Source organism: Nycticebus coucang, chromosome 22 (assembly GCF_027406575.1).
Source record: "Nycticebus coucang isolate mNycCou1 chromosome 22, mNycCou1.pri, whole genome shotgun sequence".
In the NCBI taxonomy this organism is placed as follows: Eukaryota; Metazoa; Chordata; class Mammalia; order Primates; family Lorisidae; genus Nycticebus; species Nycticebus coucang.
Genome location: NC_069801.1, coordinates 20,065,679 through 20,188,983, shown reverse-complemented (window position 1 = coordinate 20,188,983; position 123,305 = coordinate 20,065,679). Strand labels below are relative to the sequence as shown.

Sequence of the window (123,305 nt, the reverse complement as noted above, 5' to 3'; positions counted from 1 at the left end):
CTAAACTCTAGCCATCTGTAGGTGTGTTTGCAACGAAAGTCTAGGCTGAAATGAACAGAGGTGTTGCTATAGAAGTCTCAAGTTTTTATTTGCAGGGGGTGATGTTTGCATTGGATCTGACTTTGTTTTTTCCATATGATTAACCAGTTGCCCCTGCCCGCCTGTGGAAAGTCTACCCTTTCCCCACTGATTTGTCATGTCACCTGTTGTGTTGAGACTAATTTCTAGGCCCAGTGAAGCGGCTCACACCTATAATCCTAACACTCCGGGAGGCCAAAGCAAGTGGATCACCTGAGTGCAGGAGTTTGAGACCAGCCCGAGCAAGAGTGAGACCCTGTCTCTGCAAAAAATAGAAAAACCATCCAGGTATTGTGGCTCATGCCTGCAGTCCCAGCTACTTGGGAGGCTGAGGCAGGAGGATTGCTTGAGCCCAAGAAGTTGAGGTTGCTGGAAGCTATGATGATGCCACGGCACTCTACTCAAGGCAACAGAGTGAGACTGTCTCAAAGAAACAAAAAGACTGATTTCCATGTGCTCTCTCTCTTTCCCTCTCTTTCTCTCTTTTTTGAGACAAGGTCTTCCTCTATCACCCTGGCTAGAGTGCAGTGGTATGATCACAGTTCACTATAATCTCTCTCTCTCTCTCTCTCTTTTTTTTTTTTTTGCAGTTTCTGGCCGGGACTGGGTTTGAACCCAACACCTCCGGCATATGGGGCGGTGCCCTACTCCTTTGAGTCACAGGCCAGGCGTGGTGGCTCACGCCTATAGTCCCAGCGCTGTGGGAGGCCGAGGTGGGTGGATTGCCTGAGTTCAGAGGTTCGAGACCAGTATAAGCAGCAGTGAGCCAGAGTAAGACCCCGTCTCTACTAACATCAAAAACAGCCAGATGTTGTGGTGGGCGTCTGTAATCCCAGCTACTGGGGAGGCAACGGGAAAGAGAATCGCCAGAGGCAGAATATTAAAAAAAAGAAGAAAATGAACAACCAAAAAAAAAAGTACTCTTTTGAGTCACAGGTGCCACCCATATAATCTCTTTTTTTTTAAACTCCTTTTTTTTTTTTTTTGGTAGAGACAGAGTCTCACTTTACTGCCTGTGCCGTGGCGTCACACGGCTCACAGCAACCTCCAACTCCTGGGCTTACGCGATTCTCTTGCCTCAGCCTCCGGAGCAGCTGGGACTACAGGCACCCGCCACAACGCCCGGCTATTTTTTTGTTGCAGTTCTGCCGGGGCTGGGTTTGAACCCACCACCCTCCGTATATGGGGCCGGCGCCCTACTCACTGAGCCACAGGTGCCGCCCTTTTTTTTTTTAAAATAGAGATGGGAGGCCGGACATGGTAGCTCACACCTGTACTCCTAGCACTCTGGAAGGCTGAGGCAGGTGAATTGCCCTGAGCTCACAGGTTGGAGACCAGCCTGAGCAAGAGCAAGACCCCCGTCTCAAAAATAGCCGGGCATGGTGGCGGGCGCCTATAGTGCCAGCTCCTCAGGAGGCTGAGACAAGAGGATTGCTTGAGCCCAGGAGTTTAAGGTTTCTGTGAGCTATGGTGCCACGGCATTCTACTGAGGGTGACAAAGTGAAACTCTGTCTCAAAAATAAATAAATAAATAAGTAAATAAATAAATAAAGCTGTGGTCTCACTCTTGCTCAGGCTGGTCTCAATTTCCTGAGCTCGAGGGATCCTCCTGCCTCAGTCTCCCAGAGTGCTAGGATTACAGGCATGAACCACCATGCCTGGCCTGTAGCTCACTGTAATCTCAAACTCCTGGGCCCAAGTGATCCTCCCACCTCAGTCTGTTGAGCAGGGGTCCTCAAACTGCAGCCTGCGGGCCACATGAGGCAGTGTGATTGTATTTGTTCCCGTTTTGTTTTTTTACTTCAAAATAAGATATGTGGGTGGCGCCTGTGGCTCAAAGGAGTAGGGTACCAGCCCCATACGCCGGAGGTGGTGGGTTCAAACCCAACCCTGGCCAAAAACTGTAAAAAAAGAAAAAAGAAAAGAAAAAAAGATATGTGCAGTGTGCATAGGAATTTGTTCATAGGTTTTTTTTTTAAACTATTAGTCCGGCCCTCCAACGGTCTGAGGGATAGTGAACTGGCCCCCCGTTTAAAAAGTTTGAGGACCCCTGGACTAGAGGCATGCAACGCCATGCCCAGCTAATTTTAAAGTTTTTTGTAGGGATGGGATCTTGCTGTGTTGCTCAGGATGGTCTCAAACATCTGACCTCAAATGATCTGCCTGCCTCGGCCTCCCAAAATAGCTGGGATTACAGGCACAAGCCACCACGCTTTCTTTTTCATTCTGTTCTCTTACACTGTACTGATACCACATTATCCTACCGTTACTTTGTAGTAAATCTCAGTATTTGGTTGGATAAGTCTCCCATCTTGCTCTTCAAAATTATCTTGGCTGTTATTGGCCTTTCATTCTCTCTTACATATATAAGAATCAGCTTATCAGATTCTACAAGCAACCTGTTGGGATCATGATTGGAAGTTCACTGTTATTATAGATTCAGTGAGAACTGACATTTCATGAAATCGAGGTTTCTTCCCTAGGGAAGTACTCTTGAAAAGCAATGGAGTGACCTGAGCTCTGAAGTCAGACCTGGACTAGCATCCTAGTAATGTAAGAAAAGATATGCCGGGCAGCGCCTGTGGCTCAGTCGGTGGGGCACCGGCCCCATATACCGAGGGTGGAGGGTTCAAACCCGGCCCCGGCCAAACTGCAACCAAAAAATAGCTGGGCGTTGTGGCGGGCACCTGTAGTCCCAGCTACTCAGGAGGCTGAGGCAAGAGAATCACTTAAGCCCAGGAGTTGGAGGTTGCTATGAGCTGGGTGAGGCCACGGCATTGTACCGAGGGCCATAAAGTGAGACTCTGTCTCTACAAAAAAAAGAAAAGATATGCCCTCCATGGGGACATGGAAATCACTTCACATCTCTGGGCCTCAGTTTCCTCAACTGCAAAACAGAAATGACAATACTACCCACTTCCCTGGTGGTTTTGAGGATAAAACAATGCTTGTGGAGTACCCAGCATAGTGCTAGCACCTAGCAAGTGCTCAGCAAATAAAACTCGGGAATGATTGGGAATGATTATCCCCTTCTACTCCTCTCAGATACCAAAATTGCTATCTGCTTCCTAGATGCTTTATTGAGGATGCTTCTGTCCCTGGTAAGAGTCGTGGACTCATGGAGGTTCTCTGTTACCTCCTGATATCTTTGTCTGTACCATCCTAGGAGCTCATATTACTCAGGCTTGACAAGGCATTGGGACTGGTGGTTGTTACCTTCCATAGCAGGGCAGGAGAGGGCAGTGGGGTCCAACCTCCCGGGCCCTCAGTTGTGGGCCAGCTTGGGAGGGAACTAGCGTACAGAAACCCCAAGTTATTACCCTGGCCCAGTTGCAAAGGAGAGATAGAAAAGGGGAGACAGATGAGATGACAGACTAGCTGAAGGGAGCAGACGACAGATAAAGATATAGCACCAGAAGAGATGGACGGGCAAGGGCAGAAGCCCCATAGAGATCACTACGTTGTGCTCCTGTCTCCAAACTCATTGATACTCAAGCCCTGCAGATAGACAATTTGAGGGGTGGGGTGGAGGATGGTCATGCTCCCATTATTAGCTCTTGCTGGAGACACTACCTGATTTCCTGTCATCTTACTTCCCTCTCTGGCCAGCCAAAAGAGGGACTGTGAGAGTCCTCAGAGAAGGATGAATGGAAAGGGTGTATGTGGATACTTACCAGGCAAGATGAGGGTTCCACCTCCAAGAAGAAGCAGCAGCAGCAGCAGCAGCAAAAGCCACTGGCTGCCCATGTCTGTCTCGTGATGGTCCTGGAGGGTGATGGAAAGGACTTTTGGCTGAAACAAGGGAACAGAAAGCAGTCCAAGACAGTGAGGCTCTGCTTGAAATGGCAGCACCTCTCATCTGCCTGCTGAGCACACCACCCATCCCCAGGTGTCCAGACTTCTTCCCAGCAGGCCCCAGGGTGCTCTTCAGCGCTGGGAATAACACTGATGGGAGAAGGATGGAGGGTGGAGTTTCCCATCAGTTGCAATCAGTGGGCCTCTGGGAATTCCCATTTCAACTGGTGAATATCCCCCAGGCCCCTAATCATAAGCCTTTGTTGAATAGTGGGCAGAACTCTGGGCCTTCCAGCCTTCCCCCCACCCAACGCCAAGGAACCTGTGTCTCAGGAACATGGCTGATCTCATTGTTCTCCCATCTCCTGGACTAAGAGTGAACTATTTGATTTGAGAGCTGGAAGTCAATCTCACCCTCTTCTCATTGCACAGATGAAGAAAATGAGGCCAAGTGACTCACCTAAGGACTGGAACCCAGGGCAGCTCATTCTATTGCCTGTGAGTGCCACAGCTTTCTTAGACTCTCTGCACTTCCTAGCTCAGGAACCTGATGAGGTTTTTCAATGACCTTTGGTGTGAAGATCCCAGATAGGCTTCATAGGTCCAAGTTTCCCACCAGTCTTCATTCACCTGGCCCACAAAATCCTCCTGCTTTCTTCTTCTTCTTCTTTTTTTTTTTTTTTTTTGCAGTTTTTGGCCAGGGCTAGATATGAACCTGCCACCTCCAGCATATGGGGCCAGCGCCCTACTCCTTGAGCCATAGGGGCCGCCCTCTCCTGCTTTCTTCTAACCTCTTCTCCAGGAAGCCTGCCAGGACCTACACTTTAACCAATTTCTACTGGGCTATGACAGAGTACTTATATGACTTGGTCAATGGTGACCCCATCAGACTAGGCTTCCCAGAACGACGGCTGGTCTCCACCTTCAGACAGGGAGACAGCAGGTAGAGCTGTCTCCTTCATCAGATAGGGTCTCCCAACCATAAGAACCAAACTTTATCACCCCAAATTTAGGACCTTAAGGGCAGGGATTATTAGATCTCTATAAGGGTCTCTACCATTAAGTTAGAAATTTTCCGGGGTGCAATTCTTTCTCCCATTAGACCGGAAGCTCTTGAGGGCAGTCTGTGACTCTCTCCTCAGACAAACAGGCTATTGGAAGATCTGTCTTCCTCATCAGACCTGAGGCAATTGCCCCACAAGGTTGGAGATATCCACCAATCAGACATATTGATTCCAACATAAAACTTTATTGTTAATACACAGATGCCTGGACCCCACTGACCTTGCCTTCCTCGTCTTGATGCTTGGGTCCATTCAGGCCCCACCCAGCTCTGAGCTAGAGCAGGGGCCAGGATACCCAACCTTAGGCCAAACCCTGGCTGTCTTGGCCGGCAGCCCCTTCTGTGCTCATCCTTGCTGCTAGGGCTCCCCCTCCTGTCCAGCCTTCTTCACCATCCTGGCTCCTCTGGACCTGGGGCTCACCCAGCAGACGCTGCCACCCTCACAGCCCTTGGCCTCTGCCCAGGTGTAAGGGAGAGGATGGACTTGGGCCAGGCTGTGCCAAGCCATTCTAGGGATGCAGGAAGATGCAGTGGCTGGATGTATGCAGGCCTCTTGGCTCCCATCTCGGCGTCTCAGCGGCTGTTCTTGTGTTTGTTAAGGAGTACATTTGTGTTAGACTCATGAACCTGCAAATCAAGAAGTCTCCCTGTCAATCCTCCTACCCGGACATGGAAGCCTCTCCCTTACTCCCCTACCCAAATCGTCTGTTTTTTTTTGAGACAGTGTCTCAAGCTGTTGCCCTGGGTAGAGTGCTGTGGCGTCACAGATCACAGCAACCTCCAATTCCTGGGCTTAAGCGATTCTCTTGCCTCAGCCTCTCAAGTAGATGGGCCTACAGGCACCCACCACAACGCCTGGCTATTTTTTGGTTGTAGTTGTCATTGTTTTTTGGCAGGCCTGGGCTGGATTTGAACCTACCAGCTCTGGTGTATGTGGCTGGTGCCTTAGCCGCTTGAGCTACAGGTGCTGAGCCAGCTCCTCCCCAAATCTTAATAGCTACTGCAGCCAGGCTCCCAGGTAAGCCCTTTGTAGGTCTAACTTGATCCTACCTAGTATCCCCTCTAAGCTGGGAGCTCAGGCTGTATCCCAAACAGATGGTGAGGGAGGCAGAAAAGAAAATAATGTGGGTATGTGCCTTTTTCTCTCCAGAAGCTTCCCCCATTGGGAGGAGGCTGTTTTATGCACCCTAGAGTGAATCCAGGGGTCCTTTGTCCACAGTAGGCCTAAGTATCTGCCACCACGCAGGAACTCAGCTGGCTTTAAGCCACACACGACAAAAGAGGGCAGGTTTTGAGACTGTAAAGAAGAAACTGACTCCAGGGACCCCCTGAGTCTGACAGGAGGGGGTGTGGCCTCACAGAGAAGGAAAGCTGGGGAAGTTAACAGAATGGGGCATGCAACCGGGATGGTGGGAGTTTAAAAGGTGGGACCAGATCTTGGAATAAGCAGAAACCTTGACAAATGGGCCAGAGGCTGGGCTGGGTGCAGCGTCAGGGTGAGTACTGGCCGGGTAGGAGAGAGAAGACACACCTTATCCATGTTAGCAAGCGCAGTGAGCAAGTCTTGCTGTTGAGACATCTTGCGGATGTCCAAGGAGGACCCACTCTCGACCGACAGGCTCATGGACACGCGTTTGTGCAGCCTCTCCTCCTCCTGCTCCTGGTTGAAGCGGATGGAGCGCACCTCCTCCACGATCCTGGGGGCCGAGAGGTGAATGCGTCAGAGTGAGGGGGGCCTTGGGGAGAGGGAGGCAGCCCTCCCACCTCTTCCCAGGCGTCCATCCCCCTCCACCCTCTCCCTCATCCCTAATAGACGCCCAGGATGAGATATGCTCTTTGAGAAATGGGAGGAATTTGGAAGTCTGGATTCCTCTCCTCCACCAATAGGCTGGGGACCCATGGCAAGTCACTTAACCTCTCTTGGTCCCAGGTGAGGGCGTGAGACTAGATGAAGGATCTGAGGCTCCGCCCATCCCTGACTCACAGGACTCGGGGGTACCCCCAATAGCTCCCCTACGTGTTGAGCTCCTCTCGGATCTCCTTGTATTGCACCAAGTTCTCCTGTATTGCCTCAAGCACCAAGCAAAAGTTGTCGCAGGTGTTTTCAGAGAGGTTTGATAGGAAACCCCCCATGAGCGGTTCCTGGGGAACTTCAGCTTTCTCCAAGCGGGCGACTAGACAGTGCACCAGTGGCAGCTCGGTTCCTATCTCTTTCTCTTCCTCCGAACCCATCTGAGGAGGCAGAATAGAGATGGGATGGACAGCTCAGGCTGAAATGAGCCCCCATCTTTCCTGCCTGGCTTCAAAGAGGATGTATCTCTTAGGACTGGAGAGTTCTATTGCCCCTGATTTTAGCTCCAACCAATCTTAGCTTCCCCACGTTGCTATGGGAGATCAACTTCAAATGCACAATCCCTTCCTCCGCCTTTTTGGAAATTCTTGACCTTTTTCAAAATTTAACCCTCCCCCAAGATTTCCCCCTGATAAATCCTACCCAGCAAGCTTCTAAAGCCCTACCTACTTTCAAGCCTGGGTCCCAGCCTTCCACCCTTTTGGAAGTTTTCCACTCCCTTCCCTAACCTTATGAAAGCACTATGAAGGAATAATATCGTAGCTAACATTCACTGAGCCCTGGCTATGTGCCAAGCACTGTACATTTACCCCTATAAACCTCATAATAGCCTTATGAAGTAGGTATGATTGTTATTCTCATTCTACAGAAGAGACAAATTGAAGCTTAGATTGGTTAAGTGCTCTAAGGTCACCCAGCTGCTCAGTTTTGAGTTGCCATAGAAACACATCTAGGGGGTGGTGCCTGTGGCTCAAGGAGTAGGGCACTGGCCTCATATGCTGGAGGTGGTGAGTTCAAACCCAGCCCCAGCCAAAAACTGCAAAAAAAGAAAGAAAGAAAGAAAGAAAGAAACATATCTAGGAAACTGACACCCCCCCAAAAGCTCCAGCTGATGAGTGAGCACTCAAGATGAGGGACTACTGTCTCCAGGCCCTTGAGTATGCAAGACCACACACCGCACATCCCCCCTCTCCTCCCTTCTGCCCTTCCCATCCCACACATACCTCATTAAACTTTAGTTGATTCTGTCGCTCCTCCTTTCCTGCCTTCATCATTTGCTCCAGATTGGTGGTCACCACGACGACGAATAGGTTGATGCCAATGAAGGCACCGATGGTGATGAAGATGGTAAAGTAGATGGCGCCCCCAATCTGCATTGCGTACTCCCTTTGGTCCGTCCTGGAGATGGTAGGCAGGGGTCCTATAACCTCCCTGGCTCTTTGAGCCTGAGTTTCCTCATCTATGAAATAGGGACTCATCCCAAGGCCTACTGGGACTTCTGCCTGTGTCCCTGCTGTTGTGCGATCTACTTCCCTACTCCTGTCTCAGCAGCTGCTCTCTGCTGATCACCTGCTGGGCTACCCAACATGGGCTGATTTTCAAGCCAACCCTGCTGGAAGGTGGGGATTTAGACTCAGCATTATTATTTTTATTTATTTATTTTTATTTGTAGAGGCAGAGTCTCACTTTATCACCCTCGGTAGAGTGCCCTGGTGTCACAGCTCACAGCAACCTCCAGCTCTTGGGCTTAGGTGATTCTCTTGCCTCAGCCTCTCAGGGACTACAGGCACCTGCCACAACGTCTGGCTATTTTTTCGTTGCAGTTCGGCTGGGGCCAGGTTTGAACCTGCCAGCCTCGCTGTATGGGGCCAGCGCCCTACTCACTGAGCCACAGGCGCTGCCCCTAGACTCAGCATTATTAAATGTAATCTATTAGCTGTACTCTTCTTTTTTTTTGTAGAGACAGTCTCACTTTGCCACCTGTAGAGTGCCATGACGTCACACGGCTCACAGCAACCTCCAGCTTTTGGGCTTTCGCAATTCTCTTGCCTCAGCCTCCAGAGCAGCTGGGACTACAGGCGCCTGCCACAACACCCGGCTATTTTTTGGTTGCAGTTTGGCCGAGGCTGGGTTTGAACCCGCTACCCTCGGTATATGGGGCCAGTGCCCTACTCACTGAGCCACAGGCACCACCCTATTAGCTGTACTCTTTATTCACATTTTTCTTGTTATAAAAAATAATTCAAGCTCATTATAGAAAAATATCTGGGGGCGGCACCTGTAGTTCAGTGGGTAGGGCGCTGGCCGCATATTCCAAGGGTGGCGGGTTCGAACTCAGCCCCGGCCAAACTGCAACAACAAAAAAATAACCGGGCATTGTGGTGGGCACCTGTAGTCCCAACTACTCAGGAGGCTGAGGCAAGAGAATTGCCTAAGCCCAAGAGCTGGAGGTTGCTGTCAGCTGTGACGCCATAGCACTGTACCGAGGGCAATAAAGTGAGACTCTGTCGCTAAAAAAAAAAAAAAAAAAATCTGGATAATAATACTCTATCTGCTATTAGTTATCCATTGTTAATATCTTGTTGTAAATCTCTCACAAAATATTTTTCCTTAAAATAGTGCTGTATCTATGTAATAAAAGTAGAAACCATCTGAGCCACACACTCTATGCTAAAGATTTATCTAGGTTTTATCTCCTTATCCTCAAAGCAATATGTGACATAGTTAATATTGTTTTGTAATCTCAGTTACAGATGAGTAAACTGAGGCTCAGAAGAGATGAAATATCTTGTCCAGGGGCGGCGCCTGTGGCTCAGTCGGTAGGGCGCCAGCCCCATATGCCAAGGGTGGCGGGTTCAAACCCGGCCCCGGCCAAACTGCAACCAAAAAATAGCCGGGCGTTGTGGCGGGCGCCTGTAGTCCCAGCTACTCGGGAGGCTGAGGCGAGAGAATCGCTTGAAGCCCAGGAGTTGGAGGTTGCTGTGAGCTCTGTGAGGCCACGGCACTCTACCGAGGGCCATAAAGTGAGACTCTGTCTCTACAAAAAAATAAAAAATAAAAAAAATAAAAAAATAAAAATAAAAAAATGAAATATCTTGTCCAAAGTCATTTGACTAGTGTAGTGGAGCAGAGACTCAAAAGCACACAGTTCAACTTTATTGTATAGTCTGTGATTTTTTTCCCCCTAACTACATCGTAATGAATAATGACTACAGGAGCCCTTTACCTATTGGTCTTCTATGTTCACATGAAGAAAAAAAGAAATCAGTCAAGGGGACTCATTCCCTGGAGTAGACTAGAAAGAAATAGGGCTTAGACTTAATGGAAAAGAGGTGAGGGCTTGGCATCTATACCTCAAGTGGCTAGCACACCAGCCACATACGCCAGAGCTGGCAGGTTCAAATCCAGCCTCGGCCTGCCAAAGAACAATGACAACTACAGCCAAAAAATAGCTGGGCATTGTGGCAAGTGCCTGTAGTCCCAGCTACTTGAGAGGCTGAGGCAAGAGAATCACTTAAGCCTCAAGAATTGGAGGTTGCTGTGAGCTGTGACACCAGGACACTCTACCCAGGGTGACAGCTTGAGACTCTGTCTCAAAAAAAAAAAAAAAAGAAAAGAGGTGAGAAGAGAGAACAAAAATGAACTAGGTCTCAGAACAAAATGAATGAGACCTGAAGTTCCCAGGAGTCTGGGCAATTAGGTGGGCTCCAGTGTGGGCTGGGTGGCTGACCTGTAACCTTAGACACAACAGACCTGCCCCCCTATCTAAGGCCGACTACCCAAAAGTTTGGCATGATGGGGAAAGTCTCCATTATAGAATCAGGGTGGGACTTTGAATGTGTGGAGTTTCAAGGTGGGCAAGGCTTTAAGTCCCAGAGGCACCACCCCCAGGGATTTTCTTTTTCCCAGTTTAAAACCCTGGGAACCCCGCCTTCTGCTGGGTCATCCTCATCCCAACCCTTGGAGCCCCCACTCCCATTGAGAGACCTTCTGCCCCTCAGTTTCCCTGCCCCATAGGAGCCCCACCCCCTTCCTTGTCAGGCTGGGAGGAAGGCCTGGAAGCTCCATCAGTACTCACTGGAAATCGCTGTAGATGTCCACCCAGCCATCCTGGGTGATGCAGATAAAGAGAGTATACAGGGCAACCTGCATGTTCTGGAAATGCTTGGGCACGAACGCACCAAAAAGTGTAACCCCAAACACGGAGAACACCTGCGAAAGAGATTAAAGCCCCACCCTGGCTTCACCCAAGGGCCTTAGAGACGGGACATGAAAATGGATGCAAACAAGTGCTGCTCAGGGAATCACAGGGATTCAGGCCCACGGGCCTCTCCTCTCCTCTAGACACCCTCTATTCCCAACAACCCAGGGGCCCTTTTCAGGGAAGGGGAGCAGCTGAGGGTGGGGGAGGGCACTGACCAGCATGAAGAAGAGGATGAGAGCCATAATGTTGGCCATGTCAGGCACAGACTGCAGGATGACACGAATGATCCGGGCCAAGGGCTCCACTGCCATGCACACGTGTATCAGACGTAACGCCCTGTGGCAGAGCCTCTTAGGGGCCCCTCTCAACCCTTCCCAGACCCCTCCCTCCTCACTACCATCCACAAACTGCCTGGAGAGGCAGAGCTGATTTGCAGCTGGTGACTACCCCCCAGCTTCATTCCTGGGTTCCGGACAGGTCCTCTCTTTTCTCCAGGGTTCCCAGCTCACCTGAGGGTATAGTTGATAGAGATGACACTGAGTTCATTAACGAAGAACCCCATGAGCAAGAAAAAGACGATAACGAAGTTGAGGATGTTCCAGCCGTCCTGGGGGTGGGCCAGCCCCAGTGGGGTCTGTCAGGCCCAGCCCATGGGGGCATCCTGAGTCTGCCCTCCCTCCACCCCATGGATGTGGGAGGATTCAGTGTTCCTCTTAGAGCAGGACCAGTGAGTTACCATCCACTGCTATTATTTTGCTCTCCCCCAAACATGCCACGAAACATATGTGTATGCACTGTTCCATGCATGCATCAATAGTTAAGTACAATCTCAGAGACACACAGGAAGATCCTCGTGTATACATGGCTAGTGCCTAAGCTGAATACCCACCTTGGCCAGCAGGACTGCTGAAGATGGCCTTGCCCTACAGTTAGATGACCTGAAAACATTTGCCTGCCCTTACCTTTTTGTGATGTACACTAAAATTAATAATAAAGTGAAAATAAATACTAATAAAAACATCAAGTAATAGAGCTTCTGAGGTGAAATAGCTGTCATAGTACAAGAAAAGGAGACAGGCGAATTTTGCAAGATTTTTGTCCAATAAGGCATTTATTCCTACAGGAATGGGAATAAGGGCAGAAAGCTTGCACGTATGAAAATCTTGACCAATGATACTCTGGTAGAGAGACAAAATGACTTTTGGGTAAGGTTGGAAATGACCAAAGTGTCCAGCAATGGGAGACTGGATGGATAAACTACGGCACATTCATTCATTGGAGTCCTGTGTAGCCATAAAATGAAAAATGAGAAAGAGATCCATGTACTGATACAGAAAGATTGTCAGGGGAGGCGCCTGTGGCTCAGTGAGTAGGGCGCCGGCCCCATATGCCAAAGGTGGCGGGTTCAAGCCCAGCCCCGGCCAAACTGCAACAAAAAAATAGCCGGGCGTTGTGGCGGGCGCCTGCAGTCCCAGCTGCTCGGGAGGTTGAGGCAAGAGAATCGCGTAAGCCCAAGAGTTAGAGGTTGCTGTGAGCCCTGTGACGCCATGGCACTCTACCCGAGGGCGGTACAGTGAGACTCTGTCTCTACAAAAAAAAAAAAATAGAAAAAAAAAAAAGAAAGATTGTCAGGATCTAGTAAGTGACAGAAAGCAAAGTGCAGAATAGTGTTTACAGTGTTAGGCCTAGACCAAGACGGAAAAATACCAGTTAACTCCTGACAAATTTCTGGGCTGCAAGCCCTCAACAAAATGCCGTAAGTCTTGTTTACTATCAAGATAGATGGGAAAGTACTCACTGACTTCTTGCTTGACTAACTCCCTGAGAAACAGACTGGGAGGTACCAACTGTTCCCAGACTGACCTTTAAGAAATACCAGGCGAGGGCGGCGCCTGTGGCTCAAAGGAGTAGGGCGCCGGCCCCATATACCGAAGGTGGTGGGTACAAACCCGGCCCTGGCCAAAAATAAAGAAAGAAAGAAAGAAATACCAGGTGAAGTACTGAAACAAAGTTGTATGACTGACTAACCACAAAATTCTGCTTCTGTACAATGCTTACTAACCTACCCGGATGCATCTGAGCAGCCTGTGTGCCAACCAGGATGCAGACCAAGCCTTAAAAACCCGACCCCTTAAGCACTTGGGGCTGCTCTCTGAACCCCTGTGTTGGGTGTGAGGCAGTTGCCTGCCTGCCCTTTAATAAAGAGACTCTGCTGTGAATTCGGCTTATTTGGCAGTATGGTCTTTGTGGAACTCCTGGGCATAACAATGGTATGCTAAGGTTAGGAAAGGGAGGACTCAAATATATACATACTTGCTGGTGACTGTAACGTTAAATCCTGGGAGGATAAACAAGAGACTAAAAATATAAAAAGATCACCTAGAGAGGAGAAAGGATGACAAGGAGGGAAGGCAAGAACTGTGTGCACCTTTTATAAAAAAAAAAAAATTATTTTTACCACAATGACTATATATATGTGTGCACTTTTGATATAGTTTTGGCTGATACGTATCTGTATTAAATATTCAAAATGACCGGGCACGGTGGCTCAAGCTTATCATCCTAGCACTCTGGGAGGCTGAGGCGGGTGGATTGCTTGAGCTCACAAGTTCGAGACCAGCCTGAGCAAAAGCGAGACCTGTTTCTACTAAAAATAGAAAAACTGAGGCAGGAGCATTGCTTGAGCCTGAGTTGGAGGTTACTGTGAGCTATGATGCCACGGTACTCTACCAGGGCGATAGTTTGAGACTCTGCCTCAAAAAAATAAAATAAATAAAATAAAATAAAAATATTCAAAAAGAAAACTTTTTTTTTTCAACAGCTTAGGTTGGTTACTGAAGGAAAACTATTTTTTTGTTGTCTCACTGTCATTCTTTATAGAGTGCAGTGGCATCATAGCTCACAGCAACCTCAAACTCTTGGGTTCAAGAGATCCTCTTGTCTTACCCTCCTGAGTAGCTGGAACTACAGGCACCAGCCACAAAGCCCAGCTATTTTTAGAGAAGGGGTCTTGCTCTTACTCAGGCTGGTCTTGAACTCCTGAGCTCAAGCAATCCGCCTGCCTTGGGATTACCGGCATGAGCTACCGTGGCCAGCCTGAGGAAAACTATTTTATACAGGAAAACAGGAAAAAATGTTTACATAGGAAAACATGTCCTTAAATTTGTTGGGCAGGTTTTTTTTTTTTTTTTTTTCTTTGAGACAGAGCCTGAAGCTGTTGCCCTCGGTAGAGTGCCGTAGCATTACAGCTCACGGCAACCTCCAACTCCCGGGCTCAAACGATTCTCCTGCCTCAGCCTCCCTAGTACCTGGGACTATAGGCGCCCGCCACAATGCCCAGCTATTTTTTGGTTGCAGCCATCATTGTTGTTTGGCGGGCCCGGGTGGGATTTGAACCCGCCAGCTCAGGTGTATGTGGCTGGCGCCTTAGCTGCTTGAGCCACAGGCACCGAGTCTTATTGAGCAGTTTTGAGGGAGATGGACAGACAGTAAGAGAAATAAGTACATAGTCTCATGGAGACACAGAGCAGCGACTTAACGTAGCCTAGAAAAGACAGGAAGACTTCCTGGGAGAGGAGACAGCTGAACGAGTCTGTGAGGAAGAGGAAAGCGAGTCAATAGGGAAGATCTGCAGAGGCTAGTTGCTGTGACAGAGACCATATGGCCTGTAAGTAAAGCTTAAAAGTTCATGTGCAATTTAAAGTTACACATGAACTTCATGAACACCCTGTATTTGTTATCTGGCCCATTACAAAAAAAAGGAAAAACTTTGCTAATGCCTGTAAATTATGGTAGATACTCTCAATCCTATTTCTCAGATAAGGAAATAAAGGTTTGACCAACACTCCATGGCTGGGGAAGGCTGAGCTGGAACAGGGTTTGGAAGAGGAAGTACTTCTAGTACAAATTATTTTCTGCCACATCACATACATCTCAGAACTCTCCCCCGTCCCGCACATGCATATGCACATGCACACACGCACACGCACATGCACACACACACACACATGCACGCACGCATGCACTTCCCTCACCTCAGTTCATAAGCCAGGAGTACAGGGGCGGGGCCTGGGTGCGGTGCATTCCCAGAGACGGGGAGGAGCAATGGCAGGAATGGCCTAGGATCTCACCTTCCAGAAAATCCAGAAGCCATTGAGCCAGCCAAGGAGAACCTCACAGATAAGGATGGACAGCACAATGTCATCTATGGTAGAGAACAACTCATAGTGTTGCTACATGGAAGAGAGAAAAAGAGAGACGCAGAGAGGTCAGTGGAGCAGCGCCTGGGGGAGCAGGGGGCAGAAGCCATCTGCTGGGGAGGGAAGGCCCATATCCCTCCTGCTCTTAGTCCTGGGCTTCCTCGCTCCCTTTGCAACACACTTTGCATGTGCATACCAGGGAGGCTGTGCTAAGACCATGTGCACAACAGTTCATGTTACCATCCAGTGTAAGCTTTCTAAACCTGCAACACTCTATCTTTAAAAACAAAAATAGGCGGGTGGCGCCTGTGGCTCAGTGAGCAGGGCGCCAGCCCCATATACCGAGGGTGGCGGGTTCAAACCTGGCCCCGGCCAAACTGCAACAAAAAAATAGCTGGGCGTTGTGGCGGGCACCTGTAGTCCCAGCTACTGGGGAGGCTTAGGCAGGAGAATCGCCTAAGCCCAGGAGTTGGAGGTTGCTGTGAGCTGTGTGATGCCACGGCACTCTACTGAGGGCAATAAAGTGAAACTCTGTCTCTACAAAAAAAAAATAGGTCTTGGTGCTCACATCTGTAATCCTAGCATTCTCGGAGGCCAAGGTGGGTAGAGTTTGAGAACAGCCTGAGCAAGAGACCCATCTCCACTAAAAATAGAAAAATTAGGCAGGCGAGGTGCTGCACGCCTGTAGTCCTAGCTACTGGGGAGGCTGAGGCAAGAGGATTGCTCAAGCCCAAGGGGTTGAAGTTGCTGTGAGCTATGATGCCACAGCACTCTACTGAAGGAGACAGAGTAAGACTCTGTCTCAAAATAAATAAATTAATTAATTAATAACAAAATTGATTTTAAATAGCACAATACATATGTGTATACTCCTTGTAAGAAATTAAAACATCAATGGCCAGGTGTGGTGGCTCATGCCTATAATCCCAGCATTCTGGGAGGCCAAAGCCAGTAGATTGCCTGAGCTGACAGGTTCGAAACTAGCCTGAGCCAGAGCAATATCCCATCTCTAAAAATAGCCAGGCGTTGTGGTGGGCGCCTATAGTCCCAGCTACTAGGGAGGCTGAGGCAAGACAATCGCTTGAGCCCAAGAGTTGGAGGTTGCTGTGAACTATGATGCCATGGCACTTTACTGAAAGCAACAAAGTGAGGCTCTGTCTCAAAAAAAAAGAAAGAAATTAAAACATCAAAGATAAGACCAAAGACATACTGGACTCCAAATTGGAGATATAGAACTCTTTCACATGCTGTTTCTTCTGCCCAAATCACTATTCCCCATGTCTCTTTTCCTGGTCAACTCCTATGCATTCTTTACTCTTAGCTTAAGTGTCACTTTGTCCACGAAGCCTTCTCTGACCTCCCAGATAGGTTCAATTGCCTTCTTTGAACGCTCATGAACTCTGCATGCTCCTCAGGTAAGTGTGTGTCTGAGACGGGAACTAGGTCTGTTGTGCTTATACCTGGAACCCTGACAATGAGCACAGTCAGTGCCTAGCCCAGAATGATTCTCTCTTAGTGACAGTTGGTTAGAAGTGGATACTTTTCCCCATAAGGTGCCCATGGGTCTGCATCTGCTCACACCATTCTTCCCGTACTTCACAAATCCAATGTATTCCTGAAAGCAGGGCTCCAGAGCCCCCTCCACGTGAAGTTGTCTTTGATTTTGAGAGCCCTAGAAGGTCAGAACTGACAGACCTTTTAAGAGCATCCAATCCAGGCTAGGAGCCTGAGCCCCGGAGAGGAAAGCAAACTGCCTTGCCCCAGGCTCCCAATTAGAGTCAGGCTGGTGTCCCACCTGGTGAAGGGTGGCGTTGGTGCGGAGAGCAATAGTGATGGCGTTGATCACCAGCAGCACGGCCAGCAGCAGCTGGAAGGCAGGGTGCTGGAGCAACTGCTTGACATACATGCCAGTGATGAACTCCTGCATGTCCCAGGCATCCTGGAAGAGGGCAGGACCTACCTTCAGGCAGGTGTCACCATAGAAGGCCTCTGCCTGGATGTTTGCTTTCAGGAAATAGGGGATTCCTGGGGGCCCATTATAGGGGGTGATATTGCCTGAGAGGGGATTACAGAAAGGCAGCATCGGTGAAGAGGTCACTCCCTTCGTTGAACATGGGACACTTTTGGGGTATCTTTGTGGAGGTGCATCATTGCAACACTAACTCTTATGAGGACTCTGATGGTGATGACTGCCATTATATAGGGGTTCCTGTGGGAGGCACTGCTAGGCAGTTACTAACACATCACAGTGGGGAGGGGTCCCTGCAGGCATCACTGCTGGGGAGGGTCCTTGGGGAATAGAGGGTTAGAGTTGCCACGAGGGCCTGCTGCCCATGGGTACAGCTGCAGAAAGGCCACCACAGGGCAAGGGGCATCCTTACCTTTCTACTTGTGATGTCATGGCGGTTGATGAGCACATGTTCCTCTGCCCGAGTGTAGGGATCATGAGTGGTTCTCTGAGAGGGAGAGGAGGGCCCTTCAGTGTAGCCACTGCCCCTCCAGACCCCATACAGTACTCTTTTGCCCTGCCCCACCTCAACCCAGAATGCCAACTTGGGCAGTGTAGCCAGGCAGGGGCCCCCTACCATTGGGGTCAAATGTTTGACACTGGTGGGATCTCTCCATTGCTGCCACCAGGTCTTTTGTATATCACTCATGGTTGCTCAGCCTCTTCCTACTCTTCAAAGAAACTTCTTTCCAAGCAGCCTCACTTCCCCTCATGGTGATCTCACAGAGGCCTCTGTGACTTCCAGCCTTCCGCATTCTACCAAGGAATTCTAGCCCTGAGAGAAGCTCCTCCCATTGGCCCCCTGCAGACCCCAGGGAGGAAGTCAGGGATGCCGTGGGGCTGTTGGAGTCAGGGGTCAGAGGCTAAAGGGAGCAGGTCAGGTCTCCTGTGCAACCTGAATGGAGTCACACCTGGCTGAGGATCCAGGATCTGGGGGTGAGGCTGGACTGAGGAGAGAGAGGTACTCTGCTCCAGGACCTTCCCCAGAACGGTCCTCCGCCTGCTCTCCCCACTGGCTGCCACATCCCACCTGTCTCTGCCTGGTCACCAGGGCTGCCCACTCTGCCTTCTGGGCAAGCTATGTTTCTCCCTCTGCAAAGTGAAAAGTTTCTCATTTTGTCCTCCTGGGTATAGGGTAGGGGACTACCTCTTAGCCTATGAAGGGCTGGGGAGAGGTGGACATGAGTGGGAGCCCTCACCAGCCACAGGTTAGCAGTCCAGCATCTGGCAGCTGTGAAGCTTGCTGCAGAGCTCAAGTCAGTATGGGGTTGTATGGGGGGGCCAGCCACCCGCCCTCTGGCTGAGAACTTCCCCTTTACCCCTGTCTCCTCTGGGGGCAGGTTTCTGATTCTAATATGAAGTAAAGACACTGGTAGATTCATTTTTAAAGAAACTGATTTTATTTGGTTGGAAAGTGCCCCTTATGTAAAATAAAGAACATTTGTACAGACATACTTTGCGGGAGAACTAGGGGAGCCCCATAGATCTGAGGATGGGGTGGGATAGTTTCTTTGGTAAGGGGAAATGGCGGCACAAAGCTCACTTTATCCCACTCTGAGGGGAGAGGGGCGGGAGTGATGGGAGCCCAGGCAGAGGCAAGACCATGGACTAGTGCTGCTTCTGCCGTCAGGATAATCCAGGGACACTCAACCCTAGACATATCAGAGGCAGGAGTTTAGGTGTTTCTTGGGCCAAAGGTCAGGCACTAGGATGCTGGCCAGGGTCAGAGGTCACAGAGAAAAGATGGGCGTGCTCCTCGGGGTCAGAGGGCAGGGGATGGGGGGATTGAGCTCTGGAGTCAGAGGTCAAGACACAGGAGCTTCCCTCAGCCTGGACCACTCCCCAGGCCCCCAGACCCTCTGAATATAGCTCTTGGTTCTGCTCCTTCCACCGTCGGAACTTCTCTCCAGTCAGCTCAGGGTCATCTAGCACTTCCTCCAGGGCCTGAAGCTCCTGCAGTTTTGCCTGTGAGGGGAGTAGGGGGCTGAGGGGCCATGATCACCCAAGGAGGGGGGCAGACCACAAGCCCAAAGCTAAGTTTGGAGTCCAGTACCTAGAAGCCAGCACCTGGCCAGCCTAGCACAAGGAGCCTAGATGAGACTTAAACTCAGAACCTAGAACTTGGCCCAGTCCACAGCTGAGCCCAGAGCTAAGCCTGCAGTTGGGAGCCCAGCTGGGCCTGAGAGTCACAAACCATCATAGCCAAAGCTTACACCCAGAGCCCATTCCCTTGCCGTGCCAGTGCTCCTGGCTGACCTTCAGTGTGCTCTGTAGCACCCGCACACGGTGCACTCGCTCATTGAGCCGGGGGTCTCGGTTGCGCCGCATGAAAGAACTCCTCCACTGTTCCTGAGTCAGGGGCTGTGGCTGGCCCAGGAGGGAAACGCCACCCTGCCTCAGGCCCCTTACCATTCCTTCCAGCTCCCCTTCACTGTTGTCTATGGGAAGAAGTAGCAGGATAAGGATATGCCCACCAGTCCCCAGTCCAGTTCCCAAGTCCAGCCCAGCACCTGTTGGAGAGCCAAAGGAGGTCCAGGGGCTGCGCTGTGTGGGGGTGGTTGCAGGGGATGTGTCGCCATGGAGTGGACTCCAAGCTCGAGCTGGGCTGGGCTGCAGGCAGGGCCAAAGGAAAGCAGGGTATCAGCCTGAGCTCCATGTTCTTTACCCCCCACCTCCTACCCCCAGCAGTCCCCTACTCACCGAGGCTGAGCGGGACCCAGCCTCATCATCAGGGTCTTCTGCCTCCGTCTCACTGTAGCAGTCTGGGGTGGGGCAAACAGGTTGGGAACACACAGGGCATGCGAGGCCAGGGAGTAGACTGGGGCATTTGAGGTCCCTGTCCCCATCCCAGGAAAGACAAGGTTCCTCCCACCAACCCCTGAGAAACACTCACCTTCCTCTCGGGGAGTGGGGGCCCGGCCTGGAGACTGGTACTTGGAAATGCAGGTAATGAGATGGCGCACCCACCTATGGAGAAACAAATGGGTCTCAGGGGGTTTCCATTTCCTGAGGCCCTACAGCAGGTGTCCTTAAACTGCAGCCCGTGGGCCACATGAAGCGGTGTGAATTGTATTTGTTCTTATTTTGTTTTTTACTTCAAAATAAGATATGTGCAGTGTGCATAGGAATTTGTTCATAGTTTTGTTTTTTTTTAAACTATAGTCTGGCCCTCCAACAGTCTGAGGGACAGTGAATTGGCCCCCTGTTCAAAAAGTTTGAGGACGCCTGCCCTACAGTATCCCAGGGGCTTTTAAATATCATCTTCTCATTTAAACCTCAGAGCAATGCTGAGAGGTAAGCACTCTTATTTGTCCATTTTATAGATGATGAAACTTAGGCTTAGAGAAGTGAATACCTTCACCAACCACTCTCAGAGAGTTGGCATCCAGGCTCCCAATCACTCAGATTGGGAGGTATATGGTAGTAGGCCAGGGGAGGATGGCACTCACATGCTCAGATCTGTCAGGGTATCAGCAGCAAAGATGAAGGGTTTGTACACATCATGGGTGAGCTGGAACACACTGCCAGAGAGTGGAGGGGCCTCACTCAGCCTGGGTGTATCCATCCAGAACCCAGAGAGGCTGAACCAGGAATGCCAGCCACCTGCCACACCTCCCACCCCTACGCTGTCACCCTTCCTGTCCCTTTCTCTCCCCACCCCATCATACCCCAGGACTTAACTATTTTTTCTTCTGATCATGTCCACTTTCCAGACTATAGTTGAAGACATTGACGAGGCCCTCAGCCTTCTCATCCTGGGAGGATCACAGCGTAAGGATCAGCTTAGAACCCCAATACCCTCAAGGCAGTTCCTAGTTACTCTCAGGCTCCTCTCTATCCAGGGCAGGGAAGAGGAGAAGGCATCTCCTGTGTTCTCTATCCAAAGGTCTCTCAATTTCTGGGGCTCAGGGGAGGAATATGGGGTAGAGGAAGGTGGTGTGGCCAAGGGATATATCTAAGCCAGGAAAGGGGAGCCAGAGATGTCCAGAGAAACAGCCATAGAAGTCTGCTTGTGCCTCTGTTCCTTCCACAAACATACATGAAGCTGCTTATACCATTAAGCTTTGCAAATGCTGTTTTCCCATTCTGGTTTTCTTACTTTCTTTTGAGACAGAGTCTCACTGTGTTGTCCAGGCTAGAGTGCTGTGGCATCAACCTAGCTCACAGCAACCTCAAACTCTTGGGTTCAAACGATCCTCCCACCTCAGCCTCCTGAGTAGCTGGGGCTACAGGCACACACCAAGATCCCTGGCTAGTTTTTCTAGAGTCTTACTCTTGCTCAGGCTGGTCTTGAACTGACCTCAAGTGATCCTCCCACCTCAGCCTTCCAGAGCGCTAGGATTATAGGTGTAAGACACTAAGACCAGCCAGCCTTCCTGGTTTTCTTTCTCTTTTTCATTTAACCCCCAGGTATTGCTTTCTCAGGAAGCTTCTGGACTTCTCAGCTTAGACCAGACACCTCTGCTAGGCTCCCACATGTTCCTTGGGTGTCTCCTTCATCTTAGCACACATTCCCACATTGTCCTTGAGTGTGTATTCATCCACGATAGCCTCTAAGTTCAGGAGGAGCAGAAACCATCCAGTTCTTCCCTGTGTCCCCATTGCCCAGCCTAGAGCTGGGTTCACAGTAGGCACCTGAATGTTTGTTGAATCAATAAAAAATTGAATGAGTGGCCCATCACTGGGATGGACACTATTAGAAGAGGAAGGAGAGATGGGCAGAATAAAAGTGATTTTTCCCTACACCTCATGTGATACCTTTTCCAAACTGCTTTTGTATACATATTAACTGATTTCTCTCAGAAAAGAGTCCCCATTTTACAGATAGGAACAGTGGGGCCTGAGAAGGTCTGGGGCCTGCCTGTGACTACAGATGACAGCAGATGGTGGAATAGAGATAAGAATCATGGCCTTGGCTGGGCGCAGTGGCTCACGCCTGTAATCCTAGCACTCTGGGAGGCTGAGGCAGGTGGATTGCTTGAGATCACGAGTTTGAGACCAGCCTAGCAAAAGCAAGACCCCGTCTCTACCAAAATTAGAAAAAACTGAGGCAAGAGGATTACTTGAGCTCAAGAGTTGGAGGTTGCTGTGAGCTATGACGCCATGGCACTCTACCCAGGGCAAGAGCTTGAGACCCTGTCTCCAAAAAAAAAAAAAGAGAGAGAATTATGGCCTTGAGGTGACTCACTTGCTTACACGCGTGTTTGTATGTGTATATGGGGGTCTTACCTGGGGCTGGCGGTACCAGTAGAGTGTATGTCCTTTGAGCACAAACCAGCAACGGCGCCAGCGTGGGCCCATGAAGCCACCAGGTACCTTGCGCAGCAGGAGCCAGCCATCGCAGTCCGGTCGGCCCAGTTGCCGGCATGACACCCGCCGGCGGCTGAGCCGTGTTGCCACGCCTGCAGCACCATGACATAGCCTGGTGAGTGAGGGGCTGGCAAGGTGACCCGAGTCCTCTTCCCCCTGATGGGCACCCCACTCTGAGATGCCTGAACCCACACTCTATGTTCAGAATTTACATATGTCATCTCTGGGGTAGGGGATGACCCTTTCTATTTTAGAGATGAGAAAACTGAAGATTAGAGGATAAGCTGTTTGCTCAGAGTCACAGAGCTGGTAAGAGGCCTGGGCTGGGAACACAGGTCTGTCTGACCCCAGAAACAAGTGTTTCCAGGAGAAGCTGTGTGGGAGTGGGGTGGGGAGTCTTGCCCAGTAAAGATGTCTAAAAGTCCCTCATGTTGTGGGGAGCGCAGGTGTACCTCATACCTTTTGATTTCCTCCGACCAAGGACAGGACTCTGAAGGAGCAATAAAGGGCTTAGAGAAAGGTTTAGGTCCAGAGCCCACACCCTTCCTGCTGAGTCCCTGAGCTCACCTTGTCAGGGAGTCCTGGGGGTTCTGTAATCTCAGGAGTCTCTGCCACCCCTCCTAGGGGTGCAGCTGGGGGCACAGAAGGGATAGGCAGGAGATCAGGGTCAAGGGTGGTGGAGCCTGTCCGGGAGGGAGGAGAGGGCAGGCAATTCCATAAGCTCAGGCCCAGGCCCAGGCAGTGGTACCAGCACTGAGGGGCCAGAATTGGACACCCAGATGCCTTGTCTAGGCCCCCACCCCCTGGCAGGCTTTGAAACTACCTGTCCAGGCAGGGCTGGGCCCAGGACTTGGGTTTGAAGTCAGGTCGAAGGCAAAGATGTCTTTGGATGGGGCACTGGGGAGGTTAAGGAGAGGTGAGATGAGCTCATGGTGCCCCCCATCAAGACACACCCAGAGCAGAACCTGTTACCTGGGAGACAGGGGAGCCAAAGATGGTGACTGGCTCTTCAGATGTGGACAGTCCAGGGCCTGTGGGGGCGTCTGGGGAATAATCAGAAACAGGGTGATGTAACTGAGACAGGGGTCTAAAAGCAGGTGGGGGTGGAGCAGGGGCAGTGGCAGGTACCTTTGGAGGGCTCTCCGGCACGGGGATCTTCTTCAGCACTAAGCACACCCCGGCCGGCTCCCGAAGCAGCTCCCTCACCACGTTTTTCCTGGGCCAGCCCACCTGGGGTACAGGGCAAGAGGCCAGGCAGAGACACTAGCACTGGTCTGGAATCAGGGGGCTCTGAAGTCCCCGCTGACCCTCACCTGGCTTGAAGGTCCCTCAAGAAGTGTGAAGCCTCACACTTCTGCCTCCCCTCGCCACCTCCCTTTATCTCAGCTCTGCAGAGCCACTCCTACAGCCCCAGTCTCCCCACAGGGCAGAGCCCTTGGTTGCCTTCCCTGCCCCCTACCCCTGGGTTCTACCCTGGGCTCCTAAGCTCCCAACACGTCCCTCTCCTCACTCACCACCACCTGCGCATTGATCTGGACAATCTCGTCTCCAGGCAGAATCCGCAGTCGGGACTCAGTGGGGACCTGGCATGGGGAATGGGGCCTGAAACTAGCCTGGCTGGTAGATAAGAGAACCAGGACTTGGGTGGTTGAGAAGGGTGTGGGGCTCTCACCTGGCTGCCCACTTGGGACACAAAGTGCTGACAGTTGTTGGTGGTCTGGATGTCTAGGCCCTGCAGAGACAGAAGCTATAGGTCACCCACAGTGTGGGGGCAGCATGGCCAGTGGGCAGGATGCTGCCTGGGCACGAGAATTCTAATGTAGATGGAACTGGCCCAAGCTGGGACTGCCCCCACTCACTGTGTGACCCTGTACTTGCTGCACCTCTCTGGGCTTCTGCCTCCCCGCCTTTGTTAAGGACCAAAGGGAAGCTAGAGACACTGATGTCTGAGGTACCAGCTTCTCAGCAACCTTCTTACAATGATAAGCAGGGCCAGGGCTGTGGTTTCCCAATTGGTCACAGACTAAAGTGGGAAGGTCCATGTCTTTTTCCTTTCACCTAACCTGCCCAGAGGCCCTGTCAGGTCTGTGTCCTGAGCTGGAATGTGCCACCTGAAACCATGCCACTGCAGTCCCCTAGGATGGGGAAGATGCAGAGGGATGGTGAGACCCCAAAAACGTCCCCTGAGCCCACATTTTAGCACCTGTGCAGAAAGAAGTATAGGATTCTTTGGAATCCTGGACCATATTTCAGGACTCAGACAAGGCTGCCAAAGGGTCAGAAGGTGAGAGGTCAGGACTCACCAAAGGATCATCCAATTGCACCTGCTCGAGCACAGCTCTCTGCTGCAGCAGCTCCTCTGGGCAGCAGCTCAGGATGGTGTGGCAGATCCTGGCCACCTGGCCACACTGGGGGGGGTGGGGAGAGAGCAGGTTATCCAATCTGAGCCCAATCACCCCGCCCCCCATCCTCATTCCCCTCTCAACCTCACAAAACCCCACAGACTCACGATTCTCAGGACTGTGCTCTCCTTCTCAGCTGCTGGCCAGTCCTGGAAGCAGAGTGAGAGGATGGGGGCCTCCCCTGAGTAGGGGTGATAAGGGGGATAAGGGGGAGCTGCCTTCACCTGGGGGCAGGTAGGATTCCCCAAGGTCCCTCCCTACTTCCCCTACTCCAGCCCCCTGCCGGGAACTATAGGGTCTCAGGGTTTCAACCTTAGGGGCTCATCCCCCGCCACCACAACAGGCCTCTAGAAGTTATCGCCCATGACTTCCCCAGCTAGGAGACCCCAGGCCCCGTTGCCCTGTACCCAGTGGCTAGGCCTCCATCCTTCCTGCCTCGCTTGTCCTAGCTCTCACACCCGATCCTGGGCTGATTCACAGGTTATAAAAAGCTCATGCCTGGCTTAGTCTCTAGGGCAGGGGCCAAGCCTGGCCCTTAGTCCTCCTACCTCCTGCAAGGCCTGGCCCAGCTCACCGCACAGTTCCCCAATCTCCTGGCAGGCCGAGAAGTCGTTTATGTGGGAGAAGAGATACCTGGCAGGGGGAAGATGGCACAGTGATGAAGGAACTGTGCTTAACCATGTGGAGCTGATCCCTCACCTGAGATGAGGCTAATACCCACTCCGATGGGTTCTGGTTTAGAGTTAATGAGGTGACTGATACATCTAAAGAGCTCAGCACAGGACTTACTTGTCCTGTGCCTACTATGTGCCAGGCCCTATTCTAGACAGATGTTAAACATACAATTACATCGGCCGAGCACAGTGGCTTATGCCTGTAATCCTAGGACTCTGGGAGGCCAAGGGAGGTAGATCACTTGAGCTCAGAAGTTAGAGACCAGCCTGAGCAAGAGCAAGACTCCATCTCTGGCGGGCCTGTGGCTCAGTTGGTAGGGCGCCGGCCCCATATTCCGAGGGTGACGGGTTCAAACCTGGCCCCGGCCAAACTGCAACCAAAAAATAGCCGGGCGTTGTGGCGGGCGCCTGTAGTCCCAGCTACTCGGGAGGCTGAGGCAAGAGAATCACTTAAGCCCAGGAGTTGGAGGTTGCTGTGAGCTGTGTGAGGCCACGGCACTCTACCGAGGGCCATAAAGTGAGACTCTGTCTCTACAAAAAAAAATAAATAAATAAAAAATAAAAGACTCCATCTCTATTAAAAATAGAAAAATTAACCAGGTGTAGTGGCTCACTCCTATAATCCTAGCACTCAGGGAGGCCAAGGCAGGTGGATTGCTTGAGCTCATGGGTTCCTGACCAGCCTGAGCAAGAGTGAGACACTGTCTCTACTAAAAATATAAAAAAATGAGGCAAGAGGATCATTTGAATCCAAGAGTTAGAGGTCGCTGTGAGCTATGATGATGTCATGGCACTCTAACCAGGGTGATAGCTTGAGACTGTCTTAAAAAAAAAACAGGCGGCACCTGTGGCTCAAGGAGTAGGGTACCGGCTCCATATACCTTGGGGTGGCAGTTTCAAGCCCCGCCCTGGACAAAAAAAAAGAGGGGGAATACCTGTGGCTCAAAGGAGTAGGGTGCCATCCCCATATACCGGAGGTGGTGGGTTCAAACCCAGCCCCGGCCAAAAACTGCAAAAAAAAAAAAAAAAAAAAGAAAAGAAAAGAAAAATTAGCTGGGAGTGGTGGTAGATGCCTGTAGTCCAGCTACTCAGAGGCTGAGGCAAGAAGTTGCTCAAGCCCAAGAGATTGAGGCTGCAATCAGCTATGATGCCACAGCACTCAACCCAGGGGGACAGAGTGAGACTTTGTTTAAAAAAAAAAAAAAAAAAAATTTTTTAACTTCAACTGTAATGAGACTTGTAAAACAGAGCTCTAAGAGTGTGAAACAGGTAAATCATCCCTAAGGAGGTGACATTTGAGGTGGGACCTGTAGAAGTAGTACCCAGCGATAGGGATGGGGAAGCTCTATTCAGTAGTAGTAGATAAGACTGTTAATTACAAGTGGGGGGGGGGGTGAGGGGGAAATCCCAGGGTCCCAGGGCCCCTATACCTCTTTGCCCTGCTGTGCAAGGCAATAAGCAAGAGCTAAGTTCTGTTTTTCTCTCTCAGGCCCTAGAGAAAGCCAAGCATGGAAAGGATCCCCTCACCAGTCACCCAACCCAGGTACCTGTTAAGCCAGAAGAGGAGGGCACGGGCATCACGCACTAGCTCCACAGCAGCACTGAGGACATCAGCAGGGGCCTCAGCACAATCCCCCAGGCGACCTTGGACTAAGCTCTGGAAGGCATGGGTCCCCTCCAGCAGCCCCTCTGTCAGACTCTGCAGGTTCTCTGTCTGTAACCCAGAGCTCTGTGCCAGAAGGAGGCAGGTTACCTCTCTGTCAGCAGCCAGCCTCCCACCAGCAACCCTAGGGTGGCAGAAGCTGCAGCTGGTATGGCTAACACTCACCAGGGCCCGGAGCTGTTCCACTCCATCCAGGATGAGCTCCTGGTGGCCCAGAGGCCACACAGTCAGAGCCTCAAGACTGCGGGGACAGAGCTGGAGCAGGTACTTGCCAGGTAGCTCCCAGTTCTCAAAGGGATAGTCCTGCAGGGATTCATCGAGGCCTAAAAGAGAGGAGGGATCACCATGGGGGGAAAACAGAGGTGAACTTTGGGGCCAGTTCCTCACTCCCTCAGTGCCCCTTCCCCTCTAATCTGTCTCTGATGATAACCCCGATACCTGGGCTGTGTTCTGCCCATTTCACAAATGAGGCCCTTGCATTGAGAAGTGGGAGAGTATAGTGTCTCCCAAAGGGTGGTTCCCCAGCCTACTGACAGCAGCCTGACCAGGGAACTTACAGAAATGCAAATCCTGGGCTTGGCACCTGTAGCTCAAGCAGCAAGGGCAACAGGAACATACACTGGAGCTGGCGGATTTGAATCCAGCCTGGGCCTACCAAACAACAGTGATGACAACTACAACCAAAAAAAAAAAAAAAAAAAAATAGCCAGGCATTGTGGCAGGTGCCTGTAGTCCCAGCTACTTGGGAGGCTGAAGCAAGAGAATCACTTAAGCCCAAGTGTTGGAGGTTGCTATGAGCTGTAAAGCCATGGCACTCTACCCAGGGCAACAGCTTGGGACTCTGTCTCAAAAAAAAAAGAAATGCAAATCCTGGCTCAGTGCCCGTAGCTCAGTGGTTAGGGTGCCGAACACATACACAGGGCTTGGGGGGGTTGAACCCAGCCTGGGCCTGCTAAAGAACAATGACAACCACAAAAGAATAGCAGGGTGTTGTGGTGGGTACCTATAGTCCCAGCTACTCGGGAGGCTGAGGCAAGAGAATTGCTTAAGCCCAAGAGTTTGAGGTTGCTGTAAGCTGTGATGCCACTGCACTCTACTGAGGGTGACATAGTGAGACTCTGTCTCAAAAAGAAAAAGAAAAGAAAAATGGGCTTGGCGCCCGTAGCACAGTAGTTACAGCACCAGCCACATACACCGAGGGAGCCAGGTTCCAACCCGGCCCAGACCCGCTAAACAAAATGACAATTGCAACAAAAAATAGCCGGGCGTTGTGGCAGGTGCTTGTAGTCCCAGCTACCTGGGAGGCTGAGGCAAGAGAAATGCTAAGCCCTGTTGTTATCCCTGTTTCACAGATGGGAGGTTGCTGTGAGCTGTGACACCATAGCACTCTACCAAGGGTGACATAGTGAGACTCTGTCTCAAAAAAGAAAAAGAAAAAAGAAAGAAATGCAAATCCTGAGGCCCCACCCCCTACCAGCTGAATCAGAAAGTCAAGTGTAGTTTGTAGTTTAACAAATGCTCTTGCCTCAGCCTCTCAAGTATCTGGGACTGCAGGCGCCTGCCACAACGCCCGGCTATTTTTTTTGTTGCAGTTTGGCCAGGGCTGGGTTCTAACCCGCCACCCTCAGTATATGGGGCCGGCACCCTACCCACTGAGCCACAGGCGCCAGCCATTAACAAATCCTATAGGTGATTTTGATGCTCCTTTACGGCTTCTTTACATCTACGAACTAGTGATGTAAGGGATAAAAACAAGGGGCTTGGGAGTCTTGGAGACCTGACTGCTAACATTTGAGCAAGTAATAGAATTGCTCTGTGCCTCAGTTTCCTCACCTGTAAAGTGGGAATAATAAAAGTACCCCTCTCCCCCCAGGGCAGCGCCTGTGGCTTAGTGAGTAGGGCAGTGGCCCCATATACCAAGGGTGGCAGGTTTGAACCCAGCCCCAGCCAAACTGCAACAAAAATAGCCTGGTGTTGGGGCGGCTCCTGTGGCTCAGTGAGTAAGGCACCGGCCCCATATATCGAGGGTGGTGGGTTCAAACCCAGCCCCAGCCAAACTGCAACAAAAAAACAGCCAGGCGTTGTGGCGGGCGCCTGTAGTCCCAGCTGCTCGGGAGGCTGAGGCAAGAGAATCACGTAAGCCCAAGAGCTGGAGGTTGCTGTGAGCCGTGTGACGCCACGGCACTCTACCAAGGGCAGTAAAGTGAGACTCTGTCTCTACAAAAAAAAAAAATAGCCTGGTGTTGTGGTGGGCGCCTGTTGTCTCAGTTACTCAGGAGTCTGAGGCAAGAGAATCGCCAAAGCCCAAGAGGTGGAGGTTGCTGTGAGCTGTGATGCCACCACACTCTACCAAGGGCGACAAAGTGAGACTGTCTCTAAAAAAAAAAGTACCCCCCCTTATCATGTGTATATTAAATGACACAACTTATATCAAATACTTGACCATTGTCTGGTTCATGGTAGACAGTTAACAGCCATCATATTATTATAGCCAGAGTCTTTGCCATGATGTTCTAGCACAGCCCCTCTATTCAACACTCGGACTCAGGACACTAACTTCCTGCAGCTGTTTGAGCTCAGGGTCCTTGCATGTGCTCTCCCTTCTGTTGGGATTGTTCTTCCAGCTATTTCTTGCTCATTTTCATCTAACTCCCTCCAGGAAGCCTTCCATAACTCCCAGGCAGGATTGGGGGGGTGGGGTTCTCCTCTTGCTCTCATGTTCCCTAAGCCTCCACAACTCCCTGCACTTGAGCATCAGTCTCTCCCACTTTATCACAGACTCTTCAAAGAGCAGGCTTTAAATAATCATTGGTCTCTAACCCCTAGCTTGTGCCTGGCCCCAGGTAAATACTCAAAAATAAGAAAAATATCTGAGTGCTCACTGTGTGCTAGGCAAAGTGTTAAGGGCTTTACATATATTAACACATTTGATCCTCACCACATATCTAGGAGATAGGAACTATTGTTATCCCTGTTTCACAGATGGGAAAGCTGACACAAACAAAGATCAAGTGGCTTGCTCACTTTAAAAGAATTCCTCCCCTCCCAAGCTAGCTCCTTCTCTTACCTACACCCTATGTGACATTAAGAGCACTGGGCAGGGAGTTCATGAACCTGTTACTCTCTGGCTATGGACCCTTGAGCCAACTTCTTTCCAAACACACCGAATGTGTTGGGCTGTCTCCCCTCAGCAGACCCAGACATAGAGCCACAAATGCTAGCCTTACTGCAATTGTTTCATTTTGTCCACTTCATGAAGTCAGAGTTGCCTTTCCCATTTCACAGAGAAACTGAGATGTATGGCCACAGAGCTGGTCAGTGGTGGAGTTGGGAGTCTGATTCCAGCCCGGAATCCCTGCCCTTACCCTGGTTGGTCACCCTGAACCTGCCCCAGTGTGTTCCCGCTTCCCACTCTGGGAGAGACGTCCTGAAGGGTCTCATTTCTCTGAGTCTGTCTGCAGTTTGCTTCTTTCCCCAAATGTCTGGGCTCGCTGAGCCTGCAGAGGATCTCCCCGCCGAACGGGAGCCCCAGGATGGGGCTGAGTCAACCCTTTCAATCTGGTTGGGGCTTCCACTTTGTTCCCTGGGAGAAGGGAAAACGACACCAAGGCGGGCCCTATTTCAAGACTTTACAAATCACTCCTGGCTCTGTGTCAGTTTCTGCTACTGAAAAATGGGTTTAATAACAGCCCACTGGGCCCTGGGGCCAGGGAAGATAAGAGATAAAGTGGGCGTGGTCTGTTTTCACAACACAGTCTCCGGGTGGCCTCCTGGGATGCTGCGGCCATGGGGCACCCGCTTCGGGATGCTCCTGCCCTCCAGGGTCATCTCGTCTATCCCTCTGCCCAGCACAGGACCTGGTACATGGCAGACGCTCAATAAATACCTGTTGACTGACTAACCGACTGACAGACTCCCAGGTTCTCCCCTTTTCCTCTCCCCGGCCCCCTGCAGGCGGGGCACCACACCTAGCCCCACTTCGAACCCAGCTCCTCCTGGGTCCCACCCACCTCTCAGCCAAGCTGCCACCTTCCCGGGGGTCCAAGTCTCTACAGGCTCCATGGCCGAGCTCCGCCCGCGCGGATCACCGCCCGCTGCGTCCAGCCCGCGCAGGAATTTCCGCTCTGAGTCCCGGCCCGGGGAGGGGCCTAGTTGAGTCCCTGGCGGAGCTGGTGCTACCTGGGCCCACGTGGCCGGCCAGGTGAGGAGCTGCGACAGCCATTGGCCGGCACCAGCGCACCTCCCGCCCCGCCCTTCAGGTAACCTAGGGCTTTGGCAGCTGGGCGCCGGGAAAGGGCGTGATCATTGTTGTGTGACTCCAGCGACCTCAGAGCTAGCCAGAAATGCTGCCCCAAAGTGACCTCAGATCGCAGGATGGGGCCCTGAACCTCCGGCTCCCCAAATGCGCCAAAAGGGGAGCTGTAAAGCGCAGTAGTAAAGCACAAAGGTTGGGTTCAGGTCCCTGGGTGTCTATGGCCGCTCTTGTTAGCTATGGGACCTGGGGCTGACCCTAACCTCAATGACTGTTTTCCAGTCTATAAAACGGATATAATAGTTACTACTTCGTGCCGGGTACGGTGACGCACGCCTGTAATCCCATCACTCTCGGAGGCCAAGGCCGATGGATTGCCTGAGCAAAAACGAGACCCGTCTATTAAAAAATAAAAAATAGCCGAGTGTTGTGGCGGGCGCCTGTAGTCCCAGCTACTGGGGAGGCTGAAACAAGAGAATCACTTGAGCCCAAGAGTTATAAAAATAAAAACAATTAGGGCAGCGCCTGTGGCTCAAAGGAGTAGGGCACTGGCCCCATATGCTGGAGGTGGCGGGTTCAAACCCAGCCCCAGCCAAAAACTGCAAAAATAAATAATAAAAACAATTAAATAAATAATATTCCTTACTTCAGAGGGCAGCTGTGCAGAGTATCTGAGTGACTAGCTTTACAACTGGGGTTTTAGCCCTCGTCTTTTATTTTGCACTATGAACCCCTTACATTACACCTTGGGATCTGGTGTGTCCTATGAGCCCTACTCAGAATAATGCTTTTAAAAGCATAAAAGCAGGAAAACAATTATTATCAAAATATGTTAAAATACAAATTTATGCCAGGTGCAGTGGCTCACGCCTGTAATCCCAACAATTTGGGAGGCTGAGGCAGGAGAATCACTTGAGGCCAGGAGTTTGAGTCCAGCCTAGGCAACATAGCAAGACCTTGTCCCTAAAAATAAAAGAGCGCCGCTTGTAGCTCAGTGGGTAGGGCGCCAGCCACATACACCTAAGCTGGCAGTTTGAGCCAGGCCCTGGCCAGCTAAAACAATGAGAACTGCAACAAAAAAACAGCCGGGCCTTGTGGCGGGTGCCTGTAGTCCCAGCTTCTTGGGAGGCTGAGGCAAGAGAATTGCTTGAGCCCAGGAGTTTGAGGTTGCTGTGAGCTGTGACGGCAGGATACTCTACCCAGGGCAACAGCTTGAAACTGTCTCAAAATAAATAAATAAATAATAGGGTGGCACCTGTGACTCAAGGTAGGGTGCCGGCCCCATATACTGGAGGTGGTGGGTTCAAACCTGGCCCCAGCCAAAGTAAATAAATAAAAATAAATAAAATAAATAAAAAATTAGCTGGGTGTGGTGGCACATGCCTATTGTCTCAGCTACTAGGGAGGCTTTGCAAGAGGACTCCATGGGCCTAGGAGTTTGAGGTTTCAGTGAGCTATGATCATGCCATTGCACTCAAACCTGGGCAGCAGCAGGATCCCATCTCTAAAAAACTAAATAAATAAATGAAATGAAAGAAAATAAAAACGCGGGGCGGCACCTGTGGCTCAGTGAGTAGGGCGCCAGCCCCATATGCCGAGGGTGGTGGGTTCAAACCCAGCTCCAGCCAAACTGCAACAAAAAAATAGCCAGGCATTGTGGCGGGCGCCTGTGGTCCCAGCTGCTTGGGAGGCTGAGGCAGGAGAATCCTGTAAGCCCAAGAGTTAGAGGTTGCTGTGAGCCGTGTGACGCCACGGCCCTCTACCCGAGGGCGGTACAGTGAGACTCTGTCTCTACAAGAAAAAAAAAGAAAAGAAAAGAAAAACGCAAATTTGTGGTATAGTAATGTGTTTATTTACATTAAATAACAAGACCGCCAGATTAAACTGTACTGTTTTAATGACACCAGTGTATTTTTGCTCAGCTTGAATAAGAACAATAAACTGCAGGGTGGTCTTTAACTCACCTCCTCTCACACTGATTAGCAAACATCTAAAGATAGGAGATGCTGGCTCGGTGCCCGTAACACAGTGGTCATGGTGCCAGACACATACACTGAGGCTAGCAGGTTCCAACCTGGCTGGGGCCAGCTAAACAACAGTGACAACTGCAATGAAAAAATGGCCGGGCATTGTGGCAGGCGCCTATGGTCCCAGCTAGAAGGGAGGCTGAGGTAGGAGAGTCGCTTAGGCCCAAAAGTTTGAGGTTGCTGTGAGCTGTGACACCACAGCACTCTACCAAGGGTGACATAGTGAGACTCTGTCTCAAAAACAAAAACAATAAAGATAGGAGATGCAGAAGAGTGAGCAAGAAGTCGAACACATTCACCATTTGGTCACTGAACTACTACTGGGCACAGAGGTGCCCAAATAATGACAGCTATGTCACAGGAGTGTTTGAAACACAGAGGGTGATCAGGTGCATTTAACAGTAGGTTAATAACTACCATGGTTTTGAAATAGTTATAAGCAAAAGTATTTTGCACACTTACAATAACAGTAATTTGATATAAAATTATCTGTGATTTCTATTGGTGATAAAGCCAACAATACTATTACTTCAAAATATATAGACAAAGGAAATGGAAAAGGGTTAGTGAAAATAAGAATATAATTCTTTCCCATCTGAATTTATGGATCTTCTGAATTCTGAACTCCAAGGTAAGACCTTTCATCTTAGAAAAATGTCTGGGGCTGGGTGTGGTGGCTCATGCCTGTAATCCTAGCACTCTGGGAGCTAGAGGTGAGTGGAGTTCCGGAGCTCAAGAGTTCAAGACCAGCAAGAGCAAGACCCCATCTCTACTAAAATAGAAAAATTGGCCAGGCATTGGAGTGGACGCCTATAGTTACCCCTACTCAGGAGATTGAGGCAAGAGGGTGGCTTGAGCCTGAGTTTGAGGTTGCTATGAGCTATGACAACACAGCACCATGTCAAGGGTGACAAAGTGGACTCTGTCTCACAAAAAAGAAGAAGAAAAAAAAAGAAAATGTCTGACACACCCTAAATCATCTTCTCCTTCTACTTCATCATCATCATCATCACTATCATATCAGGCCAGGGGACTCCCAGGACCTTGGAATCAGATGGAATCAGTACCACACTCAGTACCACACTGTATGACTGACTCCAACCTCTCTACCTCTCTGAACCCGTTTCTTCCTCTCTAAAAGAGGGATACCCAGACATAAGAGCTGTGCTAACATCTTCTTAAGTTCTTTCAAATCTGAAACAAGGAGTATACCTGAACTATTATTGCTTTAATTCTGTGGGGAAGGGGTTTGAGAGGCCATCCCAGAATTTGCCCCCTAAACTGTGTCACCTACTTTAGAATCTCTACCAGTGGGTGCCTCAACACCTGATCTTAAAGCCTGTCATGATGTTACCTGTAACCAGAGATCCAAGTCTGAATCTGACCCAGGGGTGGCCCACCTAGTTGTCACCATTTAACAATTTCATGTACAAATTGAAATCTCCAGCTTCTCTGCAACTTGGCCAGCTCTGGCGATCCCATCCCACCATCACACTTGGCATCAAACAGCAAGAATGGATCAGCAGCTTCTTCCTTCAAAGGGAACAGACTCCAGGGCTCCAGGTCCTGCAGGCCTGGCCACCTTTGCTTGTGAACCAGTGGACTCCAAATCTGTAATACCCTCACCTCTCTGGCTTTGTCCTTTGCTTTATTATTATGTCCTTTGCTCATATATTTTCATAAATCACATTGTATACACATCTGGCTTTGTCCTTTGCCTCACATCCTCACACCCTCACACCCAGTACTATGTCCCTGAAATACTCTGTGCTGCATCCTCTATTTACATTTTTGTCTCTCCATATAGTGGTCCCTCTAAGGCATTCTGGGAAACTCCAATAAATTCTAATAGAGTCTTTGTCATGGTGTTCAGTAGACACAGATCCTAATTTCATCAAATACATATCCTAAGCTGGCATCAGATACAGTGGTGAGAACCCAGCCAGCCCTATCCTCCCTGAACTCATACTCTTGTAGAAGAGAAACTGACAAGACAACCTACCAACCATAACAGTGACTTTACTCTGTGTCCCCAGCACCTGAGAGGGCTAGGCAGTTAGGGGCACAGTAAATGGCAGCTTCTATTTTAAAGGATTTTTTTTTTTTTTTTTGCAGTTTTTGGCCAGGGCTGGGTTTGAACCCGCCACCTCTGGCATATGGGGCTGGCGCCCTACTCCTTTGAGCCACAGGTGCCACCCCGTATTTTAAAGGATTTTATGAACATAAAAGTTCTACATATTTGCTGTAAAAATTTCAAAGATTATTGGCCAGGTGCAGTGGCTCATGCCTATAACCCTAGCATTCTGGGAGGCTAAGGCAGGAGGATCCCTTGAGCTCAGAAGTTCGAGAACAGCCAGAGCAAGACCAAGACCAAGACCAAGACCCCATCTCTATGAAAAATAGAAAAATTAGCAGGGTATGGTGGCACATGCTTAGAGTCCCAGTTACTTGTGAGGCTGAGGCAGGAGGATCACTTGAGCCCAGGAGTTTGAGGTTGCTGTGAGCTAGGCTGATTGATGCCATGGCATTCTAGCCTAGGCAACAGAGTGAGACTCTGTCTCAAAAACAAAGAAAGAAACAAACACACACACACTAGGTAATAATGAAGGAAATAAATTGCAGTAAAAAACCCCAAAACAAATAGACAAAAAATCTCAAATCCTGGGCTCAAGCAATCCTCCTGCCTCAGCCTCCCATGTAGCTGGACTACAGACTCCTGCCACCATACCTGGCTAATTTTTCTATTTTTAGTAGAGATGGGGTTTTGGTCTTGCTCTTGCTTAGGCTGTTCTTGAACTCCTGAGCTCAAGGGATCCTCCCAGAGTGCTAGAATTATAGGCGTGAGCCACTATGGCTGGACGAGTCCAGGAGTTTGAGGTTGCTGTGAGCTAGGCTGAGGCCATGGCACTCTAGGCTGGGTGACAGAAAAAGACTGTGTTTCAAAAAAACAAAAAATTTTTTTCAATGATAATTAAGTGAAAGGAGGATATGCCCTTTTCTCAGCAAGACTCTAACCCAGGTGTCCTCAAACTTTTTAAAGAGGGGGCCAATTCACTGTCCCTCAGACTGTTGGAGGGCCGGACTATAGTCAAAAAAAAAAAAAATTATGAACAAATTCCTATGCACACTGCACATATCTTATTTTGAAGTAAAAAAACAAAACGGGAACAAATACAATCACACTGCCTCATGTGGCCCACGGGACGCAGTTTGAGGACCTCTGCACCTGTTCTCCAGTGGAGGTTTTGGGTATTCTTCCATTCCTCTCTATATGTAAATGTTCTACATACTATCCTGTAAACTGCATTTTTTCACTTTGTAAAATAATCAGTATCAAACAAGGTAATACATGTCAAGTGCTGGGTGGCGCCTGTGGCTCACTGAGTAGGGTGCGGGCCCCATATGCCAGAGGTGGTGGGTTCAAACCCGGCCCCAGCCAAAAACTGCAAAAAAAACACATGTCAAGTGCTTAGGACAATGACCATCCTGCTCAGTCAGCTACTATATTTTAACATATCACGGACAGCTTTCTTAATTTTTACATGCAGATCCCCAACCTGGTGATAGAGAAGTCCCTACAGGAACTCTGTTTTGGGGAAAGAGGTCAAATGTGCCCTCCATCAAGTTAGGGGAGATTGTTCTCATGGAAACCAAATAAAAATGGTGTATAGCTATCGGGAATAAGGCTAACAAGGGACCCTCAGCCTCCTTTGCTGAATGCTGACTGGTGGTATTCAATCATGAGTTAGAGACAGGGTCCAGACCAGTGTTGTGTGTGACACGCCCAGTACCTACCTGGTCCAGGTCTGGGATTCCTGAGCACTTCCAGCCAAGGCCTCTCCTGCCTACCCAGCCTGGCCACCCTGGAGGGTGGGGGAGGTGCTGCTCAGGCCTGATGCTGATCTCTCCTGACAGCTGCTCCTAAGGCTGGCAGGATGGCAGGCAGTTGGGGGGAGGGGCCAGATTTAAAGGTCCAGCTGCCCCACCCCCTGCCAGACCTGGGCGGGCAGGCTGGCACGGGTCGGTGAGCATCCTTTGAGGGAATGGGTCTTGTGCATAGGGTCAGGGACCCCTATACCCTGCTTTCTACTTCTTGGTAGCATGAACAACTCTGATCTTCATATCCGCTCCCACCCTACAGGCCGCCAGGGAGACCAGTGCCCCCCACCATGAGATTTCGACGTTTGACCCCTGGCTATTTCCGGGTGCTACAGGTAAGTACTGCTGACTAATGACTTCGGGCACCACTGACCCCTTCCTCCCCCTACCACGGCTGGCTACCCCCAAAGGCCAGGCTGTCACGTTCCCTGCCGCCTGAGCAGCCAGGGCCCAGATGGGCAGTGAGGCGAGAAGATTGGGGTGGAATCTCCCTGGGGCACCAATAGTGTCCATGTCTCCTTCACCTAGCTGCACCTTCCCACTCCCCACCTTCTCAGAAGTCTCAAGGACCCCCTCAGGCACACCCTTTGTACCCCCAGATGCAGATAGCTGGGGAGCTGAAGGCAGAGCCCCAGAGTCGGCTGGCTGGGGTTGTGGCTACACTGCTGGCTGTCCTCGGGCTGGGCGGCTCCTGCTATGCTGTCTGGAAGATGGTGGGGCAGCGGCGGCCACCACAGGCCCCATGACGCAGTGGGGAGTCTTTCACCCAGACCCTGGAGGTAGGTGACTCAGGGGAGGACGGCTGCAATCTCAGGAGCCCATTTCTTTTCTGGGGATCAGTCTGTGCCCTCACTGGAAGTAGGACAGAATAAATCTGGCCCACTCCCCTACCCCACACTGCACCTAGGTTTTGGCTCTGGACTCCAGCTCAGATACTAGGACTCCAGAGGGAAGGCAGGGATGCAGGTTCCAAAGCTGGACCAAGTGGGAACTAGACACTGAGGGGCTTATACATATCTCTACATAGTAGAGAAACCAGTCCAGGGCAGGAGTTTGGAAAAGTGGCCTGGAAGTTAGAGAGTCAGAGGCAAGCCCTCTTTGTCCAGTTCCTTTATTGGGGGAAGGGCACCCAAAAGAGGCCATTCACTCCCCAAACCCAAAGGATAAAATAAATTGGCACATTTTCCTAGCCTAGTCCTTGCATCACTGTCCATGGGCAGCTCATCTGCCTTGCATCCCTGGGCCATGTCAGGTAGATGTGTCCATCTCAGGGACATCAGTGGACACTTCTGTCGGCACTGCAAGTCTCTTGGGGGACACATAGGAACCCATACCCGCTGCTCTCTCTGCCTCTTCCTGACTGTAGGGCTCGATACTCAGCTGCTTCAACCTGGGGGAAAGAAGAACAGGAGTTGGGAGCTGACCAGGTGCGAGGCCTGCCTGCGGAGCACCCATCCATCAATCTTCTCCTTATTCCTTCATACCTTTTCTTGTGGTCTTTGGATCGGAAGTGGGTCTTCAGGTTGGCAGAATCGATGAAGTACCTCCTGTGAGGGATTGGGGGGAGGAAGAAAGTGAGGAGGTGATGTCTCTCAGGTATGCCTATCTCCCTGATTCTAGCTCGTTCCCTGACGCCAGGATCCTGGACTCAAGGAATGGGATGCAGGCAGACCCTGCGCGGCGTGGGGCTCAGACCTCATATCTCCCAAGCCGTAGACCCTCCTCCGAGCCAGGCTCGGTCGAGACTTACGCGCAGGCCAGACAGCGATGTAGGCCGCCCCCTGGCAGGTCAGGGTCGGGTTCAGCGTCCGGGTTGGACAGGGGCCGTGTGGGAACCTGAGGACGCAGGTCGCGGTGAATCTCATCCAGGTCCGGCTTCCGCCGCTTCGCCTTCATCTGGCGGGCTAGGGAGTGCGTTCGGTGCGCTCCAGTCCGGCGAGAGCGACCCATGGCACCTAACAGCCAGACCAAGGGGCCGGGAGTAAAGCTGGAAGTACACGTGAGGAAACTTCGGACAAGTCAACGACGTCACGGCACGCCGGGGCCTCTGTAGCCCGGGCTCGACCGCCTCTGATGACGTCACTCGCACGGCCGCGTCTTGAGCGCCCCCAGGCGCCTGTCTGCGTCAATGTTGGAGGTGGGGGCGGGGCCTGACGAACTTTGCTAACTGGAACGCGAGACCGCCAGATTTGCTCTGGGGAGTGGTGGGGTCTGGGGCCCGGGAGCTTTGAGACTGTGCTTATGCCCTGCCCACTCTGCCCAAACATATCTCAGCGCCATCCTCTTGGCCTTATCCCTTTCTAGTTCTCAAACCCTAGAATCCGCGAGGAGGGTTGGATCTCTGGAAGGCACTAATAAATGTCTGTGACATGAATAAATTAATAAATGAGTGAGAATGAATGAGTGTGGAATCCCAGCCCCAAGGGCCGCGCTCGCGGTGAATCTCATCCAGGTCCGGCTGCCGCCGCTTTGCCTTCATCTGGCAAGCTAGGGCTCAGGGCTTCCTGAGGTATCTCCAGTTCCTGACAAAGTTCTCACCCGGCTCCCCAGTTATTCCCTTGGGTGCTGTCCATCTTCCATCCACCACCCCCAGCCAATCTGAGAGGGAAGGGTGTTCCTCGCAGAGATCACAGTACATAGGCGTCCCGTCAGAATTAAAAGGAGTCAGCTCCTCTCACAAGAGGATGAGGTGCTCACAGAAGGACCTTTTGTCTTCACCTCCTTTTTCAGAGCCCTGGAATCGCAGGTATGGGCTGGCAGCAAGGGCAGAGAGACAGCCTAGGTGTTGTGTCCTCAGAGGTGGGAGAGGGCCAGCAGGCTTTTCCCTATTCACTGGAGCCTGGTGCCTCCCAAGCTGGCCAAACCCAACTCCACTGGAAGGGACCAGGGGAGCTCAGCAATAATTCAGGGGTTCCAGCTCTTTGGAATTTGTTGCCAGGAAACAGGGAGACAGGCACGTGCATCCCTGGGGAGGGAATCAGTTTCCAGCCCAGACAAAGCAGTGAAATGTAAGCCCAGGGTGCCGATTGGGGACCTGGGGACCTTCCCACTCCAGTTCATGGAGGCTGAGTGGGGACACAGTGCAGGGCACAGCTGTTACATCTAACAGTCACAGGAACCCCAGTGTGTGTACTAGACCTAAGAATTTTGTGAACAGAAGAGGAATTTTCTGAAGCCATTCTAAGAGATCAGCAACCTCAAGTACTCCTAGGCCCAGGAAAAAGGCCTCTCTTGGAGAGATGCCTTCATTATTCTTGACCAATATGGGTCAAGACACAGGGCTGAGGTGACAAAATCCCCCAACCCAGACTCCTTTGGATCAGGTTCACCTGCTAAGCACTGTGCCAGCTAGAGAGGCTGGTGCATCTTTAATGAAGTCACCTGATCCCTGGGACAGGCTCTTGGCCTCACCAAGTTCCTAGAGCCAGACCCACTGGTGCCCACTGAGCCACCACCTTCCTGTGCCTTGGTGCCAGGCCTCTTTCCCCAGCAGCCATGAACCAGGCCTTCTGGAAAACCTATAAGTCCAAAGTGCTACAGACCCTGAGTGGGGAATCTGAGGAAGAACTGGCAGAGGAGGTAGGTACCATCTGTGAACTCTTGGTGGGGCATGGGCACAGGGATGGCAGGAATGAGAGGTACAAAGTGGGGCATGAAATGGGCTCTGGGGGAGAGGGGGTTCATTTATGCAAAAGCCATTGGCACACTCAGGGATGACAATGAGCCTGGTGCAGTGTCAGAAGGCCAGGACATTCAAGAAATCTGAGGAAGAAGAGAAGACCTGGGGGCTATGAGAAAAGTGGCCACTATCTGCAGAGAGCTCAAGGCTGCTACATGGAAGAGATTCTTCTAGGACCAGTGGGCAGTAGTCACATGGGGTATACTTAGGTTGACAAACTTTCTTTTTTTTTTTTTTGTAGAGACAGAGTTTCACTTTATTGCCCTCGGTAGAGTGCCGTAGTGTCACACAGCTCACAGCAACCTCCAACTCCTGGGCTTAGGCGATTCTCCTGCCTCAGCCTCCCAAGTAGCTGGGACTACAGGCGCCTGCCACAACACCCGGCTATTTTTTTGTTGTTGTTGCAGTTTGGCCGGGGCTGGGTTTGAACCTGCCACCCTCAGTATATGGGGCCGGCACCCTGCTCACTGAGCCATAGGCACCGCCCGTTGACAAACTTTCTAATGGGCAGAGCTAAGCAGAAGTGGGAATGAGGTAGTGAGTCCTCTATTCCTGGAGGTAGTGGAAGTAGCACTTGTCCTTGGAAGGTTATTGTAGCACATGAGATCAAAGCCATACTCAGACAATACTTTATTCTGACATTAAGAAAACAAACAAACAAAAATGGCTTGGCGCCTGTAGCTCAAACGGCTAAGGCGCCAGCCACATACACCAGAGCTGGCAGGTTTGAATCTAGTCCGGGCCTGCTAAACAACAATGACAACTATAACCAAAAAATAGCCAGGCGTTGTGGCGGGTATCTGTAGTCCCAGCTATTTGGGAAGCTGAGGCAAGAGAATTGCTTAAGCCCAGGAGTTGGAGGTTGCTGTGAGCTGTGACGCCACAGCACTCTATGCAGGGTGACAGCTTGAGACTCTGTCTCAGAAAAAAAGAAAAAAAAATGCCAGCAGCCAGCTCACACCTATAATCTCAGGGACTCTGGAGGCTGAGGTGGGAGGATTGCTTGAGGCCAGGAGTTTGAGACTAGCCTTGGCAACAAGGGAGACACTATCTCTACAAAATAATTTAAATTAGCCAGATATAGTGATGCACTGTTGTCCCAAAGACTCAAAAGGCTGAAGCAGAAGGATCACAGCGGAGGAGTTCAAGGCTGCAGTGATCTATGATCACACCACTATTCCCCAGCCTGAGCAACAAGAGACCCTGTCCCTAAAAACTGGGAATTGTCTTACGTCTACATACTGGGATAAGTGGCAGTTTTACAAACAGTGTGGGATGTGTGTATGAATAAATATATGTAGTATATCTAGACAGATTGGTGACCAAAGCTGGACTTGTGTAGAACAGTCTGTGGGTGAGTACTGTGATGGAAGTCTGCGTGGAACCCCCAGTGAAGGTGTATATGCAGGTGTGAACATTCTGGACAGAAGTTATGCTTGCATGACTCTATGTAGAGATTTGCAGGCATTATGTTAGGATGGTGTGTGTGTGTTTGGGTATGGGTACCTGTGGATGGGTGGAAAGATTTTGCATGCTGTAGGTAGGCCTTTGTACAGCTGTCTGCAATTCTGTAAGTGCACAGGTGTGAATGGTATAACTGTGTGTCCTCATACAAGTGCCTCACAGCACATAGGTTTATGTACAGGTGAAAAGCTGTAGCCATGTGGAGGCTTGCTCATGGGCAGGTGTGTGTCTACATGAGCATGCAATCCTTTGTCCATGTTTTTGGGGGTGTGTATGGATGTGTCTGTGGGTGGACAGGCAAGTGTGCTCAAGGGTATCTGCCGGGATTTACTATGCAAGTATATGTTGTGACTGGTAGCTTTGTGTATACCTGTATGCATCCAATGTGCCCTCGTGGAGGTGTGAGGTGTACAGATGTGTGTTTAGTTCTGCGGGGTTTGGGGTTACTAGTCTGTGTGTACTGGGTTAGCAGGCCTCTTCTGGGGCCTTACTCATACTGGGTGGGGTCTTGTGTCCCAGAGAGAGAACCCAGCATTAGTGGATTCCGAGAAGGCAGAACCAACTGAGGAGGCCTTCAATCCCATGTCACAGCTGGCCCGCCTGGTGAGTTCTGTTCTTCCACCTCAACCCGGGGGATCCTGGCAGAGGCTGCTGTGGAGTCCTGGGAGGTTCTGCTGGGGACTTTCTCTGACTCCAAGCCCCCCTTCCAGGTTCAAGGGGTTGGGGTGAAAAGTTGGCTGACAATGTCATCTCTGTTCAACAAAGAAGACGAGGACAAGCTGCTACCAACAGAGCCCTGTGCTGACCAGTATGTGTGCGTGTGTTTGGGGTGGTTCTGGAAGGCACCTGGGGTCTCTTTTCTGCCTTTTCCTTTCCTTCCGGTCTGTTTGTTTTTCCAACCACAGGGGCTGGGGAGGGACAGCCCAGAGCTGTTTCGGTTTCCTCTCAGCAGGAAAGAGGCCAAATCAGCACATCTGAGAGATTAGGTTAGATCTCAGGAGGAATTTACCCGCTGTTGGGTTAAGTGCTGGAAGTTATTTATGGGCTCTTTCTCCTCATCTCCCTAGAATCAGGGAACAGAGAATAACTTTAAGGTGTTTGCAACATAAGAGGATCCAGATCAGTGGATCCCAAATATTGTCAAATTATCCTCCAAGGGAGCTTGTCGCTACCACAGATTCCTCGAGCTTCCTTCGGAGATTCCGATACAGCTGGCCTGGGCAGAGGCCTGACTTTCTATCTATATGTTCAACCAGTTCTCTAAGGACCCTGAGGCACACTAGTTTGAGAATCACTATTTTAGAAGTTCTTTAATGCTATAGATTAGGAACTAGGACCCAGGACCTCAAGTCTCCCTCCTAGCTCACACTCCTTCTCCGCCCTTTTCTTCAGCCAGTCGCATCTCCCCCAATCCCATTCCTTTCTCCTAGATCCCCCTCCACCCTTCCTTGTCTCCTGCCCCCCACACTTATTCCTTCCCTCTCCCTTCCAGTTCCCTAAGGGCTATTCCCATACTTGAGGCTGCCACTGCAAGCCTCACACCCCTTCTTCACTGCCCTTCCCCCCACATTTCCCACCTACCGCTGTCCACTGCCCCAGTTTTCCCCTCCCCTCAGTCTCTAATCTAGACTTTCCCCCTTACACAGATTCCTAGGACCTGACAGGTCCTTGCCCGGTTATTTTCCCGAGGGCTTCCTTCGAATGGGATCTAAGTACCCCCTACAAGCTCCCCAGGAATTCTTGGGCCAAGCCCCTCTCAGGGCTCCTTCCCTAGCTTTCCAGACCCACCACCTCCAGCTTCTCTCCTCCAGCCTGGTCCCACTTCCCTGAACACCTGGCTGTGCTCTCTTCCCAGGGATCCTAATCTTGATCCCCTCTCTCCACACCCCTTGCCTAATTCCTTGACCCTGTACTTCCCCAGCTCCAATTCCCACTGCCTCTAGGCTCAGATCCCACTCCCGAACACACACACTCCCCAGCACTGGCGCCAGACCCCAGCCCCGAGCCTAGCCTGGGCTCCTCCAGCCCCTTACTCGGCCCTAGGACTCGCCGGCTCCTCTGGGTTCCTTTTCCGGCCACCCAGCCCTGTCCCTGACCTGCCCTCTCCCGCAGCCCGCTGGCGGCCAGTCCCCCATCTCAAGCAGCAGCTGCCGAGCCGCGCGGACCGGGATTCTGGGACGCATTCGCCAGCAGGTGGCAGCAGCAGCAGGCGGCGGCGGCGTCCATGCTGCGCGGCGCGGAGCCCACGCGGGAGCCGGACCCGGAACTCGGGAATGAGGCCGCGGAGGAAGCCACCGAGCGCCCGGAGCCGCGTGAGGCCGAGCCGGTGGCCGGCTTCAAGTGGGGCTTCCTCAAACTGGCAGAGATGAGGGTGAAGTCTGCGCCCAAGGGTGACTAGCCAGTAGGCCGAACTGGATGTCCACTCCTCTCCTCATAAAACCCCCTGGCCTGACACCCTGTGTGACAGCGTGCTTTTGTCCTGATACCGGGAAAAGCTGCTTTTGGGTGGGAGACCTCAGGCAGGATCCATCTGGAGGGGTCCTTACTTCCTTAGCCTACAAACATTTAGGGGGCGGGAATGAACAGAGGGAGCCCAGGTTATCAGGAAGGACTGTGTTGGATTTAAGATACAACTTTCCAGGGAGCTGGGGAGCCCTAGAGGACAGGTTCCATCGCCCAGCTTGTCCAGCCTCATTAAATTCAACAAACATTGCCTATGGTCCTACCATGTGTCCGATCCAATCCCTGTAGTAGGAAAAGAGACTAATGAGAAAACTTATTTAACTATCAGCAAGTCCCTCACAAGGTGACAAAAGTAGAGCTGCACATAGACGATCAAAGGAGATGAGGCAGACTGGGAATTCAGGAAAGCTTCCCCAAGAATAAAAGTAATTTCAGGAGGATGAGTGGAGAGAAAGGGAAAGGTAACCCAGGAAAGGAAGAGATGCCTGAGCAAAGGCTTCTAAGCCTTTCTACAGGCGAACATGTGAGGAAAACAGGTGACCTGTGGGTCCTTGAGGGAAAGGGAGGGCAGTGCCAGGATATGAAGCTGGAAGCTGGAAAAATTCTGGTAGAAGGAGGTCCCTTGTGATGTCCTCAGTGTCGGATCCTCCAAATCCCAGCCCTTCATACCTAGTGACCACAAGGGGGCAGCAAAGCTCCGGAAACGGGGGCTTTTCAGGGGTGGTTGGACCTGCTATCTGGAGTACATGCCTCCTAGGACTAGCCAAACGCGCTATTCCTAGCTCCCAGCTGGTTTGGGTCGATCTGGGAGCCGGGGGAGAACGTGACCATAAAGACATTAGTACTGATTCAGTAGTAGTCGAAGCAGCTACCGTTTATTGAACACTTCTATATGCAGGGTACTCTGCTACGCGCGTTACAACTACTTCAAAATTTTATTATCTCTCTTCTTTTTTTTTTTTTTTTATTGAGACAGAGTCTAACTTTGTCTCCACCTGCAGAGTGCTGTGGCGTCATGGCTCACAGCAACCTCAGACTCCTGGGTTCAAGCGATATTCTTGCCTCAGCTTCCCGAGTAGCTGGGATTACAGGCGCCTGCCACGAGCCCCCGCTATTTTTAGAAGGCAGCTATGCTCACCACTATACCTCCAACGCAGGCTCGGCTATTTTTAGAGGCGGGGTCTCTTTGTAGCTGAGGCTGGTCTCGGACCCCCAGAGTGCTGGGATTACAGGAGTGAGCCACTGGGCTGGCCCTCTTCTCTCTTTAATAACCGACGGGCGTAGCTGCGTACATTGAGATTAAGTGCTTGCTCAGAGCCACACCGTCTAGAACCCGCACTCCAAAACCCATGCACTTAACCAGGCAAACCCGTCCATCCTCTTCCCCAACAGCCGCCCTCTAATCTGAACTCACGTCCCCTGAAATAACGTTTCAGCTTTATTCAGCAGGTTTGTTCATCTCCCACCCTAGGGCATCACTCCCCAGACCTGGCCTCCACAGGGACCACTAGGCCCTCTCTCCCCCTCTGCGGCAGGCACTGGGAAGGGCCTTCGGGATCGTGTCCCATCTCCCCGAGGTTCAGATGGGAAACCGAGTTCCAGAGGGTGCCCAGGCCGAGCCTCGCGCTCCAGACTCCCCAGGAGCCGGCTGCCGAGCAACCACGATCACACTTCGGACTCGCGCGGCGGGCCGCGGGCGCGCTGGCAGCCGTACAGCCACTGGATAACGCGCGCGTTGCGCTCCACCACCGACACGGCCGGGCGCCCGTCCCGCGCCGAGCCCGCCGCCTCCGAGCCGCCGCGGCAGCCGTCGCCTGGGCATTCCGGGCGGTCCGCGCCCCCGTCGCTGGATGTCCAGTCGCTGGTGTCTCCCGAGCCCGGAAGCGGGGAAGTTCCAGTCTGAGGGCTGGCGTCGGTGCCCCAGCTCTGCGGAGAGAAGCGCTCGACGCCCAGCACTTCCACCAGCGCGCGCTCCAGGCCGCAGTAGTTAAAGAAGCGCTCCTTCTCTGACAGCGGCAGGGAGCACGTGGGGCACAGCGCCCGCTTTCTCACCGCTTCCGGGTTGTCTTGAGCTGCAGACCAACCCCCAGGAACCGCAGGTCTCTCGTTTGGGCCCGGGCTGCTCGGGGGGGCGTCCCGTGGGGCGCCCAGGAAGAGGCGCCGCACCAGCCCCTGGCCCTTGGCGTTCTCTTTGTTCACTGAAGCTTTACAGTCCCGTTTCTGGCGGTAGAAAATGAGAGAGTCAGGCCTTGGTACCCTTCTGCCGCTGCCCCGGCGTGCTGGCCTCGGGGTCCTGGGCGATGCAGAGGGACCCAGCTCATTGCAGGCATGCGGAGTGAGCGGCTTGGGACCCCCGCGCAGGGCTGGCTCTTGTCGCCGGGCTATCACCTGGTGCGTCTTGACATACTTGGCTTTGTCGGCTTCCAGCCGCTCCACGGCGCTGGGGGTCCGTGCCCTGGATGGGGTAGAGGGAGAGGCCAGGAGCATCTTGGCAAAGCTGGAAAGGACAGTGCCCCATAAGCCGCTGGAGGTATGTGGCTAGCCAAGGAGCCAAGAGCAATTGGCTTGGGCTCCTCGGGACCTGCAGGGAGAGAGGAATGGTCAGGGAGAAAGTAGGAGATGTCCTTGCCCCTCTCCTGAAGGCATGCTTGGTACAGGATCAGTCAGCCATCCCTTCCCCCCCGAGTCTTCCGGTGCTGTGTCCAGGGAGCAGAGGCTAATGCCATCCCCTCTCCCCATCCTTCAGAGACATGAGTGGGGCCTCCCTGGTCATCCAGCAACATATGCTCCTTTGAAGGTGCCCCAGTCTGGCCACAGGGCCATGCAAGAAGGACAGTTGAAAAAGGAAATAGGGCTTGTCTCGGCGCAATTCTCAAAAGTGGCCTTAACCGGAAAAAATACCTCTTCCCAACCCAGCAGCTTTGAGCCCAAGACAAGGAGGCTCCTGGCCACAGGCTGGCTCCAGGGCCCACCCTTCCCGTCCCCAAACACCGGGGTCAGGGATATAACCACAGGGTAGAAGCCTCCAGTAATTGCAGCCAACTGCCCTGCCCACGCCCAGCAGGACCATCCGGGAAGGAGAGGGAGATGGTCCCAGGCCATGTCAGCCAGCTACTGCCAGACACTCTGTGCCCCTGCCAAGGAGATTCCAGAACACCAAACTGTAAACATCACCTTGTCTAACCTCTTCATTTCCATTTCATAGAAGAGGAAACTGCCTAGGGAGGAGTAGCCTGTGCAATCATAGGAGAGTTAGGCACCCAGACTGGAACCCAGGTCCCTTGCCTTATAGTCCAGACATAGTTCAAACTGGATCACTCACTTGCCTATCAGAACTTCCCATTCCTACTGCTATAAAACCAAGCAATTTCCATTAGAAATGGGCCCCTTGCCTCACCAAGCAGTTCCTTCCACTAATTCTTCCCAGTAACCTGCACTCCCAGAAATCTGCCCTCAGGGTACTTGCCCCTTTTCATCCTGAGACCTCTGACCCTTCACCTCCCTTCTGCTGGGAAAAGGGGCAAGGAAGGATTATAAATCAAGAGCTGACAGTTCCCTTGTCAGTAACAGAAGAGGCCACCCACGTGTTCCTCACTCCCCCCCCCCACTATCCCTAAGTTCTGGGGGCTGAGGGACCTTGGATCTAGAGATAGCAAAGGAAACAGAATTAGCTGGGGGGATGGAGGGAGGGGGCTATGAGAGGCCAACCCCAGCCTACCCCCTACTCCACCTGCTAGTGTTGTCTGCCCACAGGTAGTTGAGGGCTGGGAACAAGGAGAGCCTGGCAGTGTTCCTTCTTGCCTCCAGAGACTATACTGGGCAGTGGGTCAGGTTCCAAGGTCCCAGAGGGCACTGTGTTTGTCTGACTTCACAAGAATGCCCTCTGTCCCCTCCTCTCCAGCACTGAGCAGGGAGACTATAAAAAGTCCTTAAACACAAGGACCAAAATAGTCTACTGTCTGCTGCCTCCTCCCCGCCTTCTGGGCTGGCCTGGCTGCCCGTCTGCAGACATCCCACCCTAGAAGCCTGCAGTGGTCCTCAGGCCTCCATCCCTCTGCCCACCTTCTCCCAGTCCTGGAGTTAGCAGTCCCAACTCTGCCCTCTAGGCTCACTGGCTTGGCACCAGCCTCCCTGCCCCCTCCCCCAACCCCAGCTCTGAGCTCAGGATACACTCACTTCTTCGTGGGAAGGCCGAATTGCAGGGTCCCTGGGCAGGTCCAGACTGAGGGCAGGAGGGACAGCAGGGACTAGAAGTAACTTTGGTGGCAGCCAAACCTCACTCTCCACAGGAAAAGCAGAGAGAGCCTCCACCCCCCACTCTCCCCAGATTAACCCTCGCCTTCCTGACCCAGAGTCTGGCCTCTGTTAACTCCTTCCTGATCACACTCTCTCAGCACTGAAAGGACCTGTGAACCTGGCCCAGTTCCTTTATTTTATGGTTGGCCAAATAGGCCCTGCCATGTTAAATGATTTGGTAAGGAGGCACCTTGAGGTCTGCGCAGAGCCAGGACCCCAAAAGAGGTATCCTGATCCTCAGGCTTCCTCTAAAGGTCTGGGATGGGATTGCTCCTCATGTGGGGTCAGCCCCCTCTCTGACAGTCTGAATGGGAAGGCAGAGCAGGGTTCCAGTCATCTTGCTTTTTTCCTCTGTGGCAGGTTTAGACTTGTCCTGGTCTGAGTATTGGGTGGTGTCAAGCCTGCTGTCCCTAGGAGTGAGGCCAGGAATCTGTAGCCTGAGGGTGCTGCAGATGTGCAGGGAGTATGTCTCAGCAAGTCTTGGCATGAAAGTCATGCTCAGGAGCCAGTAGAGATGCTTCTGCCCTAGGTCCTCTGATGGTAAATGGGATTGGCTAGGAAAAGGGTGGTGAGGGACTGAATGCAAGGACAAGCCTAGGTCCTTTGTTCCCCTTCCTCCTCTGCCTCCACATGGGGGGACTCCTAGATCTGCCAGAGTTTCTTTTCTGACACCTCACATCTCACGAGGAAGCCTTTCCCCCCAGGAGAGCTCCTCCCCTTTTCTCAGCAGGTAACTCCAGCACCCATTGTTCAAAGACTTGTCCCCTTTGCGGAGCACTTTCTCTAAGTCCCACCCCCACCATTCTAGCACTTGTTAATGTTTGTAAAGCAAGTTCCCATCTGTGCTCTCTGATCTACTTTGACCCCTCAAGGACCCTAGACAGGGGCCCAGCAGTGATGATCAACCACACTCAATGGGTAATGAAACAGGAACAGAAAGGGAGAAAGCTCAGCTCCCAATTCTCTCTTCCCACTGCAGTCGGTCAAGCCAAGAATGGGTCTGAAAGCCCAAGGCTTACCTCCTGGTAAAGGATTTTTATTAAAGTTAAAAGGGAGGGTTTGGGGGGTTTTTGTTGTTGTTTTGGAGGGTTTTTTGCGGGTTTTGTTAGGGGGCAGGTTTGAACCCGCCACCCCCAGTATATGGGGCTGGCTCCCTACTCCTTGAGCCACAGGCATCGTCCAGGGTTTTTTTTTTTTTTAATCTGTGATAGTTCCATAGTGTGTGTTACAGTCCTTTACAAAATGCTTTCAACTGCACTGTCGTGATTAATCCCCAAGACAGTCTTTGGGGAGTAGGTTTTATTATTTTCCCCATTTATAGATGAAAAGACTGAGGCTCAGAGTGGTGAAATGATTTATCCAAGCTCACACAGTTAGGAATAATAGGTAATTTTTATTGAGAGATTAATATATATTAGGGGCTGTTCTAAGTATTTCGTACAAGGATTAACATATTTAATACTCAAAACAGTCCAATGATATGGCACTTTAATTCTGGGGGTGCAGGCTTCAGCCTTGAGATCTGGTCATGAAGGGGTTAAGCTGGGGAGGCAGGGCAGGGCCCAGCTGCGAAGCTGTCAATGGCAGGAAACCTGGCTTGCCTGGGGGGAGGATGGGGCTGTGTGTCCGATGCCTAAGCAACCCCCATCCCTTTGGTCTTATGGCAGCTTCCTAGTAGACTGGCAGGCAGGGCCACCTACACAGCTCCCTTCTAAGGATCAAGGACAGATGCTAGGGTATAGATAGGGAATTAGGGGTGCCATGTATGTGTGCCCTAGGGCAGCTCCTGGTCTGACCGAGGTGTGGCAATCCCCCCCCCCCACTGGAGCCCTCAGTCAAAAGTGAGGGGAGACAGCCCCAGCTCTGGAAGTTCCAGGTCTGAGCGGGGTGTGTGTGTGTGTGTGTGTGTGTGTGTGTGTGTGTGTGTGTGTGTGTAGCTGCCCCCAGGAGACTCCAGTTGGGGTCTGGGGGTGGCTGAGAGCCTTGCTCTCAGGAACCTTTCCCAGGACAACAGTGGACACCGTCTTGGGAGACAAGCACAGACCCTCCACCACACAGGCAGAGCAGGGTCATAGAGATGTCAGACTCCATCGGCCTTCTGGGGAAGGGGTCCCTGACAGAGCTGATAGAGGGGAGAGGATCAGATGTGCTCTCTACCTCAGCCATACTCCCCAAGAACCAGATCCTCTCTCTTTCTGCTCATGGGTCTCCTGGGAGAGTCTTAAAGTGGCTCTTTCCGGCTCTTGAGCCAGGACGTCAGGCGAGGGGGGAGGCCTGCATCTGAGGGACGTTTCCTTCCTTTTTCCGACCTTATTCCCAGATCACCTTGAGGACCAACCGGGAAAGGGTGTGAGTCAGAACTGGCTCTTTCCAGGAGAGGGTGGTGGGAGGATGGGGGAGCAGCTCTGATCAGTGCCAGGAATAGTAAGCTGGGTCAGGGAGGTCCCTCGGAGCCAGCCTCAGATCGCACACTGTACCAGAGGAGATGCCTCGCTCACCAGCCCCTTATAGCACCCGCGTTTCAGCCCTGCTTTTTATTCCAGTCTTGGTCTGATACACTGGCTGAATGGTCTGGAGCAAGCGCTCAACCCCTGGTTTCCTTCTGTGTTGAGCGGCATTGATGAGACCTTGTTCTCATGGGGTCTAGAAGGCATTTAAGGTGCTCTGGAAATGCTACATGCAGATGACCCTTCAGCTTTTTTTTTTTTTTTTTTTTGGTTTTTGGCCAGGGCTAGGTTTGAACCCGCCACCTCGGGCATATGGGACCGGGGCCCTACTCCTTGAGCCACAGGCACCACCCGACCCTTCAGCTTTTTACCTTCACTGACCGACACCTTTCTGACACTTCTGGTGTAAATCTCTTTTCCTGATCGCACAATCTTACTCGCAGCTGCTGGCAGCAAATCTCTGAGCGGCTGTGTTGTGCCTGGGGCCTGCAAGATGGGTCAGACTCAGGCACCACAGATACTATTGAGCAGGGGATCAGAGATGAACAAAGCAAGTGGGGGAGGGGGGGACAATTTGTCCTTCCCAGTGTAGGGTGGGAAGCTTCAAAGAGGAGACGTATCTGAGCTGGGCCTGGAAGGGATTTTTGATTGCTTTTGGGAGTAGGGGGTGGACAGTGACATCAATAGGCCAAGAGTGTGGCGGCGGGAGCCAGGCCTCAGCAAGGGCAAGAGGCTAGGGAAGGGGTCGCAGAGAGGCGGCAGCGGAGGTGGGGGTGGAGGGAAGGTTCAAGAGGGCTTAGAGAGAAGATGAGGTACAGAGAAGGGAGGGGGTTCATGAGGAGGTATTTAGTGAAGTGACAGGCACTCTGGAAAAAATGTGGGATCATGGTGAGAAAAGGGGACTTAGAGAAAAGAAGGGGGTTCAGAGAAGAGGGGTTCAGAGAAGGGAGGAGCTCAGGGAGGGGGCCTGACGTTCCTTGAAAGGAAGAGAGTTGGGGAGATGGCAGGGCTCAGCACTGGCACTCGTCAAGCCCCTCACCAGGATTAGCACCGGTACCCTCTAATTCAGGGTTTTGCGTTTTTTGTTTGGTTTTGGAAAGAATCTCAGCCACAATAGCCTGGACCTGCCTCTCAGGGGTATGGCCTCTGGGCCCAGCCAGGCACTCAGCACCCACTGCCCAGGGACTCACTTTGTGTGTGTGTGTGTATGTGTGTTAAGGGAGGGTAGTGGGGAGGAAGATTCCATTAAACATTTGGGGGGAAGCAATTATGTGTTGCTACTGAACAATGTAATTAAAATAGGATTTGTGCTCACACAGAGTTTATAGCCCAGTGGTGGAATAACAAAACGGACTAAGTTTGCAAATGTTTCCCATGTGCTAAGTACCAGGCCAAGTGCTTCACGCTCCACTCAGTACCTCACTTCTTAGAAAACCAAACGTAAATTGAGTGTTATTATTATCCCAGTTTTATCGGTGAGGAGACAGGCACAGAGAGGTGAAGTAACTCACCATAGTCACACGGCTTGCAGATGGTACAGCAGGGATTTGGGAGCCTGGGAGCCGGGGCAATGACTACCTGCCTGTGTTGTGCTTGGGCAGGGCAGGGACATGTCTGCCCTCCCTACCTGCAGGTCTCCCGGCCTGGAATGCTCATCTGCCCAGCAGAGCTTCAAATCTTTAGGAGTGAAGAGAGGCTGGGAGTCAGGGTAGCCCCAACTACTTTCCTCCCTCAATCCTTGTCATGTACACCGCAGCCGACACACCTTCCTCAGCATCTCCGTCTCTACCACCTCCATCGTCTTCACGATGGAGCCTTTAGATTGGGTACAAGAACAAAAACCATCCAATCTGGACTAAGTAGAATGGAGAACATGTGAAAGAAACAGGCTGGGCGGTGCCTATGGCTCAGTGAGTAGGGCGCCGGCCCCATGTGCCGAGGGTGGCGGGTTCAAACCCAGCCCCGGCCAAACTGCAACCAAAAAATAGCCGGGCGTTGTGGCGGGCGCCTGTAGTCCCAGCTGCTCGGGAAGCTGAGGCAAGAGAATCGCGTAAGCCCAAGACTTAGAGGTTGCTGTGAGCCGTGTGACGCCACGGCACTCTACCAAGGGCAGTACAGTGAGACTCTGTCTCTACAAAAAAATAAAAAAAAATAAAAAAAAAAAGAAAGAAACAGGCTTCTCACTGAGTGAGCTGGTAAGAACTCTATCCTCCTACAAATACCTTCATAATGACAACACTGAAATTTATACATTTTGTTTTGATTTTTTTTTTTTTTGAGACGGAATCTCACTTTGTCGCCTCCAGTTAGCGTGCCTTGGCGTCAGAACTCACAGCAACCTCAAACTCTTGGGCTCCGGCGATTCTCTTGCCTCAGCCTCCCAAGTAGCTAAGACTACAGGTGCCCGCCACAACGCCCAGCTATTTTTAGAGATGACGCCTTGCTTTGGCTCAGGCTAGTCTCAAACCTGTGAGCTCAAGTGATCTACCCACCTCGGCCTTTCAGAGTGCTAAGATTACAGGTGTGAGCCACCAGGCTGGGCCTGAACTATTATTATTATTATTTTTTTTTTTTGAGACAGAGCCTCAAGCTGTCACCCTGGGTAGAGTGCTGTGGCATCACAGTTCACAGAAACCTCCAACTCCTGGGCTCAAGCGCTTCTCCTGCCTCTGCATCCCAAGTAGCTGGGAGTAACTGGGACTACAGGCGCCCGCCACAACGCCCGGCTATTTTTTGGTTGCAGCCATCATTGTTGTTTGGCGGGCCTGGGCTGGATTCGAACTCGCCAGCTCAGGTGTATGTGGCTGGCGCCTTAGCCACTTGAGCCACAGGCGCTGAGCCTGAACTATGATTTTTATATAACATGTTTAAACACTGAAATGGAGTGTATATGATAAATAACGATTAATACAGAACATATTACAAAATTATTTTTGAGACAGACTCTCACTTTGTCACCCTGGGTAGAATGCCATGGTGTCATAGCTCACAGCAACCTCAAATTCTTGGGCTCAACAGATCCTCTTGTCTCAGACTCCCAAGTAGCTAAGACTACAGGTGCCCACCACAACACCCAGCTATTTTTAGAGATGAGGCCTTGCTCTGGCTCAGGCTAGTCTCGAACCTGTGAGCTCAAGTGATCTACCCGCCTTGGCCTTTCGGAGTGCTAGGATTACAGGCATGAGCTACCAGGCCCGGCCTGAACTATGATTTTTATGTAACATGTTTAAACACTGAAATGAGTGTATATGATAAATGATGATTAATATAGAACATATTACAAAATTTTTTTTGAGACAGACTCTCACTTTGTCACCCTGGGTAGAGTGCCATGGCCTCATAGCTCACAGCAACCTCAAATTCTTGAGCTCCAGGGATCCTCTTGCCTCAGCCTCCTAAGTAGCTGGGACAACAGGTGCCCACCACAATGCCCAGGTATTTTTAGAGTCAGGATTTCAATGTTGCTCAGGATGGCCTAGAACTCCTGAGCTCAGGCAATCTACCCGCCTTGGCCTCCCAGAGTGTTAGGATTACAGGCATGAGCCACTTCACCTGGCTACAAATGTTTTAATGTCATCATATACACCCCAATCTCTTATGCCACAATTTTCACCATCTAATAAAACAAACATAGATTCATAACAATATTGGCACCATGCTTTCTGCATATTATGCCTAGCCTTCATTTACAAATTCATGAATAAGATACATTGCTTAACGTATCTTAAGCTTTCTGTGCTTCTATTGAAAATACAATAGTCCTGGGCGGCGCCTGTGGCTCAAGGAGTAGGGCGCCGGTCCCATATGCCGGATGTGGCGGGTTCAAACCCAGCCCTGGCCAAAAAAAAAAAAAAAAAGAAAATACAATAGTCCTCCTTTATCTACATATATTTCAACCCCCCAATGGATGCCTGAAACCCCAGCTAGTACTGAACCCAGTATATTCTATTTTTTTTTTGAGACAGAGCCTGACTAAGTCGCCCCCGATAGAATGCCGTGCGTCACAGCTCACAGCAACCTCAAACTCTTGGGCTTAAGTGTTTCTCTTGCCTCAGCTCCCGAGTAGCTGGGACTGCAGGTGCCCGCCACAATTCCCAGCTATTTCTTTTTTTTTTTTTTGGAGGCAGTCTCACTTTGTTGCCCCCGGTAGAGTGTTGTGGCATCACAGCTCACAGCAATCTCAGACTCTTGAGCTCAAGCTATTCTCTTGCCTCAGCCTCCTGAGTAGCTGGGACCACAGGCACCGGCCACAGTGCCCAGCTATTTTTAGAAACAGAGTCTCACTCTTGCTCAGACTGGTCTCAAACCTGTGAGTTTAGGCAATCTGCCTGCCTTGGCCTCCCAGAGTGCTGGGATTATAGGCGTGAGCCATAGCACCTGGCCTCCAGCTATTTTTTTGCTGGGGGAGGGGGGTTGTAATTGTCGTCGTTGTTCAGCAGGCCTGGGCTGGGTTCAAACCCGTCAGCTCCAGTGTATGCTGCTGGGGCCCTAGCTGCTAAGCTACAGGTGCTGAGCCTCAATATATACTACCTTGTTTCCCCGAAAATAAGACAGTGTCTTATTTTAAGGTGTGCTCCCAAAGATGCTCCAGGTCTTATTTTCAGGGTACATCTTATCTTTCCTGTAAGTAGGTCTTATTTTCGGAGGATGTCTTATTTTCAGGGAAACAGGGTATTAGTATGTTTTCTCTATAAATACCTTTGGTAAAGTTTAACTTATAAATTAGGCATAGAAAGAGATAAACAATAATAATTAATAATAAAATAGAACAATTATCACTGTACAGTAATAAAAGTTATGTAAATATGGCCTGTCTCAAAATACCTTTTTCTTTCTTTTTTTTCTTTTCGAAACAGAGTCTCTCTCCAGAGACTCTAGTCTCTCTCCTAGAGTGCAGTGGTGTCATCACAGGTCACTGCAATTTCTAAGTCCTGGGCTTAAGCCTCCTGAGTGGCTAGGACTATAGGTACACACCACATTGGCTAATTTTTTCTATTTTCATTAGGGAAGAGGGCTCCCTCTTGCTCAAGCTGATCTCGAACTCCTGAGCTCAAGTAATAGTCCCACCTTGGCCTCCCAGCATGCTTACAGATATGAGCCACTGCACCCAGCCCTCTTGTGTTACCATAGCTCACAGCAACTTCAAACTCCTAGGCTCAAGTGATCCTCCTGCCTCAGCCTTTCTAAAGGCTGGGACTACAGGCACATGCCATATTAATTTTTAAGTTTTCATAGAGCTGGGGCTTTCACTGTTGCTTAGGCTGGTCTTGAACTCCTGGCCTCAAGCAATCCTCCTGCCTCAGCCTCCCAAAGTGCTGGGATTAGAGGCATGAGCCACTGTGCCCAGCCTTAAAATATCTTTTTTTTTCTCCACCAGATCTCATTGTACTGTGCTCACGCTCCTTGTGATGAAGAAGGGACACAGCAGGACAATATATGATTTCATTGCTCTACTCAGAAGGGCACCAAATTTATTTATTTATTTTTTTCCCAAGGTTTGATTTTTTATTGAAGACCTTACCACATATGTCACATTTAAATTGTTTTTCTTTTTTATGTATTATTTTATTTTATTTTATTTTTTTGGCATCATTAGGGTTTATTAGAATGTGCCTTAATAGAGGCACTGGGGCTTGCCCATGGTGCTCTTAATGTACAAAGCCTGGACGTTCTGCCAATTTTTCTTAAGCAATGACACCAAGAAGTTAACAGCCAGGTGGATGTTGTACACCAGCTCATCATCTGTCATCTTCACATGGCCAACAGCCACAGCCAGATAAAGAACCTTCTTCATCTGGAACTTGATTGTGGACTTCACCTCATCAACTTTGGCCACCATATTTTCTTTCTTTTTTTGTAGAGACAGAGTCTCACTTTATGGCCCTCGGTAGAGTACCGTGGCCTCACACAGCTCACAGCAACCTCCAACTCCTGGGCTTAAGCGATTCTCTTGCCTCAGCCTCCCGAGTAGCTGGGACTACAGGCGCCCGCCACAACGCCCGGCTATTTTTTGGTTGCAGTTCAGCCGGGCCGGGTTCGAACCCGCCACCCTCAGTATATGGGGCTGGTGCCTTACCGACTGAGCCACAGGCGCCGCCCTGGCCACCATATTTTCATTGTGGGTCAGCAGGGAAGCAAATTTGCCAGCTTTATTTAGACCAGGGCCAAGGATTTGTGGGATCTGCTTGATAAGAGACTCTGAGGCCAAAAAGGCATCGTACTTCTTGGCCAGCTTCTTGAACAGCTTCTTGTTTTTGTTCAGTTTCTTCAGAGCCTCGATGTCCATGTGGGGTATGTCCACAGCTTTGGCCTCGTCGCAGTGCTGCTGGTCCCCCAGGACACACACTGAGAACTTGGGACGGAGAGTGGATTTAAGCCTGACGGTGCCAGAGAAGCGTTTGTCCTTCTGAGGATCATAGTTCTTCAAGCTGATCTGCAGCTCCACCGTTTCCAAAAACTTCGGGCGCTTACGCTGGTTCCCGTGCAGGACTTCCTGCACCGCCTCGTACAACGTGTCTCGAGAGACTTTGCTGCTCATGGCTGCTGGCGCCGCGATAACCGGAAAGGAGCAGAAGGGCACCAAATTTAAAACTTACGAATTATTTATTTATGACATTTTCTATTTAATATTTTCAGACTGCAGTTTACCATAGGTAACTGAAGCCACAGAAAGTGCAAACGTGGGTAAGGGGGTACAACTGTACCATGCTATAAATTGGACCATGAAGTGAAGCAAGAAAATGGACGCTTATCACTGCCGGGGAAAAAATACTTCCTTATGCATGAGTCTACAGCCCTCACGCTCTCTGAGGGGAAGGATTTGATGAGTTAATTGAACCTGAGTGCTTGTACCAGTCTTCCTCACACTCCCGTGTCTGTCTCCAATGTTAGCAGCAGCATAGCCCACAGACTTTCATGGCATTTAGATACAGTAGTCTTGTTTCTCGAGGACATAGAGCGAGAGGTATAGAGAAGCATGTGTTCCTTGGTCAAACGGAGTTAGAGCAGATGTCAAAGGCTGTAGCTTCCAGTGTGCAGCATTCAGCACTGGATACTGAGTGACAGAGGCCCATGGGTCTTTAAAAAATTAGTTTGTTAGTGATTTTTTTTTTTTTTTTTTGAGACAAAGTCTCACATTTTTGCCCCTCGGTAGAGTGCCCTGGCGTCATAGCTGACAGCAACCTCCAACACTGGGCTCAAGTGATTCTCTTGCCTCAGCCTCCCCAGTAGCTGGGACCACAGGCGCTCACCACAACACCCGGCTATTTTTAGAGATGGGTTCTCGTTCTAGCTCAGGCTGGTCTTGAACTCATGAGCTTAGGCTATCTGCCCACCCTGGCCTCTCAGAGTGCTGGGATTACAGGTGTGAGCCACCCTGCCTGCCTTTGTGAGTGTTTTTGATATATGAGGTTCTTTAAAGGGCAGGGACCCCTCGATCCAGTTTCTAAGAGTGGCCCTGAGCTATGGTCACCAGGGTGTTATGTCCCATTGAATATACCGAAACATGGGGACCTATCCATGGGTTTTATATCCAAGGTGGGTAATTCCCAGAGGAGGTGAGGTTGAGGGCTGGGCAGATACCCCCAAGGATGGATATTATAACCACTATCCCTAATATTAATATAGCATATAATATGTTAGTATTGCCACCGAATTATAATTATCACCTTTACATTGTCGACGTCCCCATCCTTAGCCCTGTGAACATCTGTGTTTTTTGCCATTCAGCAGTTATTCATCTTTCCTCTGGCAGTCTTTCCCAGCTCTTGGCCCCCTTCCTACCTCTCTTAGTCCCTGTCCTCTCAGAGCAGGGCAATTTGACTCAGGACAGGGCACTTTGACCTGGCCAGTATCAAAACCCTATCACATTTCTCCAGCTACAGTGTTTCCTTCAGAGATGGGCAAGTAACTTAATTTTAGCTAGTGAGACTGCTGTGGAGACAAAGATTCTCTTCCTTGCTTGCAAGAACCTCAGAATACAGGCCAGGCTGTGTGGCTCGCGACTGTAATCCTAGCACTCTGGGAGCCTGAAGTGGGTAGATCGCCTGAGCTCAGGAGTTCAGTTCAGGGCACCAACCTGAGCAAAGAGAGACCCCAACTCTAAAAATAGCTAGGCCTTGTGATGGACACCTGGCCCTACTGCTTGGGAGGCTGAGGCAAGAGGATAGCTTGAGCTCAAGAGTTTGAGGTTGAGCTATGTATGACGCCACAGCACTCTACCAAGGGGTACAAAGTGAGACTCTGCCACAAAAAAACAAAAGCAACCCTCCCCGCCCCCAGAATATAACCCTGAGAGTAGAGCCTGCTCAGCACAGAGGCAGCAGAGAGGAAATAGCATTGAGGGCTATTGAGTAAAAAGCAATCTTGATGATTTGAGCCTCTTCAGACACGTCTAAAGCAAAACTGTACATAGTCTTGCAGTTGGGCAAGCCAGTACATTTTCCTTTAGCTTAACCCTGTTGGGTTGTTTTTTCAGTCACTTTGAAACTAAAATAAAGGCCAGGCACAGTGGCTCACACCTGTAATCCTAGCACTCTGGGAGGCCAAGGTGGGTGAATAGCTTGAGCTCATGAGTTCAAGACCAGCCTGAGCAAAAAGCGAGACCTCCGTCTCTACTAAAAATAGAAAAACTGAGGCAAGAGGATTGCTTGAGCCCAAGTTGGAGGTTGCTGTGAGCTATGATGCCATGGCACTCTCTGGAAGGTGAAAAAGTGAGACTCCGTCTCAAAAAAAAAAAAAAACAAGAATAGAAAAGAAAAGTTAGCAAGGGCATGGTGGCCTGCACCTATAGTCCCAGATGCTTGGAAGGCTGAGGCAGGAGGATGGCTTGAAGGCATTTGAAGGCATTTGAAGTTGCAGTGAGCTCTGAAGATGCCACTGCACTCTATCCTGAATGACAGAGCAAGACCAGGTTTCAAAAAACCAATTAAAAAAAAAAGGTATATGGGTGGCGCCTGTGGCTCAAGGAGTAGGGCACTGGTCCCATATGCCAGAGGTGGCAGGTTCAAACCCAGCCCCGGCCAAAAACCACAAAAAAAAAAAAAAAAGGTATATAGGGTGGCGCCTGTGGCTCAAGGAATAGGGCGCTGGCCCCATATGCCGTGGGTAGTCGGTTCAAGCCCAGCCCCAGCCAAAAACCGCAAAAAAAAAAAAGAAAAAGGTATATAATTAAGAAAATAAATAAATAAACAAACAAATAAATAAATAAATGGAAGTGAATGACCTGTGGTTCCCAAATGCCATTCCTTGTGTGGATTCCAGTTGGCTACATAAAGTTTACCTGGGGAACTTGTTAACATGACAGGTGCTAGGTGCTAGGTTCCCTCAGAGAACCTAATGAAGTAGATCTGGGGTAGAATCAAGGAGGAAAGGAAGTAACACACTGAATCAGTCTGAATTTATTGGTATGCCCTTATTAGAGATTCTAGATTTGCGTTACTTCTTGCAGCTGAAAAGTAGCTCTAATAGTTTGCTTGTTTATGGGTTGACATTAATAATTAACATGACCTGTATCAATAAGGTTGAGACACCAGCAGTTCCCTGGCTAAATTCATAAGGTCTAAGAAGGTAGTGATGTTGGAGATGATTTATCACACAGAATCGTGTATGTCCCAGTTCCACTGAGTGTGTTTCCTGAGAGGGCCCAGAGGGTATATTCTTCACCCAGGTATTGAGAAAGCTTTAGCAAGGACAGCAGCAGCAGCCTTGATAAATTTTATGGTGGAGGATCTCTGTAGCTTGGGTATATTGGAAGAGGCCACTGTTGAAATGGGTTCCCTGATATCTCTGGGCATGCTGGGGTCTTGGAGAGGCAGACGCCAAAGTGGCAGGACTGAACTGCCAGAGTCAAAGGGGTCTTTACTGTAACATGCAGCAGGATGGAGTGACAACCAGGATGTTGTGACTTATAAGGATCTTTGACCAGAGTGTTTCTAGGAATGAACTAGATGTGTGGTTTACTAAATGTTACTGAGTTATGTAACAGAAAAACCTCCATGTCTTATGGCCCGAGGCCCAACTTGAATCATCATAAAGGAGCCTCTCAGCGTCTGAGCTGATTCCTAGATCTGCTAAGCCAGTTCCCAGACTTGAAGCCCTGCTTGACTAGGAGGCCAGGTTCCTTACAGAAGGATCTTACAGCACTGCCACAAATACATACTGTAGATCAGCGGTTCTCAACCTGCGCGTCTCGACCCATAGGAAACGGTATTAAAGGGCCACGGCATTAGGAAGGTTGAGAACCACTGCTGTAGATTTTCCTACAGGATGAGGAAAGGGAAAATGGACCTTTTGGAAACTACTAGCTGTTGGGTCCAAGTTAATGCTAATATCTGGGAGCCCAAGATTCACATGTCCAAAACTAAATTACTGATCTATCCCACTCCTCTACAAATCTGTTCAGCCACGGTCTTTCTCATAGTAGGTGATCTTTCCACAACTTAGCACCCTTCCAATTGCTCAGACCAAAACCTTGGGGTAATCTTTGACATGTCTCCTCTTCTCACACTCCACAACTAGTCCATCAGCATTATCTGCTGGCTCTGTATATGGAATACATCCAGATTTGGGGCACTCTCCCACTCCACGCCAGCACCCTGGCAGAGTTTCACTATGTAGCCCTCAGTAGAGTGCTGTGGTCACAGCTCATAGCAACCTCAAAGTCCTGGGCTTAAGCAATTCTCTTGCCTCAGCCTCCCAAAAAGCTGGGACTGTGGGCGCCCACCACAACACCTGGCTATTTTTTTGTTGCAGTTGTCTTTGCTGTTTAGCTGGCCTGGGCTGGGTTTGAACCTATCAGCCTTGGTACATGTGGCCAGCGCTTTAACCACTGTGCTACGGGTGCCGAGCCTAGAATGCTTTTTGTTTTTTTGAGATAGCCTCAAGCTGTCCCCCCGGGTAGAGTGCCATGGCATCGCAGCTCACACCAACCTCCAACCCCTGGGTTTAGGTGATTCTTTTGCCTCAGCCTCCCAAGTATCTGGGACTACAGGTGCCCGCCACAAGGCCCGGCTATTTTTTGGTTGTAGTTGTCATTGTTGTTCGGCAGGCCCGGGCTAGATTCGAACCCCCCAGCTCTGGTGTATATGGCTGGTGCCGTAGCCGCTTGAGCTACAGGTACTGAGCCTGGAATGCTTTTCTTTTGTTATGTGCTTTACCACAAGATTGTCTCCCTGACTACTTTTTGAATAATTCAGCCAGCCCCATGATGATGCATTCCCAGTACTTGCTCCACTTTTTCTTTGCTTCTGTATTTTTTAAGTCATCACGTTCGTACATACTAAATAATTTACTTACTTACACTCGTAAATGTCTCCCTCCCACAATAGAATTTAAGTTCAATGAAGGAAGAATTATTTTTTGAGACAGAATCTCACTTTGTCACCCTCGGTAGAGTGCTGTGGTGTGATAGCTCACAGCAACCTCCAACTCTTGGGCTTAAGCGATTCTCTTGCCTCAGCCTCCCCAGTAGCTGGGACTACAGGCGCCCACCACGACACCCGGCTATGTTTTGGTTGCAGTTGTCACTGCCGTTTTAGCTGTCCGGGACCAAGTTTGAACCCACCACTCTCGGTACATGGGGCCGGCACACTACCCGCTGAACCACAGGCACCACCCTGAAGGAAGAATCTTTGCTTTGTTCACTGATATATCTGGGCACCTGGAACAGTGCCTGGCACATAGCGGGTGCTTGATAAATCTGTTTAAGATTGAGTTTTGACCCTGGAGATACTGTCGACTGGGCTGCAGAAGATCTCTTGAGAAAGTGGGACTTGGGAGACAGAAGGGCCCCAGAATACCTTCCAAAAACATGCAGTTTCCTTTTCTTTTGCAGTTTTTTTTATTTTTTTTGGCCGGAGCTGGGTTTGAACCCGCCACCTCCGGCATACGGGGCCGGTGCCCTACTCCTTTGAGCCACAGGTGCAGCCCACAGTTTCCTTTTCTGGCCAGTAACACATGAGGTAAGGGGTGCTGCAGGGTCCCAAGAAAGATTTCTTTGCTCTCATGGAGACGCGGGAAGAAACGGCCCCTTTCCTGCTCTAGATGCTCTACCTAGATGTGATTCTTAGAATTATTCTGGTTATCTTGGGACTGTAAGAAGAGCAAGTATAAGAAAAAAAGATGGAGCTGGGAGCAGGGGGAAGGGGGTAGGAATAATCTGGGTCCTCTACTTACAGTGCTCCTCAGGGAAGGGCTTGCTGCCTATCTGCAGGGAGTGCAGTTAGCTGACTGCCTGTGGCTGTCACCTAAGTCAGGGTCTATTGTAGATGCTGAGAACCCCCTCATCCAAGGTCTTCCCAGGGCAGCCTGTACCTGGTGGTTGAAGGAGGTAGGACATTCAGACAGACAGTTGTTACTCCAGAGCTCTGAACCAGGTCAGTTGAGCTAAAGAGACCACCTTATCAGATCTAAAAGAAGACTGGTTATCAGGATATGGGAGCCTAGTCCAACTCAGGGTTAATGGTGCACTGTGGGTGCTATGGTGAATTGCTTCAAAGACTACCCCTACCAAGAAAATCTGAGATTAGCTGAGTGTGGTGCCTTGACAATTATCCCGCCCTACCCTACAAGAGTTATAGAAAGCATGACTGGGGAGATGCAGAGCCTCAGGTTGGGGAGTGTTCTTCCCAAGGGCACTAGAAACCACAAATCTGAATTTGAGCAAGGTAGTCCAGGCTCATCCACCAGAGGGCAGGCTTCACCCTCCAAGAAGCCTTACTGGGGCAGCAAACTCCGTGTTCTCAGTTTCACCGCCATCTAGCTCTTTTCTGAGCACAGGTGTCAGCCCTGTTGCCTGGCAATACTGTGTACTCCCTGGACGTCTTGCTGTTCCACCTGGGGACCACTCTGATAGTGATTTACTTGACACGTGGTGCTCTGTAAAGCCAATTAATGGGTAAAAGCAGCAATTCCTGCAATATGAATGTAGGAAATGACTGTTTATGAAATACCTTTGTATACATTTTTCTCATCTGGTGTTCAAAGCAACTTGGAAAAATAATTTATTATTATGGCTACTTTTTCAGAAGAGGCTCACAGAAATTAAGTGGCTCACACAGTAAGTTATTACTGCTGCTATCATTGACATTTATTAAGCACTTGCTTTGTGCCAAGGATGATATTAAGGGTTTGTTAACTTATTTAATTCTATAGCAATTAGCACAGTGAAGTATTGACATAGGGTAGGCTGTGTTATTTGATGTATACTGAGTTAGAAATACTTTCTCTCTCCCCAGGTGGAACCTGAATGCTAATAGACCCTCCTTTGAAGCAGAAGTAACCCAGCAAGTAAGCAAAGCCCTCTATCTAGAAGGACAATTACATGGAATCTACCTAAAGTGGAATAAGGTATTGCTGCTTGCCCTCCTCTGGATAAGGGTGGCCCTTTAGGCTTAAATTAAACCCCTAAGAAATAGTTTATGAGAGATCCTTCCTAGCACTCTGAGGTAGGTACTATGTTGCCCCTCTGGGTAAAATTGACAGTGGGGAATACGTAACAGGGAATGGCTTGGACAGGGGGTGGGGGATGGGGTATACAAAATAGGTAAAAATATTTTTTGTCTTTCCAAAACCTCTCTTACCCCTTTTTTTTTTTTGAGAACTAAAACCTACATCCCTGCCTCAGGCCAGAGGTCTGAGGGGGAGAATGGAATGTCTTTTATTCTTTGTGCTACAGAATGTGGGAGGAGGTCACCGAGGCTTCAGCTGTGGGATTGATCTGGGTGGAGGTCACAATATTATTTTAGCTGAAGATGGGATTTAATCCTGGTGAAGGTCTGAGACTGTCTTAGCCAAAGATAGGATGAATTGGGGCAGAGGCCACAAGACAGTTTTAGCCTAAAATGAGATTAGGGGATTAATCAGTACCTTTAAAAGCTCTGTGCTTCTGTTCAGAAGGGGCATGCTGGTATTTTTGACACAGGACTCTGCCAGCCTCTTCATTTGTCCATGAACTAGTAAACTTCTCTTTCCTTCTCCTCAAAAAACAAAAACAAAAACAAACAAACAAAAAACCAACCTCAAAAAACAACAACAACAAAAAAAAAACTCTCTGGTGAGATGAACTTTTATTATTAGGAAGAAACTCTGTTTCTAGAGATGCTTTTAACTTTAACATACCTATATCATCTTTTTTCCCTTAGTATTTCTTTTTCCAAACTTTTTCGATGTGTATTCTCATGTTTTAGATCTGTCTTTTGTAAACAAAACAACTGGATTTTATTCTTTTATTTAGTAAGACATCCCTTATTCTGGAGAGTTTAGCCTATTTATAGAGATTGATGTATTTTATTTATTTCTTTTAGCTTGAAATGTACATTAAAATTATTGTATTTTCCCCATCTCTCTCTTTTTTTTTTTAGACAGAGGTTCAAGCTGTCGCCCTGGGTAGAGTGCTGTGGCATTGAAGCTCATAGCAACCTCCAACACCTCGGCTTAAGTAATTCTCTTACCTCTGCCTCCCAAGTAGCTGGGACTACAGGCTCCCGCCACAATGCCCAGCTATTTTTTGGTTGTAGTTGTCATTGTTGTTTGGCAGGCCTGTGGTGGATTTGAACCCACCACCTCTGGTGTATGTGATTGGAGCCTTAGCCGCTTGAGCTACAGGCACCTGGACACCCACTCTCTCTCTCTCTTTTTCTTTTTTTCTTTTTTTGAGACAGAGCCTCAGGCTGTCGCCCTGGGTAGAGTGCTGTGGCATCACAGCTCATAGCAACCTCCAACTTCTGGGCTCAAGCAATTCTCCTACCTCCACCTCCCAAGTAGCTGGGACTACAGGTGCCCTCCACAACGCCCAGCTATTTTTTGGTTGCAGCCATCAGTGTTGTTTGGTGGGCCCGGGCTGCATTTGAACCTGCCAGTTCAGGCGTATGTGGCTGGCACCTTAGCCGCTTGAGCCACAGGCGCCAAGCCAGCCCTCTCTCTTTTTATAAAAAAATTTTTGAACTGTTTCTCCTCCCCCCACCCCTAGTTCAAAAGTTATTTGTTCTATGTTACCTTATTGGTTGCATTAGCAAATCTAACCTAATGATTACTCTGTGAATTTCAAAACTGGTGAATTTTCAAATTCAATTAGTGTATATTTTCATTTTCAGAAATTATATTAGGTTCTTTTTTTTTTTTGTAGAGACAGAGTCTCACTGTACCGCCCTTGGTAGAGTGCCGTGGCGTCACATGGCTCACAGCAACCTCTAACTCTTGGGCTTACGTGATTCTCTTGCCTCAGCCTCCCGAGCAGCTGGGACTACAGGCGCCCGCCACAACGCCGGGGCGTTGGTTGCAGTGTGGCCGGGGCTGGGTTTGAACCCGCCACCCTTGGCATATGGGGCCAGCGCCCTACTCACTGAGCTACAGGTGCCGCCCTATATTAGGTTCTTTTTGAACTTTACTTGTTTTCACATAGTATCAACCTTCTATTTCTTTTTTTTGTGTGTGTGTGTGTGGTTTTTTGGCCGGGGCTGGGTTGAACCCGCCACCTCCGGCATACGTGACGGGCGCCCTACTCCTGGAGGCACAGGCGCCGCCCAACCTTCTATTTCTTTAAACATATTATTTACTTATTTATTTGAGACAGAGCCTCAAGCTATCGGCCTGGGTAGAGTGCTGTGGCCTCACAGCTCAGAGCAACCTCCAACTCTTGGGCTTAGGCGATTCTCTTGTCTCAGCCTCCGGAGTAGCCGGGACTACAGGCGCCCGCCACAATACCTGGCTATTTTTTGTTGCAGTTGGGCTGGGGCCAAGTTTGAACCTGCCACATTTGGTATATGGGGCTGGCGGAGCCGCCCCATAAACATATTAAATAAGATCATTTCATATTTCGGACAGCACCTGTGGCTCAAAGGGATAGGGCGATGGCCCCACATGCCGGAGGTGGCGGGTTCAAACCCAGCCCTGGTCAAAAACTGCAAAAAAAAAAGATTATTTCATATTTCATGTCTGGTAACTCCAATATCTTTAAAGGTCTGTTTCTGTTTCTGTCATCTCTCCATTCTGCATATTCTCTCTCATGGTGCCTTCCGACTTTGTGTGTTTGGTTATTTTTGTAGCCAGTAATTAATTTAATTACTTAAATAGATATAAGCCTATTTAGATCATCTATTTCTTCTTTTATGAATGTTGGCAAATTATGTTCTTCAAGGAATTAGTCTATTTTATCCAGGTTATCAAACATATACATATCTAACATAAACAGTCAATGCCATGTATTTCCCTCAAGCACGGTTTTTGTTGCATCCCCCAAATCTTGATAAGTTGTATTCCATTTTCACTTAGTTCAAAATGTTTTTAAAATTTTCTTGAGGTTTTCTCTTCGACTCATGTGTTATTTAGAAGTGAGTTATTTCAATCAGTGTAACCTGGCTTATTGTACAAAAAGAAGTGAGTTATTTAATCTCCAAATATTTTTGGATTTTCTAGCTATCTTTCTGTTAATTATTTTTAGTTTAATGCTACTGTGTAGCCAGGCCTGGTGGCCCAGGCCTGTACTCCCAGCTACTAGGGAGGCTGAAAGTAGGAGGATCCCTTGAGCCCAGGAGTTAGAAGCTGCAGTGAGCTATGATGATGCCACTGCCCTCTATTTATTTATTTTTGAAAGGCTCAAAAACGAGCATGTTGGCTCATATCTGTAATCCTAGCACTTCAGGAGGCCAAGGCAGGTAGATTGCCTGAGCTCAGGAGTTGGAGACCAGCATGAGCAAGAACGAGACCCCGAGAAAGACCCCATCTTTACTAAAAATAGAAAAGTTGGCCAGGCATTGTGATGACTGCCTATAGTCCCAGCTGCTCAGGAGGCAGAGGTAAGAGGACTCAAACAAGAGTTTAAGGTTGGTATGAGCTACAATGATGCCATGGTACTCTGCAGAGGGTGCAGAGTGAGAGTCTGTCTCAAAAAACCAAAACCAAAACCATTCTTCCTTTCTTTACAGGGTTTTTTTTTTTTTTTGAGACATTGTCTCACTATGTTGCCCTTGTGGTGTTACAGCTCACAGCAACATTAACCTCTCTGACTTAAGCGATTCTCTTGCCTCAGCCTCCCAAGTAGCTGGGACTACAGGCTCCTGCCACTTTTTTTCTTTGTTGTAGTTGTCATTGTTGTTTAGCTGGCCTGGACTGGGTTCAAAACAGCCAGCCTCAGTGTATGCAGCTGGCACCGTAAACATTGTGCTCCAAGCGCTAAGCCTCTTTACAGGGTTTTAATGTCTAGCATTCTTTTTTGAAGAGTTGCTACCTCTGATTACATTATATGTCTGCTTGTGCATGCTGTTTACTTTTTCCACTAAAGTTCCTTAGCATCTTAATTTCTTTCTTTCTTTCTCCCTCCTCTCCTCTCCCTTTCTCCCTCCTTCCCTCCCTCCTTTCCTTCCTTCCTTTCTTTTTCTTTCTTTCTTTTTTTTTTTTTAGAGACAGAGTTTCACCTCATCCCCCTCGATAGAGGCGTGGCGTCACAGCTCACAGCAACTGCCAATTCCTGGGCTTAGGTGATTCTCAGGGCTGGGAATTCTACTGGGCTCAGCCTCCTGAGTAGCTGGGACTACAGGCACCCACCACAACGCCCAGCTATTTTTTTGTTGCATTTTGGCTGGGACTGGGTTTGAACCCGCCACCCTCGGTATATGGGGCTGAGCCACAGGTACCACCCTCCTTCCTTTCTTTTTTCATTTTTAGAGATGGGTCTGGCGCTAGTTCAGGCTGGTCTCCGAGCTCCTCAGCTCGGGCAATCCACCCACCTTGGCCTCCTAGAGTGCTAGGATTACAGGTATGAGTCACCATGCCAGGGTTAAGTATTGTTTTAAAAAAATTCCTCATGTGATAATTCCAACATTCTTCCCATATCTGACTCTGATGATTGCTAAGATTCTTCAACCTGTTTTTTCTTTTTTTTGCCTTTTAGTATGCTTTGTACTTTTTTGCTTAAAGATAGACATGTACTAGGTAAAAGGAATTGCCATAAATAGGCTTTTAGTAATACAGTAGTAAGGTGTGGGGGAAGTGTGGCATTCTGTAGTCCTATGATTAGGTCTCAGGCTTTTGGTGAACCTCTGTCCCTGGGCTATAAACTTCATCAGTGCAGAGCTTCTCAGTAATTTTCCCCCCTTCAGATAAGCCAGGATGGCTAGAAGGTGCTGGAGTTGGGTATTTACCTTCCCTCGGGTAGGTTAGGTGCTGCTAATAAAACCCCAGCAGCTGAGGCTGTAGTAAAATAGTTGCTCCTCAGAGCTGGCTTTCTTTTTTCTTTCTTTTTTTTTGCAGTTTTTGGCCAGAGCGGGGTTTGAACTGACCACCTCCAGCATATGGGGCCGGCGCCCTACTCCATTGAGCCACAGGTACCGCCCCAGAGCTGGCTTTCTTATGAACAAAATGCTCAACCATATTTTGAAATGGTTCCTTTTTACAAAACTCTTCCTGTCAAAAGAATGACCATGTGTGAGGACCTAATAGAGCTCCAGTAGGAAAAGTTGTTTCTAACTCTCAGAATTGTTCACACCGAACAATTATGGTTTAGTTTTCCTGCCCTGGCACTGGTTCACACAGAGGTTTCTACTCTAGTAACTTGTAATTCTCTGCACCTACCCATCTGTCTCTGCAGCTTTTTGGGGTAGCAGTTTGCCCTGTGACTAGCTTCTCTGACAGATCTAAGAAGTGTTCATCTTGGCTCAGTGCCTGTGGCTCAAGCGGCTAAGGTGCCAGCCACATACACCTGAGTTGGCAGGTTTGAATCCAGCCCGAGCTGCCAAATAGCAATGACGGCTGCAAACAAAAAATAGCCAGGCGTTGTGGTGGGCGCCTGTAGTCCCAGCTACTTGGGAGGTAGAGGCAGGAGAATCACTTGAGCCAGGAGATGGAGGTTGCCGTGAGCTATGATGCCACAGCACTCTACCCAGGACGACAGCTTAAGGCTCTGTCTCAAAAAAAAAGAAAGTGTTTATCTTTTTATGGTTCTAGTGGGTCTGGACATTCATTGAGCAGAACTCTGCTTGATTTTCTGGACATTTTGAAAGATTCCTTCCAGGTTACAGAAGACTTCTTGGAGAAACCCTCACATCTTTTATAAAGTCTCCAGCAGACGACCTTTGGCCTCTGTCAGAGTGGAAGGTGCTGCAAGAACCAGGCCAAATAGAGTTAATAGCAGAGATTATTCAGGGCATCTGCAAGCAGATGGCTGCCACCAAAAAAGGAAAATAGTGACAGCACTGAGTTAGGGTAAGGAGACTCTTTTAAGGCCATTCAGGGTGTGGTGCATGTGTAGTTCAGGAGGTGGTGGGACAGAGATCAAAGGTCATCTACTGGAGACCTTGTAAAAGGTCTGAGGGTTTCTGCTAGAAGTCTTCTGTAACCTGGAAGGAATGTTCTAACAGAGCTAGAAAAGCAAGAATTCTATTCTTTAACGAATGTCTAGATCCACTAGAGCCAGAGAAAGACTAACATTCCAGCCTGTTGGTGTTAAAAAAAAAAAAAAAAAAGGCTCGGCGCCTGTAGCTCAGCAGCTAGGGCACCAGCCACATACACCAGAGCTGGTGGGTTCGAATCCAGCCCGGGCCTGCCAAACAACAATGACAACTACAACCAAAAATAGCTGGGTGTTGTGGCAGGTGCCTGTAGTCTCAGCTACTTGGGAGACTGAGGCAAGAGAATTGCTTAAGCCCAAGAGTTTGAGGTTGCTGTGAGCTATGATGCCACAGCACTCTACCCAGGGCGACATAGTGAGACTCTGTCTCAAAAAATAAAGAAAAGAAAAAGAGAGAAAAGAAAATTCTGAAGTTCTAGTCAGGGTCTGCTAATTGCCTGGTTTTAGGGTGGAACCATTCGTCTTTTGGTATGAGCCTCTGTCTAGGTGGGTCAGTTACTGGAAAGCAGAACCTTGAGTGGAGTGTCTAAGACCACTTGATTCAGTTCCTTGGTCCGGGTGGGTCTGTTCCTGGAATTCAGGACCTCAAAGATACCTCAGAAACTACCACTGGGTTCTAGACAGGTGATGTTCTATATGAACAATTATGCATGACTACAGGGAGAAGAAGCAAACAGAGGCAACAGTGATTATTATGAAGCAAATGAGGGGACAATGGCTGATTACTATCATTTTTTTGGCTAAGCCTGCTCCTTCCCAGAGTTCTAGGGGCCCTGACTCTAGTTCTTACCTTATACCCTTTATCAGTTTGGAAGGGGGTTTCAATTCCTCCCTGGGCTTTTACCCAAATTCAATCCCGAGGTGTGGGCAAATTAGAAGGGGAAGTGCCAATAACGACTCTGGCTTCTTCAGGCTGACACTGATGCAGTCGGGGTTTTGCCCAGGGTAAAAGAATGAAACCTTTTGGCAGTGACCTGCAAAAATTGAGTCTAAGGTTTGCACAAGGGAAACATTAGTTTTTTTAGACAGAGTCTCACTCTTGTCACTCTACGTAGAGTGCCCTGGCATCGTAGCTCACAGCAACCCTAAATTCTTGGGCTCAAGCAATTCTCTTGCCTCAGCCTCCTCAATAGCTGCTGCGACTATAGGCACCTGCCACCATGCCTGGCAAATTTTTCTATTTTTAGTAGAGACGGGGTCTCACTCCTGCGCAGGTTGGTCTGGAACTCCTGAGCTCAGGTGATCCACCTGTCTCAGCTTCCCAGAGTGCTAGGATTACTGGTGTGAGCCACTGTGCCCAGCTGCATTAGTATTCAGTTTTTGGGGTTTTTTTTGAGTCTCACTATGTCGCCCTCAGTAGAGAGAGAGTGCCAGAGCATCACAGTTCACAGCAACCTCAAACTCTTGGGCTTAAGCAATTCTCTAGCCTCAGCCTCCCAAGTAGCTGGGACTATAGGAGCCCTCCACAATGCCTGGCTATTTTTCTGTTGCAGTTCTCATTGTTGTTTAGCAGGCCTGGGCTGGGTTTGAACCTGCCAGCCTCAGTGTATGTGCCTGGCACCACAACCACTGAGCTACAGGCGCCGCCCTGCATTAGTATTCTTATTCGCAAGGTTAGCACAGTTATTAAGTAAACTTAAGATAGATAATACCTAGTTTTATGAGCCCCTAGAGAACTGATCTGAGATTCTGGGCAATCCAAGTGAATATTCCTGAAAATGAGTTGGGTATGGGGCTACTTGTGGGGTCCTGTTGCAGTCACACTGCTCATTGGGAAATTTTTCTTTTTTTCTTTCTTTCTTTTTTTTTTTTTTTTGAGAGAGTCTCATTATCTTGCCCTGGGTAGAGTGCCATGGCATCACAGCTTACAGCAACCTCAAACTCTTATGTGGTTCTCTTGCCTCAGCCTCCCAGGTAGCTGGGACTACGGGTGCCTGCCACAACCCACAATGCCTGGCTATTTTTAGAGATGGGATCTTGCTCTTGCTCAGGCTGATCTCGAACTCCTGAGCTCAGGCAATGCACCAGACTCGGTCTCCCAGAGTGCTAGGATTATAGGTTTGAGCCACCACGCCCAGTTTGTCCCCAATCAATCTTAGAGAGTTGGAGACAAATTTCATTTTCTTTTTCTTTTTTTTTTGAGACAGATTCTCACTTTGTCACTCTGGGTAGAGTGCTGTGGTGGTGCCATAGCTCACAGTAACCTCAAACTCTTGGGCTCAGGTGATTCTCTTGCCTCAGTCTCCTGAGTAGCTGGGACTACAGGTACCCACCACAATGCCTGGATATTTTTAGAGGTGAGGTCTCACTCTGTCTCAGGCTGGTCTTAAATCTGTAAGCTCAGGCGATCCACCCACCTTGGCCTCCCATGGAGACAAATTTCTAATGTCCCTGTTGGCATACACTGTGTAGATTAGGACTAGTATTTCCAGTGAACTTTGCGTTGTTATTTCTATGGCAGCCATCTCAAAATACATCAAAGAAGTGTATCTTGGGGTAAATATTTTTAATTTCTTTCAGTCCCTACTTTGTAATTAAAAGGTTATCTTAGGACTAAGAAATGGGAAAGAACAAAACTAAACTGGAGCAAATCTGACTTTACGGTTTACGTCTTTCAGCCAGTTCTGTGAACAAATCAGTTTAAACAGCTGTGTCTCATTCCATGAGTTGGCATTGCACACAAGGCTGGAGTCTAATACAGGTAGAGCATAGTTTTTCTTCTTCTTTTTTTTTTTGAGACAGAGTCTCACTTTGTTGCCCTCGGTCGAGTGCTCTGGCATCATAGCTCACAGCAACCCAGCCTCCCAAGTAGCTGGGACTATAGGTGCTCGCCTAAACGCCCAGCTATTTTTTTTTTTTGTAGAGACAGAGTCTCACTGTACCGCCCTCGGGTAGAGTGCCGTGGCCTCACCACGGCTCACAGCAATCTCTAACTCTTGGGCTTACATGATTCTCCTGCCTCAGCCTCCCGAGCAGCTGGGACTACAGGCGCCTGCCACAAAGCCCGGCTATTTTTCGGTTGCAGTTTGGCCGGGGCTAGGTTTGAACCCACCACCCTCGGCATATGGGGCCGGCGCCTTACTCACTGAGCCATAGGCGCCGCCCAACACCCAGCTATTTTTAGAGAGGAGGTCTCACTCTGGCTCAGGCTGGTCCAAACCTGTGAACAATCCACCCACCTTGGCCTCTCCGAGTGCTAGGATTACAGGCATGAGCCACCGTGCCCAGCCAGTTTTTCATTTTTGAATCACATTTTTCTCTCTAGTTTTCCCATTAAAGACAAATCATAGTATGATTAATTTACTTGCCAAAACAAACTTTGCTCTCAGCATACTTGGTCTGATTATTTGCATAAAGTGCAGTAAGGATAATTATTAGCCATACAGACTTTTCTTTCTTTTAAAAACCTGTCTCTAGGGTGGCACCTGTGGCTCCGTCGGTAGGGCACCGGCCCCATATACCGAGGGTGGCGGTTCAAACCCAGCCCCGGTCGAACTGCAACAAAAAAATAGCCGGGCGTTGTGGCGGGCGCCTGTAGTCCCAGATGCTTGGGAGGCTGAGGCAAGAGAATTGCTTAAGCCCAGGAGTTGGAGGTTGCTGTGAGCTGTGTGATGCCACGGCACTCTACCCAGGGCCATAAAGTGAAACTCTGTCTCTACAAAAAAATAAAAAAAATAAAATAAAAACCTGTCTCTAATGGCTTGGCGCCTGTAGCTCAAGTGGCTAAGGTGCCAGCCACATACAGCAGAGCTGGCGGGTTCGAATCCAGCCCGGACCTGCGAAACAACAATGACAACAACAACCAAAAAAATAGCTGGGTGTTGTGGCGGGCGCCTGTAGTCCCAGCTACTTGGGAGGGTGAGGCAAGAGAATCGCTTGAGCCCAGCAGTTGGAGGTTGCTGTAAGCTGTGATGCCACAGCACTCTACCCAGGACAATTGCTTGAGGATCTGTCTCAAAATGAACAAACAAAAAAAACCTGTCTCTAAAAAATAGCTGGTAATTGTGGTAGTAAGCCTGTAGTTCCAGCTACTTGGGTGGCTGAGGTAAGAGAATTACTTGAGCCCAAGAATTTGAGGTTGCTGTAAGCTGTGACACTATGGCACTCTACCAAGGGCAACAAAGTGAGACTCTGTCTCAAATAAATAAATAAAAATAAAACCAGCCTGAGCAAGAGTGAGACACCATCTCTACTAAAAATAGAAAAACTAGCTGGGCATCGTGCTTGTAATCTCAGCTGCTTGGAAGGCTGAGGCAAGAGGATCACCAAAAGTTTGAGGTTGCTGTGAACTATGATAATGCCATGGCTCTCTACCCAGGGCTTAGAGTGAGATTCTCTCTCAAAACAAAACAAAAACAAAACACCAGTTTTGCTGAAATTTTTGTAAGGAATCTCAGGTTAGACTTAAAAGCCTCTCAAAGGAAGCCAAAGATTTGGCTATCCCTTTAGATAACCTGTATGCATTGTGTAAATTTCTCTTTTTTCTTTTTGTAGAGACAGAGTCTCACTTTATGGCCCTCGGGTGGCCTCACACAGCTCACAGCAACCTCCAACTCCTGGGCTTAAGCGATTCTCTTGCCTCAGCCTCCCGAGTAGCTGGGACTACAGGCACTGGCCACAACGCCTGGCTATTTTTTGGTTGCAGTTTGGCCGGGGCCGGGTTTGAACCTGCCACCCTCGGTATATGGGGCTGGTGCCTTACCGACTGAGCCACAGGCGCCGCCCAATTTCTCTTTTTTCAAGGACCCAAAGTAGCTTGGAATTCCTGGAGGTATTGAAAAGGGACATTCTTTACTTACCACAGATCAGGAAATGTTATTGATGAAGTATCTAGCCAGTTTTTTCAATGGGCTTTTTATCAGCCTTATAAATAAATACAGGCTTATTAGAAGTCTCATATATGGCCCACTTTTGGTTTAGGAGCTTTAAAGAGGTACAGAGGGGTACCCAGTGGAGCCTATAGCTCAGGGTGCCTTAACTTAGGGTTCACATGGGCTTCTGAGATCCATATACATCCCCTGATATTATTGGCAAAAATTTTCTGAGGAGAGGATGTAGTGTCTTCATCAGGTTCTCCCAAAGGGGAAGAGAATCAAAGCTACAACTAAAGACTGGCTTTATTCATTCATTCATTTTGTCATTCAAATCAGAATACAATAATAACAAAGGTTACCATTTGAGAACTTAATGTGCCAGGCAGTATGCTAGGCACTTACATCTCTGACCTTTACAAAAACTCTAAATGTAAATATCATCATCTCCGTTTTATACATATAGAAACTGAGGCTCAAAATGAAGTGACCTAATGCCACACATTATGTAAGTATTTGCAAAGCTGGTGTTAGAGAGCAGCATCTGTGGCTCAAAAGAGTAGGGTGATGGCCCCATATACTGGAGGTGGTGGGTTCAAACCCAGCCCCGGCCAAAAACTGCAAAAAAAAAAGCTGGTATTAGACATTGGATCTGCTACACCAAAGCCTGCTTTTTTCCCTCGCTAGATTACCAAAGACAATGCCTTTGGTAATATCAAGTTGCCAAACTTCTGCTCAGAACAAGCTAATCTTGAAATACCGGGCTGAACAGGAAATGAAAGAGTAAAGTCAAAAGCTCAGGTTTTTTTTTTTCACAATTCTCTTCTAACCAGTCGAAAGTCACAACAAAGGCGAAAGTACTGCCTTTAAAAGATGCACTTTGCCTTCAAGAGGTGTGGCTGCCTTGTAGGTTTTCACAAGTAGGCGTTATTATCTAACCACAAACCAACTGTCTGTCATTACGCTGCACTTTAGAGGATGTCCTCTATGATTGGTGGACCTGAGAGCAACATTTGAATTTATAGACCAAAACAACCAAGGGACATTACTTCCATGAGACTGATAAAGCTTTGTTGTTAGAGAAAACTCCAACTGGAGTCAGTTAGGCACTAAACCTTATTACCCTAGCAACTGGTGTTACTATTAATTTCTTCGTCAAGAAGTCAGCCCCTATTTTCAGTAAAACTCACTGAAACAATGTGCAAAAATCATGTGGAGGTGCTTTATAAATTGCAAAGGATTATAAAAATGCTAGTAAATACAAATATTTAAAGATCAACTCAAAAAATTAATCTCTAAATAGAAAGCAAAATTTGCCTTTCTACAAAGGCTTTTCCAGAAAAGGTGGCAGAGTCAGAAGCCACAATTCCTGCTGCCTACTTTTTTTGTAGTCACTAGACCACATGTAGAATTAATGTTTGTCTCCATTTCCCTCTGCTTTTCCTTTGGACCACTGAGTGGGCTGTATCCTCAGGTATTTGTAATAAAACCTATAAAAGAAAAAAAAGTGGCCCAAATGACTTTTTATTTAAATAGGAAAGAAGCCAGGGGCTCATGTAACATTGAAAAACTACATCCTCTTAGTAAATTTAATATACATCATTTTGAGTCTGGGATGCACCCTCAGCTTAATGAAATAGAAGGATAAATGGAAAACTAAATTTCATCTCAGGCAACACAAGTTCTTACAAAGCAAATAGGTAGTGAGCATTCAAATTTTATAGACTTTGAAATGTTGAACTCTTACAATTTAACCACCTTTTCATCAGTAACAGCTTCTATTTCAGAATCATTTAATAGATAAATGTGAAAAATACATTTCAAATTTTATACCCTTTTATGCTTATGAAGTAAAACACTATAGTAGTACCCACAGAGTCACCAAAGCAGCAATGTAGGATTCTCATTTTTTTTTGTTGAAACTCACTTTATTTAAAAAAAAAAAAAAAACTGTCATGAACAATAAATTACAATCATTTCCCCCCTTTATAAATTCTTCATAAAATATATTTGACAATTTTAAAAGAAAATTTCAAAAGTTGCTTTCATTTCTGAAGTGCTGATGACTTATTTTTTGACTATTTTGTCATGCTGGTGAGTTATTTTGTAGCTGCTACAATAGTTTGATTGATAACAATTTACAATTAAAAACAACAACAACAAAGAGAAAAAACAGACCAGCAAAAAGAACTATTCTGTGTGCTATTTATCTGACACTTAACACTTACTTCATCGTAATGACAAAGTATCCCTTAGCACCAAAATTCTACAGGAACCCCATCTTTCTAAGTGACAACTAGTGCAAAATAACATTCTAGGAACTAACTGTACAACCCCATATTTTAACTGGCCACAGCTGCCTATAAGCTTATTTGAAATATTTGGTCTTTTTTTCAATTAAGACAAATTTCATAAAACACTATAAACCATAGCAAGAGACTCTATGAGGAATAATTGTTTATTGAGTACCTATTATGAGCAAGGCACTGTGCACAAAGTCTTGCTTTCATTCTTCCTCTAGCAAATACCCAGGACTTTCCAAATATTGCTGATCATTTTTTATTACTTACTCCTGGCTGTAAAAGGCCTGCGGCTAAATGCCATTTTTTAAATTGCCATTTTATCAAATGACTTTTAGTGCTGAGCACACAGTAGGTACTTAATAAATACCTCTGACTGAAAGAAGAAAGAAGAATTTACTATCATTTTGCTTGGTATCACAGGCTATTTTAGAATACAAGGACTTGAGAAAATTCCAGAAGAAACTTTATAACTCTCATAACCTTACCCCCAATGAAAGAAAGAATTTTACTTCACATAGGTAAAATCTTTCAAAATAAATTATAATTGTTAACTGTTTTTTTTTTTTAATTGTTAACTATTTAAAATGAGGCAGGACTAAAAACTATGTACTTAGGAAACTGTGGCTCCAAGCACACAGATATTTGAAGAGCAAATCAAGAGCGGGCATACCATAACCTATGAGTCTCTGCTGAAGTGCTGCATTATGGACAAGACATTATAATGATGCTTTTTCTTACTCGCAGTAACACAATTCCCTTAGAAAGATCTGTGTTAAACTAATTTGGTGATTAGAGGGTCAATTATGATGACGTTCCAACATATTTCCATCTCTAATTTCTTTTTTTTTGTTGCAGTTTGGCCGGGTCTGGGTTTGAACCCGCCACCCTCGGTATATGGGGCTGGCGCCCTGCTCACTGAGCCACAGGCGCTGCCCTCCATCTCTAATTTCTAAAAGAATTCTTATATTAGCTTCCAAGTGATGGTAAAGGTATAAGATTTTTCATTTTAAGAGGTTTTATTTCAATAAAACCTTTCAGTCCAAATTTTAAACTTTCAGATCAAATAACACATAGGCCAGAAATTTTAGGTATTATAATTGTTTGGTAGTGTTTACTTTCTATTGTCCTCTGGATACATTTTAAATAGGGGAAAAATGGTGATAGCAATATTCCAATAGCTGTGGAAATTCAAAAAAGCTGAGATTATGGAAACTATCAATAATTTAATATGCTAATACTATTTTATTTGACTTTTGACCAAAGACGCTAGTGCTTTATAAAGAGTAACCTAGATATAGCATAAAGTCTATTTAACTTAAAGGTTAATGTTTTGCTTTGGGAAAGCATTCTTTCCTTAGATTTTAACTATCTGCATTTACAGAAAAACAAATTGGAGACAACTACATAAAGTTAAAATCTAACTTCCAGAGAAATAATGGTCTATTGGTTTTTGACACAGACCATAACAAATGATTGTATAAAATCAGTAACTCTTCTACTTGAATAGTAATTGTTGCCACAGTATTTTACCCATTTGCCACGCTATAAGTATCATCTCCCACTTTAGAAAAAGGTGATCGACATTTAAGACAACCATATCACTACCATTTCTTTCTCAAATTAGATGAGAGAAAACTGCATCAGTGCCAAAATGAAAGGAACTCCAGTGATTTAACAAGAGACCTTATCAGGGTAGGCAATGTGAAAGGTAGAGCTCATTTGGTTTCTTCAACTTTATGTTGAGGCACAGACAACAAAGTCTTGAAACCAAAAATATATCAAGTATTATAGTTCATATATAGCAAGTTTCAAAAACATAAGTATCCTGTGTTCAGATTTATATCAGATTATAAAAGTTCAAGTGCAGGTATGTCCCAATGCAGTGGTTTAATTGGTTAAATAAATGCCCAGTTACCTAAATAAAGTCTGACTGAATCACCAATGTCCTTGCCAACCTGCTACCATATGATTGTGTGACTAATTCAACTCTTGCAGCTATAGGGCACTGGAGAGCTCAAACATACTTCAGCAGCTTTGGATTACTTAGTTTCCTTTATGTTTAATCAGATAATTTTAGACCCTCCAAAATGATGCTTTTTTAAGAGCTGTATAACATTATAAAAATAGAAAAAAAAACTTAATATGATTTAATTAGAGGGAGGGACAGGGTAGAAAAATGAGGGAAGGTTCTTTTATTTTTCATAACTGATTTCACCAGCAAATCTCAAAAACCTGAACCTACATCAAATAATTTAAACAGAAGTGGCATTTTCTTCATATGGAATGCAAAATGCACACATTCACGTACTTACATAAACATAAATATATACATATATGTTTCCTTTACAAAGTTTCAAAGGTTGCATTGCCAGCATGCAAACCTCTTCTTCCATGGAAATTCATAATACTGACGAGGAATGTCTAAAATAGTTAGAGACATATTTCCAGAAAACTGCACCTCTTCTTTTCTTGGCTCCTAGAGAATTTTCCTGCCAAACTTCTACCAATGATCATTTAAAAAAAATTTACACCCACATCGGTAATATACATTTGAAACATACTAACAAAATGGCCAACTTGGATTTAAGAAAAATGAGGAAAAAACCACCCGCAATAAAATCTAAACCCTTAGAAGGTGGAGTTTAGCTTTTTATATTCTTTTTCAGCCACATAATGTTGCATCACTGTTAAAACAGAAGCAGCATATCATCCAAGATATTTGCAAATAATATGTGTCATGTTTCCCAACTGTTATCTTTAAATGCAATTTGTACTAATCTGAGTTCTAGTTCAAAAGCATCTGGACGATCCTGAGGGTTGGCAGCCAGCATTTCCTTAATCAGTTGTTTCATTCGGCCATTCATAGACTTTTTCTTCACAGGAATAAGAAGTTCCATTTTGGGATTTTCCAGAAGAGCTTCCCCAACAGGCACGATCTCAGTTCCTTGTTTTACATAACTCCCCAGGAGTTCCTTCTTTGTCTCAGTGTCTATGAATGTGATCCTTTCCAGCATTGCCCAGATGATAATCCCAAGAGCAAAGATGTCAGCTTTTGCTGTATAATGACCTTCCCACACTTCAGGAGCCATGTAGAAATCTGTTCCACATGCTGTGGAAAGGAAACACTTGTTTACACTGACAGGTTCTTCAGGGTTCTGTCCAGAGGCTGAACAAACTTTACTTAGACCAAAATCAGCCACTTTCAGTGTGGGTTCCAAGTCACTGGTATCCAACCTGCTTTGAGAAATCAGGATGTTGTCAGGCTTAAGATCTCGGTGGATGATCTGGTTTTTATGCAAGAAAGCCAGGGCACTGCTCAGTTGAAGCATAAAGCTGGTGTTAGTTTTACGATTGGGCTTTCTGGACAACAGATATTCATTCATATCTCCTCCGTCACAAAAATCCATCACAAACCATAAGTAATAGGCGCTTCTGGGATCAAAGGCAATTTCCCCTTTTAATGAAGTCTCCACAAGCTAGAAGAAGGAAAAAAATAGATTATAATAATCTGCACAGGTTATATGATTTCGTTATAAAAAAGAAAATTGATACTGAGGAAATAATTTTTAGGAGTTATAAAAGTAATAAAGTTAGTCCAAGAAGTTCTTTTGTGGAGGGAGAATAAAATTGAAGTTCTCCAACAAAATCTGCTAAAGCTATTTGCATTTCTTCATTTTTGTGCCAGGCAGTAAAGTAAAAAAATTAATCTTCGTCTAATCCTGGATTGATAATATATGGATCAGCTCCTGTTAATTGCTGGCATTAGAGGTGACCATTTTGTAATAATAACACCCGTTAATGAAGCTGACTCTGTAATTTTTTACAAGGATGTTGGGAGCTAAATAATCATTTTAAGATAGCAATCTGAAGATTAAATTGGCAAAGAACACCAGTTAAACTGTATGCTGTTTAATAAAAGGAGATGTATGGGTAAATTAGTAATAAGACATGAAAAAAAAAAAAAAAAAAAGAAAATTGATTCAAAGGTTAAGTCAGTTTCTAGTTTTCAGTGGCAATTACGTGCATATTTTTGTTAAGTGCTTTCTTATGTTCATTTTAAACTTCAGTTTAAACTACTTCAAACTGTTACTGTCCCTAATGAACACACACCGAACTTCCAATCCAAGAGGTAAAAATTTATTTAAAACTAGCTCTATTTTGAAGCATCTAACTGGCCATAGATTTTCTGCATGTGTTCACGGAGCTGAACTCTACCAACCTAGCTCACAGCTTCATGAAAAGACCAAAGTTTCAGCAGACAGACCTAGGAAATTGCCAGTGAGAGTATAACCTTAATGAAACTTCAATGAAAGTGCCTAAAATAAGCTTCTTGTTCATTGCACATACACTATCAATATAACCTGTGAAACTGGAGAGAAATATGATGAAGGAACAGCTAGTTGCAGAAATAAAGTGTTCTTATAGTCACTGATAAAGTAAAGACTAACATCATTACTTCGTAAACATCTGTAGACAGAATGCAAATATACTGGCTATCTCTATTACTGGATGGCTTTTAAAAAGCAATTTCTAAAAATCAAATTTGCAGCCAGTAGTGGTGGCTCATGCCTATAATCCCAGCAGTAGGGAGGCCGAGGTGGGTGGATTGCCTGAGCTCACAGGTTCAAGACCAGCCTTAGCCAGAGCAAGACCTCATCTCTAAAAAAATAGATGGGTGTTGTGGCAGGCACCTGTAGTCTCAGCTACTCAGGAGGTTGACGCAAGAAAGTTGCTTGCATACAAGAATTTGAGGTTGCTGTGAGCTGTCATGCCATGGCATTTTACCAAGGGTGGACAAAGTGAGACTCTGTCTCAAAAAATAAAATAAAATATGCATTTTAACATAAAAATTCACATCAGAGGGGCAGTGCCTGTGGCTCAGTGAGTAGGGCGCCAGCCCCATATGCCGAGGGTGGCGGGTTCAAACCCAGCCCCGGCCAAACCGCAACAACAAAAAAAATAGCCGGGCGTTGTGGCGGGCGCCTGTAGTCCAGCTGCTCGGGAGGCTGAGACAAGAGAATCGCGTAAGCCCAAGAGTTAGAGGTTGCTGTGAGCCGTGTGACGCCACGGCACTCTACCCGAGGGCGGTACAGTGAGACTCTGTCTCTACAAAAAAAAAAAAAAATTCACATCAGAATTTTTACTTTTCTTTTTTTTTGAGACAGAGTTTCACTTTGTTACCTTTGGTAGAGGCTGTGACATCATAGCTCACAGCAACCTCTTAACTCAGAACAGAAGAAATTCTGTTCTGGCCTCTAACAAACTATGTCTTAAGTTTTTTTTCTACTCAATGAATATAGTGCTACTAGAGATTTTAATTTATGGTAGAAGCTCACAAAAAAAAACAAAACATAAAACATTTCTGTTTTCCTATATTAATGCTTTCCCCATGTCTAAAAAGAGTAACTTGTAAGTTAAGAGAACATAAGCTTTAGCTGAAAGTTTATGTTCAGGTCCCATCTCTATTGCTTACTAGCTATGTGACTTTGGATAAATTAATTCTCTATTCTAAACTTCGGTTTCTTCATCTGTAATGAAGATAATAGTATTTTCCTCATAGTATTGTTTTGAGCAACTGGCACTCGGCACAGATTATGGAACCAAGTAGGAACCCAAATGTTAGCGCTTAATTAACAGCCTTAATTAACATTCAGGTGCTAAACTACATCATGAAAATTAACTGGAATTGCATGAATTTACACAAGAGATGTTGAATTACCTATGGGTGTGTTGCTATTGGTTGTTGAGTTTTTCCTTTTCTTCTGTCTTCAGTTCCAAAAAACACTGATTTCAAAGAAGTGAATTTATTAGACTCTAATCTCAAGGACTTCTCTAGCTCCTTGCCCTATCCTATGCAGACTGGCAAGTACCAATCCATAACAGGTGGCTTCAGTTATTTTTAGGTATGTGCATCACTGGTTTAAATAAAACCTTGTTTCAAAGCAAACATCTCAATTCTTGGCAGACCCCCATCTAGTCCTAACTACAAAACACATGCATTTAAAGGGAGACTTTCATTTGACCCTTTCATTCCTCTTCTTGTTGACCAAAAGCTATGTTCGTTTCTTTCTTTTTATTTTTCATAAGGCCTTTCTCTAGTGTGGTGTTCATATCATTTCTATTTCTCATTCAACAACACATACCTGTAAATAAAGGGAAGAATTAGAGCCGTGGGACATCTTTTGCACCATCCCATCTTTTTGTAGGATGCATTCCTCCAAGTGAATCACATTTGGGTGTTGGCTCTTGATACTGCTTAGTGCCCAGAACTCACGAAGGGCTAGTTCAACATTTTCAGGTGCATGGCATCGAATTTTCTTCACTGCCACCCGTGCAGAGGTCTTTCTGATGACTGCTTCATACACAACACCGTAACTACCTCGGCCTACCTCCCGTATTAGATCGTACTTTGGCTGGCTACTCACCATCTTCAAGGTCGAGGTTTCTGGAAAAACCAACAAAGTGCTCTGTTGAAATTAGGTATACCTACTTACCTTGTATTTCTTCTTACATATGATTTAGTAATCTGACCCACTATTTGGCGTGAAGGATATTTGCTGTATCTAGGGCAGATTTAATAAAAATAAAGCTAATACTTATGTATCAAAAACTATTTTAGGCACTATATAATACTAAATTTATTCAATCCCTACAATAGTCTTATGAAGTAGGTACATTATTATGGTCATTTTACATATATGGAAAGTAAAGCATTGAGAGGTTAAGTAAAATGCCCAAACAGTTACAGACCTGGGGTTGAAACAGGGTCATCTGGCTTGGACATCAACAATTTTAAGCACTACATTATATTGCCTCTTATGTGAACTGCTTGAAAACAACACTGTTAAAAATAAGCCCCAAAAGTCAGCCTTCTTACTGATCATGAAAAAGACAAGGAATCAAAAACCTTGCTTCTCCTTAAGGCTAACATACACATAAAAGATCAAAAAGCAGCAAAAACAATAATCTCTCACAGAAAGGTTTATGCTTAAGGACTGAAAGTAAACCAGAGCTCATTTATACAACCAAAAATATTTAGTTATTATTTAAAAGTAAATGGCCAACCTATATATGTTCATATTTTAATTTTGTTTCTTATCTTTTTTGGGGGGTGAACAGTCTCACTTATTCGCCCTGGGGTGGAGTGCTGTTGTGTCATACCTCACAGCAACCTCAAACTCCTGGGCTTAAGTGATTCTCTTGCCTCAGCCTCCCAAGTAGCTGGGACTACAGGTGCCCACCACAACGCCCAGCTTTTTTTTTTTTTTTTTTGAGACAGAGCCTCAAGCTGTCACCCTGGGTAGAGTGCCGTAGCATCACAGCTCACAGCAACCTCCAACTGCTGGGCTTAAGTGATTCTCTTGCCTCAGCCTCCAAGTAGCTGGGACTTTTTTTTTAGAGCCAGGGTTTCGCTCGGCTGGTCTCTAACCCGTGAGCTCAGGCAATCCACGCCTCAACCTCCCAGAGTGGAGGATTACAGGAGCCATGGTGCCCGGCCTTTTTTTTTTTTTTTTTGGTGGCGACAGAGTCCCACCCTATGCCTTGAGCAGAGTGCAATGGCGTCGTAGCTCCCTGCAACCTCGGACTCAGGCTGTGGGCATCCCACTGCTTCAGTGTCGGAAGCCGCTGGGATTACAGGCGCTCGCCTTGGCACCCGGCTGGGTTCTTCCATTTTTTTTCACCAGTCAGGGTCTCACTCTTGCTCAGACAAGCCTGGAACTCCTGGTCTCAAGCAATCCTCCCTCCCAGCCTCAGTGCTGGGATTACAGGTGTGAAGCAAGGCGCCTGGCCAGCCTTTTTATTTTTTGAGGTAGTCTCACTATGTCGCCCTCAGTAGAGTGCCGTGACGTCACAGCTCACAGCGATCTCCAACACTGGGGCTCAAGTGATTCTCTTGCCTCAGCCTCCCGAGTACGTGGGACTACAGGCGCCTGCCACAACTCCCAACTATTTTTAGAGAAGGGGTTTCACTCTGTCTCAGGCTGGTCTGGAACCTGTGACCTCAGGCAAATTACCCACCTCGGCCTCCCAGTGTGCTGGGATTCCGAAGGCGAGAACTACTGCGCCCGGGCTTTTTTCTTTTTTTGAGACAGAGTTTCAAACTGTTGCCCTGGGTAGAGTGCCGTGGTGTCATAGCTCAGAGCAACTGCCAACTCTTGGGCTCAAGCAATCTTCTTCCCTCAGTTTTTCTATTTTTAGTTGAGAACAGGGTCTCACTCTTGCTCAGTCTGGTCTCGAACTCATAAGAGTGTTAGGATTACATGTGTGAGCCCCGCGCCCGCCCCAGCCTTCTTATATTATCTTATTTCTTGCAAAATAAATGAAAAAAGTGCCTCCTCATCCCCCAAAGAATTTCAAGATTCTTGTTCTTTTGTTGTTTTTGAGACAGAGTCCTTCCCACCCTATGCCCTGAGCAGAGTGCAATGGCGTCAAAGCTCACTGCAACCTCAGACTCGGAATGTGGGCATCCCGCTGTCTCAGCCTCTGGAAGCCGCAGGGGATTATAGGCGCTCGCCAGCTACAGCACCCGGCTGGGTTTTTCCTTTTTTTTTTTTTTTTTGCAGTTTTTGGCCGGGGCTGGGTTTGAACCCACCACCTCCAGCATATGGGGCTGGCGCCCTACTCCTTTGAGCCACAAGGCCGCCCGGTTTTTCCATTTTTTTTGGGAGTCGGGGTCTCACTCTCGCTCAGGCAAGTCTTGAACTCCTGAGCTCTAGCAATCCTCCCTCCTCAGCCTCCCACAGTGCTGAGAATTTCAAGATTCTTATCAGCTTCAGGAAGAAATTTCTCAGTGTAGACTGTCACCATGGGCAAGAAAAAATAACGAGATTATACAATATTTATGTTTTACATCTGGGGAAACAAAAAACTGAAAAATTAAGAACAGCTACTTTAAGTGGAGGCTGAAGCGGGAGGATTGCTTGTGCTCATAAGTATGAGACCAGCCTGAGCAAGAACTTACACTCCTTAGCTACAAAAAGAAGTAGCAGGGCAAGGTGGTGTATGCCTGCCATCCCAGCTAGGTGGGAGGCTGAGGAACACTAAGGCCCATGCGGTGGAGGTTGCTGTCAGCTACGATGATGTCACTGCACTCTAGCCTGGGCTACAGAGCGAGATCCAATCAATCAGTCAGTCAAGAAATAAAATGACCACGTCGGAGATTGCTTTAAGTTCCACTTCCTCTGACTGATCACCTACCCTTCAAATTTCTACTGTATTCCTAATGTCTACCATAGAATCCTCTGCCCCAGCTAACTACACAGCGGGCGTTCTTTCCAGCTCTGCTCTGTGTGGATCGCCAATTACCTTCTATCTCAAAGTGCTCATTGTTTTGAAGCAATCCCCTATCCAACTCCGGTTTGGTATAATCCATAGAGGAAAGTGCACCTTCTTGAAGAAGGAGGGAGGGTGTTTACGGAATCCTGGATCAAATGATTCATCAAGTGCGAACCTAAGGGGTTTACGATGGTATTTCCCGGGCACTCATGCCTGCGGTGCTAATCCAGCTTTAGGACAGGGACCGGCCAGGCCATACACCTGCTGGTGGCCAGGAAGGGCCAGTCCTGGCCAGAGGTGTTGCCCGACGCGGCAGCTCAGGCCGCGCTCATTGGCCAAGCATCAGGCCCTCCCCCTCCTCCACCAGGATCAGATGAAACCCTGAGGGGATCGTCCCCAGGCCCTTCACCCAGAGGTGAAGCAGTAGCCAATCCAGGAGCAGCCTCATTTCCTTGGGCCTGGGGGCAGAACGCCGAGGCTTGGGGTGGTGGCCCTGGTGTGAGAGGAGGCCGCAGCTGGGGCCGGAGGCCGGTGGCCTGAGGGGTGCGGGGCCTTCTCCGAGATGATTTCGCTGACAAGTCTGTGTCAGGCCTCCTGGAAAGGGAAGCACATGCAGGGCAGTCGGCTCTGCAGCACGGCCTCGGAGCCACACCTAAGGGTCAGCATTACCTCAGGGTAGCCGCTGCCTCTCCTTCTCACGGGCTCTGCAGGCCGCCATTATCGAATAGCTCGCGCCTCCGCCGCCGCGGCCTCCAGTCAGAGACCGGCGCGCGCCCCCGTGGTGCGCGCGGACACACCCCCTTACGCTAGACGGCCCCGCCCCCCTACGACTTTCCGTAGCTCGAGCGGGGAAGTGGTGTGTAGTCCATTGGGCGCGCGCCCGGCGCTCGGCTCACTCCCCTTTCCCTTGGCTTTGCCCAGATAGCAGTCGCCGGAGGTGTGCGCGCTCGGGAGCGCACCACTGGTGCCCCTCCGGGCAGGGGTGGCGGGGCCTGGGAGCAGGAGCCCATTCTGCGTCCAGGCTCCGAAGCCCTCCAGCTGCAGCAGGCGCACAGGGCCCACGGGAGTTACTCGGAGGAGCAGATCCGGCCGGGAGCTGAGCGCACCTGGCTGCGGACTTTCCCTCCTCATCCCCGCCTTCATTCTAACCTACCGAGCTGCGGGCTGGTGTGCGGGGGTCGCCAGGGTGGAACGTTTGGTGCATCTTTTCCCGTGTGGGCCTCAGGTGCCTGCGGGACTTGGGGCTCTTTGGCGGGCCCGCGAAGAGGCGCGGCCCGAGCAGGGAGGGCTGGCGTCTGCACCACCAGGAGGGAGGCTGCACCTTTTGTCGAAGTCACTGAGCCATGTTTGCTGGCGGTGCAGTTGCCGAGGCGGCGGCGGCGCGGGGCTGGGCGCGATCATCTGGGAGACGGTGTCCCCTGCCCCGCCGGCGCGGTGGTATCTCCCTTAAAGAACCCGGCGCCTCATTGTTCTCGGCTGCAGCGGCTAGGAATCGGGGGCCCACTGCCTGGCGCGGGGAGGGAGGGGGCGATGACGCCCCGCCCGGCGGGCTCTTGGTGTAAGGTGGGTCTGCGGCCTGTAAGTGGGAAGAGGCCAAGGCCCGAGCCGGATAGGGCCACGCTCGACTGCAGTCTCGCGGTTTCCTCGGGTCGGGACACTCAGTGGGGGAGCCGCAGCCGCCAGAGTAGTTTGACTGCGACACCGCTGTCAGATCCCGGCCTGCAGTGGGCCTGACATCAGCCTGGGGCTCATGGTCACTGAAGAGACCAGGGTCATCCAGTTAGTTACACAGATCAGTAAGCATCTGCTAGAAAGGACCGTGTCTTCCCTCATTTCTTCTGCGGCTACTATTTGTTAGTAAGTGAATTGTTCCTCCTCCCTGCACTCTGTAAAAGCAGCATACATATAGAATATCTGTTACTGTGCTCAAAGATCAGCATATTTTCTGTCTTCCATTTACCGACTTTTCTCCGAGAGACCAGGACTAGATTCGGGCTTTATATAAATGATCTCATTTGATCTTAACCAAGCCCCTCAAGGGGAGGCTTTATTACCAATCCTGCTTTTTACAGGTGAAGAAACACTTCTACCTCATTTGACTGAAAGTTTTTGTTTTGGGATGCATCTACTTTGAACACCCGACTCCGCTCAGCCCCTCCCCCCTAAACAAAAACCTTCAAAGGACTCTAATCCGTTTGGACTTTGTCCTGAGTACCGTCCATGTTATCAGTCTTCACTTGTATGCCGGTAATACTGACATGACATGACTTATTTCCCATCCTCAAAAGTAGAGGAAAAATGTGGACAGCTCTGTGTAGAAGCTATCTGTGTGGTGTTACTGATCAGAATTAAGGTGTATTTTTTTGGTCAGATTAGCCTTTGCCTTTGGTTTGTCTCAGTTATTTTATTTTTTTTAAGACAGTCTCACTTTGTCGCCCTCAGTAGAGTGCTATGGCATCGCAGCTCACAGCAACCTCAAACTCTTGGGCTTAAGCAGTTCTCTTGTCTCAGCCTCCCAAGTAGCTGGGACTATAGGAGCCTGCCACAATGCAGGGCTATTTTTAGAGACAAGATTTCACTCTGGTTCAGGATGGTCTCAAACCCTTGAGCTCAGGCAACCCACCCTCCTCCTCCCAGAGTGCTAGGATTACAGGTGAGCCACACCTCCCCGCCCCTGTCTCAGTTAATAAACATCACAGGAGCCCCTCCTTTCAAGCTGGCTGCAGAACTGAGAGTTGAAATCATTCCCTTCTCACCCCCAAGATAGGCTGATTCTAAATTCTGTGAGGTGGATTTGGGTCTTGTGAAACCCAAAGCTTAAACAATTTGATGTGTGTTTTTTAGAAAAAAAAGACAACAAAATGGTCCTGTGAACAAATTGCTTCAACATTGGAAAGCGTTCTTATAAGTGAGGGACTCTGAAGTTTAAGTGTCACTACCTTCAAGGTAAATCCGCCTCTGCTTATTACTTTATTCATTATTTGTTTGCCTGTTATAGGACAGAGATTTCCTGGGGACAGGAACCTTGTCTGTGATTCATCTCTGCAGCCTCCTCAGTCTAATATGGTATCAAAATATACCTGAGAGTAGCATTCTCATACATGGCTGGTGGGAAGGCAAAATGATGTAACTGTTACCAAGGCAAATTGGCAATATGTAGCCACATTACTCATGTATTTACTCTTTGATCTAGTAACCTTAGTGAAATCCTATGGTTACTGTGGTATGTGGGCCAAAAAAAACCCCCCAAACTATGCACAAGGCTATCTTTTTTTGAGACAAAATCTCAAGCTATTATCCTGGGTAGAGTGCCATGACCTCATTATATCATAGCTCACAGCAACGTCCAACTCTTGAGCTCCAGCGATTGTCTCACCACAGATTTTTTTTTTTTTTTTTTGAAACAGTCTCACTTTGTCACCCCTGCTAGAGTGCTGTGGCACCATACAGCAACCTCAAACTCTTGGGCTCAAGCGATCCTCTTGCCTCAGCCTCCTGAATAGCTGGGACTACAGGTGCCCACCACAACCCCTGGCTATGTTTAGAGGCAGGGTCTCACTCTAGCTAAGGCTGGTCTCGTCCATGAGCTCAGGCGATCCCCCCAACCCCCGCCTTGGCCTCCAAGTTGCCTCGGTTTTTTAGTATTTTCTTCTTCTTTTTTTTTTTTTTGTAGAAATGGGGTCTTGCTCTTGCTCAGTCTGGTCTTGAACGGGTGAGCTCAAGCAATGCACCTGCCTCGGCCTCCCCGAGTGCTAGGATTACAGACATGAGCCACCACACCCAGCCTGCACAAGGCTATTCATTATGGCATTAATGAGTAGCAAAAGATTGGAAACTGCTTACGTGTCTAATAATAAAAAACTGGTTGAGGCTCAGTGCCTGTGGCTCAAGCAGCTAAGGCACCAGCCACATACACCTGAGTTGGTGGGTTCAAATCCAGCCTGAGCCCACCAAGCAACAATGCTGGCTGTAACCAAAATATAGCTGGGTGTTGTGGAGGGCGCCTGTAGTCCCAGCTACTTGGGAGGCAGAGGTAAGAGAATCGCTTGAGCCCAGGAGTTGGAGGTTGCTATGAGCTGTGATGCCACGACACTCTACCCAGGGCAACAGCTTGAGGCTATGTCTCAAAAAAAAAAAGAACTGGTTGAATAAATTGCATATACTATAATACAGGATGGAATACTATGTAGCCATGGCGGTGCCTGTGTCTCAGTGAGTAGGGCGCTGGCCCCATATACCGAGGGTGGCAGGTTCAAACCCGGCCCCGATCAAACTGCAACAAAAAATAGCTGGGCGTTGAGGCAAGTGCCTGTAGTCCCAGCTACTTGGGAGGCTGAGGCAAGAGAATCGCCTAAGCCCAAGAGCTGGGGGTTGCTGTGAGCTGTGATGCCACCACAGTCTACCGAGGGTGACAAAGTGAGATTCTGTCTCTTAAAAAAAGAAAAAATAGGGCAGCGCCTGTGGCTCAAGGAGTAGGGCGCCGGTCCCGTATGCCAGAGGTGGCGGGTTCAAACCCAGCCCTGCCAAAAACCACAAAAAGAAAAAAATACTATGTAGCCGTTAAATATATGTGGAAGATTTCTTATATGTACTAATAAGCATATACTAATATGGAGTGATCTCCATATAAAGTGAAATGGGCAAGGTGCATGCTACTGTTTATACTATGCTTTCTTCTCATTCCACTTTTAGTATATGTGCTACTGAAGCAAGCAATACTGTGCTACCTTCTGTGTAATGGGGAGATAAAAATACACATATTTAAAAGATAGACAGTGGGGCTCGGCTCCTGTAGCTCAAGCAGCTAGGGTGCCAGCCACATACACCGGAGCTGGCTGGTTCAAATCCGGCCCGGGCCTGCCAAACAACAATGGCAACTATAGCCAAAAAATAGCTGGGTGTTGTGGCAGGCACCTCTAGTCCCAGCTTCTTGGGAGGCTGAGGCAAGAGGATCGCTTAAGCCCAAGAGTTTGAGGTTGCTACAAGCTGTGATGCCATGGCACTCTATCCAGGGCAACAACTTAAGACTGCCTAAAAAAAAAAGATAGACAATGGAAGAATAAACTCCAAACTGCTAAAAAATTGTTGCCATTGTGGGTTGGAGGGGATAAGGGATAGGGATGGAAATGAGACTGTTGTGAATATATGTTACTAATTTTTTTTTTTTGCAGTTTTTGGCCGGGGCCAGGTTTGAACCCATCACCTCCGGTATTTGGGGCCGGTGCCCTACTCCTCTGAGCCACAGGCACCGCCCTATAGTTACTATTTTGATAAACAAAAATACATGTTTGGGGATGGGGCACATTGGCTCATACCTGTAATCCTAGCACTCTGGGAGGCCAAGGTAGGTGGAGTTTTGGAGCTCACCAGTTTAAGACCAGCCTAAACTAGAGCAAGATCTTGTCTCTAAAAAATAGCTGGGTGTTGTGGTGGGCTCCTGTAGTCACAGCTACTGGGGAGGCTGAGGCAAGAGGATCAATTGAGTCCAAGTGTCTGAGGTTGCTATGAGCGATGATGTCAAGGCATTCAGCCCCAGGGCAACTGAGTGAGACTCTGTCTCCAAAAAAAAATGGGCTCGTCGCCTGTGGCTCAAACGGCTAAGGCGCCAGCCACATCCACCTGAGCTGGCAGGTTTGAATCCAGCCCGGGCTGCCAAACAACGGGTACAACCAAAAAAAATAGCTGGGCGTTGTGGCAGGCGCCTGTAGTCCCAGCTACTTGGGAGGCAGAGGCAGGAGACTCACTTGAGCCAGGAGTTGGAGGTTGCTGTGAGCTGTGATGCCACAGCACTCTACCCAGGACAACAGCTTGAGGCTCTGTCTCAAAAAAAAAAAAAAAAAAATGTATTTTGTATCTCTGTCTGCTGAAAAGGCCCAGAAGCAATAACTAACTCAGTGGTATTAACACCAGTAGTACACAGATTTGTTCTGTAACTGCCGTTTTCAAGGGTATTTTATTTTAATTAATTATTGAGACAGGGTTTCACTCTGTTGCCCTGACTAGAGTACAGTGGTGTGATCATAGCTCACTGCAGCTTCAATCTTTTGGACTCAAGCAGTTGTCCTGCCTCAGTCTCCCGAGTAGCTGGGACATGCCATTATACAGGTACATGCCATTAGACCTGGCTAATTTTTCTATTGTTTATAGAGACAGGGTCTCTCTCTCAGGCTGGTCTCAAACTCCCAGGATCAAGTGATCCTCTTGGCTTGCTAAAGTGCTAGGATTATAGGTGTGAGCCACTGTGCCCAGCTCATTTTCCAGTTGAAAAATAAAGAAAATCAAGGCTTCTTTGATCAATGGTTGATTCCAGACCTGGGGCAAAAAAGGTGAGCTTGGCTCATCTTGTGCATGGAAGCCATGAAGGTATCAAAGACAGTTGGGATGATGTAAAAATGACCAAGGAACTAATCCAAAGGGGTCCCAAGGACCACAGATAGAACAATTTGAGCACAGAAAGAAAAATAATTGCTTCAGCAAAGTACAACACAATACATGTAAAAATCCATTAATTCTTTTTATTTATTTATTTATTTTTGAGACAGCCTCAAGCTGTCACCCCACATAGAGTGCTGTGGCATCATAGCTCACAGCAACCTCCATCACAGCTCACAGCAACCTCCAACTCCTGGGCTCAAGCGATTCTCCTGCCTCCACCTCCCAAGTAGCTGGGACTACAGGTGCTTGCCACAACACCCATCTATTTATTGGTTGCAGCCATCATTGTTGTTTGGCGGGTCTAGGCTGGATTGGAACCCACCAGCTCAGGTGTATGTGGCTGGTGCCTTAGCTGCTTGAGCCACAGGCGCTGAACCTAAAAATCCATTAATTCTTTTTTTTTTTTTGTAGAGACAGAGTCTCACTGTACCGCCCTTGGGTAGAGTGCTATGATGTCACAGCTCACAGCAACCTCTAACTCATGAGCTTACGCGATTCTCTTGCCTCAGCCTCCCAAGCAGCTGGGACTACAGGCACCCGCCACAATGCCCGGCTATTTTTTTGTTGCAGTTGGGCCGGGCCTGGGTTTGAACCCACCACCCTCAGCATATGGGGCCCGTGCCCTGCTCACTGAGCCACAAGCGCCACCCAAAATCCATTCATTCTTAATTCTACTTAAGGTAGACAATACATTTGTTACTACTGGTATTTTATAGGCAATCAACTAATCAATTGAACATCCATAAATAAAGGAAAATAAACATTTTTCTGCTTTTTCCTTTATGTGTTGCATTCCAGGTAACCAAATAGATTTTTGGGTTGTTTTTTTTTTTTTAAAGATAGGGTCTCCCTCTGTCACCCAGGCTTGAGTGCAGTTGTGAGATCATAGCTCACTGCAGCCTCGAACTCCTGAGCCCTTATGCCTAGCCAAAAAATTATTTTTGGGAGAAGAAGTCCACCTATTAAATAGAGAAGAAATGATGAGATTAGAAAAGCACGATTTTGGGTGGCGCCTGTGGCTCAGTCAGTAAGGCGCTGGCCCCATATACTGAGGGTGGCGGGTTCAAACCTGGCCCCGGCTGAACTGCAACCAAAAAATAGCTGGGCGTTGTGGCGGGCGCCTGTAGTCCCAGCTACTCGGGAGGCTGAGGCAAGAGAATCGCTTAAGCCCAGGAGTTGGAGGTTGCTGTGAGCTGGGTGAGGCCATGGCACTCTACTAAGGGCCATAAAGTGAGACTCTGTCTCTACAAGAAAAAAGGAAAAGCACGATTTTGCCGACCCTAATGAAATGATGATTTTAGGCAACAATCATGAAATGATGCTAAAACAATTGAGTGGAAAGTTATACTTGATAATGGAAATCTTAGGCTAACACTCCCTGGGTGTACTGGCCAATCTTAAAATCATTAAGAGGGTAACACTGTACTCCAGGAAATATTCTTTCTGTTGTTGTTCAGCAGGCCCAGGACAGGTTTGAACCCACCACCCCCGGTGCACAGGGCCAGCACTATAACCACTGAATAACAGGCAGTACACCCAGGGAGTGTTAGCCTAATGCTAAGCAGTCCTGAGACTGCCTTGGATGGCTCCGAGAGGGCGTGACGCCTTCTTGGGATGCTCTCTGGGGATCCCTCAATCCCCACCCCCAGCATTCAGTCTCCAGAATTTGCAGCTGAGTGGGGACTCCTTCTTTGTCGTCTACAAAGGGAAAGATTGCTATTATTGTAGTCACCTCCAATGTACTCCAGGGTCTTTTGGGAGTTTTCTGCCCTCACCATTTCAACTTTTTTGGAATTCTTGCTCCTGCATGCATCTCCCTTTTCCTCCTCCTACCAGTTCCATGTTAGCAGTTACCAGCTTTCCTCAGTGGTTTCCTGGTCCCTTCCCTCACCCCCACCTTTAATTTTTTTTTTTAAGATTTTATTTATTTATTTATTTATTTTTTTCGGCTGGGCTGGGTTTGAACCCACCACCTCCAGCATATAGGGCTGGCGCCTTAATCCTTTGAGTCACAGGCGCCATCCTCACCCCCACCTTTAACCTCCCGTCTTTTTGATGCCATTTGGCTCCATTTGGAGCAGAACAGTCACTGTCCTTGTAAAGTTTTTTTATTTTATTTTATATTTTATTTTTTGAGACAGAGTCTCACTATGTCACCCTTGGTAGAGTGCCGTAGCATCACAGCACATAGCAACCTCCAACTCCTGGACTTAAGTGATTCTCTTGCCTCAGCCTCCCGAGTAGCTGTCCTATAGGTGCCCGCCACAATGCCCAGCTATTTTGTTGTTGTTGTTGTTGTTTAGCTGGCCCAGGTCAGGTTTGAACCCGCCACCCTGGGTGTATGTGGCTGGCACGGTAACCACTGTGCTACCGGTTCCGAACCCTCGTAAAGTTTTTAGATCAATAAAGTCAGTGGCCTTCAAAGAAAAAATCGAAGGTAGATGTTCAAGCATAAATCTTAAGAGACTTACCAAATGCAATAACCTCATTTGGATCTTGATTAAAGTGAGTGAACTTTCAAATCTTTGGGGCCCACCCCTGTAATCTAGCACTCTGAGAGGGCAAGGCTGGAGGATCACTTACTCAGGAGTTTAAGACTAGCCTACATAAAGTGAGACACCCCCTCCCCCACTAACAATCGAAAAATTAGCTAGACGTGGTGGCCTGCACCTGTAGACCCAGCTACTTGGGAGACTGAAGCAGTAGGATTGCTTGAGCCCAGGAGTTTGAGGTTGTATGAGCTAGGCTGAGGTCATGGCATTCTAGCTGGGGTAACAGAGAGAGGCTCTGTATCAAAAAAAAAAAAAAGACGGGACACAGTGGTGGCTCATGCCTGTAATCCTACCACTCTGGAAGGCCAAGGTAGGTGGATTGTCTGAGCTCAAGGGTTCAAGGGTTCAAGACCAGCCTGAGCAAGAGCAAGACTCCATCTCTTAAAATTAGCCAGACATTGTGTCAGGCACCTGTAGTCCCAGCTACCAGGGAGCCTGAGGCAATAGAATCACTTGAGCCCAAGAGTTTGAGGTTGCTGTGAGCTATGAAGCCACGGCACTTTACCAAGGGCAACAAAAAATGAATGTTTTGGACACATGGGAAACTTGGCCATGGCAAGCCTGCCCGTTGGTGGCAGACTCCACTAGTGAAGCTGTGGCCCAGGCCTAATTTAAAGCAGGTCTGATTTCCCAGACCTATCAAGAGTTGCATCCTTCATTTCACAAGAACCGGATGAAGTGGATGGTATCCGCTGAAGAAACTGAGACTCAAAGACTTAATAACTTAAGTTCGTAATAACTCACTTGTGGAACCAAGACTCCTAGAGTGTTTGGACTCCAGGTCCTAAGTCCCATAAATCATTGTGATTCTGAACTTTACCTTTCCTACCTGAATAAAAGTCACATGGGAAGAGGCAAATGAAGATGTCGCTAATTAGAATGGTTCTAGAGGAAGCAGATGATCGGGGGCACTTACGCATATAAACTATAGATAAATAAATATAAATAGATAATGTAAACAATAATAGGTGATACATGTATTACCTTCTGTGCCAGGCACTGTGCAAAGTCGTTTAATGTGCACGTTGCTCTGTGAGGCAGGTTCTGTTACCACTCTCCTTTTACAACTGAGGAAGTAGAGGTTCCAAGAGGTAAGAGGATTTTTGCAAAGTCACACAGCTAGGAACTGTTAGAACTGGTACTTGAACCCAGGGCTGACTACATACAGTGCCTAGGTGTGAATGAGTGTGCGTGTGTGTGTTTAAGACTTTGTGTTTAGAGAGCAATTTTAGGTTCACAGAGAAGTTGAGTGGAAATTACAGAGAGTTCCTATAGATATCCTGTCCCCAAGGCATGCCTCTTAGCCCCTCTTCTCACCAGAGTTTACACCCCAAGTTTCTACTCTGTAGGAGGAATGCTTTGTTAGAGACCTTGTATGCTCTGAGCCAGACACAGGCGTTACCACAATGTTGTAACGAGATCATTAGAGATAACCGACTAGGCCCACCAGTGAGTGCTGAGGGGAGCAGCTCCTAACTGCCATAGCAGGGAGAAGTCCCATCAATGTTCCTTCCTCTCTCCTTCCCAAACTGGGAGAGCCCCACCCCCATTCCTGGGGGAGGCTGGAGGAGAAACTCCTTTCAGGAGAGTGTCATCTCTGGCACTAACATGCGGTGTGAACTACAGCAAGTCTCCTCCCTGCTCTGGGCCTCAGTCTCCCCATCTGCGCAACGAGGGGGTCTGACTGTTGCAGACCAATGAGTCCATCCACCTCTCACCCAAGCCAAACAATAAAGAAGCGGATGAGAGATCAACAATTCCACTTTTATTTTCAGAAAAGCCAGCAATTCCTGAGAATGAGGAGATATAAAGAGCTGTTCTGCTCTCCTGTTTTCCTGGGTGATTTTTATATTTTCACAGTAAAAGCAGCATCAGCAAAGTGATTAATCATCATAGTATCCTTTTTTTTTTTTTTTTTTTTGAGACAGAGTCTCTATGCCGCCCTGGGTAGAGTGTCATGGTGTCACAGCTCACAGAAACCTCAAACTCTTGGGCTTAAGTGATTCTCTGGCCTCAGCCTCCCAAGTAACTGGGACTACAGGTGCCCACCACAATGCCTGGCTGTTTTTGTTGTTGTTGTCTTTTTTTCTTGGCTGGGGCTGGGTCTGAACATGCTCTGGCATATGGGGCCCAGCACCCTACCCCTTTGAGCCACAGGTGCCACCCCTGTAGTTGTCATTTTTGTTTGGCATGCCTGGACCAGGTTTGAACCCACCAGCCCCCAGTGTATGTGGCTGGCGCCCTAGCCGCTGAGCTATAGACTCTGAGCCCATCACAGTATACTTAAACAGATTCCCCCTCATAGGTTACAGGGTTACACAATATCCTTCTATCTTCAAGTGGTTATCTCTTTAAAGCATTCTTATTCCACATTAAATTTATAGTTACTCAGTACTCTGGGTCTGGAGCTGGGGTGGAGGAAGAAGGGGCCGCAGATATCAGTGTTGGAGCTATCAGAGGAGCAGGGTATATTTTTGCTCCACGGAGGCCACGAAGGCTGGGTGCCTTGCAGCTGATATAAGTCTTGGCAGAACACCCTGTGATCTTCCCAGAACACAGGAAGTTTGTAAGTTGTTGCTGCAAGGCCCTGTTCCCAGCGTCCCTGCCTTCCATCCTCCTGGGAGACTGCCCTGGCACCATGGTTCTTGGAGCATTGGCCTCTTAACTTCATTCATAACAGAAGGCCCTGGACATGAATAAACAACTCCAGATGGCGGGACATGTGCTCACCTGTCCCTACCAGGGCCTATCCAACAGCACCCTGTATGTAATGGTTATTTAGGATAATGGTGGCCACCCCATCATGACCAGCTCCTTTTAAGGATCCTTCCAGTTCTGACCCTGTGATTCTTCACCTTACTCTGCTGTACCAAGAAGGTTGAAATGTTTATTTCTGATCCAGCCCCTAGGACAAGTGATGTAGAGGCCCAAGAAGGTCATGTGCCAGGTATAACTGTACCTGTTTTGTCTTTGGATTGGTTCTAGTTGTCTCCTTGGTGAGGACTGAGAACAGCTGAAGCAGCTGGTAATTAAGACCCAGGTTCGGGTGGTGCCTGTGGCTCAAGGAGTAGGGTGTCAGTCCCATATGCCGAAGGTAGTGGGTTCAAACCCAGCCCCGGCCAAAAACCACAAAAAAAAAAAAAAAAAAAAAAGACCCAGGTCCATATCTCCTGCCCCTGGGTCCAAGAGCTGCTGGGCATGTTCCCATCTGAAAACCATGGTGGGTGGAGGGTTAAGGGCCACAAAGACAGGTCCCAAGGGCATCTCAAACTGAAGATTCACCCAATTCCCCAAGTTCTGAGGTGTTGACGCCTGGGTTTCCTCCAACCCTTCTTTCCTCTTCTGCATGGTTCATGTTGCAAGGGCAGAAACTCAAACTGACTTGAAGGAATGATAGGAACACATGCCTGAGAAGCCTGGAGATGGGAGGGCTAGCTTCACAGCTTGTATGTCACCAAAGACTCATAGTTTTCTGTTCTGCCTCACATGAAGTTGATTTTGTCTTAAGGCTAGCTCCCTTCATGGGCCCAAGTAGTCACCTGTGCTCCTGAGGATTCACCCTCATGGTGTTTGCAGCTTCTCCATTCCTCAAACAACAGTCTTGAAATTGAGTCTTGTTGGACCTGATTGGCTGGGGGCTGGGATTGTGGGTTGCTCCTTGACCAAGCTCTGCATCCTGGAGGATGGGTCTTACTGACTGGCTTAGATCCAGAGGCTGGGAGGCAGCTCACAAGTGTCAGTACACATACTCCTTCTGAGGAGTCACCTAGGGCCTGGCACGTGGTGGCACTTTATTCATTAAGTCAACAGTCTCTTACTATGTGTAAGAAACTATGCTAGATCCTAAGGAAAAGCAGAGAACAAGGAGAAATATCCCTGTCCTCATGGACCTCATCTGGTAAGGTAGGTAGACACATGAATGAGCCAAGATAATACAATGACACTAGGGCCAGGGGAGCTGAATCTAGACTATTCTTCTGTGAAGGGGGATGGAGGGCAAAGAAAGCTTGTGAGAGGAGGGGGTATTTAAGTTAGGACTTGAAGTTAGCCATTCCATAATGTATACATATTTCTTTTCTCTCTTTCTTTCTTTTTTCTTTTTTCTTTTTTTTTTAATTTTTTTTTGTAGAGACAGAGTCTCACTGTACCGCCCTTGGGTAGAGTGCCGTGGCATCACACGGCTCACAGCAACCTCTAACTCTTGGGCTTACGTGATTCTCTTGCCTCAGCCTCCCGAGCAGCTGGGACCACAGGCGCCCGCCACAACGCCCGGCTATTTTTTTTTTGTTGCAGTTTGGCCAGGGCTGGGTTTGAACCCGCCACCCTCGGCATATGGGGCCGGCGCCCTACTCACTGAGCCACAGGCGCCACCCCTTTTTTCTTTTCTTTTCTTTTCTTTTTTTTTTTTTTGAGACAGCCTCAAGCTGTTGCCCTTGGTAGAGTGCTGTGGCATCACAGCTCACAGCAACCTCCAACTCCTGGGTTCAAGTGATCTTCCTGTCTCTGCCTCCCAAGTAGCTGGGACTACAGGCGCCTGCCACAACGCCTGGCTATTTTTTTGGTTGCAGCCATCATTGTTGTTTGGCGGGCCCGGGCTGGATTAGAACCCTCCAGCTCAGGTGTTTGTGGCTGGCGCCTTAGCCGCTTGAGCCACAGGCGCTGAGCCCATAATGTATACATATTTCAAAATATCGTGTTGTATGCCAAATGTATATAATTTTATTTGTTAGTTAAAAAATAAGCTATTCCAATTATGCATTCTGGAAAAAGAAAAAATGTAAATAAAAAAACAAAGCAGAAAAATATAAATTGAGACTTAAAGATTAAAGTGAGACATTGCTTTATTTACATATTTAATTTTTATTATTATTTTGGAAACAGAGTGTTACTCTGTTGCCCAGGCTAAAATGCTCTCTGATAAAAGCTGGCGGGCTCAGCTTCCAACATTGTACCTTGTTAGTGCGCCCTCACGTGGCAGAAGGCGAAAGGGCAAAAAGAGGCAAAACTATTCCTTGCCCCACCACCCTTTTTCTCACTTTGTGGCCCAGGTAGAGTGCTGTAGCATCATAGCTTACAACAACCTGAAACTGTTTGGCTCAAGCGATCCTTTTTTCTCAGCCTTCTGTGTATCTGGGACTATAGGCGCTCGTTAAAACGCCAGGCTATTTTTACTGTCTTTAGAGAGCGTGTCTCGCTTTGCTCAGGTTGGTCTTAAACTCCTGAGTTCAGGTAATCCACCTGCCTGGGCCTCCCAGAGTGCTACCATTGCAGGCGAGAGTTACTGCAACCAGCCTCCTGTAGCCTGGGAGTCATCTGGGACACACTCTTGCTTATTTGACAGTTAAATTTTTATCTTTGTTTTTTTTTTTTTTTTTCGTATTCTGAGATTTTATTTTTCAAACAAAAATATAGACAGTATTTCAAAATGAATCAGTGATTTACCCACCATAAATTTTTTCTTTGCAAACTCATGGATTGGTATCTGCTTTAGGACTGAATCAGACTCGATTGCTTGATTATTGTCAATCCATCAGTGAAAGGTGAATCTCCTTTTAGTAGGCTGCAAAACCTTAAGAGTTCTGACATTGAAAGTTGAGTCCCAAACTCCCTGTTAGGGTGACTTTACCAAGAGCAGCCCTGTCTCATGGGTCCTTCTCCCACCGTTCAGACTTTTCCTGGAGACACCCTTCTATATCACTGTATATGCCATGTATCAAGCTACAACAGGGTTAAGAAGGTGGATGGTTGAGTTCAGCCTCCACGGTCATGTTATGTGCCCATAGCTGGCACTTCCCACTGGGCTGGCACATCCATGCATTGCTGGGGGGTGAGGTACAATCTTTTTTTTTTGAGACAGGATCTTACTTAGTCACTCTTGGTACCTCACAGCAACCTCAAACTCTTGGACTCAAACGATCCTCTTGCCTCAGCCTCCAGGGTAGCTGGGCTACAGGCACCTGTCACCAATCCCAGCTAGTTTTTCTATGTTTCATAGAGACGGGGTCTTGCTCTTGCTCAGGCTGATCTTGAACTCCTGAGCTCAGGTGATCTTCCTGCCTCTGCCTCCCAGAGTGTTGGATTTATAAGAGTGAGCCACCACGCCTGGCCTCTACAATCTTTTAGGAAAGCAATTTGTCAGTATTTATGAAGATACCTTTCAATAATCAGTCCCATTTCTGAGAGTCCAGTTAAGGAAGTAATTTTAAAATATGACATTCAATGTAGCAATACTGATGACAGTGAGTAATTGAAAGCAAAATATCAGTCCAACAATATATCCATTGGATAGAATATTCTATAGCTGTTAAAAAGTGGGTATTCTCAGGGCAGCGCCTGTGGCTCAGTGGGTAGGGCGCCAGCGCCATATACTGAGGGTGGCAGGTTCGAATCCAGCCCTGGCCAGCTAAAACAGCAGTGGCAACTGTAACAAAAATAGCCAGGCGTTGTGGCAGGCACCTGTAGTCCCAGCTACTCAGGAGGCTGAGGCAAGAGAATCACTTAAGCTCAAGAGTTGGAGGTTGTTGTGAGCTGTGATCCTACAGCACTCTACTGAAGGCAACAGAGTGAGACTCTGTCTCAAAAAAAAAAAAAGTGGGTATTCTCAAAGAGCGGATCTCATTCTTAAACTGATTAAACTAATCCATGTTGATAGAAGCCAGAGGTTACCTGGGAGAAAGGGGGTGTTTATTGACTGGGATGGTAAGGTAATCTTCTGGAGCAGTGGAATGTTCTCTATTTTGATCTGGGTAATGGTTACATGTGTGACTATATACATAAAAATTTATAGGCTCGGCGCCTGCCATATACACCTGAGCTGGCAGGTTCGAATCCAGCCTGGCCCCGCCAAACAACAATGATGGCTGCAATAAAAAATAGCCGGGCGTTGTGGCGGGCACCTGTAGTCCCAGCTACTTGGGAGGCAGAGGCAGGAGAATTGCTTGAGCGGAGGAGTGTGAGGTTGCTGTGAGCTGTGATGACACAGCACTCTACCCAGGGTGACAGCTTGAGGCTCTGTCTCAAAAAAAAAAATTTATTCAGCACTGCACTTCACATTTATGTGATCTACTATATGAAAATTAGACCTCAATTTAAGAGAATGAGTTCTAAGGCCATGTGACAATGCCCCATTAGCAGCTGGAGAAAAAGGCTTTGTTCTGCTGGCTGCTGTGTACCCAAAGCCACACACACTCAGTACTTAGTAAACCCTCAGTGAAAACATAATGAATGATTATAGAAAATGCTTAAGATAAAATATTAATAAACAAAGTACCAAAGTTACCCAACTTCTAAGTGAACTATGATTGCAATGTTGTACATATGATGAACAGGGGGAAATAGAGGAAAATGGTCTTGGTGGTTGTGTTCAGTGGTGAGATTACAGGAGACTGTGGTTAAAAATTTCTTTGATGATTGGAGGTGCCTGTGGCTCAAAGGAGTAGTGCACTGACCCCAGAGGCTTGGAGATGGCAGGTTCAAACCCAGCCCTGGCCAAAAACTGTAAAAAAAAAAAAAAAAATTCTTCGATGGATGTTTTCTGCCCATTTTATCCATGGTTCTGTGTAACTTCCCTTGGAAACAGCAACTAATGCTGATTGAGTGCTTCTTCTGAGCCAGACTTCACACTTACAGAAATGTACACTTTACATTTATCAACTCATTTCATTTTGACAATAACTCTGTGAAGTAGGTATTCATCTCCATTTTACAGATGGGCAAACAAGCACAGCGTGAGGGTAAGGAACCTGTCCGAGGTTACACCGCATCAAGTGGCAACCCTGGGAAGGTGGGCCGGCAGCAGTGTGGCTCCAGAAGCTGAGGGAGCCACACCACCTTTCAGAATCAAAAGTCAAAAGCCTAAATTTGAGGCCTTTGTGACCCGAGGTCCTGGACAAATGGGCCTCTCTGCTCTGTTCTCCCTGCAATTGACTTTGTCTCCTGGGATACTTTAAACAGGCAAGCACTTCAAAGGAGTGAAGAGACAGCAAGGGGTGGAGACCCAGGACCCAGAAGAGGAGAGGTGAGCAGAGGCAGAAAGGCCCAGCCTGTTCCAAGTAGAGCTGTGTTTTCCTTGGGCAGGAACAGATGCTCTGGTTACCCAATTCCTCACTCCAAAAGCCTGGGGAGGGTCCCTCTCCCAGGCTGGCTGTGTCCCTGCCCCCTGGGGCTGTCAAGATTCCTGGGCTGTCCTGCTGTCCATCTACCAGAAAGACAGCTTCCTGGAATCTCCTTCCCTCCCTCTCTGCCCCATCCCTGTCAAATGTCTTCCTGGAAGTTAAAGAAACGGGGCCATGCTGTGCTTACCGTGTGCCAGCCCCAGCAGGAGCAGGATACCTTTCATTAGCTCTCACCACACACAAGAGAGGAGAAGAAAGGGCATGGTGCTGCTGGCACATAGGACTAGAGTTTTGCTCCTCTGCTTACTTGCCATGTGGCCTGGGGCAAGTTACTGAACCTCCCATGAGCCTCAGTTTCCCTGTTTCTAAAATGGAGATACTGGTGGGGCTCGGTGGCTCACGCCTGTGATCGTAGCACTCTGGGAGGCTGAGGCAGGTGGATTGCCTGAGCTCACCAGTTTGAGACCAGCCTGAGCCAGAGCGAGACCTTGTGTCTAAAAATAGCTGGGCATTGTGGCAGGCGCCTGTAGTCCCAGCTACTTGGGAGACTGAGGCAAAGAACCAATCGCTTAAGTCCAAGAGTTTGAGGTTGGTGTGAGCTGTTACACCCCGGCAGGCACTCTACCAAGGGTGACAAAGTGAGATTCTGTGTCCAAAAAAAAATGGAGATACTAAAAGCACCCAAAGGGCTGGCTGTAGGATTAAATCTAACAATGTGGGTGAAACATTTGGAATCACTCCCGGCCTCAATGGGGAAACTATGGCTACTATTATTATCCCCGCACTCATTCTCTGCAGGGGCATTGAGGGCTTGGAGAGATGTCTGAGAGGGAGTGCAAATGTCTTGGCTGACAGTAGGGAATGCCTTTCTTATCAGTACAGACGTCAGAGTCCAGAGTCGAGTTATTAATACCCAGCCAGTTCCACCAGTTTTGGATGTAGCATTCCAGAGATGAGATGGAGAGGTGCTGAGCATGGGGCTGGGAACAGGTGGCCAGGCCAGGAGAAGGAGCTGCTGGCTGCCCCACAGTGGGAGGGATCCTTCTTAGCCTCAGCAGGAGGCAGCTCTCTGGCCAGACACCCTCCACCTGCAGTCTAGGTCTGAGAAGGTGCGAAATTCCTGTATCAAAAGCCAGGCTGTCATCTCCTCAGTCCCCTGTGGGCACAGCATTGTCCTTCCAGGGATCTAGTGCCCAAGAGAGCAGGGCCCTCCTGGGCCCCCAGAAGGGAATGATCTGTGCATGGAATTGTGGACTCAGTGTTAGGAGGGGCTTAAAGAGCCCCAACCTGCTTTAGTGGTCTATACTCAGCCTCTGGACTCAGAACTGAGTGACTGGGAAAAATCTGCATCCTTCAGCCTCAGTTTCCTCAGTTGTTACCTGGGAACAATAATAATGTTGAATCATTTCGTGTAATATATACATTTTCATCTGGCCACTGAAAGAGCAAATGAAATAATTCAGCCAGGCACGGTGATTTATATTTATAGTCTTAGCACTCTGAGGTTCTGAGGCAGGAGGATCCCTTGAGCTTAGCAGTTTGAGACCAGCCTTAGCAAGAGTGAAACCCTGTCTCTGCTAAAATAGAAAAATTAGCTGGGCTTTGTGGTGGGTGTCTGTAGTTCTAGGTACTTGGGAGCCTGAGGCAAGAGGATCGCATGAGCCCAAGAACTTGTGGTTGCTATGACCTAGGCTGATGCCACAGCACTCTACTGAGGGTGACAAAATGAAACTCAGTCTCAAAAAGAAAGAAAGAAAAAAAGAATCACCAGAATCTTGTGTGCACTCAACTTGCAACTGCTTAATTGATCAGGTTCTGTTGAGTGGTAGCAACTGGAAAGGAGTTACAGGTCCTCTTAGGCCACTGTCACTGCCATGCCCAACAATAAAGGTAAAGCAGGTAAAAACAGGCATAGGGTAAGAGTGAGAATGAATCTGAAAAAAGAGAATTGGTATTTAAAGAGGATGGGCAAGGGGCGGCACCCATAGCGCAGTGGGTAGGACACTGGCCGCATATACTCAGGCTCATGGGTTTGAACCCGGCCCGGCCTGCTAAACAACAAGGACAACTGCAACAAAAAAATAGCCAGGCATTGTGGCAGATGCCTGTAGTCCCAGCTACTTGGGAGGCTGAGGCAAGAGAATCGCTTAAACCCAAGAGTTTGAGGTTGCTGTGAGCTGTAACACCACAGCACTCTACTCAGGCGACATAGTGAGACTCTGTCTCAAAAATAAATAAAATAAAGAGGATGGGCGAGAGTATGTTTAGGTAATAAAAATGTTGGGAAATAGGGCGGCGCCTGTGGCTCAGTGAGTAGGGCGCCGGCCCCATATGCCGAGGGTGGCGGGTTCAAACCCAGCCCCGGCCAAACTGCAACAAAAAAATAGCCGGGCGTTGTGGCGGGCGCCTGTAAGTCCCAGCTGCTCAGGAGGCTGAGGCAAGAGAATCGCGTAAGCCCAAGAGTTAGAGGTTGCTGTGAGCCGTGTGACGCCACGGCACTCTACCGAGGGCAGTACGGTGAGACTCTGTCTCTACAAAAATAAATAAATAAATTAATTAAAAATTAAAAAAAAAAGTTGGGAAATGGACGATTAGAAGCAATGTATTTTGATGGTGTAAAGAGGTTATGCCATATCGGAGGTTTGGATAAATACCTCAGACATTATATTGGTTGCTCTATGAGGATGACAAAGCTGACGTCATTGTTTCATTTCGTTTTTAAATTTTTTACTTGCATCATCTCAGTTTAATAATCCAATAATGACCCAAAAGGGCAAATAATGAAAACAGCATCATGTGGCACGGCAGCTTTGGGCTCCCTGTGGATAAAATCTTCAGGTTTCCCATAGTTTTACCTAGAAATCCAGTTGTAGAATCAAACTGTGAATCCATTTCAGCTAATAATTTATTTTGATTTTTAATTTCATGGCCTGGTTCAATGGAAAGAGATTTTATAGCAGTTACTTTGCTTCTCAGACTTTCAGTGAGTTTCTCATTTTCTTCTGTACGGGCGGGATACCCACTATTCCCATGGCCATAGTTCCCATAGTCCCCAGGGGGGTTACTCCCTGGGCCTGTATGCCTCCTCCCGACAGAGGAGAGAGGTAGGAGTCACCTGGACCGCATCTTCACTACCTGCACCCTGTCAAAACCAACTTCATTCCCCGGAGCACCACAACATCAGTGGAGTCTACACACCATTCCAGGCTCAGCGCCCACAGCACAGTAGTTACGGCGCCAGCCACATGCACCAAGGCTGGCAGGTTCGAGCCCAGCCCAGGCCATCTAAACAACAATGACAACTGCAACAAGAAAATAGCCGGGCGCTGCGGGGGCACCTGTAGTCTCAGCTACTTGGGAAGCTGAGGCAAGAGAATTGCTGAAGCCCAAGAGAGTTGAGGTTGCTGTGAGCTGTGATGCTACGGCACGCTACCGAGGGCGACACAGTGAGACTCTGCCTCAAAAAAATAAATAAATAAATAAACACCATGCTGCCTGATGGCATCTGCTGATGTCATTTTATTTATTTCTTTTTTCTTTTGAGACAGAATCTCACCATGTTGCCCCCCGTAGAGTGCTGTGGCATCACAGCTCACAGCAACTTCAGACTCCTGGGCTCAAGTGATTCTCTTGCCTCAGCCTCCCAAGTAGCTGGGACTATAGGCGCCCGCCACAATGCCCGGGCATCTTCTTGTTGCAGTTGTCATTGTTGTTTAGCTGGCCCTGACCGGGTTTGAACCCACCATCCTCAGTGTATGTGGTTGGTGCTGTAACCATTGTACTATGAGCACTGAGCCTGTTGATGTCATTTTAAAGTACACTGGAGAAGAAGCTAGAAGTGTGAAGGCATATGGCAAGCTTCGAGTACATGCTAAAATTAAGGACATGGATGCATTTGGTCCCCCAGATGATGATGAAATTGTTTCATACTATTGGAAACGATGATGAAGACATTGATGATGTTTAAAGTGAACTCAATGGGGGTGGCGCCTGTGGCTGAAAGGAGTAGGGCACTGGCCCCATATTCCGGAGGTGGCAGGTTCAAACCCAGCCCCAGCCAAAAACTGCAAAAACAAATAAATAAATAAATAAAAATAAAGTGAACTCAATGTTTTACATTCCAGATTTTCTGAGGATTGTTCTACTGTTGGAATTTTAGCCATCACCTGTTAAGAAGACTAAATTATTTGGGGCCGGGCATGGTGGCTCACGCCTGTAATCTTAGCACTTAGGAGGCCGAGGTGCATGGATTGTCTGAACTCAGGAGTTCAAGATCAGCCTGAGTAAAATGAGAACCCCCCCCACCCCTGTCTCTACACAAAATAGAAAAAAGCTGGGTGTTATGATGGATGCTGGTAGTCCCAGATACATGGGAGGCTGAGTCAGGAAGATCACTTGAGCCCAGGAGTTTGAGGCTGCTGTGATGGCAAGGCACTCTACCCAGGGTGATTGAATGAGATTCTTTCTCAAGAAAAAAAAAAAAAAAAAAAAAAAAAATATATATATATATATATAAAATGAAGGATAAAATAAAATTATTTAGCATGCAGAAGCTTATTTAGAGTATAGTTTGTTATAGCAGACCAACTTATTTTCATTATTTTCAAGTGTTTATTTCTTTAAAAGCTGAGGATGGTGAATTATCTTTTTTTTTTTAGACATTCTCACTCTGTCACCCTTGGTAGAGTGCCATGGCGTCACAGCTCACAATAACCTCAAACTCTTGGGCTTAGGCGATTCTCTTGCCTCAACCTCCCAAGGGACTACAGGCGCCCACTACAACACCCGGCTATTTTTTGTTGCAGTTGTCATTGGTGTTTAGCTGGCCTGCGACGGATTCGAACCTGCCACCCTCAATGTATGTGGCCAAGGCCTTACCCACTGAGCTACAGGCACCACCGATGCTGAATTATCTTAGCATCAGCAGTTCTCAACCTGTGTGTCGCAACCTCTTTGTAGCAATGAAAATACATTGCGGCATTAGGAAGGTTGAGAACCACTGTCTTAAGTGCAATGTTAATACTTTGTCGTTTTGATGTAATAGAATTTAAGATTAAATGATGTTAATATCTTCTGTTCATACAAAAGAAGTACCTTTATTCCTGTGACTACTTTCAGTATATGGATTTTTTAATAGATTGTTTGCCTTACAATCATTATGGATTATGGATTATGACATAAGCCTTAGTTCCAACTAATCTGTTTTATGTGAAGAGTCTTTTTGCATGTTCCAGTTACCTGATGTTCTTTTGAGATTTTTGATAAAATTTAAGGAAGAGGAATAGATATCGGCATTTTTTCTGTTTGTTTTGTTTTGGTTTTTTGTTTTTGAGACAGAGTCTTACCCTGGGTAGAGTGTGATGGCATCATCATAGCTCACAGCAACTTCAAACTATTGGGTTCAAGAGATCCTCTGGGGGCTGGGCGTTGTAGCTCATGCCTGTAATCCTAGCACTAAAAATAGAGGGAAAAAAATCTAACCAGGCATTGTGGCAGGCACCTGTAGTCCCAGCTGTTTGGGAAACTGAGGCAAGAGGATCTCTTTCTCTCTTTTTTTTTTTTTTTTTGAGACAGAGTCTTACTCTGTTGCCCTGGGTACAGACCCATGGCGTCATAGCTTACAGCAATCTCAGTCTCTTGGGCTCAAGAGATTCTCTTGTCTCAGCCTCCTAAGTAGCTGGGACACAGGTGCAGGCCACAATGCCTGGCCAGTTTTTCTATTTTTTGTAGAGATGGGGTCTCATTCTTCTTCAGGCTGGTCTTGAACTCCTGAGCTTAATCAATCCACCTGCCTCAGCCACGTAGGATATCTGCATTTGGATTAGAAAATATAAGGATTTGGGCAGCGCCTGTGGCTCAGTGAGTAGGGCGCCGGCCCCATATGCCGAGGGTGGCAGGTTCAAAGCCAGCTCCGGACAAAACTGCAACCAAAAAAAGAAAAAAAAAAAGAAAATATAAGGATTTTTTGGGTGGTGCCTGTGGCTCAAAGGAATAGAGTGCCGTCCCCATATGCCAGACCCGGCAAAAGAAAAAAATAAATAAAATAAAATATAAGGATTTTTTCATGTTTTTTTTAAAGTAAATTTATTTCAAGTTAACGTGAGAGTACAAACAACTAGGTCAAAATATTTGCTTTTGTTAGGTAGGGTTATGTCCCACAAAAGGTGTGCCAAACACCCCCACCCCATGCGCATTCAGTGAGAGCATTCCAACCGCTCCCCCCATTACACCACCTGCCAACTTGAATTAAAATGAGTTTTTCTCCTATGTGGGCATGCATCAGATCATCTGGCTTCATATGAGTATTGAGTGCATTGGATGATTCCTTTTGCATTCTTGTGGATATTTTTCATATTTATGTAGCTGTGAGCATTTTTATACTATCTTTGATAACTTATACATTATACATTCTTTTCATCATTTTATGTTGTCATCATCCTTAAGAAAAAAAAGCATTGGGCGGCGCCTGTGGCTCAGCGGGTAGGGCGCCGGCCCCACATGCCGAGGGTGGTGGGTTCAAACCCGGCCCCGGCCAAACTGCAACAAAAAAATAGCCGGGCGTTGTGGCGGGCGCCTGTAATCCCAGCGACTTGGGAGGCTGAGGCAAGAGAATCGCCTAAGCCTAGGAGTTGGAGGTTGCTGTGAGCTGTGTGACGCCACGGCACTCTACCAAGGGTGATAAAGTGAGACTCTGTCTCTACAAAAAAAAAAAAAAGCATTTGCTGGGTGGCACCTGTGGCTCAAAGGGGTAGGGCGCCGGCCCCATGTGCCAGAGGTGGCGGGTTCAAACCCAGCCCTGGCCAAAAACTGCAAAAAAAAAAAGAAAAAGAAAGAAAAGGGCAGCGCCTGTGGCTCAGTCGGTAGGGCGCCGGCCCCATATACCGAGGGTGGCGGGTTCAAACCCAGCCCCGGCCAAACTGCAAAACCAAACAATAGCCGGGCGTTGTGGCAGGTGCCTGTAGTCCCAGCTACTCGGGAGGCTGAGGCAAGAGAATTGCTTAAGCCCAGGAGTTGGAGGTTGCTGTGAGCTGTGTGAGGCCACGGCACTCTACCGAGGGCCATAAAGTGAGACTCTGTCTCTACAAAAAAAAAAAAAAAGAAAAAGAAAGAAAAAAAGCATTTCCAAAAGACAGTTTCTCAAAACATAATTTTGAGAAGAAAATTTAAATCTTGTAGGATAAATAAGCAGAAATTGAACACTAGGCAATATCCAGTATTGGAAATCATGATATATTGGTTGATAATGTTGCTACGTAACTTGCACAGAAAATTTCTCAACACAACTTTGGGTGGTAAGGTACATAGATTATTTTTTACTGTACAAATAGGTTATGTTAAAAGATATCATTCTATTTTTAAAAGTATGCATGTGTCTTGGTGCCTGTAGCTCAAGCGGCTAAGGCACCAGCCACATATACCAGAGTGGGTTTGAATCCAGCCTGGGCCCGCCACACAACAATGACAACTACAACCAAAAAATAGCCCGGTGTTGTGGCGGGAGCCTGTAGTCCCAGCTACTTGGGAGGCTGAGGCAAGAGAATCACTTAAGCCCAGGAATTGGAGGTTGCTGTGAGCTGTGATGCCACAGCACTCTACCCAGGACAAAAGCTTGAGGCTCTGTCTCAAAAAAAAAAAAGTATGCATGTAACCCCTAATTTCAGGGTTTATGAAAATTAAATTGCAATGCATTATTGAAAAGCATTATTGAAATGTTGTAATAAATTCTATAAATTGAGCCTTTATCATATTATCCCTAAACTGAGACAAGGGAAGGGAACAATAATTAAAAGATCGGTCTTGTTTTCTGAATGGAAGAATCACAGCAAAGCAATATAACAAAGTGTCATGTTGAGTATTAAAAAAAAGAAAAAGAAGGGCAGCGCCTGTGGCTCAGTGGGTAGGGTGCCAGCCCCATATACTGTGGGTGGTGGGTCCAAACCCAGCCCCGGCCAAACTGCAACAAAAAATAGCGGGTGTTGTGGGGGCGCCTGTAGTCCCAGCTACTTGGGAGGCTGAGGCAAGAGAATCGCCTAAGCCGAGGAGTTGGAGGTTGCTGTGAGCTGTGACGCTACAGCACTCTACCGAGGGTGATAAAGTGAGACTCTGTCTCTAAAAAAAAAAAAGGGGGGGGGCGGCACCCATGGCTCAGTAAGGTGCCGGCCCCATATACCAGAGGTGGCGGGTTCAAACCCTGCCCTGGCCAAAAACTGCAAAACAAAACATAAAAAAAAAAAAAAAAAAAAGAAGAAACCACTCATAGTAAGCCCCGGAACCAGCATGTAGTGAGTGTCTGGTAAACAGTGGGTGTTGGTAGTCCAGCCTCTCATTTTACACATGACTTCCAGTTTGTTCCTTCTCAGATGAGTGGTGGCAGACCTCACGGAACAAAGATCTTCAGGAATTTCTCATTCCTCCATCTGAGCTAACAATTACACTAGACAATGCCTTTTTGTTGCTTATAGTGATTTTTTTTTTTTTTTTGAGACAGTCTCACTCTGGTGCCCAGGCTAGAGTGCCATGGCCTCAGACTAGCTCACAGCAACTTCAAATCTCTGGGCTCAAGCAATCCTTCTGCTTCAGCCTCCTAAGTAGCTGGGACTACAGGTGCCTGCCACAACGCCCAGCTAATTTTTCTATTTTTAATAGAGATGGGGTCTTACTCTTGCTCAGGTTGGTGATCCTTAGTCGGCCTCCTAGAGTGCTAGGATTATAGAGGTGATCCAACATGCCCAGCCTCTTATATTGAGTTTAAAAAAATGAATAGTGTTAGGGTGGTGCCTGTGGCTTAAAGGAGTAGGGTGCCAGCCCCATGTGCCGGAAGTGGTGGGTTCAAACCCTGTCCCGGCCAAAAACTACAAAAAGAAAAAAAAATTAATAGCTTTTATTTTTTTAGAGCAGCAAAATTGAAAGGAAAGTACAGAGATACACCATGTACCCCTGACTCCTACTCATGAACAGCCTCCCCTGTTATCCACATCCCCGGCCACAGTGGTACCTTTGTTATAGCTGATGAACCTATGTGACACCTCATTATCACCAAGTCCAAGGTTACATTAATGCTCAGTCTTAGTGTTGTCCATTCTATGAGCTTGGACAAATGCATGGTCATGTATCCACCATTATCCACCAGGGTTTATGAAAATTAAATTGCAATGCATTATTGAAAAGCATTATTGAAATGTTGTAATAAATTCTATAAATTGAGCCTTTATCATATTATCATATTATATATCATGATATCTATACAATTCTGTATAGAATTGTTTCACTGCCCTAAAAATCATCGTCAGTGTTCTGCCTGTTCATCCCTTCTTCCCCCTAACCCTGGGCCACCATTCATTTTTTTATTGTTGTCATAGTTTTTCCTCTTCTAGAATGTCATATACGTGGAATTATACAGTATGCAGCCTTTTGGATTGGGTTTTTTCACTTAATAACATGCAGGTAAGTTTCCTCTATTTTTTTTCATGCCTTGATAATGCATTTATTTTTGGATTTTTTTTTTTTTTTGAGACAGAGTCTCACCATGTCACCCTCAGTAGAGTGCTATGGCATCACAGCTCACAGCAACCTCAAACTCTTGGACTTAAGCGATCCTCTTGCCTCAGCCTCCCAAGTAGCTGGGACTACAGGCACCTGCCACAATGCCTGGCTATTTTTTGTTGCAATTGTCATTGTTCTGTAGCCGGCCCAGGCTGGGTTTGAGCCCACCAGCCTTAGTGTATGTGGCTGGTGCTGTAACCACTGTGCTATGGACGCCGAGCCAAAGCACTTATTTTTAGTGCTGATTAATACTCTACTGTCTGGATGTACCACAGTTTATTTATTCATTCAGCTGTTAACATCTTGGATGCTTCCAAATTTTGACAATTATGAATAAAGCTACTATAAACATCTAGTATTTGTGTGAACGTAAGTTTTCTTTTTTTTTTTTTTTTGAAACAGTGTCTCACTCTGTTGCCCTCAGTAGAGTGCCGTAACATCATAGCTCACAGCAACCTCCAACTCTTGGGCTTAAGTGATTTTCTTCCTTCAGCCTCCCAAGTGGCTGGGACTATGAGGTCTCGCTCTGCCTCGCTCTGCCTGAATTCCTGAGCTTAGGCAATCTACCCACCTTGGCCTCCCAGAGTGCTAGGATTATAGGTGTGAGTCACGGTGCCCGGCCACTTGAACTTACGTTTTCAACTCCTTTGGGTAAATATCAAAAAGTACAATTGCTGGACCAGGCATGGGGGGCTTATGCCTGTATTTGCAGTACTCTGGAAAGCCAAGGTGGGAAGAACCCTTGAGCTCAGGAGTTCCAGAATAGCCTGAACAAGAACGAGACCCCTTTTCTACTACAAATAGAAAAAATGAGCTGGGCATTGTGGTACAAGTCTTTAGTCCTAGCTACTCAGGAGGCTGAGGCAGGAGGAGCTCTTGAGCCTAGGAGTTTGAGGTTGCTATGAGCCTAGGCTGAGGCCATGGCACTCTATCTTGGGCAACAGAAGGAGATTCTGTCTCAAAAAAAGAAATAAGTGTGATTGCTGGATAGTATGGTAAGAGTATATTTAGTTTTGTAAGAAACTGCCAAATTGTTGAGTTGAACCCATAGCTCAATGGGTAGGACACTGGCCACATACACCCAGGTTGGCAGGTTCAAACCCGGCCAGGGCCAGCTAAACAACAATGACAACTGCAACCAAAAAAATAGCTGAGCATTGGGGTGGGTGCCTGTAGTCCCAGCTACTTGGGAGGCTGAGGCAAGAGAATCATTTAAGCCCAAGAGTTTGAGGTTACTGTGAGCTGTGACGTCACAACACTCTACTGAGGGTGACATAGTGAGACTCTGTCTCAAAAAAAGAAAAAAAGAAACTGCCAAATTGTCTTTCAAGTGGCTGTTCCATTTTGTATTGCCTCCTCAGAGCACTGAGGGGCGCAGTGGCTCACGTCTGTAATCCTAGCAGTCTGGGAAGCCAAGGCAGGTGGATCGCCTGAGCTCAGGAGTTTGAGATCAGCCTAAGCAAGAGCCAGACCCCGTCTCTAAAAATAGCTGAGCATTGTGGCAGGTGCCTGTAGTTCCAGCTACTCTGGAGGCAGAGGCAAGAGAATCACTTGAGCCCAAGAGTTTGAGGTTGCTGTGAGCTATGACATTACAGCACTCTACCAAGGGTGACAAAGTGACACTCTGTCTGAAAAAAAGAAAAAAAAGTTGTATGCTACCATTATCTGTTTGTGCTACATAAAAAATTCAAAAACATTTTAAAAAATGAAACAAGTTGCAGAAATGATAATGTAACAATAGCAGATATTTTTCGAAGAGGATAAAACAACCCAAATATTCACAATCACACCACCTCAATAAATCAATTGTTTCGCTTTTCTATTAATTTTCTTTATCTGGCAAACGTGAGACCACATGTCCTGTGTATTTTACAGTTGTCACCTTTGTGTATCCTATGCTTTTTTTTGTTTGTTTTTGCAGTTTTTGGCCGGGACCAGGTTTGAATCCACCACCTCCAGTTGAGGGGGCCAGCCTGTGGCTCAAAGGAGTAGGGCGCCGGCCCCATATGCCAGAGGTGGCGGGTTCAAACCCAGCCCCGGCCAAACACTGCAAAAAAAAAAAAAAAAACTCAAGAATTAGCAGATCACAGTTTACCAGGTTGGTCATTGAATATCCATTAAGAAAAAACTTATTAGCTGATGCTGCAATAGACATCTTAGGGAGTCGGTATAACAACAGTTTTGGGACGAGGGTTTTGGCCAAAGATATGGGTTCCTCTCTCACCTCTGTCATTTACTAACTTTATGATGTTGGCCATTATATTTAACTTCTCCGAATTGCAGTTTCTTTATTTAAAATGAGGATAAAATTAGTGCCTATCTCATAGGTTATTGTGAGAATCAAATAAAAATAATGCATATAAAGTGCAGAGCACGATCTCCATGAAGTGTGGAGCAAGTCACGTTAGCCCCCCATAACCATCGCTTTCCCTGTGCCACGCACTGCTGATCCAAGTATTTTCCAGGTGTTGTCTTTTTTTTTTTTTTTTTTGAGACAGAGTCTCACTATGTTGCTCTGGGTAGAGTGCTGTGGCATCACAGCTCACAGCAACCTCAAACTCTTGGGCTTAAGCCATTCTCTCGCCTCAGCCTCCCAAGTAGCCAGGACTACAGGCGCCTGCCACAATGCCCAGCTTTTTTTTTTTTTTTTTGTAGTTGTCATTATTGATTTTAGCTAGCCCAGGCTGGGTTCGAACCCGCCATTCTGGGTGTATGTGGCCAGCACCCTAAACCCTGAGCAACGGGCACTGAGCCTCCGGATGTTGTCTTATATAATCCTCAAAGTCACTCTTTTTGTTGATTATACCACCATGCTTATTTTGTGAAAAATTCGTGGAGCTGCACATTTATTTGTGTACTTTTCTGTATTTGGATTATAGTCAGTTAAAGCCTTTTTTTCCTTTTTGAGACAGTCTCACTCTGTTGCCCTGGATAGAGTGCCATGGTATCATCACAGCTCACAGCAACCTCAAACTCTTGGACTTAAGCGGTTCTCCTGCCTCAGCCTCCCAAATAGCTGGGACTACAGGCACCCTCCATAAGCCCAGCTAGTTTTTCTTTTTTTTTTTTTTTTTTTGTGGTTTTTTTTTGGCCGGGGCTGGGTTTGAACCCGCCACCTCCGGCATATGGGACCGGCGCCCTACTCCTTGAGCCACAGGTGCCGCCCACCCAGCTAGTTTTTCTATTTTTATTTTATTTATTTATTTTTTGGCCGGGGCTGGGTTTGAACCCACCACCTCCGACATATGGGGCCGGGCCCTATTCCTTTGAGCCATAAGCACCGCCCAGTTTTTCTATTTGTAATAGAGACAGGGATCTTGCTCTTGCTCAGACTGGTCTCGAACTCCTGAGCTCAAGTAATCCACCCACCTTGGCTTCCCAGAGTGCTAGGATTACAGGTGTGAGCCACCACACCTGGTCCATTTTTTTCTTCTATTTTAAATGATGCTTCAGGGTATATCCTAACTTTTAAAACTTTTCTCTGATTTTGAATGCTTTATTTTGTATACAATCCCAAGGATGGGATTAACTTAGAAAAATGGAGCCCAGAGAGTTGAAGTGACTTACTCAAGGTCACATGCAAGAAGTGGTACTTAGAGCAGGACCGCCAGGCACATGTGTTCACTTCACAGAGGCAACTGATCTGTGGATGAGTGTGCTTCCTAGGGGACGTCCAAGAGAGCTCAGCCTTGGGTAGGGTTTGAATGGGCAGAGGAGAAAGGGCACTCCAAGTGGAGGCACACAGGGGGACAGAGTGAGGGGGATGTGATGGGGAAACCGTGGGAAACCAGACTCAATGGACCAGACAATCATAGGAAGGGGTCTATTAGGAGATAGATGGGACTGGATTATTCTTTCATTCCACAATTATTTGCTAAGCTCCTACTGTAGGCCAGGTACTATTTCAGAAGGTGTGAATACAGCAGTGAACAAGCCCATCCAATCCCTGCACTTATGGAACAGACATTTTCTTGGGTGGGATGGGGGACAGATAATTGGCAAACAAAGAAATTGAGGAAAACAGTTATAGATTGTGATAAATATTAAGGAAGAACCAAACAGGTACTGAGTCCAGGAGTAATAGAATGGGAACTATTTAAACAAAGTGGCTAAGGAAGGCTTCTTTGAAGAGGTGATATCTCAACTGAGGTGGTGAAGACTCGTTGAGGCATATGCAAAGGCCCTGAGGTAGGATGCTGAAGCAAGGGCATTCAAAGCCAGGCAGAAGAAGGTCTTGAGGTGTTGTAAATTCAAAGTCATTTCAGATAATCTCTGAGTAAAGGACTCTTCACCCATCCCAGTCTGATCTTTCTTCTGAGTTCACCACACTTTATCTGCTACTGGTTGTCTTCATAGAGCAGTCACCTCAAAGTCATGTGTCTATCCCCATAAACCTACTTCCCATCCTCCTAGGTCTCTATACTCTCCCTTGATTGTTGCTGAGTACTTTGGTTCTTCCTTCCTCATTCTCTCTGTCCCTTCTTTGTCCACTTTCCTAGACCAGGAGGCAACCAGGTACTGTGGTACAATAGGACTACACACAATGAGCTCTTTGGAGGCACTCAGACTTGGGTTCAAATTCCCACTCTGCCATTCAGCTAATTTCACGGGGCCTTCTGTACAGGAAAGTCATACTTTGGTGGTGGGTGAGGAATCAAATGAGATGATGTAAGTGACAGCAGCTGGCATACAGCAGGTATTTGATAAATGACAGTGCCTTGCCCTTTCCCTACCAATCTTGTTTTATTTTCTTCATAGTTTGCCTCTTTATATTTGGAAAGCAGAAAAATGGTTAAAGTTCTTGGATAACAACTGTCTTTCCAAATATTTCTTTGGGGGAAACAAATCCCCAATTATCCCTCTTTCAAGGTATTTCAGATAGCTTAATTTGTGATCATAATACTGATCATTAATTGAGTATTTATTGCTTGCCAGCTACCGTACTAAGTGCCTTATAGACATTCTCTTCCTTTATCCTCATGACAATCTTATGATAGTTGTTGCTCAGACTGGTCTCAAATTCCTAAGCTCAAGCAATATTTCCACCATTTTATAACTCAAGAAACTGAGGCTCAGAAAAGTGAATTGTGGAGGTGCCCGTAGCTCAGTGGGTAGGACACCAGCCACATACACCAAGGCTGGTGGGTTCGAACCCAGCTGGGGCCAGCTGAAACAACAATGACAACTGCAACAAGAAAGGAAAAATAGCTGGGCGTCGTGGTGGGCACCTATAGTCCCAGCTACTTGGGAGGCTGAGGCAAGAGGATCACTTGAACCCAAGAGTTGGCGGTTGCTGTGAGCTGTGATGCCACAGCACTCTACCCAGGGCGACACCTTGAGACTGTCTCAAAAAAAAAAAAAAGAAAGGAAAATAAAGAAAAGTTAATTGACTGGCTTAAAGGCACATAGCTAGTTAAGGGATTGAACTGGGACTTGAGCCCTTATTTTTCTGGCACCAGAAGCCATTGTGCCCAATCACTAGGCCATCTGCCTCCCAGCCCACCTGGCAAAGGCAGCGAGAGTCAACATGTTTCATTTCTTGCATGACTAGAGAGATGAGAGGTTTTCTCAGACTCCTGTAATCGACTGGACCCAGGGGCCCAGACCTGCCCCAGCAGAGAAAACTGGGAGGTCTTAGACTCTAGGGCAGCCTAGACCTTCCTCCTGGAGCTGGGATGCCTCCCCAGAGCAACAGAGCCATAAACACAAGTGGCTCTTTCAACAGAACACTGAGCCTGAGTCACAGAGTATTTATAGATGGGCCTCCTCTCCTTTCCTTGGCTTTGCCAGGATTTATCAAGTTCACTTGGGGCTTGGAGGGTGACAATCTGTTTATCATCCTAGGTGCCTAAGCAGGCTGTTGTGACATCCTCTGAGAGTGAGGTCTGGAGGCCTGCCTGGGTTTAGACCCGACCTGACCTCCCCACATGCCCAGGCTGAGGCACCTTCCCTACCCAAGTTGTTCCACCTTCTCCCAAATACCCCCCACAACTGGCCCACCGCAGCCACATGCATACCCAAGGAAACTCTTGGGATAGAAATGCTGCTTCTTTCAGGAGGACGTCCTGGATTGATCTGGCAAGGTTATAAACTTTCCCTAGCCCTGCTGCTCTTAGGTCAGATAATCATAATAACATTTGCTAAGGACATTCTATAAACCAAACCCCATGCTATGAGTTTCAGCATTACCTTTTCTAATACTCACGATAATTTTGTAAGTTGGATATTAATTTAATATCATCTTGTTAGATGAGAAAACTGAGGCTCAGAGAGGTAATAGCTACTAAGTAGCAAGACCATGCTCAAAATCTAGGTGTTCCTTGGTTCCAGAGTTCAAGCTGTGGGTAACCTTGGGCAAGTTACTTCCCACCTGAGTCTCAGTTTCTTTATCTGTAAAATGGGGACACTAACACCTACAGTTGTAAGGACTGAATAAGCCCAGGTACACCATAGACTCCCAACTATTTTTTTTTTTTTTTTTTTTTGTAGAGACAGAGTCTCACTTTATGGCCCTGGGTAGAGTGCCGTGGCCTCACCCAGCTCACAGCAACCTCCAACTCCTGGGCCCAAGTGATTCTCTTGCCTCAGCCTCCCGAGTAGCTGATTACCAACTATTGACTTCTGTCTCCACCCCTCCAACAATCAGTAAATTAGCTTGTTCCAAGCTGCTTAGGATAATCAGCCAGGTCACAAACATCTGGCTCAAACTCCAGGGACTTACCCAGGACACAGCTGTCCCATTATCCCTCAAGCCTCCATCCCCTTTGTTCTTCCTCAATGTCTTTAGATCCTGAGTGACTTAGAACCCAGGGGCAGGGGGGAGGGGCAGGTGGAAGGGGCAGGGCAGTGAAGGGTGGAGAGTGAGTTGGAGCTTAGGGGTGGCTGTCTGCAAAGGCACAGTAGACTGGCCTGCCTCTCACTTCTGGGATCTGTTTTGGATGGTGCCAGCCTCCAGGCCCCAGGTGTCAGTGCTGAGTTAACAGAGCGCTCAACTTCAGATGGTGGTTTGACTGCAGGCACTGGCCGAGGCCGCTTTGGTGGCTGCAGTGGTGTCTCCACACAGGGCAGCTCACTCCTCTCTGCTGTCTTCACCACGCCTTCCCTAGCCCAGTGCGAGCCCCTAACTAGAGGTTCAGATGGATTTGTGTTCAAGGCCTGGATGTTCCACATGTGACCTGTATGACCCTGGGCAAGTACTTAACTTGGTGTCCTGAGGCCTGAGGTTTGTGATAATTAATTGGGGTCCTGAGAAGGTCTGTTTCCCTCCCTCCCTCTTCCTGCCCTGCCCTCCCCACTGGGGCCATGATGCCAGGGCTAGTTCTCATATCCTCGCCCTACTTTGCAGGGGCCTTTACACACACACACCCAGCCTTGGCCTGGCTGCTCCAGGGGCTCCAGGGCTTACCTTGCAGCACTTCTAGAAACTCTGATCCTAAGTGCCCCCAGCCTACTGGCCAGGGCCCAGCTTTGACAGAGGTGAGGGCCCAGCTCTGCTCAGCTGCAGCTCAAGTTTCCTGCTGGGCCTTGTAAAAGGGCCTCGTTAAGGAGCATGGCTCATAATTTTTAACTATCTGAGGATTTCTCTTTATCCATTTTCTATGCCTGTACCACATTTTTGATGTGAACATTTATTTACCTGCCAACCTACATTATATTTTTAATAGAATGGGATCAGATTCCATGTAATCTGTGTGTATTTTTCTGTTCATGTCTAACAATGCATTTTTGTCATCTTTCCATATTGGTATTCAATAAAACTCAGGCTGGACGCAGTGGCTTGTGCTGGTAAACCTAGAACTCTGGGAAGCTAAGGAGGGACGATCCCTTGAGCTCAGAAATTTGAGACCAGCCTAAGCAAGAGTGAGATGCCATTGCTCCCCAAAACAGAAAAAAATTAGCTGGGCATTTTGCCAAGGGCCTATAGTCCCAGCTACTCAGGAGCCTGAGGCAGGAAGATCGCTTAAACCCAGGAGTTGGAAGTTACCATGACCTAGGCTGCTGCCATGGCCCTCTAACCTGGGCAACAGAGTAGGACTCTGTCCCAAAAAAAAAAAAAAAGGAAGAAAGAAAGCTCAATGCATTTTTAAATTAGATGAATATATACATACGTGTGTATTTGTTTATTTTTCTCCATAGACATTTGGTGCTTTTGTTTTTATTTTTATTTATTTATTTTTAAGACAGAGTCTTTTTTTTTTTTTTTTTGTAGAGACAGAGTCTCACTTTATGGCCCTCGGTAGAGTGCCGTGGCCTCACACAACTCACAGCAACCTCCAACTCCTGGGCTTAAGCGATTCTCTTGCCTCAGCCTCCCGAGTAGCTGGGACTACAGGCACTCGCCACAACGCCCAGCTATTTTTTGGTTGCAGTTTGGCCGGGGCCGGGTTTGAACCCGCCACCCTCGGTATATGGGGCCGGCGCCCTACCGACTGAGCCACAGGCGCCGCCCTTAAGACAGAGTCTTACTCTGTCACCCTGGGTAGAGTGCTATGGCATCACAGCTCACAGCAACCTCCAGCTTTTGGGCTTAGGTGATTCTCTTGCCTCAGCTTCCCGAGTAGCTGGGACTACAGGCGCCCACCACAATGCCCCGCTATTTTTTTGTTGCAGTTTGGGCAGGGCCAGGTTTGAACTCATATGGCGTTCGATGCCCTACTTACCGAGCCACAGGCACCACCTAATGAATGAATATCCTAATTATAATTTTAGCTGGACCAGGCTGGGTTTGAACTCGTGACCCTTAGTGTATGAGGCTGGTGCCCTAACCGCTGGACTATGGTGGTGAGCCCTTGTTTTTATTTTTTAGTAAACTTTTTTCAAGTATAATATACATTCACAAAAGTACACAATTCATAAGCGTATTATAGCTCAGGGCATTTTCACACTGTGAGCATACATGTACCTGTGGAACCCACACCCAGGCCAAGGAGCAGACCATGACCAGCACTCCTGGAACCCATGACGCTTCCTTCTAGCCGCTCCCACCCCCAGGCTAACACTGCCCCGAATTCCAGCAGCTTAGATTAGTGTTGTGTTTTTTGAACTTTACCTAAACAAGATATACAGAGTGTATTCTTTTGCTCAACATGCTGTTCATAACATTTATCCATGCTCTCACACGTGGCACTATTTGTTTATTCTGATTCTGTATAATCCACTATGTGACCACAGAAC

The 123,305-nt window shown here is 48.0% G+C and overlaps 6 protein-coding genes and 2 pseudogenes across 11 annotated transcripts; 2 read left to right on the top strand and 6 right to left on the bottom strand.

Annotated features, from left to right (window-relative positions):
- Window positions 1-5,337: 5,337 nt before the first annotated feature.
- CATSPER4 (cation channel sperm associated 4) lies at window positions 5,338-17,848 on the bottom strand. Its single transcript, XM_053577071.1, is given in 12 exon segments — window positions 5,338-5,563; window positions 6,468-6,633; window positions 6,954-7,168; window positions 8,012-8,186; window positions 10,867-11,000; window positions 11,208-11,328; window positions 11,502-11,599; window positions 15,123-15,224; window positions 16,987-17,130; window positions 17,573-17,646; window positions 17,649-17,741; window positions 17,809-17,848. Coding segments are annotated over 12 exon segments (1,416 nt in total). The 3' UTR covers window positions 5,338-5,509.
- Window positions 17,849-18,588: 740 nt separating this feature from the next.
- On the bottom strand, window positions 18,589-31,390 carry CNKSR1 (connector enhancer of kinase suppressor of Ras 1). 2 transcript variants are annotated; one of them, XM_053577050.1, is made up of 21 exons: window positions 31,259-31,390; window positions 27,414-27,571; window positions 27,133-27,314; window positions 25,460-25,544; window positions 25,019-25,060; window positions 24,813-24,917; window positions 24,182-24,241; window positions 24,024-24,092; window positions 23,638-23,739; window positions 23,482-23,552; window positions 23,333-23,406; window positions 23,077-23,192; window positions 22,969-22,999; window positions 22,429-22,601; window positions 20,881-20,954; window positions 20,649-20,720; window positions 20,093-20,166; window positions 19,900-19,961; window positions 19,710-19,809; window positions 19,456-19,637; window positions 18,589-19,164 (listed from the first exon to the last, which is right to left on the bottom strand). In XM_053577050.1, exons 1-21 carry the CDS (start codon window positions 31,308-31,310, stop codon window positions 18,898-18,900), a joined length of 2,151 nt encoding a protein of 716 aa, XP_053433025.1. In that variant the 5' UTR covers window positions 31,311-31,390; the 3' UTR covers window positions 18,589-18,897. The 2 variants fall into 2 exon arrangements, with proteins under 2 accessions (XP_053433025.1, XP_053433026.1); XM_053577051.1 differs by having other exon boundaries at window positions 23,077-23,141.
- Window positions 31,391-38,500: 7,110 nt separating this feature from the next.
- Window positions 38,501-39,795, bottom strand: ZNF593 (zinc finger protein 593). 2 transcript variants are annotated; one of them, XM_053577103.1, is made up of 3 exons: window positions 39,157-39,791; window positions 38,891-38,953; window positions 38,501-38,796 (listed from the first exon to the last, which is right to left on the bottom strand). In XM_053577103.1, exons 1-3 carry the CDS (start codon window positions 39,354-39,356, stop codon window positions 38,655-38,657), a joined length of 405 nt encoding a protein of 134 aa, XP_053433078.1. In that variant the 5' UTR covers window positions 39,357-39,791; the 3' UTR covers window positions 38,501-38,654. The 2 variants fall into 2 exon arrangements, with proteins under 2 accessions (XP_053433078.1, XP_053433077.1); XM_053577102.1 differs by having other exon boundaries at window positions 38,501-38,953; window positions 39,157-39,795.
- Window positions 39,796-40,901: 1,106 nt separating this feature from the next.
- On the top strand, window positions 40,902-44,965 carry C22H1orf232 (chromosome 22 C1orf232 homolog). The gene is made up of 4 exons (XM_053577099.1): window positions 40,902-40,985; window positions 43,069-43,152; window positions 43,260-43,357; window positions 44,662-44,965. The coding sequence occupies exons 1-4, from the start codon at window positions 40,902-40,904 to the stop codon at window positions 44,945-44,947; spliced, it is 552 nt and encodes a 183-aa protein (XP_053433074.1). The 3' UTR covers window positions 44,948-44,965.
- A 909-nt stretch (window positions 44,966-45,874) lies between these two features.
- FAM110D (family with sequence similarity 110 member D) lies at window positions 45,875-48,761 on the bottom strand. 2 transcript variants are annotated; one of them, XM_053577094.1, is made up of 2 exons: window positions 48,743-48,761; window positions 45,875-47,593 (listed from the first exon to the last, which is right to left on the bottom strand). In XM_053577094.1, exon 2 carries the CDS (start codon window positions 47,497-47,499, stop codon window positions 46,678-46,680), a length of 822 nt encoding a protein of 273 aa, XP_053433069.1. In that variant the 5' UTR covers window positions 47,500-47,593; window positions 48,743-48,761; the 3' UTR covers window positions 45,875-46,677. The 2 variants fall into 2 exon arrangements, with proteins under 2 accessions (XP_053433069.1, XP_053433068.1); XM_053577093.1 differs by lacking the exon at window positions 48,743-48,761 and adding an exon at window positions 47,914-48,066.
- Window positions 48,762-57,348: 8,587 nt separating this feature from the next.
- On the bottom strand, window positions 57,349-58,319 carry LOC128575422 (60S ribosomal protein L10a-like; annotated as a pseudogene). Its single transcript, XR_008376989.1, has 2 exons — window positions 57,862-58,319; window positions 57,349-57,603 (listed from the first exon to the last, which is right to left on the bottom strand). The product of XR_008376989.1 is annotated as a 60S ribosomal protein L10a-like (transcript).
- Window positions 58,320-77,824: 19,505 nt separating this feature from the next.
- PDIK1L (PDLIM1 interacting kinase 1 like) lies at window positions 77,825-88,884 on the bottom strand. Of its 2 annotated transcripts, none has more exons than XM_053577082.1 (3): window positions 88,641-88,884; window positions 84,355-84,656; window positions 77,825-81,687 (listed from the first exon to the last, which is right to left on the bottom strand). In XM_053577082.1, the coding sequence occupies exons 2-3, from the start codon at window positions 84,637-84,639 to the stop codon at window positions 80,947-80,949; spliced, it is 1,026 nt and encodes a 341-aa protein (XP_053433057.1). In that variant the 5' UTR covers window positions 84,640-84,656; window positions 88,641-88,884; the 3' UTR covers window positions 77,825-80,946. The 2 variants fall into 2 exon arrangements, with proteins under 2 accessions (XP_053433057.1, XP_053433056.1); XM_053577081.1 differs by lacking the exon at window positions 88,641-88,884 and adding an exon at window positions 88,157-88,292.
- Window positions 88,885-106,462: 17,578 nt separating this feature from the next.
- LOC128575416 (eukaryotic translation initiation factor 1A, X-chromosomal-like) lies at window positions 106,463-108,555 on the top strand (annotated as a pseudogene).
- The last annotated feature ends 14,750 nt before the right edge of the window (window positions 108,556-123,305 follow it).

What these genes read in the sequence shown, in the direction of transcription:
- ZNF593 (XM_053577102.1), bottom strand. Translation starts at nt 39,356, where the DNA reads ATGGGTCGCTCTCGCCGGACTGGAGCGCACCGAACGCACTCCCTAGCC. An exon ending in CATCGCTGTCTGGCCTGCGC is followed by an intron (nt 38,954 to 39,156) that starts GTAAGTCTCGAC and finishes AATCCCTCACAG; the next exon opens with GAGGTACTTCATCGATTCTG.
- C22H1orf232 (XM_053577099.1), top strand. Translation starts at nt 40,902, where the DNA reads ATGAACCAGGCCTTCTGGAAAACCTATAAGTCCAAAGTGCTACAGACC. An exon ending in TGTCACAGCTGGCCCGCCTG is followed by an intron (nt 43,153 to 43,259) that starts GTGAGTTCTGTT and finishes CCCCCCTTCCAG; the next exon opens with GTTCAAGGGGTTGGGGTGAA. An exon ending in ACAGAGCCCTGTGCTGACCA is followed by an intron (nt 43,358 to 44,661) that starts GTATGTGTGCGT and finishes CCTCTCCCGCAG; the next exon opens with CCCGCTGGCGGCCAGTCCCC.
- CNKSR1 (XM_053577050.1), bottom strand. Translation starts at nt 31,310, where the DNA reads ATGGAGCCTGTAGAGACTTGGACCCCCGGGAAGGTGGCAGCTTGGCTG. An exon ending in AGAGCACAGTCCTGAGAATC is followed by an intron (nt 24,918 to 25,018) that starts GTGAGTCTGTGG and finishes CACCCCCCCCAG; the next exon opens with TGTGGCCAGGTGGCCAGGAT. An exon ending in AGATCAATGCGCAGGTGGTG is followed by an intron (nt 23,740 to 24,023) that starts GTGAGTGAGGAG and finishes CCTGTACCCCAG; the next exon opens with GTGGGCTGGCCCAGGAAAAA.
- PDIK1L (XM_053577082.1), bottom strand. Translation starts at nt 84,639, where the DNA reads ATGGTGAGTAGCCAGCCAAAGTACGATCTAATACGGGAGGTAGGCCGA. An exon ending in ATTCTTCCCTTTATTTACAG is followed by an intron (nt 81,688 to 84,354) that starts GTATGTGTTGTT and finishes TCCTTCTTCTAG; the next exon opens with CTTGTGGAGACTTCATTAAA.
- FAM110D (XM_053577094.1), bottom strand. Translation starts at nt 47,499, where the DNA reads ATGCTCCTGGCCTCTCCCTCTACCCCATCCAGGGCACGGACCCCCAGC.